The sequence below is a fragment of the Cricetulus griseus genome, chromosome 4 (assembly GCF_003668045.3).
Source record: "Cricetulus griseus strain 17A/GY chromosome 4, alternate assembly CriGri-PICRH-1.0, whole genome shotgun sequence".
Classification (NCBI taxonomy): Eukaryota; Metazoa; Chordata; class Mammalia; order Rodentia; family Cricetidae; genus Cricetulus; species Cricetulus griseus.
In genome coordinates, this window is record NC_048597.1 from 143,602,140 (window position 1) to 143,746,318 (window position 144,179).

The window sequence follows — 144,179 nt, forward strand, 5'->3', positions numbered from 1 at the left end:
CCTGACTGGGATCCCCTGGAAGAGCAGCCAGCGCTCTTAACTGCTGAGCCATTTCTCCAGCCACTTTCTTCTCTGAACGAAAACGGAGCTCTTGGTTTGACTTACTATGGCCTCTGCAATGCAGGCTATAACTCCTCACAGAAGAAAGATGCCCTTCATCCCCAAAGCAGGGCCAGAAAGCCCCATCATCACAGATCAACACCATAGTCAGAAACACAGGTACTCAGGGGAAGTTAAAGTGTTTATTGATGTGGTTAAGTTCTGTACATTCTCCACAGATCATACTAAGGAGTCTGTAAGTGAAGTTTCAATCTGTGCATAGTGGGAAGAGGCATGGCTAGGGCCAAGGGGGAGGACGGAAGGGGAGGAGGAAATCACAAAAATACAAAACATAACAAAAACAAAACAAACAAAAAAACCCACAACAGGTTACCAGAACCTTCAGATTAAAACAAAATAAAACAAACAACAAAACTCCAAAGGTTATGAGCATTAACTTCTGTTACACCAGCATTACAGAGTTATGTGAAGGAAACAAAACTTTTCAAAGATTTCCACAGTGTCTACAGAGTCAGTTTCATGTACAACCCAGAACATTCTCCTTTCATATAGAGAAGGCGCCCATGAATTCTCCTGGGTCCTCAGCCACATATTTCTCACGGTATTCTCTGAGTGAACAGCAAAGGCCTGGGAGACTGGTGGGAGTAGAGTGAGGTACCAAGGAGGGCAGAGGGCCAGTGCATTGGAGGGAGATGTCCAAAGAGGAGGTGGCTGCACATGAGGACACACTTGGTAAAGGAAAGTAGATTGGAAAAAGCCACAGTGAACAACAGTGGAAGAACAGCACATACTAACTATAGGCTAGTTGCTGTGGAAGAACTGGATTTGAAGGAAAGCACAGTGGATCTCTATATGCACTGGGCTAGCTCAGGTGCCTCAGACCTGCTTGGTGACAGCTGGTATAGAAGCACTCAGGCACCCAGCACTGGAAACATTAGGCTTCCAAAGAAACTATATCTTTAAAATAGTTCAATAACTGTATCACAATGCACTTCAGTTCCACTTAAGTTTCTCAGCAACCTGAAAAAGGGAATACTGCCTTTTTACATTAAAAACAAATAAAACCAGCACAGCAAATAAGCCTAAAGAACTGACTTACGTAACGGGAATAGCCTGTGTATATAGTCTATCATCAAAAAATCAACATTTTTCATTTATATAGAGCATGTGTGAGACAATACAATAGAAGTGGCATTTCTAATTTAAAAAAGAAAACTACATCCATCAGTTATCTGCAATAGATCATTTTTTTCATTTCACTTAAGGTTTATATATCATATATTGTTATATTAACATTTTTTTTTTTTTACCCATTTAAAAGAATGGAAATTGCAATCCTACAGTAGTACTTTCTAGTCTTAACAATCCAGGAGAGCAGGATGTATGATGAGGCCTTATGGCACCACTGGTGGTCAGCAGTCAGGCACAAATGCTGAACCTCTTCTAGCCCACCCGCACCAGCCTCCAACCAGGGTGTCACACATGTCCTTGTCCTTAGATCTGCATCTGCTCCAGGTATTTGTAGGTTGGGTTCTCATAACCATGGTTCTGCATCTTGTTCAGGTGACGCTCTTCTGGGGTGAGCATTGGGTCAACCTGTAGGAACAAAGTGAGCAGGTCACTGTGGTATACTGACCAGGGAGGCCTGAAGAGCATGAGGACATCCAGCTATTCACTGTTCAACCTCGTGGGACTCACAGCAGCCCAGCAAGGACACAAGGCAGGGGAGAAAGAAAGGCAAGAGAGGTAATGATTCTCTTTGAAAGCTTGGTCCAAGTGAGAGAAACAGTCCCTGACAAACTCGGAGATTTCAGTTTGATCCTTGGGATCCACACGGAGGAGAAAGACTCAGTCTAACTGTCCTCTGATTTCTATATGCACATCAAGTGACCCCCCCACAAAAAAGAGTAATTTAAAATCACAGACCATTACAGAGGCTATCCCCATTACACAACTCAGTTCTTTAGGCTCATTTGCTGTGCTGGTTTTATTATTTGTTTTTAATGTAAAAAGGCAGTATTCCCTTTTTCAGGGTGCTGAGAAATTTAAGTGGAACTGAAGTGCATTGTGATACGGTTACTCAACTATTTTTTTTTTAAAAGATTTTATTTATTTTTGTTCTGTATACAACATTCTGCTTCCATGTATATCTGCACACCAGAAGAGGGCACCAGATCTTATAACGGATGGTTGTGAGGCACCATGTGGTTGCTGGGAATTGAACTCAGGACCTCTGGAAAAGCAGTCAGTGCTCTTAACCACTGAGCCATTTCTCCAGTCCCACGGTTACTGAACTATTTTAAAGGACCAGTTTCTTGGAAGTCACAGTGACAAGTGAACAGCAGTTTTTGGGATAGTGGAGGCTCAGCTATGAAATAAGGAAAGGGGCCAGATGGTCTGTAGTCATTTCCAGCTTTGGAACTCTCCAGCTGAAGCCAGGCTCTAGTCCTAAAACTTGCATGTCTACAGTATTCTTTGACAGTGCATCATATTCCTTAGTGTATTTATATAATCTAGGAGCAAGAAACATTTCCCAGCATCCACTAAAAGATGAGTGGCAAACTACTCCAATTATGCACCAGCAGAGACAGAACAGAAACAGCTTGCATTTGTTTTTTGTTCCCATTCCCAACCATTATAAAAAAAGAGAAAGGTCTGAGAGCATTAACACAGCACACGCCTAGCATACTCAAGGGTCCTGGTTCAATTCCCAGCAACATAAACAAACATGTATGCACATAAGTGAACACACATATGTACACTCTCTTTCTATCTGAAAAAAAAAACACACCAAGAAAATAGAATATTATTTTTATTTTCTGAAGCTGAAAATGTTATGAACTTCTGATATTGACCCAATTGATTAAAAACCCAAATGGATGCTGAAAGTTGGCAACACCCTCTTGAAACAAGGGTAACGTAACTCAGCAATGGCTGATCTCCAAAATGTAACCTAATAATCCAATGCTTGATACAATCAATGACGGCAGCATGTCCAGCACAAGTGAGTCCAGATCTTTGAATTCCATGTAGTTTCGAAAAGCCCTAAGCCCTCACTCCCGTTGACAGTGCAGAGCAGACCCTCATCAGCTTAGGCCAAGGCCAGTCCTTACCTCCACAATCCCATGGCTGATGGTGCCATATTGCCTCTTCCTCAGCATCACCAGGCTGATAACGATGACTGTAGCAATGGCCACTGCAATGACTAGCAAGCCAATAAGGGCACTGCTGCTCAGACTGAAGTCCTCCCTCAAAGGTCCCACAGATTCCTAGAACAACAAAACAATAAGAAACAAGTCTCAGTGACCACCTGGAACTTGAGTCAGGAAACCCAAAGAGGACCACATGCCTCTCAGCCTGTTACTAAAACTCAGGGCACACAAAGACCCTGCTTTGTCAGCACTGTCAACCAGATCAAGGAAGATGCCCACTTTTCTAATTTCTGTGGAAATTTTCATTTTTTTGGCATTCATTCTTACTCAGAAATGTGGGAAGTTGGCACCAGAGTGCTTTGTTATCTTATTACTAGGGATCTTTCATCTCTATTTGAACTAAGATGAAGAAAGGAAAAAGAATGAACACTGCCCCTCCGTTCTACAGCAAACACGTACCGGCTCTTCCTCTAGGCCTCCAACTCTCTCAGCATTGAAAATCATTTCTTTAACATCCAGAGTCTCGTCAATGACCTGAAATAGTCACAATTATTAGCATCTATTCAGAGAATAGGAGAGAAACAAACATAACTGTCACTTTTTTTTTCTATTCCATATGGTATTTGGAAGCCGTTTCTTTGGTTACACTGATCCAAATTTACTCACCAAACCTCCAAAAGGAGAGGTAAGTGTGAGCAAGGGTGCTGTAAGTGGCCAGTTCAGTCAGGCTCTTTTTTTGGGGGTGGGGTGGGGTGGGGTGGGGGGAGGAGTGTGAAAAAGAGTTTCTCTGTGTAGCTCTCTCTGTCCTGGAACTTGCTCTCTAGACCAGGCTGGCTCAAACTCACATCTGCCCCTGCCTCCCGAGTGTTGGGATTAAAGGCATGTGCCACTAGGCCTGACTCCAGTCAGGTTCTTTACCTGAACTTTCCATGAAGTAACTGTGGTGGAGAAAAGCTCTAGACAGACAACTAACAAACTACATTTAAATACTGAACTCAGCCATCAAGACAGATCATCAAATAAAAGTACTTGACAATTTCAGTTTGGTCCCTGGAATCTACATGGAAGGAGAAATGATTCCTAATCATCCTCTGGCCTCTGCATGCACACCATGGTATACACGTGACCATCCCCCAACACAAAAAAGAATTAAAAAAATATCAAATTCAGGTGAGAGCAATCAAAAAAATGTAAACAGAAAACACCAGAAGAATGCAAGGAGGAATAAGAACAACAGTGTAAGAAAAAACAACAAAAAGCTCAATTTTATTCTATTTGCCACTTGATAAATTTTTACTTTCTTGAAAATAGCTTCTGACACTATTTTTTTTTGGGGGGGGGGGGTTTGAGACAGGGTTTCTCTGTGGCTTTGGAGGCTGTCCTGGAACTAGCTCTTGTAGACCAGGCTGGTCTCGAACTCACAGAGATCTGCCTGCCTCTGCCTCCCTAGTGCTGGGATTAAAGGCGAGAGCCACCACCGCCCAGCTCTGATGTTATTTTTATCTTTAGTTGCAGGTGAGTTTTTTACCATAGAATAAGAGGTTAACCACACTCAAGAAAAAGCAGCCTCACTGGTCCCCTCATGCAAACGCTAAGTAGCAAAAACAACCTTTGGGAGCAGCTGCTTTCCTCTCTTCTACTATGTATAAAACCTGGAAGTACTAACCACCATGCCACTTGCTCCCATGTACAAAAGGAAATGTGCTTTGCAAACAGGTGACTTACCATGTTTTCATCCATTTTATTCTTACTGTTAATCACTTTTTCTTCTGTACCAATCAGGCCGCCGTCTTGCTCTGCCACTCCAGATCCTGTGTAGAAAACATTCACAGGTGAGTTTCTAGGCAGCCCACCTCAGGCCAGTCTCTCAGAAGCAGCACAAACCTGCCTGAGGCCAAAAAGCTTCTCACCAAACACTCCCCCACGACTCCATATGTCACTGCATTGGCATGTTTGAGGATGCACTGTGTTTTGCAAGGATGAATGATACAAGCATTGCAAGGACTGATGAAGGAAGACAGGGTGCTTACTGGTCTCCCACCTGAAGGGATGGAATGTTAAGCTTTTGGAGAAGCTGAGTCTAGGGGTGTTCCAGGATGGACAACATTTTTCAACTCTTACATATGACTGTAATGAGCACTAGCTATCCAACAGCACAGTTCTTTGGTATCTAGATCCTACTGCATAGATGAAGGACTGCTACCTGCATGTGTGCTTTGAGCATAATTGTTTTCTCCACAAGAAATTGTTTCTGCTTCAAATATCAACCCTCCTATATTTGCCCTTATGTCTCAGGGTCTCTAGAGAGACACTGCCAGGTTGTAGCACTTAAAATCAGTTTGTAATTATCTGTCTTCTATGTCTCTCACTGATGTTTTACCCCTATATATAACTACATTTTAAATGGTAAGCCCAAGTGAGCAGGAAGAAAGAGTTCATCAACAGAATTTCAGTCAAGGTTGAAAGAGCAAGAATAACAACTGTCCTTTTTCCAAGGTCAGAAATGGCTTGAACCAATGTCACTCATGTGTGGCCCACAGAATGACAACATCCAAATACACAGCATGTCTGGACTTAGCACAGACATAGAGAGAAAAACCGTTTTTATTTTTAGCTTCAAGCATATGCTCCTTAGTTATCACAAGTTTCATATTGGGAATAATATATTTAGTGTGTATATATTTATGATCTGAACCTTTTATAAAGAGACTTGGTAACCAACTTGACATGCTAAGGTAACTGCCTGCAAGTGAGTAGACTCCAGTGTGAGTTTATATTCAACACTGCTGTCCAGGAGCTGCCAAAGGCAGGCAATAAATAATATGAGGCCCAGCCATACCAAAGTTTTTCGTTTCACAACTAGACTTGTTTTCTTAACACAGACCAACAGGAGATTAATAATAACCATGAAGCTGCTGAGTTTGCAGCCTAGTTAATTTATTAACTCATTATACTGTAGCCAAAGTGATGTAATTTTTCTCTAAAGCATTCACTTCAAAAGAAAGCACAATTTGATACCAATTTAAATCAGGGCTGCCTTTGGTGTCTCAAATGAAACAATACTGCCTGTCTACCAACCAAAAAAGAGTAATCTAGAAGGGTATTGACTTACTTAGTATGCATGCTCATAATTAAGACTATTAAATTCTATTTCTGAGCTCTTCCCACCTCAATACTCTCCTCATAGTTTTCAAAGTCTTATGGGCAAGATTCTCAGAATACAGAGAGATACTGAACCAGCTCATCTAAGGGTTTGCCTTGGTTCGTGCTGGCCTAAGGCTTTTTCAGTGCTATAACTTGTGGTTCTTCAACACTGACTAAGCTTACTTTGGATCATAATGCACACAAGTCACTTCAAGAGAGCAAAGTTAGTAGTTATATTGTCCCAACACATTTTTTAAGTAGGATAGCAAAAGCCAATCAGGCTTAACACCTAAGACATATGATTGAGAGGAATAGTAGCAGAGTGACTTGTAAGAGGAGACACAGTTGAACACTACTAACATGCAAAAAATTTCAGAAGAGTTAGATCATACTTTTTGATTCTAAGAATAAAATATGGCATATATTAGAACACTAGATTCTGAGAGCCAGTAAATCTCACTTGGTCCACCCATGACCAAACTACCAAAGCTAAGAGAGTATGTTCATAAAATACACAGAGAGCATGACTCAAGAGAGGGACTGACTGTCCAACCACTCGGGATTTTGTAGCTGCCACAAGCAACTCAGGCAGCAGAAACCATATGGGCTGTGAAGACAGCCTTGGGTCCAGACCTTGATCTTCTAATTCTTAAACTTGCTGATTTAGGAAGCAACACTGCAGTGACTTTTTCTACTGCTTAATCTATAAAACTGAGCAAAAAATCCTGCCCAAGAGGGAGGTTTGATGAGGAAACAAGAGAATAATGCAGTTGGCACAGAGCTGTCTTTGAAGACGGGGGACTCACTGCACCTGGAGTCCATCTGTTTCTATGTCTTTCAGCAGCGGCAGCTTGTGTTTAAGGTATACTACAACTTGGGAATATGAGACAAGTGGAGAGATGGAAGGTAAAGACAGCTAAAAGGGGGGAAAGCAACTGGCAGTAATTACAGAGAAAAAAAGAGGGAAATTTACAGAATATCTTACTGTAAAAGTTAAACAGATTCTTATATAGACTAGCTATACATAACAATTGTGTTAAAATGACATACTTTTTTTGACATTTACCCAGACAAAGACTTAGGAAAGCATCTGTTTCTGGGGCACCCCAAAGCCAAGCTTGGGTGGTCACAGTGACTAGACTCTACACACTAGGAAAGCCAGGGAGCTTGTTAGGAACATGGAGGCAGGACTACTCTAGTTCCACTCAGCCATGGCTGAAGAAATGAGGCGGGGAAAGTCAGATGGTGGTATGAAACATAAAATGAACTTCCAACACACTGGGGAAGTGAGAAGGAATGGAGGTCTTAAGGGAACGTCTTTGATAAACCAACCTTTTTTCATTGGGTGGTACAACTCCGGCTGAGTGTCTAGCAGAAAGGAAAACAATAAAAAACAAAATAGCACAAAAGGAGATTAAGAAAGAAAATGGTTTCCTTCTAAGTTCCTCTCTAATGTGAACAAAAGGCATTTTTCCTTTAAAAAATCCCATAAACAAACTAACAGTAATCTACATAGGAAATTATTAGATGTATCCCTGACGAGAGAGAAATGTGGGAAGTCAGGATTGGGCCTTTTAAGAGAAATTTTGGAAGAGTCCCATATTATTTAGCTTACCCTCACAAATGATTATTATTTTTAGAAAACAGAAAAAAATGAAGTTAGTATTGACTGTGGCTCACTGACAAAGAGACAAGATACTATTAGGTGAGCTTCACCCATAATGCCCCAACCCCAAACAAAGCATAGAGAAGCTGCACGTGTGGCCACCCCACAGCCTCATGGAGGCGTGGGATCTGTAGAGTGAGAGTTAGGAAGGTGGTAATACCACTTCACCCACTGGTCTCCTGAGTATTTAGTACTGTAAGGTCAGGAGCATCTGAACCTCTGAGCTAACAAGTTACAAAGGCATTTCTGTTGAACTCTGGAGGCGGGGTTGGTTGCACATCTTTCCACTGGTCTGATAGCTGTACTAGGCTACTGTAGCTAATCAGTCATGTGCCTGTATCCCAGAAGCCATAGGAACTGAACTGAAAGTGTGGATTCAATTCCACTTAGAATCTAAGCTACATGACACCCTGAACAAGTACTTAATCCACTCAAACCTTAGAATCTCCAAAAGGGACACTCACAGTATCCACCTTCAAAGAGTACTCTGAGGTTTGAATGAAAGGCATCCAAGTCCAATGCTTAACTAAAGCTGGCACAAAATGAGGACTCCAAAGCCATGGGCCATTTTTATCATTACCACCCTCTCCATCAGCAGTGGCAGGAAATAGAATCTGATTATACAAACTAGTCTTAGGGCACAAGTCTCAGCAGCTTGTTTATTTTTGGTACAGACTCATGATTTTCAGGGATACTTTTAGATCCTGAGAGCCAGGAGAATAAAGGAAAACATGCTTCTCATCCAACTCATATCAGAGATGTAACCCTGAGCCAGTCAGGGCACCTCTTCAGCCTCTCCCCCTAATCTGCCTCCCAAGACTGTTAGGAAAGATAATGATGCAGTGAAACTAACATAAAGGTTCTGTTCAACCCAAAGGAACCCCATATGTAAAGGGGATATCACACAAGAGAAGGCTTGCTATAAAGTGTGAGCAATCTACAAAATATGAGCAATATTTCTGATTTCCCTGATAACAAAGTACATTACTTCCCCCCAAAACCCAGCACAGTGCTCACACACAGCAGGTGTTTGGGAAATCCATGCCTTCCTTTTCCCTGCCTCTCACAATGACACAACCTCCCTAACTTCAACCAATTTTTAAAAAAATGTATTCCAATTTTCTAACTTATTTCATTCTCCTCTCCTCTCCTCTGCTCCTAGGGATGGCTCTGAGAACCATACATACCTTCATTCTCAGACAAAGATGGGAAAGGATGGAAAGGGTGGAACGGCGGGATCTCCTCACTCTCCTCAGAGCTCACCCGGACATCCACAGGGCTCTCTGAGATGGAGGAGGTGAACTGGTCCATATCTGCTCTCTGTTCCTGGAGCAGCTCGTCTAACAAAAACAATACCGAGCAGATAAGTGGCTTTTAGAAGCCAGTCTAAGCATAGAACCAGCACTCTGAAAAAGGCCAATTCTTGTCATCCCAGAGCTCAAGACCTGGCAAAGCCCCACAGTCTGTGACCTACCCCCTGCCTAACTCCTGCCTACATCTACTTTATAGCACCTGCGGTCCATCTCTAGATAAGTCATCATACATAACTGCAACCTCACACCTTTTGGATTATTTCACTATCTATATTTCTACTACCATAGGAAGAATTCAAGCAGATACTGTCTACTGGTATATCATATTAACCTGGAACACACAGCAAAAGACAGAATGATACACAGGATAAACTGGTAACAGGAAACGTCCCAGGCCCCTGCAATTTCACACTCTAGAGTTTCTTCCGCTAGTAAGAGTGAAGGCCAATGAAATTCAAGGCTCTGTGGCTGCAGGCCAGTACATCTGTCTTTAGAGACTCCTCAGCCTTCTCATGTAAACCTCTAGTCAATTCCAGACTTTCTGAAACCACAGTGTGTTAATGCCTACCTCACCAGCCTTGCTTATCCCTTGTTTATTTCATTCTACCCAGCCATCACTCCTGAGTCTCACCAAAAAAAGTCCAGTTTGGCCTTGATATAATTAGTACCTACCAATTTCCTCCTGAATTTCTTGAGCCACGTAAGGAACTTTGTACAACAGAGAAAGGCTTTGGTTCCTTCTTTCTTCAATCACATGGAGGTGTGTCATCACCTAGAAGCGCAGTATGGGGAGAGGCCTTGTTACTGAAAACTAGGAGGTCAGGAGAAAAAATACTCATACAGTTCCAGAGACCCAAAGGTCTACTTCCCACTGAACAACACAGAACAGCTGGAAGGAGAACTCTATTATGTTCCTTGCCAGACTAGCTGACCTCTAAGATAAGACAGCACACAGTATGAGTGATAGCTACTTATCTATAGAGAGGGCTACAAGTTTAAAAAAAAAAATATTTTCAAAGTATGATCATGAGGAGCTGGAGAGATGGCTCAGTGGCTATGAGCATTTGCTGCTCTTGCAGAGGACCTGTGTTCACTTTGTAGCACACACACATGGGAGCTCAAAACTCGCTGTTAACTCTAGTTCCATGGGATCCAACATCCTCTTCCGGCCTCCACAGGCATCCAGAATGCATACAGGCAAAACATTCATCCATATAAAATTGAAAAAAGAAATACTCAGTAGTCAGTTGATTTGGTTTTTATATAAGATAACAGTCACTAACTATATTGAGTCAGGGCTCTAGGGTGCTAGCATTTAATAAAGAGGGGAAGTCCCAGTCACTTTTTCAACTAGTAAATGCAGAGCAAATAAATGTACAGTGAAACTACTGGTAGGAACGCAGGGCTGCTCGTGGATTTGGCATGGTGGAACTACTACCTAAAACTATTATGGTTAAGTCTAGGACTACTTACTCCTATTTAAATAATAATTCTTTAAGTGTTGAAGAAAGATTTATCTATGCTAGCTCACTACTTTTCTGAATGCAAAAGGTCATTAATCCAAGGATAACAACAAAAGCATCAAGGTAGAAAAGATAGGTAATGTGACCCAAAGATACAGCAGAGTTCTGCTGTAGCAGCTCAACAAACTTACAGCCATATTACCCTCTTCAGCCTAAACTTGCACTTACTGAGCTTCTTCTGAAGAGGGCGCTCAAAACTAGTGGACTGGGTGGTCCTAAAGCCATTAACATGAAGGGTTGAAACGAAAAAAATTAAAGATGCTTTTACTATAGACTGATGTGCTTCTGGTCTTTAAAAGCAAAATGAAAGCAATTTAATTTTGTATTTGCCATTCTGCCAATCAAACAAACTGATGGAAAAGCACAATTGTGAGGGCCTTGGCAAAAAATGCAAATAGAATTGCAATATGCTGCTCAGAATGTTTAGATAACCATTATACTTCCTCAGATGAACTAAGTTAAGGAGCTATTTGAGAGGACGAGAACCACAGGGTGGAATAGTGGGAATTAGTCATTATAGAAACCTTTGAGCTAACGAGCTATAAAGTATTTATGAAACAAACCAACTTCAGGTTTAAATTTGGGTCATGTCAAAGAAAAATATTTTGCAAGATTTGTTTTATTTTATGTGTATGGGTGTTCTGCCTATAGGTAAGTCTTGCATACCACGTTTGTTTCCGGTGCCTCCAAAAGTCAGTTGAGGGCATCAGATCACCTGGAACCAGTTACAGATGATTGTGAGTAGCCATATGGGTGCTGGGTCTTCTAGAAAGATCACTGGCTGCTCTAGCCACTGAGCCTCTCTCCAGCTCCCAGGAATATCTTCTTATGTACATAGTAAACATTTTTTTTTTTGAAATCCTTAATCAGAAATACTTCTGGTTCTAAACATTTTGGATAAGGGACACTTATCATGTAACAAGCTGAGTATTTACAGGGAACAGGCAAAGACAATGTAATTCAGTGGTCCCATTTCACTGAGAATCACAAGCTGAGAACAGACTTACAGTCCCAGGAGAGCTAGGTTTCTCCACAGAGTTGCTACAATGGGATGATTCTATTTCATAGTTTGCTTGTCTCAGGAATTTGCTAATAAGTTATTTATATATCAATCAGGCCCAGGGATGTGTAGCTCAGTAGTAGAATACTTAGCTAGCATATGTAAGGCCCTAGATTCTATCTTCAGCATCAAAACAACAACAACAAAAAATCTCTCTCCATTATAATATATATAATATATATATATATATATATATATATTATGATGTATTATAATAATAACTATTCCCTCCAAAAATACATTTAATATATACCTGAATATGTAACCATAAATTTAATTTTGGTTTCCATCCCCCTGACCACCCCTGTAAGATACAACAAAAATGTAATAAAAGATTTGGGTCAAACCAGTCCAATCCTGACAAGATTCATTTTTCCAACTGTCTTCCAAAGGCAGTCCAGAACTCTTGGTGTTTTCCCTCTTCCATTCCATCTAGTGTAAAATGAAACCTTAACCCCAGACCTATATATACCAGGTACTTCCTGGAACCTCAGAAATGTCCCTTCACACAGTCCCACTCTTCAGGCACCAAAGTTCTTTAAATTGTCTCAAACATCCAACTTCTAATGTGAACTCTGTACCTTGGAGGAAAGTAGCTCTAGCTAACAAAATTAATTTGTAATTGTCTTTGAGTTATATTCAAGGGATCCAACTTCATTAGACTATATGTGAAATTTTAACATGTAGATGGTAACACATAAACTTCTGCCCAACAAAGGGAATGAAACTAAGCTCTGGTACTCCTAAGAAAAACCAACAGACTATTAGACTTTGCAGTCCTATGCATAGTTCATGGTCTATGAATACATGAGAAGAATTACTAACATATGGACAAGTCCCAAAATAAGAAACAGAAAAAATCTGTACAAATGACAGTGTGGGTAAACTGGGCTCAGCATAGGACAAACTCAGAAATGTGTCTGTCTGAATGAAAACTTCAATGGATAAAACAGGAAGTAAAGTGTCATTTTGTGGGTCTAGAGATCAAATCCTAGGACTCAGACACAGAGGGCAAATGTCCCTACCAGTGAGCCAAGATCAACTTTTAAGAGCCATCTGATGTATTTGCCTGGAAAAGGTGATAAGCTGCTTCCAAAACAAACGGACATAAAAATCTGATTTGGAAACTGGTTTATCTCTTAATGGCAAAATCCAACTTGTGTACTAAGCGTCTTCTAACGACAAGCACAACCAGCAGCGTGTCTCTGCACTTGCTGACAATCCGTCTAGTTTACCTGGGATTTCATCTGGGCAGCCTTTTCTGGGTCAACAGCCAACACATGCTGGTAATGACGAATGGTGTGCAGGCGGTCTTTATTCTCAGCACGCACGTAACGGCGCAGAGCCTGCAGAATGCGATGCGGCTGCCAAGACCAGAGAATTCAAAGTAGGTAAGGAAGACAAAAGCTTCAAAATTGATTAAAGAACAGAAGCCTTAACTTGGAAACAAGTAAAGATCTATCTTTCTTGGCTAAACAAAAAAACAAAAAACAAACTCTATTGCAGACTCTAGCTCACGGTCCTCCTGTGAGCTACTTTGTTTTTCCTGGTGTGTCTTAATAAATTGTGAGCTAGGTGGTTTTCTGTGTCACTCTAGAGAGAGACTTCAATGACTCAATCAAGAAGGACACAAATATTCTTCTGTCAAATACTTCTTAACTAAGACAAATTTATTAGTACGTGTATATCTGAGGGCATGAGTGGGGAGGACAGACCACAGCATGCGTGTAGAGGTCGGTGGGCAATTCTGTGGACTTTGCTCTCTTCTCCCACCTTTACATGGGATCTGGAGATTCAACTCTGGTTGTAAGGTTTATGCAGCACGTGCCTTTACCCTTGTGCCATCTCATCAGCTTCCTGTCCAATACTTTCTATTGACACTCAAAGCAAGCCAGGTTAGATTCAAGCATAAAAAAAAGCTTGAGACCACTTATTCAAGCCATTGTGAATTATTTTATCCTTTTCCTTCTCTACTAGGCTGGCTCCAGGCTTGAGACTCCCCTGCCTCCGCCTCTGAAGGGCTCAGATTACAAGTGTGCCCCACCACTGCCCACACCTTTCCCTTTCCTTCACAATATTATTTTGAATGGAACTGGCATGCTTTTCCTTCTTTGTTATTTTTTGTTTTTCGAGACAGGCTTTCCTGTGGCTTTGGAGGCTATCCTGGAACTAGCTCTTGTAGACCAGGCTGGCCTCAAACTCACAGAGATCCTCTTGCCTCTGCCTCCAGAGTGCTGAGATTAAAGGCATGCGCCACCAACGCCCAGTACTTTCCTTCTTTGAAAGTAAGGGGACCATAGAAAATCCAGAATTGTGTAAATTATGTTTGTCCCCATGCATACCACAGGTGGCATATACAGGCACACTGTGATGTAATGGTACCAAGCTCATACATCCAGACACTAGACTCAGTTCCTTTGTCTTTCTTTGTCAAAATTCACCATAAAAATCTAATTTTTTTACCAAGCTATATGCAGTACATTGGAGTTCCATTAAGTGCATGCTTTAAATAGGCAAAAGAAAGAACATGATTTGTCTACGATTCTGCTCTGACCCCAACTCACCCGTGGTGGGTCAGACTGCAGGGCAGCTAGGTAATTTTCCAGAGCTATCCGCCGGCGTTCATTCAGCATGGCTTCCACTCGGGCCAAGTGGGTTTCCACAAGCTGCTGCTTCTCACTGGCTGCTTCCTTCTCTAAAGCTTTAACCATAGCTTGGAAATGCTAAGCCAAGAAAGAAGGAACACGACATACTTCATGGCACCCAGTAGGTGCTAAGTAGGCACAGTCTAAGCAAGCACCCTCAGGTCTTAATGCTTTTCTTTGCCTAGTGCCTTTGTGTCTCTCTAAGACAATAACAAATTCAGAATGACATTATCTCTGACTTCTATTAGGATGCTTCCATCCATTTAAAAAAAAAATTACATTTCTGTGTTAGGAGGAACTCTCAAGTTTCTGTAGCTGAATTACTAGGTTGGTTGGCAATTTCCACATCTGGTTTTCTAATGTTCACTGTCATCTTTTCCATGCTCTAATATGACACCAACTTCTATATCCTGAAGCTAGTAACTAACGGGACATGTTTTGAAACACAGTTCAGTAATGTGCTGCCTCACATTGAATCATACCTACTGGAGCTGTGAATGGAACAGTATCTGAGCTACCTAGCCAGATTCCTGGCAGCTTAAGGTTGCTGAATCAAATAGCCCCATGGAAGACAAAATTGCTTGTATAAGAATTAAAGCTCTGAGATTTTGAGTGACTGATGGGGAAAAAAAAAAAAAGAAAAAAACAGCCAAGGTCCTCCAAGAAATATACCAGTGATGGAGAGTTCACTGGATAATATACTGATTTTAAAATGCGTACTTATTCTGGATGGAAGTCTTTATTCAACTCTCCCATCCACAAAAAATTAGCAATAACACAATCCATTTTTTCAAAACCAAACCAGTCTTATGAATTGCTGTTTCTATTGCTAACCCCTCCCATCTACTGAAGGGGGTACAATAGCAACAAATGTGTTGATAGGATTTTGAGGTTACATTTTTACACAATTAAGAATAAACTTGCATTAAATAGCTGTGTTTTCTGCCTTTTGGATTGTCAATGATCTGTCAGTTTCTTTTTAATCCAGCAGTGCTGAAAAACAAATCACAGCCCGTGAACAAGATGACAGAGGGCTTCTGCCAGGAAAGCAGAATTAAACAACAGCTAAGCCATGGTTACTTCCTGCACAAATTAGGTGTGCCTTGGGAGAGGGTTGGGTTTCTTTCTACCAGAGACAAGCAATACTACTGGTGAAAACTAAATGGGGAAGACAGGAGAAAGGAAGGGAAAGGAGAAGAGGAAGGAGGAGGGAGGGAGGGGGAAAGAGACAGGAAAAGAGAGGGAGAGGAGCAGCAGAAACGGGAGAACGACAACTTTCCTGTAATTTAAGTCCTAGACTAGAAGGAGGTGTTAAATCAAATTCCCTGGAGTTTGGCCCTGACTGTATTTTCAGCAGGTCACATTGGACCCTTTGTCCCTTTTGCTCTGAGAAGCATCCTACCTGAATGAGGGTCTGTCTCTCTGCTTTGGGAAGGTTCTTGGCTTGAAGCTCTGCCTCTTCCCACTCCTTCTTTACCTACAACAAAGATCAAAAACACTCATCAGAGAATAAACCTCTGAAACAACTTCCCATCTTCTAAAATTACTGATGGGTACTGAATCCAATGCCGGAAATTGTGCAAAAGGAAACCGCATCACATGATCCCAGAGGTCAGACTGTTATTCAGAAATGTCCAGGCCTCGGTCTTGTCCAGACATAACCTCAATTCCACGATCTCCTTGTTATATACCTTGGGCAAGTTACTCTTGTGCTTATTCCCCCTTCACTAAAAACTAAGATTAATATCTATTTTTATCAGAACTGATGTACATTACATATAAAACAATGAGCGTTTTGCTAAGTCCAGTGTATAAGATACAAGAGTGGGGTATGAGCCCAGCAACCAACTCCTTCTGTTATTGTTGTTCTGAGACAGTCTTATGTAGCTCAAGCCGGCCTCAGGTTCCAAGTGTAGCCAAGTTTTGATCTTCCTGCTGCCTCCTTCCAAGTTCTGGGATAGCAGGTGTGCCCCTCTAGCCTGTTTTATATAGTGCTTGGGATTGAGCTCAGGGCATGCTAAGCAAGCACTCTCTGAACTAAGCTACATCCTAAGCCCCCAGGCAAGGCTAACCTAGGTCAGACTATACACAATCCTGAGAGGAGGATGCACTATGGATTCCCCCACTTTAACTTAGAATGCTTCCAAGTAAACAAACATTCCCCAGACTTAGAATCTTCCCTCTGCACTTGAAAGTATTAATGACTGTTTTACTTCATCTAATCTCTTTTTACAGTTTCATAACCCAAGTCTTTAATTTTGACAGTGACAAAAAATTAGATTTTTAAAAATAAAAATTTGGGGGCTGGAGAGATGGCTCAGAGGTTAAGAGCACCGACTGTTCTTCCAGAGGTCCCAGCAACCACATGGTGTCTCACAACCATCTGTTATGAGATCTGGTGCCCTCTTCTGGTGTGCAGATATACACGGAAGCAGAATGTTGTATACATAATAAATGAATAAAATCTTAAAAAAAAAAATTTGAAATCAGCAATAGCAAAAAGGTAACAAGCAAGCACCAGTATAGGACATGTTCAGAAGTGTCTGCAATACCCCTGAACATAATTTCATCACATGAAGAGACAGTAGGTGGAGAAAAGGGGTTTGTTCACTGGAGATAGCTCCCCAGAACTTCATGGCATTTTAGCTAGCAAATCCTGCCTTGCAGAGTACTTGCCCAGTGTGCATCAGGTCCAATCCCTAGCACCACAGACCAAAGCAATACAAGCACCATTACCCTGTCCATTCGACTGCGATGCCGAATTTCCAGCTGTTCTTTAGCCTTCTGGAAGCGGGCGTGCTCATTATCATCCGCTGAGGTCTCAAAATACACATCAACATCATTGGTTGGCAGAGGAGTGGGAGGAACTGAAACAAATCACAGAGGGAGTTGTCTTGGGGAATCAGGCAGATAGTCAAGCAAAGGACCCACAGGATGGACTCCATTTGTCTTGTGGCTTTGCTAGAAAATGTAGGGTGCTGCAGCCTGCCAATACTCCAGTGCTAGATTGCAGGGGGTAATCTTCTTTGCATAATATTCACCATGTCAGCCCATATTAATACAACAATTTATTGGCAGCCCAAAGCCCTAGCGTCTTCAGCACCCACAAGACATTTACCTAGGACTGCAGGACAAACAAAAAGAGATGGCTGCTTCTACAATCTTCCCTTCAGAGCTTGAAACCTAAAAACCCGAAAAATGCCACCCTGTTTTCTTGCTAATGGTATCTAAATGGAAATCAGACCTCTAGGAGACATCTCCACAAAGGTCTCCACTTTTAAGGAACAGTTCCCTGTCGTTTTTATGGCAATCGTTGGGCTTAATTTGGGGAAACTGGTTCAAATGTGCATTTCTTTGCATATAGGCTAAGTGGACAAAGTCCAAACTACCCTAGTTCAGCATCACTCAAGGACTCTTAGGCCTCTGTCCAGTAGCAAGGCTAGCAAAGGTTAAACTAAATTTATTTAATGAGGTCACTTTCTACTGATGGGAAGCTGCTTTAGTTTTATTTGATTCATGACACTGACTCAGGATGCTTCCAGGTGTTCTCCATCGCACAGATCCAGGGAAACAGAAATCTCTTACCTCACTGCTGCTTAGGCATGAGCTGTTATGGCCCCCAAGGCATGTGATTATTATGTACACAATGGACTGGTGGGCAAGTTTGATTTGTTGTAATGCACAGAGTAAGCATGAAAAAGATTAGGGAAAAAAAAAAAAGGCTAGAAATCAACCAGCCACTCCACAAACTTCATTGGAAGCCACTTTCCCTGCTCCATTTTAATTTAGTAAGACTTATAACTGTAATTTTGTGATACTTCGTTTCTCTGTGATTTGAAAAAGGATCTCAGTATCTAACTTTCAAATGAATTAAACTACAGTATGTTTCTTAGTAAATCATATTCCTCTAGTGTTTTTTTCTGAGTGAAGACTTTCAAATCTATTTGTGCCACTGTATAAATAGTCATCAGCAACACACATCAGAAGTATAAAGGCTTTCATGCTGTGTGAATGGTTCCAGTCTCTGGGCTGGAAGAAGGCAAACAGTGCATCTGAACACTCCTAGAAACTAAAAGGGGGAAGCTAAAAGTCTGGAGACTTCCTTCTAGAGACATCAAGTATAGGTCAGAATCATGACAAACAGGTCAGCCTACCTGCTCACCTCAGCCAGCTTAAGAGACACAGCGTGATCACAGAAACCTAATATCCACAGGTCTGCAGGGCTCTCCAGCTGAGGACCCCAAGTACATACACAACTGCTTTTCCTCAGCACGACTCTTCCAGGAAACCTCCCCTTGTTTCAAAGCTCTGTCTGAGCTTTAGGTACAGAGTATCTCCACATTCAGTGAGATCATCAAAGGGTCTCAATTCCTTAAGCATTAGCCCAAAACAATGTTTTGTAAATCCTCAGCTGAGTTATTTTTAAAAGCATTAAACATCACAAAAATTCTTATCTCTAAATCCTTGCTAAATGAATGTATGGATGGAAGTTCACATGGTCCATTTTTTAAAACATTTTTGGGACTACTAAATAGAAATAGCCTGTAACTGGAATGGACGCAATAAAAGCACACCATACTAGATTAAGATCTTAAACATTTTGGGGTAGAGGAAGAAGAAAGTTTGTGAAGATATCCAAATGAAAAACTAACAGAAGCTACAACAAACACCAAACAGGCAGCAGGGTGAGTTCCAGGGAAACTGCCTGGTTTGAGGACTTTCCTAGCACATAAATTAACACTACAAGACAGGGCCTTAACAAAGGAAGCACTGCCCTTCCTCTAAAACAAAGCCACACAATCAGTAATGTATTCACTTCCTAGAGCCCTGCAAAACCCATGTGGCCACAATACCAGCAAAGCCGAGTCAAGAGGTTTGGGGCACAACTCTCCACTAGAGTGCACAAAGTAAGGTATTTCAATACTCTGGAATCCCACAATACTCCTGTTGTCACTCCTTTTGATGGCGGTGTCCTAACAGGCAGCACACAGCACAGGGGTCAGCAACAGGTTAGTCAGAGACAGAACAAGGGGCAAGGCCCAAGGCCCATGCTTGAGCAGCTCTTGGTGCTATCATGTATCTGCTCTATGGCACCTCTCAACAGTAGATGACCAGAGGACACAGCTGCCTTCCCTACTGACACTAACCCCCACCCCACAGCCTATGACTCCATGGTCCATGAGAGAGAACAAGGCCCTGGCTGTGCCACCCACTTCACCAGGGTGGGCATACTACCACTACCAACCATCAGCAGACACACAGGGAATACAGGGTAGCAAAAACTGAGCTCACAACTGCCAACAGGAATGCAAAGCCTTGGTCTAGAAAGCACAAAGATGGGGGGAAAACGACTGACAGCAAACACCCGAGTCAGCATTAACATGACATAGATGCAGTCACAAGGACGGCCAGGAGAGACAGAAGGCTGGACAGGATGGCACTGCTGTGCAGGGCCAGCACAAGGCGGGACTTACTCATCGTTTTACACACAGCCATACAATAATCCTCAGACTCAAAATTGTTCCTGTTGCCGCCGCAGCCGCCATATATAAAGCGTACGCACTTTCCCTTGGAGAGGTCGAAGTACCAACGAGGCATCACAGCCCGGCAGGGCCCCGTCATCGCCTCCTGGGAGCAGACAGCTGTGTGAAAATGGTCAGAGTGTCAGCAGGGCAGAAGCAGTGCTTCAAATGCTTCACAGTGCTACAGGCCAGCAGGGGCAAGGTGGGAACCACAACTGGCCTTCAAAGACCTAACCAACCTCACTCACCAATACAGGCAGACAGAATCACTCTCATGGGATGAAGACATTTAGGGAGAAAGATAACTTTACTTTTCTGGTGTTTTGTACTGAATCTAGATTAATACCACAGGCTGACACAGAGGATCTGCTTGTGAGCCTCACACTTCTGATCTGTGCAGTGGTGACAGGTACCTGCTTTGTTTGTTCTGATGGCTCCTAGGATCAAAGGAGTGGAAAGGCCATTTTAAGTGGTAATACCTGCAGCAGGGACTAAAGCACCTGAAGGGATCAGTGTTTCCACTGTCATAATCTCCAGAGCAAATTGCACACTTCTAGACAAGTGTTTTCCTCCAGTCACATCCTGATGCTTCAGAACTTACATGGTTTCAAACACACAGTAAGCAGTGACTGTATGTAATGGCTCTGGAACTATCATAGCCTTCTCTTTTTCAATTTTTATGCTACCCACTACAAATGCCTGGCCAGAAGGAGTAGTCTACAGACAGGAACACACATGGGGAAAGAAAACCCAAGCCAGTCATACTCTCCTAGAAATCTGGCTCTTGAGCAGCATTGAAGTAGGAGCTGCCCCTGGGATGACAGACAGCACATTTTAACCTGGCTGTGAAAAAAAATCCTAAGAGTCGCTGCTTCTTATTTTCTAACTAGTGTCTTGTAATGCGAAATTCTGCTTGCTGGTTCCACTCTGAGTCTCTTGTGGACCTGCTCAGCTGCTCATGCTGACAGCTCCATTGCCACACTAGACAAAGCTGCATTCCTGATGGTGCAGACGCTGCTGTGCCTTCTGAGACTTACCCATGGTGAGGGATGAGAACAACACAACTTCCAAGTAAAAAACCATGTGGATTTTAAAGCCATGGCTTTATACTGAGTTACCTTTAACATCGTGAGCAATTTCCTTGTCTGAAATAGCGCCATCACTGCTGGGTTCAGTTGGGTTCTCCTCATTGTAGTCATCTCCTTTAAAAGAGTCATAGTAGTAATCACGGTCTTCCACCACTTCCCCTTCCTCCTCATCCTCATCTTCCTCATCTGCAGCTGCTTCTGTGAAGTCTTCCAAATCTGCTTCAGTAGGAAATTCACTAGAGGCCATAAGCCAAAAAGGAAGGTTAGTAGCAATTTCTATGCACAAAGCACAATTCCTTTCCCTGTTCTGAAACATAAAAACAGAGACAGGAAATAAACTCATCTCACATATGTTACTGTGACACCAAAGCCCTCAGCCCTGCTTTATTAGCAAAAAGGAAGCTAGTGAATACAGACTGCATTAACCTATGGAAAATAATGTGGTTCAGGGGCTGGTGATGGTTCACTGGTTCTTGCTGCTCTTGCAGAGGACCTGGGTTCAATTCCCAGCAGCTACATGGAGATTCAGAGCCATCTATCTCTAACTCCAGTCCCAGGAGATTCAGTGTCCTCTTCAAACTTCCAAGAGCACCTGGCACACAAGCGGTGCACATATATGAATGCAGGTGAAACACTCATACACATAAAAAAAAAATAAATCTTAAAAAAATTAACATGGCCAAGTGGTGGTGGCACACGCCTTTTATCCCAGCACTTTGGAGGCAGAGGCGGTCTGATCTGAGTTCAGAGACAGCATGGTCCTCAGAGCAAGTTACAGGACAGTCAGGGCTACACAAACCTTTTCTCAAACTAGTAATTATAATAATGTAATACAAAGACAAAAGCCACAGGTTTTCATATATATTCAGGTTATGACTAAAATAAAAAGCAAGCTGGATGAAATTCAGCACAAGGGGGCACCCATTATCCCGGTTATTGGGGTTTTTTGTTTTGTTTTGTTAATCTGACACAAGCCAGAGTTCTAAGAGAAGCCTCAATTGATAAAATGCCTCCAGCAAATACCTCTGGCTAGATTTCTTATAGCCTAGTCTGCAAGGCATTTCTCTTGATAAATGATTGATCTGAAAGGGCCTAGTCCACTGTTGGTGGTGTCACCCTAGACAAGTGGACCTGAGGTACACAAGAAAGCAAACTGAGTAAGTCAGTAAGCAGAAGTCCTTCATGGTCTCTGTTTAATTCCTCCCTCGAGGTTCCTGACTCTCCTCATGAAGGACTAATAATAAAGCTTCACAGTGAAATAAACCCTTTCCTCCCCAAGTTGGTTTTGGTCAGTATTTTATCATAGCAATAGAAAACCAACTAAGACACCAACCTTACCTTATCAAGCACTGAGGAGCCAACAGCCACTTACAGAAGGGTAAAAAACAGGCCAGCCATGGTGTCCCAGAACTCTGGAGACAGAGGCAGTCAGATCACTAGTTCAAGGCTAGCCTGGTCTCTATAAGGAATTAGAGGCCAGCTAGGGCTACATAGACCCCTGCCTCACAAACATACACGTATCCCCCAACTCTTGTTAGGAGGCACTGTTGGTCAGGTTACATACAGTCTACCATGGCCTGGCAGCTGAGTTCAGCAAAATGGAGGATGACCCCCGCCACACACACGGGGGGGGGGGGGGGGGGCCTTCCTACTCTCTATCTGACTTATTTGGAGAATGTGTATAGGCCTGTATCTCTCTAATGTGACCCTTGGCACAGTTCCCTGCAGAAGCTTCCCCCCTGCTGCCCATATGGTAATTAGACATTGTGGAGGAGCTTTAGGATAGTACTGTGCTTCCACAGATGATAACTAAGACTAGTACTAGGAGCTTTATGATAGGAATATGCTGTTTAATGCAAATTAGGTGATGCCCCAGCCCTGTTCCCATCCTTTATATCTCATCTCACACTGGAATAAAGTTGAGCTGTCTCCGAGGGGGGCTATTTCCACTGTGTTCACAAGCCCTACAAAGCTCTCCATCACTGCATCTGCCCCTTTGTCCTCTTGGACTGGTGGCCAACAGACTGTGAGGAAAAAGGGGATCCCCAAAGCCCCCAATCAAACAAAACCAGGAAAAATGAGTTCAATACTTTAAGCAAGAGTTTACCTTTTATCAAGATCATAGTCTTCCTCTTCCTCCTCCTCCTCCTCCTCCTCCTCCTCCTCTTTGGACATAGTAGAGTCAGAATCAACAATCTTTGTCTGAGGGCAGCACACATACTCAGTGCCATGGAACTGGTCTACCCCACAGGGCAGCAGCATGCCATAGCTATATAAGGTCATCCCCTCAGTCAGACATGCCTACAAGAAACCCACAGACCAACCACATCAGACATTTTTCACAAGCTCCCTGGATCCCTAGCTTCACCCAAAAGAAATCCTTATCAAAACACTAGGTGATAATTCACTCTCTTCTGGACACAACTGTTGTGCCAAAAATTTATCATGCTATCATTTTAAGAAAAACTGAGCAGGCTGTGGTGGCGAATGCCTTTAATCCCAACACTCGAGAGGCAGAAACAGGCTGATCTTTGTGAGTTTCAGGCCAGCCTGGCATACAGAGTAAGTTTTAGGACAGGCTCCAAAGCTACAGAGAAACCCTGTCTAAAAACAAACAAACAAAACAACAACAACAAAAAAACCCTTGAAGTTTTTACTTAATTATAACCTCATCTGAACCAAAACTGAAAGACCAAACTTAAGATCTAAGGAACAATTTAAAGAGTTTCAGGAATTAACAACAGTTAAGTCTGTTCAAAGCCATTATTTCTAGGATAGCCATTACTTGAGAATCTGACCAAAGACAAAATGATTGGAGGACAAATCTAACTGAAGGATCAGAGCAAGAAAGGGTGTTTCCTTCCTGCTAGAAGAATAAAGCAGCACAAGCTTGCCTTGCTGTGTTTGTGTGCGTGCATATACCTAGACTGTCTGGAGTTGGCTAGTTCTGCACTGATCATAGGAGTCAGGATGCCTTCTTGGGAGCCCTTCTGTTCGCATACATTATCAACTGTCTTTTAACACTTCCTCACACCATTCTGTGGCTTTGCACATACTAGACAAATGCTCTTTTACTAAGCTATATTCCAGCCCAAATGGAGAAGGAAATACTACTAAAGTATTTCTGTTCCTTTTTGGCAGTGCTAGGAATAAATGAAAACCAAGACTTCAAGCATACTATGCAAGAGTTCTGCCACCAGTTTATCTCCCTGGCTCACTAACAGTTTAAACTCTAGGAACCAGACTTGTTCCTGCGTTCTACATCTGTACAAAAACATCTATTCTTCTCCCAAGTATCTTTTTAAATTATTTTTATTTATGTGTTTGCCACATATATTCAGGTGCCTGTGGAGGCCAGATAAAGACATCAGATTCCAGGGACCTGGCATTACAGGTGGTTGTGAGTCACTTGATGTGGATGATGGGAACCCAACACAGGTCCTCTGGGAGGGCAAGAAGCACCTGTAACACTGAGCCCTCCCTCTCCAGCCTCCTTCTAAGGTATTTTAAGACAGAAATACCTAGGTGTGGCAGTATGCATCCCTCTGAATTCCAGTGTGAGTGAGGCTAAGGCCGGAGAATTGTGATGAGTTCCTGGTCAGCCTGAGCTATATATCAAGTACCAGGCCAGCTAGAACTACACAGCAAGACAAGAGAGAGAGAGAGAGAGAGAGAGAGAGAGAGAGAGAGAGAGAGAGAGAGAGAGAGAGAATGAGAATTGAAGTAACTAAAAAATATGATGTGGGTGGAACAGAAATGCTCTTTCTTCTGAGGAATGGCAACTGCCTGTTCCACAAGTGTTCTTACCTCCTTGACTACAGTGTGCCAGCGCTGGTGCTTCTCACATACCTCCATCCGCTCTTGGTGGAAAAACTGACAGTTTTCTGGGACTAGCAGAACATCACTAACAAACTCACCCACTGGAGGAAAAAAAAGACTTTGTCAGAAGCAAATATGGTTGTGATTCACGGTGCAAACAGCCTTCAGGAAAGATCCTCCTGAGAAGGTGTGCACAGGCACCTGCACACTGGCACACATAAGCACACGAGGACACCAGAAGAACTCCCCATCCCATGAGGGACTCTGCAGTAGCATTTCCTGGCTATCATCCTGTGCAGGAACTAAAGCAACACATTTCTGGGGAGATGTAAGCAGGATTGCCCTCCATGATCACCTCAAGTCCACACATAACCACTCCTCATGACCAGTGTGCCAAAACTTTCTATACACAAATATTAGAATAAGTGATACAGGTAAAATTTTAAGAAAGGAGAAGGAACCTTTATAAGGGGAAACTGCCAAAACCTGGTAACTAAGATAATGTTTCAACTAAGGACAATGTCCTAAGACTTGCTCATGATATATCAGTATCACATACAGTATTTCTGCCAAAATTAGTTATTAAAATTATATTCTAATAAAACAAATTAAAATCAGAGATGTTCTATATTTTAAGGGCTTTTAAAAATCTGTATGTATGGCAGGGCAGTGGTTGTGCACGCCTTTAATCCCAGCACTCGGGAGGAAGAGGCAGGCAGATCCCTGTGAGTTCGAAGCCAGCCTGGTCTTCAAAGAGAGTTCCAGGACAGTCTCCAAACCTACAGAGAAACCCTGTCTCAAAAAACCACTTCTATCATCTCACTACTCCACTTTGCCTTTTTACAGTAATTTGCTAGACGACTCTATGGGGAAAACTTACCTAAGCAGATCATTATTTGTTAAGTTTTACAAACACTGAAAATGCTTTGTCTTACTTTAAAAGTTTGTATCTAAGTTTGTAATGGTCCTCAATTTAACCACTTTCAGTACAATATAGTGGCCATATAATTTCCTAAGTCACTGAACAAACACAGAAATACACTGTTTGGGATGTCCAATAAACCTACCCCGATTTCAGATAAGCTGCAGTTGTGAGTTGCTTCCAACTCTCCTTTCTTACCATTTCAGCCCAGTAAGACAAAGTTATGGCAGCCTTCCAAGTTTTCCAAGGTGCTGAAATTCCTTTTAGAAATACAAAAGCTGTTTACCACTCCTGTAAGATCCTAACACTACTACACATGTAAATAAACCTACTGCAGAAGTACTGCCAGCTACAAGTAAGAACTATTTATGGGGCTCCTGAGGCTACAGCCAGGTGGCAGAAAGACTGCATAGTGAAGTGTGGCTGGCATATCCCTAGCAGACATCTTTGAGACAAACAGGGCTCCATGAGATCAGCTCCAGATTCCACACAGAAACACTGACCGGGCACAAGGATCCATTCTGACAACAGGGAGAATGTTTGCTGGCTACGGTAAATTCAAAGGATAAGGCTAAAAGACTTGCAAAGGAACACCTACAATTATGCACAAGTCATATAATGTCAGATATGACTACACTCATCCCCCAGATACCTCAAGTTTTAACTTTTTCATGCAATTTGCCAATTCTGCTTCACTTGGGTCCCTCTATAATGTTTTATAGATAAACAGAAGGCTCATTTTGAGGCAGGAAAGAATTGAACTGTATCTTCTAATTAAATGTACATATCATCTGAATGAGTCACACTGGTTGACAGCATGGATGAGAGATACTATGAACTGACAGTCAACACTGGACCTGATGTAAATCCTGCTAGCAGCTCACTTTCAATTTATGATCAAAGTTTGCCCTTGGAGTTGGAGATGTAGCTCAGTTGGTAGAATGCTTGTTCAGCATAAGAAATCCTATGTTCCCTTTCTAATACTGCCCACCCCTCTCAAAAGACCCCCCCAAGAAGCCAACCCCCCTCCCACAAAACTCAGGTATGTGCATATGCCCATAATCCCATATGGGAGCTGGAGACAAAGGATTAAAAGTTCAAGATCATCCTTAGTTACACACAAGGTCAGCCTAAGCCTCAAACAAAACAAAAACAAAAACAAAGGAAGAAAACATAATTCTTGTCTTAAACCTAGCAAGAACAGTATGAAGGAAACATCGCCCCACAGCAGGTAGGCACAAAAGACCCTCCCTATGCTGCTTAGGACACTGTGTGGACAGACCCAAATACACATTCAACTTTCAAATCCACAAAATGGACACAACAAAACAAAATGGGGGAGGGAGCTGGGGAGATGAAATAACCTTCAAGAAGACTCTGCTCTTCCAGAGGACTCAGGTTCAATTCTTAGCACCCACACAATGGCTCACAACATTCTATAACTCCATTTCCAGGGAATCTGATGCCCTCTTTTGGCCTCTGAAAGAGGAACCAGCCACAAAGGTGGTGAACACACACACACACACACACACACACACACACACACACACACACACACACACACACAACAGAGAGAGAGAGAGAGAGAGAGAGAGAGAGAGAGAGAGAGAGAGAGAGAGAGAGACAAAGCATCCATACACATAGAACACATAGAAGACAGAGGTGTGTTGGAGAGGTGGTCAAGAGTGTATACTGCTCTTACAGAAGGTCTGAGTTTAGTTCCCAGCTCCCAAATCTGCTGGCTCACAATCACGTGCAACTCTAGCTCTAGAGGGAACCAATGCCTCTAGCTTCCATGGTCACCTGCATTCATGTGTTTATTACTCCCATACCTAATTAAGTTAAATCATAAAAAGAAAAAGACAGAGGTAAGAACTCTAGGACATCCAAACCAATTAACAGAGATGCCTAATCAATATATAGCTACTTTTCATTTGTTCTCCCCAGCTCCTTCAGATTTACCAACAGAGTTTTTTTCATTTGTTTTTGTTTTGTTTGAGACAAGGTCTCTCACACATAGTCCTGAGTCCTGGCTGTCCTGGATCTCACTATGAATACCAGGCTAGCCTAAAACTCAAAGAGAGTCTCCCACCTCTGTCTTCTGAGAGCTACATCACCATGCTTGACTTTAAAAAAAAAAAAATGTATGTATGTATTATTACTTTGTATGAGAGAGTAGGTATGTGCAGCAATCAAAAAACAACTTTTGGTAGTGGCTTCTTTCCTCATACTGTAGGTCCCAAGTGCTTTTTGCCTGAGACACTGCTGGTCCTAAGCAACAATATCTTCTTTTTAAAAGACAGGGTGTCTCACTATGTTGCCATGGCTAGCCTGAAACTCACTATATAAACCGGTGTGGCCTCAAACTCACAGAGATCCACCTGTCTGTGCTGCCATCATGCCTGGATTGAGGTTATAACATCTTAAAAGATTCTAGGCTGAAGCCAACCTCTTTCCTATCATCTCTCTATTCCAATATGCAGTATTCATCTCAGTACATGTCAAAGGATCTACTGTGACTCTCCAGGTAAATATGGGTATAGGACTCTTTATTTATAGTCTCACCCTTGACATAAAATGTAAAAAGAATTATCAATAGGAGCCAGTGAGGTGGGCTTAACAGGTGAAGGTGCTTACACTGAGAAGCTTGTTGCTGGGTTTGATCTCAAAGACACCTTCCCCAACAGTGGAGGGAGAGATCTACAAGTTGTCCTCTGACCTCCCAATACATACTATAAGAAATAGTAGTAGTTATTATTATCTATGGATATGTTTTTTTTTTTGAGGGGGGGGTTGGAGACAGGGTTTCTCGGTGGCTTTGGAGGCTGTCCTGGAACTAGCTGTTATAGACCAGTCTGGTCTCGAACTCACAGAGATCCACCTGCCTCTGTCTCCGGAATGCTTAGATTAAAGGTGTGCGCCACCATCACCCGGCCTATCTATGTATATATTACATTACTGCTAGAGTATAAACCATTTAGCTGAATCCTTAAAAATGGGTAGATTAGCATATAAATTGTATCTTTTCAAACTTATTTTTTTAAAAAAAAACAGTGATTATTTATGACGCATGAATAGAATATTAGAACTGGCTTGCTCACAGTGAGCCCATCTGGTGTCTGTGTGGTGTAGTCATATGTGTGCACATATTCAGGCCAGAGGTCATGTTGTAGGCCTTCCTCTGTCTCCACCTCATCTTATGAGACAGAGTCTCTCACTTAATGAAATGAGGGGGAAAAAAATCAATTTTTGCTTTGTTGTTATTGCTGTTTTTCAAGACAGGGTTTCTCTGTGTAGCCCTGGCTATTCTGGAACTCACTATATAGACCAGACTGGCTTCAAAGGTGTGCACCACCACCACACAGCTGAGAGGAATAAATTTAACAGATGGCTCAAATAAGATCTAAAGAACTCCTCAGGTGTCTGTGTTATTAACTCCCTCACCTGTGGTAATGTATTTTGGACCAACTACAAGTGTACCACTCATACTAGCATCTGTGACCCAATCTGTTCTTGAATCACGAAAACTATAGTTATTCACATAGGCCAGGCAAGGAAGGTCTAAGAAGACTACATTCACTAAGTAACAACCCTATTTCTGAGGACCACACAGTCACTTGAAGTTTTGTTCAAGCTGGCACTAAACATTAGCACCAGCGATGTGACAACCCAGGGTAAATCTTCAGCACTTCAGAATGGCAGGTCCACATAGCATCTGGCCCTGGCACCTGACCACATGCCATGAGTCATTTCCCTTCCCCCTGAGAACTTCCACTAATCTGATTAACAGCCAATTTGAACAGGATGAACTGTGGGGAACAGAGGACCCTTAGCCTTGGCTGCTCTCTTTAGTGCTATTTCTCAACTATCCTTCTTAGCATGGATTTCAAATGGTTATTGTTAAGGGTAGAGCTGTACTGCTTTGCAGGCAATGCTTCTCTCTGGTGTCCTGGAAAAGACGCATCCTCCAGAGGCAGTTAGTTCCAGAGAAGTCTACCACCAACACAAGGAAGCACCAGGTACCCATAGGGAGAAATTCATTCAATAACTTCATTTTAACAGATGTATATACTTTACTGTAAGCCAAGAACAAAGCTTATGGGATGGGAAGAAACACTTTTAAAAGGCAACCAAAAACACTTACCAAGACACTTGAATGGAATAACTATGTGACTCTTGCATTGTTTTTTGTCCCTTCGGCACCAGTTATCAATACTGACTGGCTGGTTTGCTTCCATCACATTTGTGATCTGCAGCTCTGGATATATCTGTTTAAGAACAACAACAACAAATCCACACAAATCCACAATAAACCTGCCTCCACCAATATGGGTATTTCTGCCTCCACCAATATGTTACACCAACCTCCAGCTTTACTGCACTATTCTACATTCTAATGACAAAAATATATTGAGCTATTAAGGTTTTTTTTTTGTTGTTTCTCACTGTTTACAACAGATATTATCCAATTACCTCTAGTTAAAGAACACCATCAGCTTTAGCCAATGGGAGAGCAGAATGATCTGGTTTGCATATTTTGTGACAGCATACATTTTAAACTGGTCATTACACCTGCCTGTGAACTTTTCAATCTCAGCTACATTCATCAGGATGGATATGGGGTCCCTTGGTACCAATGATGTGGTTGCTCCCTGAGCATTTCCACAGCACGTACAAGTCCACAAACTTGCCAGCCTCATTCTGCATGTGAAGCTGCACAAAGGCTGGTTTTCTTCTGATAGCTCATATTCCTGACTCCTCCCATGGACTGTATTTAAAAGGGAAGTCTGTATGTAGGGCAAATGCTGCAGGTTTTCAACCCAAAAAAGATCTGACTGGTTATCAAGTTCACACATAAGATGTGTATATAAGGCTAAGCTCTTGAAGTGAAAGATAGAGGCAAATCTATGAAGTACCTGTAATGGAATTAAAACCATAATTCACCCCTGGTCCTACATGTGAGACTTCGTAAGAAGTTAAGTTCACATTCTTTTGTTACTGAAGCAAAGGGTTAAGTTGAATCATATCTAGAGGACCCTTCACAACACAAGCAAAACCCACAAATATACATGTGACATATTTTGCTTTCCATCTTCCTAGACCAGAACTAGGTACCTACCAACCTCTGCAAAGAACTGAGGTCACAACCCAAACAAGCAAAATCTCTGCACTATTTTAATTTAGAAGCAAAGCTCCAGTTCTTAATTCTTTGGTCTTGGGCAGGGGGACACATGCAACCCTGACCCAGAAATAGAAGGGAGTGTTAGCTTTCTGGCAACACTCTTACCTCCTGGCAGTACTGAAGAACTTCTTCCTTGGTTCCAAGGCAACTCTTGGTGCCTGTTGGGTCAGGCTCCCATTTCCCAGTCTGAATGTTTACATGCATGTTCAGCTTTCCACAAAACATGGCAATTTGAGGCTCAGCAACAGCAAAGCCCGTCCCAGCATTGGCTGCAAGAGCCTATCAAAGACAAACCAGAGGTTTCAGGGTTAGTAAAAAGCTATGCAGACAGGCACAGCCACTTAGCAGTTGATACAGGATCAACATCTTACAGCTAAACTACTCAGTAGTTCTGTTTATTATACTTCAAGATCTGAAAGTTGAAGAAGAACCAAACGGTGGGTGGAAGGTGATGAAGTATGAATCCTGTGTGGTCTGATGTGGTCTTAAAAAAAAAAAAAAAAAAAATCACCAAGCTGGCAAGACAGTTTAGCAGGTAAAGATGCTATGCTTGTTGCCAAACCTGACAACTTGAGTTTGATCCCCAGGACCCACGTGGTGGAAGGAGAAAACTGACTCCTCCAAGTTGTACTCAGACCTTCTTCTGTGTTAAGGCCCTTGCATCCACTCAACCGCCACCCACCCTTAGGGAGAAGAAAAAAAAAAAAAGAAAAGAAAGAAAATAATTAACAAAAACTACGTAGACCTTAGTCCCTTCGAATTTCCAAGTAAGCATTTAAAGATAAATAAAAGGACATTTAACTTTTTATTTATGGAAACTAACCCCTAAACATGGACAGTTTTATACTGACTTGACTCCTATGGTAAGTTAGAGTGTCTGAATATCAGAAAGGACAGCCAGTCTCTAACAGTGCCTCTACTAATCTGTCTCAAACTGCAGTAGGAATAGGTACAATTCAGTATCAATTTTTGTTTGTTATCTCCTTTTCAAAATGTCTTATAATCTCAGATATTTGCCCTTTCTCTTTCTCCCCTTCTGGAATTGGAGACTCAATCTAGGGTCTCACACATGCTAGGCTTGAACTCTATCCCTACCTCTTCCATACATTTTTATTTTGAGACAGGGTTACTCAGGCTTGTCTTGAACTCTTCTGCCTTGGCTTCCTGAAAGACTGGGATGGTAGGTCTGTGGTACTTTATATGAACTAATTCTTGACCCAAGAAGTAGGCCAGAATCTAAAATTGACCTCTGTGTATAGCTGAAGTGAAAAGCTAAATGGAACTCTTAACACTACTAATGCCTACTTGGAAGACCTCGAATCTGATTGCTGTCTGTTCTAATACAAGCTACACATTCCTTCACATACAAAACATGAAAACAGAGAGCAGTTAAAACTTCTAATAATTTATTTATTCTCTCATACAACAAAAAAATCTTCAAGCAACTGTATTAAAGTGCTAAAGACTCAGTATACAAGCATAAGCAAACAATCACGAACCCACTTCCTTAGTACTCTATCTGGTATCAAGTCAAAACTTACACTAAAAAACCCAGCTGGATTCACGGTCCTAAAGAGGAAAAGAACACAGCACTGAGAAAACATTAAAAAGAACCTGACCTCAGTTTGAGTAGAGAGCTGATAAAGGAAGCTTCTAGAGAAAAGTGAGGCTTGTGTGGATGTGTGGATGTTACAAAGGAAGGACAGCCCTGCAGTAGAGCCAGGTCTACATTGATTGGCAGCAGAAGGATCTCAGCCTTCATCCCTGGAAGTGCTTAGAGATTTTAAGTTAAAGCTATCACTCCCTGGAGAAATGGCTCAGTGGTTAAGAGCACTAGCTACTCTTCCAGAGGTCCGAGTTCAATTCCCAGCAACCACATGGTGGCTCACAACCATCTGTAATAAGATCTGGTGCCCTCTTCTGGCCTGCATGCATACATGCAGACACTGATTGCATAATAAATAAATAAATCCAAAAAAAAAAAAAAAAAAAAAAAGGCTATCACTCCCAATGCCTCTTCTGGTTTCAGAGTAGAACTCTAAGCAGATGAAGGACTCAGACCACTGAAGTTCATGAATAGTGCTAGCTTGAGCTAAGGTGACTGCAGTAAGGGACTCAAGATCACAGAGAGAAATCAGCAAGACATGGTGATAGATTAGATATGGAGAACGAAGAATGGAGAACGAAGAAGGAAGAACGAAGAAGGCCATTAAGTTATTTGCAATATGCCCAGTATGCAAGGCTCCTATTGTCTGCAATGTGTCCTTGGAGAGCATCTGTACATTTGGTGTTACATAAGTCCTTTATCCATGGAGCTATGTCCCATGACACCCAGTGGATGCTTAAAACTATAGAGTATGCTGAACTAAATATAAAAATGCCTTTCCCATGTCATAATAAAGTTTAATGTATAAATTAAGCATAGCAAGAAATAAACACCAAAGGCTGGAGAGATGGATCAACAAAGACTCAGGTTCAAATCCCAGCACCTACACAGTGGCTCACAACCAGCTGTAACTCCAGTTCTAGAGACATGGGTATTCTCTTCTGGCCTCTGCATGCACTAAACATGTACAGTGTATACATGCAAGTAAAGTACCCATATACATAAAATTAAAACTTTTTAAAAGGGGAGGAAGCAAATCTGAAATAATTTGTTAAGATTATAGGTTCTTAATATTTCAACCATGTATGATCTTGTATGAATCCTTTAATACCACGGCAGCTACTAAACAAAAAGGATTTAGGGTGCCATATCTAATCATTTGGAAGACTGGGAGGACAGAGAGAAGCATTTGACCCTTAAGTCCCCAGGATGAACATAAATAAAGTGTTGATTAGTTGTGTGAGCTCACTGAGCCATGACATTGCAACAGTCAATTCTAGTGCTTTCATCAGCCAGGGCTCCATTCCACGAGTTACTCATTATGGTTGTTGGCTACAAGACCACAAGAGTTTCAACTGTATAAATGCTCAGTTAATGGGTCAACCACGGAGGTCAATACATCAGTGTAAGTGCATTTGATTTCTGCACTGAGATGGTCAGTGTTATCTTCCCTAAAGAGTCTAAAGTATCAGAGGTTAAAGCAACAGAAAGGAGAGCAAAACAGCCAGATCCTCACATCAGTTACCACCAAGAAAAAGAGTAACTGGAATCAATCCAAACAGCTAATAGGATACAGTGATTCACTTCGGAGTTCAGAAAGATTAATCCTTGTGGTCATGAGAGACTCTCAAGACAGTATCCTCTGAAATATAAAAGGCCTCTGTGGGCCACATCTAAGAATCAACTAATCAAACATACCCCGACCTCACCTAGGGTGTGACAAGGTCACTGTTCTATGATGTTTGCACTTCTTTACTTGGAAATGCTCTTATTTAATGTGCTCTCCATTTCCTTAAGCACCAACTGTGCCATGATCCATTACTTCAACATATAAATCAATCTGCTTCCTAATCTAACATGTTACAAATGGGATTTCACTGCCAACTCAGCACTTCTGAGATCCTGTGAACTTGGAATCCTCTATGAAAAAAAATTAATGCCCCCAATGTTGGCACTTAAGCCAGTCCCTGTGATCTATGCACACGGCAGCACTTTCAGGGCTTTGAAAACAAACTGCATCAATTGCTTTCCTATCCAGTGCTTTACTTTACTTAATAATTCATTCTTAATAAGAAATGCCATTTTATTAATTTGGCTCAGAAACAGTTCAGCTATCCAAGGAAAGGAATTCAACTTAGTAGAAGGACCTCCTAATAATCTGAAGCAGCTTAAAGCATTTACAGTCAATGTACAAAATGTAAGTCAGAGCCTGCAACAAGTCTGTCTGTCCTTAATATCACTTCAAGAACCCAGCCCCTGGGTAGAGCTCATAAGCAGTCTCTTCTCAAAGCTGTGTGAGCAGCTCTCTACCTTAAAGCTTATGCGTGCGTGTGTGAGCAGTTCTTTCTTTCCTCACTAAAGCTACTGCCCCACAGTTTGATAAAGGACAGCCTGTGTAGCATCTTCCCAAGGGCAGGGTTTTCTCCTACAGAGGTGGGAATGAGGATTTTTTAGATGGAAAAGCACTATTTACAGCCACACTCCACCCAGCTCAGCTCTCAGAAACACCAGTGAAGCAGGTTTCTGCTCATCTAGCTATGCTTACAGCCTAATGGTAAGACACTCTTATTCAAATGTCCTTTCCATTATACCTTAAAGTCTTCAAAAAGAAAAATTAAATAAATAAAAATTGAAGAGCCTTTATGTCATTTTCAATCCTGTTCAAGTGTTGAATAAAACTTCATAAATCAAGAGGCTAGAGAGATGGCTCAGCAGTCAAGAGACCTGGCTGCTCTTCCAGAACCCAAGGTTCAATTCCCAGCACCTGCATGTCACATCTGTCTGTAACTCTAGTTCCAGACCTTCTGACACTCTCACATAGGCATTCATGCAAGCAAAACATCGATGGACATTTAAAAAAAAAACTTCATGACCCACAAATTCAAACAACCACGCCTTTAATCTCAGCACTCAGGAGGCAGAGGCTGGTAGATTTGAGTTCCAGGCCAACCTGGTCTACAGAGAGAGCTCTAGGGTGGCCAGGAATACACAGAAATCTTGTCTTAAAATATAAATTTAACAATTTAAATATATGTCCACAAACTTTTCACCAAAGATTTCTTATCAAAAGAAAGTGAAAAATACATTCATCAAGATATTTGTCTCAGGAGAAAGAAGTTGGGGTGGAGGGATCTGGAAGAAGTTGGGGGAAGGATATTATCAAGTTATATGAAAATTTACACACATAGTAAGGACGGAAAAAACCTCTCTCAAGCTGTGATTAACTACAAAAAGGAAGGCAATCAGAGTGAAAACACTAAGAGGACACTAGAGTGAATGTCACCAGCAACAAGACATTCGAGGAAACCAGTCAGGAAAAAAAAACTGACAACAATTACAAATCAGCAAAGACCAGGTACAAACAAGAAATGAATGCAATGTGGGAGCTTGAACAGGATCCTGGAACAGGAAAAGGACATCAGTGGGGGAAACCGGCGCAATCATTTGCATAAACTGTGCCAACACAAGCTCCTGTATGTGCTCTGTGGGTTATGTAAGATATTAATTCCACAGCCAGGCATAAGAGAATTCTGCAGTACTGTCAACTTCTACTTAAGGCCAAACACTGAGTCAAAATAAAACTATCTGAGAGCTGGTGTAGTTTATCAAAACAGCACCTGCTCAGTATGCACAGCAAGTGGGATAGAGCCCAGCACCACCAAAATAACAAGTGTTTTTGTTTTTAATCCTGATCAAACTGCCTACATTTCACTTTGGAGGGCATAGTTTCAATTTTACATATCCAACTGTCAAAAAGACAAGACAAACTGGGTCTGGTGGCATGTACAGATAGCCCAGCTGCTAGGAAGGTTGGGGTAGGAGGATTGTTTGAGCCCAGAAGTTTGAGGAAAGACTCAGCCAGGTCTTACCTCAAAAAGGGGATGGGGGAGTAAAAAGAGAGAGGGAAGGAAAAGATACTTATCAGAACATATTCAATACCCAAAAAGCAAACATCCTAATATAGCATAGCAATTACATATATTAAGCACTTTGGTTGCTGATAAAAGTGACTATATGATGGTTAAACCTGTTGATTTGACTTTTAGAATCACTTAGAAGATACTACCTTCTAGGCATGTCTGTGAGGTCATTCCCACTATGTACACACTTCGTGGGCAGGGGTCTCAGACTGAAAGCAAAGGAAGTGGCATAGCACACATCCACCTCCGCTTCCTGACGAAGAAGGCAATTTAGTCCAAAGGTCCAAACTCCTTCTGCCTCAGCTAGAGCTTCCCTTAGCACCACATGGTACCAACCATGAAACTCTTTTCCCTCAAACCATCACCCAAAAATATACCTTTCTATCTTCAAGTTGCCTTTGTCGGGCATTTTACAGAAGCAACAGGAAGAGTACTGATATACTATGGTTTAGAGCAGTGGTTCTCAACCTTCCTAATACTATGACCTTTTTTTTTTTTTTTTAAAGATTTTATTTATTTATTATGCATACAACATTCTGCTTCGTGTATATCTGCACACCAGAAGAGGGCACCAGATCTCATAACAGATGGTTGTGAGCCACCATGTGGTTGCTGGGAATTGAACTCAGGACCTCTGGAAGAGTAGCCCGGTGCTCTTAACCTCTGAGCCATCTCTCCAGCCCCATACTGTGACCTTTTAATGTAGTTCCTCATGTTGTGCTGACCCCCAAGCATAAAATATTTTGTGGCTACTGTAATTTTACTATTCTGGATCATTATATAAATATCTGATATGCAACCCAAAAGGGGTGAGAATCCACAGGTTGAGAATCACTGGTTCAGAACCTTACAGCATCTTCTCCAACAGCACAAGAGGAAAAGTTCAACCTTCAAACATTTCAACTCCCTATTTGACAAAATAGCAGAACTCTTAAGCAATACAAGAAAAAAAAAAAAAAAGAAAACAAAAAACAAAAAAAACTTGTTCTGACAAGGCTAGAGAGACATCTCAGTGTTTGTGAACATTACTGCTGTTGCATAGGATCTGGGTTCAGTTCCTAGCACCCATATGGTAGCTTATGTAACCTTGAGTGATACAATGCTCTCTTTTGGCCTCTGCATGAGTACACACATATAAGCAGGCAAACACTTAGACATAAAATGAAAATAAATGGCTTATTCTAATGATGGCATTACAAATGAAAATTTTTACATTTAGTGTGTGTGCATTTGTAGGAGCATGCACATGCCATGGTACTTATGTGGAAGTCAGAGGCCAACCTTCAGGAATTGATTCTCTCCCCTTCTACCAATGGGATTCAGGGTTGGAACTGGGGTCAGAGGTCTTTATAGCACATACTGATCTATTTCTCCAGGCTACCTCCCAAAGTTCTTGGCCTTTGTTATATTCCAGCTTAATTCTAATTAGAAAGAGGTAAAACTAGGTATAGGGGGATATTAAAAACATTAAAAGCTGTTATTCTTACACTGATGCATATCAGCTGTTAGGTGCCGTTTTCAAACACAATAGTTTGTACATAACCTCACTGTTAGAGCTTTAAATATTAAAGAAGAAATGAAGTATCATTTCCAAGATTAAAAATAGTTTAGACTACCTCCAGAGCTTTTTATGGTAATTCATCCAACTGGATTATATTGGTAAAAATCCAAACACTGTAATCAAATAGAAGTTTGACTTTCAGTGGTGCATGCCTTTTCCAAGAGATGGAAACTGAGTCTTTCATAAAGAAAACTATAGAAAATGTACTGATGCTTAAAATTGGTCCCTGTCCCTAACCAGTTGCTATCATAACACAGGAAGTCTAAGAAACTTATTTCCAGGTGTACAGAGAAACTAGGGTCCTGTCTTGGATAAACAGCCCCAGAAGTGGTACATGAGGTAGGTGGTCGTAAAGAATGTGACTGTGAGTCCAGTTCCATCACCAACTACCTGTACTACCTCTGAAGGTTACCTAGCCGTCTAAGCCTACTTTTTCTATTAAAATGACAGAACCGGAGGGCTGGAGAGATAGCTCAACAATTATGAGTACTGGTTGCTCTTCCAGAGGACCTTCCCCAGCACCTACATGGTGGCTCACGGCTGTGACTCCAGTTTCAGGGAATCTAATGCCCTCTTCTGGCCTTCATGCATACATGGTGCACAGACATATATCCATACACATAAAATTAAAAATTAAAAAAAAAAAACTTTTAAAAGCCAAGCCAAGCATAGTGACTTACACCCATAGACCTAGCACTTGGGGCAGGAGGGGGGTAATAAATTCAAGGCCACTGTGGGCTACAGTGTGAGACTTCGTGGGGGAGGGGATATGACTGGGAAGATGGTCAACTGTATGAACATGAGGATGAATTGAACAGCCAGCATGAGAAAGACTATGCAACAGCAGGGGCTTAGAATGCCAATGGTGGTGAAGTAGACAGTAGGGTTCCCACCAAATCCAACTGGTGAGCCCTGGGTTTTAGTGAGAGACCCTGTCTCAAAGGGGGTGGGGTGGGGTTGGTTAACTCCTGAGGAATAACACCCAAGATGAGTCCACCCCTGGCCTTCATAAGAGTGCACATCCATGCTCTTCTGCAAGCCTGCTCCCAACCACCACAAACACACACATCATAAAAAAAAAACCATTAACTTCTGTGATATTACATGAGCTTACGTAAAACATTTACAGGAGAAACATACCAGACCTACAATAAATAATGATTTTAAAATGAAATTTAAAACGAAGTACTTGAACTATTGCTTCCACACAAAAGGAGTTTGAGTGCTGGCGGCCACTATTACCAGGATTTACATGTCCTCAACTACAGAACAAGGCTACTAATATAGCTACTCCTCTCTGGCCCGCTGTGGGGAGTAAATGAAGGTAATGCACAGAAGCATTAGGTGCAGTACCTGCTGCAGAACAGGCACCATTATCACAGTGCTCCCTCCTCACATTTGGTTCTCTCACTACAATTACACAGGACCCGGTTTAAATTAGAGGCATTCAAGTGAAGAACACATGAGAACCTCACATGATAGCCATCCTTCCAAAACACAGGCTGATATAACACGGATTTAAGAGATTGCACTTTTTTTGTATGTTATTAAACTTGGAAATGGATTTAAAAAAAAAATCAGGTTGCGTTACTGTTCCATACTTTATTTTGTGGGAATTCAGTCATTAAATATTTATGTGAACAGCCCTGTCATTTTTTTAAAGAAAACCACTGGGAGCTGCTGGTTTCGTGGCTCTGAACCATTTTCCAGCTGAATCAGAAGTGAGGTCAGGATGAACCTGCTGCTACTACCAAGGCATCTGACACTGAGCTATTACAGGGGCCAGCGAGATGGCTCAGCAAGCAAAATGCTTGCCACACAAACCAGATGATCCAAGTTCAATACCCAAAACCCATGTAAATGTAGAGTTTTACCCCACAAAGTTGTTCTATGACCTCCACAGAAGTACTATGGTCTCACCTCCATACACATACAAAATACTACCAACCACCTCTAAGTTATTTCTTTATGGTTTTGTTTACCTTTTTTTGTGAACTTCAAACATATACACGATGTATTTTGATCATATTCACCCCAATTTGTTTTCTTGATATCATTCCATCTACTTATTAGCTACAAAATCTTACAGGAAGTTAATCCTTCTTGATCTAATGTTTTAATAAAAGAATTTTAGCTTATACAATAGATGAGAAATCTACAACTCAAAGGATGAGGCTTTTGTTCACTCTGTAACAGATAAAAGTCTACTTTCTCAAGGAATACCAGTTGGCATCTCACTGAATCACATTTCTCTCCGATGACACAGCAGCCATTTGCCAAACTCTGCAACGCATGCCAGCTAACTGCAGAAATCAGGGTGCCAAGGGGCTTCTGTATTAATACAATATGATCTAAATCATGTGAGCCTAGGCTTAATCTATTAACTCTTTGGCACTAGCATTACTTAGGCTGTTACTAAGAGCTGTGTGTGCAAGGTTAGGAAAAATGTACAAGAATGGATTCACTTAAATTTTAAAGGGGAGAAATGATTTCAAGTAACAAACACCCAGGAAATGCTATGGATTAAATTTTCATAATGAAATATGTTTAATCTAAATTATTCTTAGTGAATCACATAATGGAAATGATGGAGTGTTCTCTGCAGAATACCCAAACGCAAGCCTGGAAATCCTCTTACATTATAAGCAGCCTCTGGCTGATCTGATGCTCTAGGATGTTTTGTTTTTATATGAATCAAATCATTGTCAATCAAGTAATTGTAAGCATCTTTTAAGTCTTATAAATCATATTTCTTAAAATATTCCATTTACCAGATAATTTTATTAAAATGAGTATTTAACTTGGAGATGTTACCAAGGTTGAGAAACTACCCAACATTCAGTTTTAGCTAAAACATAACCTACCTACACAGTGTCAAGATTTCAAATATGACTAGACAGTGTGTCAGAGTGATAGAGGATGTCCTTCTATATGCTGTGAATATATGTTTCTCTTATTAGTTGATAAATAAAGCTATTTCGGCCAATGGGCAGGCAGGATGTAGCCAGGCAGAAAGTATAGGCAGAATCACCAGACAAGGAGAATGCTGGGAAGAGGAGTACAGAAGTAAGTCACCAGAGAGACGCCATGTAGCTGTTGAGGAAGCAACAGGTCCAGGCATTACTGGTAAGCCAAGACCACATGGAGATACACAGATTAACAGAAATGGGCTAACAATTAAGACAGAGCTAGCCAATAAGAAGCCTGAGCAATAGGCCAAATAGTTTATAATTAATATAAGCATCTGTGTGTTTATTTAGAACTAAATGGCTACGGGACTGGACAGGACAGAAACTTCCATCTACATCAGAGACTTGAAACTGACTCCACACCAGCTCACTTTCCCTTTAATGTAGTTAGGAAAAGGTAAGAAAACTATCCATGTAACTGGAAACACTGATGATTTCATATACAGGATTATTTGGGGTGGAGGTATTTGAGACAGGGTTTCTCTGTGTTGCCCTGGCTATCCTAGAACTGACTCTGTAGACCAGGCTGGCCTCAAACTCAGAGATCCACCTGCCTCTGCCTCCTTAGTGCTCCGATTAAAAGCATGCACAGCTGTCACCACCAGGTTACAGGGTCATTTTTTAGTATTTATTTTCATGTGCGTCTTTTGCTTATATGTATGTCTGTGCACCATGCACATACACTGCCTATAGAGGCCAGAACAGGATGTCATATCCCCATGGAACTGGAGTTAAAGACCATTTTCAGCTGCCATGTGGGTGCTGAGAATTATCTTCTGCAAGTGCAGCCTCTCTCTAGCCCCTAAGATCATTTTATTGATGCTTTAAAGCAGACATCCCCCAGACACCTACTAGGGAGCTAATAATGTTCACAACAGGTATTTGGTGACATCCTGAAAAGTGAAAACTACAGAGTGGTGGTGTAGCTAAGTGGCAGAATGCTTGCCTAGACTGTAGGAGGTCCTGGGTTCAAACTTCAGCAATGCACCATTAAAAAAAAAAAAAAAACAACTGGCGGTAGTGGGGCGAACACAACACCTGATAATAGTGCATGCACATGGTATGTAAGAAGATATCCACTGTCTTCTTTTGAGACTGGTGTCTTGAGTTCTAAGATACCTTTATTCTTTCCACTTTGTGTTATTGAAGTCATAAAATGATAGCAATGGTATGCAGGCAGCCTTTCTTAAAAGAAAATACTCTTTTTATAATGTGAAGTAATTGCAATCATTATCTACCCAAAACTTCCTTGTTGGGCTCCTGAGATAGCTCAGTGGTAAGGTCATTTGCTGTGAAACAGAATTTGATCCCTGAGGTCCACGTGACCAAAGGATAGAACAGACTCTCTCAGGCTGTTCTCTGGTTGCCACATGTACACTGCTGGCAACAAAATAAATATTTTTTTAAAAAAAAATCTAGAAGCCACAGACCTAGCTCTTTATTTCCAAGAGTCTAGGATGCTGGATGGCAAGAAATTCTTGGGTGAATCACCTGTACCTTTCTTTGTAACTAAAAAAAATTTTTAAGCGACTAAATTATTTTCATAGGACCAGAAGAAGTTTAAGAAAAAAGAGAAATATTTGAACAGTTCTGTTAGATATTTTCCTAAGTGCAAGTAATATTAATATATCAACCTTGATTAACTGATTTTAACTGTTAATGTTCATTAAAACTGTAAGAATAAGAAAAATATGAAATTGTTCCATCCACTTCAAGTTCAAAGCAAGTCAAAAGACATCTTTCTTATAGTTTATGTAGCATTTAAATTTGAAAGTAAATAGACTGCACTATCAGCATGCACCAGATCTGCTCTCAAACAATAATTCTTCCTGCCTTGGACCAATGCCCATGTGCATTACTGTAATTATCAGCAATTAAAAAAATAAAGTAATAAAGCTAATACACTCCAAAAGTCAGTATGTTTACTGCTTGCCAAACAGGCCACTAATTAGCCTTTCTTGGTACAAGCCACCTAACTACTAAGCAAATGCATAAAGGAGAGCAGGAAAGGTTACACTCAAGTAAAAGGAGTAAGGATGAAGATACAGTGAACACCCCACACAGCAGAAAGTGCAACAGCACTTTAGTTCTGTTAGTCAGGTGGCCACCAGGGTGTTGGATCAGCCTTTGCCCTCCAAGATCCGGCCTCCACCCAACTCTGGGTTCCAGAAACAACAGTTTGTTCCAAAAGATCAATAACATGGCTAGTATGGTCTGCAAGGCCCACAGTGGAACAGTCCCTGATGGAGTTCATCTTCCCACATTCAAGACCCACATTCACTGTTAGACTGAGCCACGGTGCCTCATCCCATGCCCTCCCTTTCCTGGTCTTCCCAAAACATATGTGCTCTCACCTTTCAGGACTCTTCTCAGTGGACATCCTCAGAGGCTGCCTGCCAGTCCTAGCCAAGCAAAGGTTCCTCCTCAGCCTTGCTCATGTGCTTGTCAAGTCCATCTCACAGAGCTAGAATTTAAGTAACTTTTTCTAACCTCTATCTAGCAATAGTACCTAGACTATAGCAAATAATCAATTATTTGCAGAAGACAATCAGGCTCTAAACCCTGGATTTCATTCATATATTTCCCTAAAATACAGTCAACACAGCATTTGCTTATGTATCAGTACATCTACAAACACAAAATATGAGCTGAAGAAATGGTTAATAGTACTTGCTGCTCATGCAGAGTTCTAGCACCTGCATCAGGCAGCTCACAGTCACCTCAACTCCATCTCCAGAGAATCTGATCTGCTCTTCTTGCCTCCACAGGCACTTGTGTGTATTATACACACATACACATTTGTTTAAAAAAAAAGTCTTTTAAGCAAAAATATATGACCAAATAAATAAGAACTCTATGCAGATGGCAAGCTTCAATTCTGAAAGCCGTAGTCTTTTCCAAATGACTTTCTACATACATGGTTTGAAAAGCTACACAATACAAGGCAGGAGCAATATACCAGACATACTTAGTCCCAAGCCCAACAGGAACACAACCCTCAGAGGTACTTCATGGTTGCCAGTCTTTCATCAACTGTTTACCTCCTCTTTCTTAACACATCCTTAGCATTTTCTTGGTTTTTTGAGACCAGACACTGAAATTTTGTTTTTTTAATTTGAAGAGGTCATGTTTTATTTGTGGGACAGGGCATTTGTGCCTTGACACATGTGTAGAATTCAGAGGACAACTTACAGAAGTCAGCACTTCTACCTTGTAAGTCTTGAGAATTGAGGTTGGGTTGTCAAGACTTGGCCCTAAGCACTTCCTTTACCCACTGAGCCATCTCTCTGGCTCTGTACTTTGAAAGCTTTTAACTCTCAAGCCATCATACTTACTATCTTAAAGCATCCACTCCCTTGCCCTGTTGGTTAAAGCATTATTCATTTCCATAGCATACATGTGTGCTGTGATTACAATTTCTTTTTTTGTTTTTTTTTAAGGCTTACTTTTTTTCTACATATGAGTGTTTTGCTTGCATGAACTTCTATGCAGCACATGTGTGTCTGCTACCCACAGAGGTGACAGTGTCAGACTGCCTGAACTAGAATTACAGATGACTGTAAGCTACCATATGGGGGCTGGGAATTGAACCTGGGGGTGCTCAACAAGCAGTCAGTGGTCTTAACTTCAGAGCCATTTCTCCAGCCCATACTTAGTATCTGTTTCTCCCTAGATGTCTTAGTACTCTATTATTCTCTGTAAAGAGACACCATGACCAAGGCAACCCTTATAAAAGAGCACATTTAATACAGAACTTGTTTATCATTACTTCCGGGAACATGGTGGTACACAGGCAGACAAGGTGCTACAGAAATAACTGAGAGGTCTCCATCCTGACCTGCTCACAGACAGCAGAAGAGGGAAAACTGGGCCTGGCAGGTGCTTTTACAACCTCAAAGCCCACCTCCAGTGACACACTTCCTCCAACAAGGCCACACCCCCTAATCCTTCTCAAATAGTGCCTCCCTAATGAGTAAGCATTCAATACATTAGCCTATGTAGGCCACTCTTATTTATACCACCACAGTAGAGTAACCAATTGTGCCTTTCCTTTTACTAGCTTCGTGTCCCATACATGGACCTGAAACTGCCAGGAAGGCCCATGAACACCTTGCAGAGCACACACTGAGGTCTGCTGCTTTTACTTTCTTCTTTCCTGAAGCCAACACTCCTCCCACTCTCCCCACTATTTTCTAGGCCCAAGGTCATCAGTCTTGAAGATCTCTTCCTCTTTCCTCTGGTTTCCTCACTATTTTTGTCTTTCTTGACTGACTTCCGTTTTAGAGCTCACAGCTTCCTCAGAAAACACCTAAAAATAGAGTATTTCAAACACAATAGATCTCAAAAGAGCTTTTATTTTATGTATACACTTTATGGGTAACACACATAAATACTAAATTGTGGCTCAAATGACATTTTCCCTCAGAATTTGAGGTCTTCTGACACCGCTGCTGAAAAACCAAGAGATAATCAAACTCTTCTTTGCAGGCCTGTTTTTCACTATCTTTCCAATATTTATTTAGCATTGTTTACTTCATCCGAATGTGTGGTCTGTGGCCTCTGTGTCTCTCATCAGACCTAGCTCTTAGTGGACTGTGTAAATTCCCATACGTAGTCTGTTGTTTCCAGTCCTTCATTCACCAAGCCTCTAGTTTCTTTTTGTGCCCTCTCTGTCGGGGCCCAACACTCCATGTTGACTAAAGGTCAGAGAGTTCAAAACTGTCCTTATACCTATATAAACCTATATCTTGGCTGCTGCAGGATGTTTCAGCCTTGGTAGCAGATGTTTTTATTTAAGTAACAACAGACTTGGGCTCAGGTGTGGCTACCAAATACCTGGAGAATTAAGGGAAATAAGTCTGTTTACCCCTTATACATGATAATAGAAGTCTTCTGCCATTGTCCCCACTTTTGGTTGGTTACTTAAGAATGTTAAAGAATAAATTAAGGACATTCAGTATGGACTGAATGGCCCTCCTGACATCTATCCCGTGTCTCTGTCTTTTCCTTTAATGTCCTTAGCTAGCCTTTCTTTATGCACACTCCCCCTCTCAGGTAGGAACCGTGGGCTAGTTGGCTGGCTCAAGACTGCAGCTTCAAAAAGACAACTTCCCACACCTGTCTTCTTCCAGTTAATTCCTACTCAATTTTTTCAGAGTAGTATAGTGCATACCTGGTAGGTATGAGGCCCTAGGTTCCAACCCCAGCATCACAAAAAGTACTGGTAACATTTCTAAATTTTCAAGTTGAAATTGGCACTAATGATCTATGATGGCTTCCTCATTGGTACATTTTCTAAGACAGGTCCAGCATCTGCACCCACATTCATCATATACACAATGGCTCTGCTTTGTGAGGAACTTATCAGGCTTGAAGCCATGCTTTATATTCAATCTTTTAAAATCAATACTAACGATATTTCAATCTGCCCTGGGTATTATTTCTATTGCTTTAAAAAACACTGAACACCATTCACAGTTTCTATGACTTTTATCAATTTACAAGATTAATCGTTCAAAATATTACTCAGCAGGATGTTTATTAATGTAGATCCTGAGGAAGCTAGCAAAGCCTCAAATAAACATTTCTCTAATAGTTTCTGTAAAAGACAGAGGGGGAGAAGATTTGTTCTATGTGCCTTCTGTTATAATAAAACATACTCTGACCAAAAGCAACTTAAGGGGGAAGAAGATTTATTTGGCTTACAATTCCAGATCACAGGCTATTACATAGGGAAATCAAGGCAGAAATTTGAATCAAGAACCTGAAAGCAGCCCTACTTGCCATTCCATGCAGAATTATCTATAACCTCTGAACTCACTCCCAGCCTAGGAAGTACAGCAAGAAACCACGGATCACTCCAGAAGCTTCCTTGACTAGCTTTCTTACAAAGCCTAGAACCAGTGCCTGGATAGCTGTCCATAAAGGGCTGGGCCCTCCCACATCCATTAGCAATCAAGACAATCCCCCACAGACTTGCCCAAGAGACAATCTGATCTGGGCAACTCCTCAATAGACTCCCTTTCTCAAGTGACACTAGGCTCTGTTAAATTCAGTTAAAGCTAACTAGGACAAGGCTGCTCTAAAGAAAAAAACATGCAAGGTTAAGCAGAAATATTGGTAGGAAGGAATAAGGGAGTCCCCAAAGGCTCTGCTATAAATTATGGCTCAGTTCAGGGTAGAGCCCATGCCTAGCATGTTCAACAATACAGTACACGGAAGAAAGAAAAATTACCAGCAGCTCATTACTTGAAGTTTCATTTTCCATGGTTTCCATTATCTACCGAGAACTGTGGACTAAAAATATTAAAAGAGAAATTCTAGAAATAAACAATTCATAAGTCCTGAATTGCTTATCATTCTGAGTTACAAAATGAAATTTCACCCTGCCCCACCAAGGGCACAAATCATTCCTTTGTCCTATGTTGCTACCCACCCAAGTCATTTAGTAGCTATCTCAGTTAGCAAACTGTTCCAACAGCACAGCATGTGTGTTTAAGTAACCTTTACTCCGCCTAGACACAAAGCAATGATGGTAGCAACTCAAGCCTGCTTTTTCTTGCTTCCTCCCTCTAGATTAAACCTAGGACCTTGTGCATGCATGCACACCATAAAATGCTTCTTTCACATACCATATTACACCATCACAAGGGGCCAGTTCAGTTCAGTAACATACATTCATGCCATCTTAATCACAGTGTTGTTAAAACTGTCCTGCTTATTACTTTCTAGTATAGCTTACTGTACCTAATTTATTAGCTAAGCTTTATCATACACCCACGCACGCACAGGAAAAAACAGTTTAGGGCTCTACCGGTTCAGGAACCCACTGTACATTCTGGATCAGACCTCTCACAGGTGACCATGAGACATGAGCTCATGTCTAAAGCAACTTTCTCTTTCTTCATTTTTAACAAGGGTTGAATAAATAGAAAATAATAGGTGAACCACAGCGTTTCTTTACTGACTAAAAGGGTCTAGTTCTACTTGGCTCCTGCTGTCAGATAGCCTCATTTCTTCAATATCAGGCAAGAATTTTTTTTGTATTAAAATTCCTATTATTTGAAATGGAATTATGTACCTAGAATTTCAATACACTTAAGTCTAACATGGTGAGTACAAAATAGGGACAGCCCATAGTCTTGTTTACAGCCTACACTTTTTTTTTCCCTTTCCTTTTTCTTTCTTTTTTTTAAACCTAAATTTAACATATAGGTTTGGAGTAAAGAAGACTGACAATCTAAAAGAGCAAAATTTGGCAAACCTAGAAGACAACATATAAACTAAAATTTGAATGATCCTCTCTATTACAAAATTACTATAGTGACTAATCTTAAAAAACCTTAGCATTTGGGCAAAGGATGTTATTCAATGAAGTGTGTATGATTAGAACGCACAGGCCCTGGAATCATTCTCAAGACTGAAAGAATCTTGGCATTTGCGAATGGGAAGACTTAATATTATTAAGATCACACCATTACTCAAAGCAATCTACAGACTCAGTGCAATCAATCTCAACAGAGCTTTTTAAAGAAACAGAAAGGCCACCATAAAGGTCATTATGGATGGGATCTCAGAATCTTGAAAAGGAGTTGAGAAATAAACCGTATATATGGCCAGCTGATTTTTGACAAAGATGTCAAGACCATGTGACAGGAAAAGAACAGCTCCTTGAAAACAAATGGTCCTGACTGGATAGCAACCTCTAAGAATGAAACTGGATCCCTACCTTAAACTATATATAGAAATAAAGGACCTAAGAAGACAAGTCAGTATGTGAGAGCACTCACTGGAAAAGCAACCCAATTCGAAATCTAATCCCTAGCATCCACACAAAGGCTGGGGCATGCCTGCTTTGGGTGGATGAGGCAGGTGATCTCAGGAGCTTGCCAGCCAGTCAGTTTGGCTGAAACAACAAGCCTCAGGTTCAGAGGGACCCTGTCTCAGAGGAAAGGACTATCTGCATTCTCCTTTGGTTTCTCCAGGCACACAGGCACACACATCCTCACACAGACAATTGGAAACTATGGGATACCTAAGCTTTAAGCTACAATTCTTTGAAATCTTAAGAGGAAAGCTCCATGACAGTAATTTCTCAGATATGACATTAAAACAGGTAACTACAGAGAATAAATAGAAAATTCTCACTTTATTATCAAATTTCAAAACTTTGTACATCAAAGGACACTATCAAGAGTGAAAAGACATGGGAGAGAGTATTTGCAAGATGCTGCTCTGACCCACATCCAGAAAAATAAAAGGAACTCCTGCAACACAACAGCATAAAGCTGTCGAGTCTAAAAACAAACATTCTGAGAAGACATTTCTTCAAAGAAAAGCCAACATGAAAGGGCATTCAGCACCACTAGTTATACCAACACAAACTCATAACACAGCAAGATGCTGCCCCACAGTTAGGATGCCTGTCACTGAAAACTAGTAACTAGGGAAAAGAATTATTGACAAGAATATGGAGAACCTGGAGGCAGACGGATCTCTGTGAGTTCGAGGCCAGCCTGGTCTCCAGAGCTACTGCCAGGATAGGCTCCAAAGCTACACAGAGAAACCCTGTCTCAAAAAACAAAACAAAACAAAACAAAAAAAAAAATCTGGACACTGCTCACTGTAGAGTCAACAAGCAAGACAGTGTACCCCACTAGCCAAGTACCCACAAAGCCCTTTTTCAATGCCCAAGCAAGGAAGGGCAAACAAGAGATAATTATGAATTTAGGCCTGTAATCCCAGAACTAGGTGGCAGGAGAACCAGGAGTAAAATAACCAAAAGGGAGAGGAGAAATAGATGAGAAGGGAGAGAGGAAACCCTGTTTTTAAAACAACATTAATGAGCATACAATAAACCAGTCAGAGGGCAAAAATGGAATGATTCCACTAGAGTATGTCATCTAAAATTGTAAAATTCATAGAAACAGAGATCAGAATTGTGGTAACCAGAGGCTGAGAAAAACTCATATTCCACAGGTATAGTTTCTTTATAGACTATTCTTAAGTTCCAGTGATCCACTCTACAACCCTGTCCAATACTTAACAGTGTATCCTGTACTTAAAAATTTAAGAGGGTTGGCAAGAGGGCTTGGAAGGCAAAGTGCATATTGCACAAGAATACAGACTTGAGTTTGATCCCCAGAATCCACATTTAAAAAATGCCAGGTACACCAGGTGTGTTCGCTCATGCCTTTAATCCCAGCACTCTTGAGGCAGAGGCAGGAAGATCTCTGTGAGTTTGAGTCAGTCTGGTCTACAGAGCAAGTTCTAGGGCAGCTAGGGCTGTTACACAGAGAAAACCTGTCTGGAAAAACCAAAAAGAAAACGACCAGGTATGGTAGCATACATTACAAATCCCACAGACCACGTGTGGGGACAAGCAGATCCCAGGGGCTCACTGACCAGCCAACTTGGCCTACTTGGCAAGTCAATGATAGACCTTATCTTGAAAAACAAGGTGAAAGGTGCCTGAGGAACAAGGATGACAACTACACACATGTACACTCGGACACACATGCACCAACATATTAATGTATATCCATAGATCTCACATTAAATGTTGCCAACAATAAAAAGTTAACTTTTAAAAATGATAAATTTTCCATTACATATAGCTTACTACAAACTCAAAAATATGTGGATTTTGAATTGTGCAATTTAGAGAATTTTTTCATCTTTTGCCTGACATGTAAACTATTATGAAATAAACCTATATAATAAAGGGGAGATAAGAGAGGTCAAAATATAACACTGAACAAGAATTGACTATCATTTTGCCCACAGAATATTTTTCACTCATCTGAGGAACAATAGTGCCTTCAGCTACATTCTGTCATAATACCTTGCAATTCAACTCATGTTCACTAACAATGATTAACTATGCAGAACTTCAAATGAACCGATTACCATGCCAACAGCTTCAACTTTTGAACAGTTATATCCAGAAGTTCTCTCAAAGAAAATTTAAATATATTGTTCACTTGGTGTGTGCCTGCTTCTTTCTCAATATGTACACCGTGTGTGCAGAGTGCAGATGCCTTCAGAGTGTCAAATCCCGGAGAACTGGACCAACCAATGTAGCTGAATTTGAGACCTCTAGACTCAGTAAGAGAATCTGTCTCAAAAATAAGGTGATGAGTGACCAAGGAAGATATCAACCTCTGGTCTACACGCACTCATGCACGCACTCCAACACCAATAAAACAAAACACCACATGGCCTAATTACAAAAGTATGCATATCATTTAGGTCTTCTGCCATTAGCATGCTAGGAGTTTATCAAATGTCAATTACTTCCAGTGTTTTTTGGGGGAAATCACTTATGAAGAATCTATTTTTCAAAACCTTCTTACATGTGACAGGCATGTGGGCACCCAAACACCATGAAGTGAAAATAAGCATGCTAAGCACACACTTGATCACTGAACTACAGCCATCTAGTCCCTTCTAGATCTTTATAACAACACATTTTAAGAAGCAAGTATAGCCGGGCTTTGGTGGCTCACGCCTTTAATCCCAGCACTTGGGAGGCAGAGGCAGGCGGATCTCTGTGAGTTCCAGGCCAGCCTGGTCTCCAGAGCAACTGTCAGGATAGGCTCCAAAGCTACACAGAGAAACCCTGTCTCGAAAAACCAAAAAGAAGCAAGTATAACCTAGTGAGACACTTCACACATGTTCAAGTAGTATTGTGCAACTACTGGAAACCTCAATTCCTAACATGCTAGTGACTTGGTGAGTAAGAAACACTGAAAAACTGTATTTTCCCCTTCATTTTGTATGACTAATGACTGCCTAAATGATGAGTGCCTAATGGTTGGGCTTATCCAAATGCCTTGGTGCCCATACTGATCTGAGATACCCCACCTCAAGGGCCATCTGACCTCCAGTCAGCACAACATACAGAGCAAGTTCACACTTACTCATCAGACTGGCTAAGTTACTTTTACCTGTACTCACCTCAGTTCATGCATCTGTAAAACAGATAATCATAGTGCCTGTCTTAAACAGTTGTCCTGAAGAAGCTCCAGTGGATACACAAAAAAAACACTCAGACACTGTAACTGCTCCAACCAAGGCAAGACTCTGCTTATCAATTCTTTCTTAATTACTTAACGATTCACAGGAAAACCAGCCCCAATACACATACACCATAATTTCAGACAAACTATCCAAGGCATCAAAACATATTCAAAGATAAAACAGAATATTGAGTAGTTCAACTGTGTACTGGCTGGTTTTGTGTCACCTTGACACAAGTTAGAGTCAGTCATCAGAGGAAGGAGCCTCAGCTAAGGAAATGTCTCCTTGAGATCCAGCTGTAACACATTTTCTCAATTAATGGTCAATGGGGGAGGGCCCAGCCCATGGTGGGTGGTGCCATCCCTGGACTGGTGGTCCTGGGTTCTGTAAGAAAGCAGGCTAAGCAGGCCACAGGGAAGAAGGCAGTAAGCAGCTCCCCTCCTTCAATAGTGAACAACGATATTTAAGTGTAAACCGAATGAACCCTTTTCTCCACAACTTGCTTTTTAGTCATGGTGTTTCATCTCAGCAATGAAAACCCTAAGCCAACTGTGACCTAAAAGTAACATTTTCAATTTTAAAACTGGAATTAAGAATTCAACAGGGCTGTGGTGGCACATAACTTTAATCCCATCACTCAGGAGGCAGAGGCAGGTGGATCTCTGCGTTCAAGGCTACCCTGGTCTACAGAGTCAGTTCCAGGACAGCCAAGGCTACACAGAGAAACCCTGTCTTCATTTCTGGGTACTGACGGTTTATAAGTCACTTTTTGGGTTAGCTGTTAGTATAGTTAATTCTTTTAAGAGAATTTGTAGCTCTTTTCTCTGATTACCTTTAAGGTTTTCTTGTTGAATCTTGCTTTCAGTAATTTTCTGCAAGCAGGAGGACAAGTGTTGAATCACCAGAACTCACATAAAAAGGCATATGTAGCCGGGCAGTGGTGGCTAGCACTCAGGAGGTAGAGGCAGGTGGATCTGAGTTGGAGGCCAGACTGGTCTACAGAGTGTGTTCCAGGACAGCCAAGGCTACACAGAGAAACCCTGTCTCAAAAAGCCAGGGGAGTGGGGGGGGAGGGGGGGAGGCAGGTGTGGTGGTGTATGCTTGTAATCCCAGCACTGGGGAGCAGAAACAGGAGAAATCCTGGAGCTTGCTGACTAGCCAGTCTGTCCTCAGATGTAAACCCTAGGCCCCAGTGAGGAACCCTATTTCAAAAGACAAGGCAGACAACTTCTAAGAAATAATACTTGAGACTAACCTCTGGCACATGTGCACACACACAAATGCATAACATGTATGCATAACATGTATGGACACATATATACGTGTTCATATTTTTTAAAACTGGTAAAGGCAAAAACTTACTAGGTAGAAAGTTTTTAAAATACGAAGGCTTTTTTTTTTTTTTCCTTCTAGAAAGAGAAAGCAAAACTTATTTAAAATGAGGGGTTGGGGGTGTTAATCACAGCAGTGGTGACACTGGAAAGATGGATGCCTCAGTGGTTAAAAATGCTTGGTATTCTTCCACGGGGCCCAAATTTGGTTCCTAACACCTATTCCCAGCAGCTCACAAGTGCCTCAGCATTGACTCCAGGAGATCAAGTGCTCTCCTTGGGCACCTGGGACACACATGGCATACACACACACATGCACACACGAGAGAGAGAGAGAGAGAGAGAGAGAGAGAGAGAGAGAAGAGAGAGAGAGAGGGGGGGGGGCAGAGACAGAGAGAGACAAAAACACATATACACAGCGGGGGAGGGGGAACTTAAATAATAAGAATTTTCAAAATATGCCCTTTTCAGTTACAGAAAATTAAAATATGCCAGGCAGCAGTGGCGCATGCCTTTAATCCCAACACTCAAGAGGAAGAGGCAGGTAGATCTCTGTGAGTCTGAGGCCAGCCTAGTCTACAAGTTTCAGGACAGCCAGAGTTACACAGAGAAACCCTGACTCAAAAAACGGTATGTATGTATGTATGTATGGTAATTACCCAAACAACATGAAAAACAATATAAGAACACGTATAAACAAAATATACTTCTCTTTGTAAACACAAGGAAAAAATTTTTTAAGAATACATGTTTCAGGCTGGAGAGATGGCTCAGTGGTTAAGAGCATCAACTGCTCTTCCAGAGGTCCTGAGTTCAATTCCCAGCAACCACATGGTGGCTCACAACCATCCTTTATGAGATCTGGTGCCCTCTTCTGGTGTGCAGATATACATGGAAGCAGAATGTTGTATACATAAATAAAATCTTTAAAATAAAAAAATCACCTGCCCCAGGCACTATTAAAAAAAAAAAAAGTATACATGTTTCAGGGCTGGAGAGATGGTTCAGTGGTCGAGAGTACTGGATGCTCTTCCAGAGGACTAGAATTAAATTCCCAGCACCCACATCCCACATGGCAGCTCACAATTGTCTGTCATTCTCGTTCCAGGTGATCCAACACCCTCCTAACACCCTCCCACAGACATGCATGCTAGCAAAATACCAATACACATAAAATTAAAAACATTTTAAATGCATGTTTCAAGAAATTTCAAAGGCAACAATCAAACAGACCAAACGTTCTGACCATAGTGTAATTAAGTTTAAAATAACAAGGACAGCCAAAAACTCGACATAGCTGTAAATTAAGCAATTAATTTAAATGAGAAGGTTGGTTTTGACTGACTGTTATGTGTCAAACCCACTTCAGGCCATGAAGGCAAAATCCTAAATAAAATTTTAGCAAACCAAATCCAAAAAATAAATTAAAAAATAAAAAGTAGGGGGAGTGGAGGACTATGCAACAGTAACAGTTTGGGGTGCAAGGATAAACTTTACTCACAGCAGCTAAGGCGCTGGCTGCTCTCTTCCAGAGGACCCAGGTTTGATTCCCAGCACCTACTTGATGTCTCACAACCATTTATAACCCAGTTCCACCCTTTGCTGGTTTCCATAGGCATTGCTCACACATGGTACACATACACACAGGCAAACACCCATTCATACCAAGCATGTTTGTAAGTTTACAGTCTAAGACCTCTTACCTGGGATCTCTAAGTATCAGATACATGGTAAACAGAGCTTCCCTTGGAGACCAGGGATAACAAATACTATACCAACTCTAGCTTCTTCACCTACATAGACACATTTATTAGAGTTCTCTAGCTAGTGCAAGAAAGAAGAGGAAAGAAAAGAAAGCTTATATAGATTGAACCTAAAGCAGTCACAAATCACAGAATATACTCCAAAAACTTCAAAGTCATAGATAAATTATTAGAATTTAGACACAAGCAAAGCTGTTGGACAAAAGGGAAATTTTACAACATCAACTGCAATTGGGAAAATGTCAAATTTCCCCAAATGATCCATAAGCTCAGTGCAATCCCAAACAAATTCCAACAGGTATGTTTTTGGTGACATGGTAAATATGCAAAGAAATAGGGGGAAAAATAGAATAGCCAAGTTGCAAAAGGATTGTTCTAAGTAGCCGGGCGTTGGTGGTACATGCCTTTAATCTCAGCACTCGAGAGGCAGAGGCAGGCAGATCTCCGTGAGTTCGAGGCCAGCCTGGTCTCCAGAGCGACTGTCAGGATAGCCTCCAAAGTCACACAGAGAAACTCTCGAAAAAACAAACAAACAAAAAAACAAACAAACAAAAAAAGGATTGTTCTAGTAAATTATTATTCTAGTAAAAACTTATTACTTAGCCCAAGAGCAGAGAGGTCAATGGAACATAAGAAATTTAAAACAGAATCACAAGACACTTAACAAAAGTGGCATAGTAGAGCACAGGTCTGTAATTCTAGTACCCAGGAGGCTGAGGCAGGAGAACCACAAATTCAAGGCTGATCTGAGTACCTCGACTCAAAATAAAAAATGAAAATGCCTGAGACAATCTCAGTCACAGAGCACTTGCTGAGCACATGTAAAGCCCTGGGTTCAACATCCACCACCACCCCGCCAAAAAAAAAAAAAAAAAAGGAAACAAAGTCAACACTGACAATAAGCAGGCTCACTATCTGACATGTGCTGGATACCTATTGGTATCCAGGCATTATGCTGACCCCGCCCCCTGACAACTGGCAGGGTTCGCACACCAGTCTTCAGGCAGATACTTAGGTAGCTCAGAGGGCCCTGTCCTGCATTGCTATGTCACACGCTGTGTGGCAGCATGTGCAAGCTTCCCCTTTTAAGCGAGCACCTCCAGCCTGTTTGCCCCTTCATTCCCCACCCCTTTCCTCTTCCATTTCTGTTACCGATTAGCTAACGTCTACTACCCCTCTCTCTGTTCCCTTTCCCCAATAAACTCCACGTGGGTTTTGTTGAGTTTTATGGTTCGTGTTTCATCGTAGGCAGCATCGCAGGCAGCCGCAGCTGAAGCAAAATAACAACACCTAAATGGAAAAAAAGCAGAACTTCTTCAAATAACATTATTTATAAGAGATTAAAGGGTAGGCTGGAGATGGCTCAGTGGTTAAGAGCATTTGGTCCTGCAGAGGATTTAAGTTCTAGTCCCAGCATCCACATAATAGCTTATAACTAGCTATACCTACAGTTCTAAGCATCTGACGCCCTCTTCTGGCCTCAGAGGGTACTAAGCACACAGAGGGTGCATATACAGACATGTAGGCAAAAAAAAAAAAAAATCCTTTGAAGGGAAATTAATTAGTTCAACAGTAGAACTTGTGGTTAGCATGTTAGAGGGAGGCCCTGGGTTCAATTCTCAGAGCCTAAGAAAACAAACTAAAATGTTTTCAGTAAAATCAGAGAAAAAGCACATCTGAACTCCAAACAGAAACAACTCAAGTATCCAAGGGCAAAGTTGTGGTTTATTCAGACAACATTGCAACAAAAGGCAATAAGCCACACATATGCTCAGGACAAACAACTCTCAAAAACATGTCTTTAGTGAAAGACACCAAATACTCAGGAATATATTGAGTAATTCATTTACATGAATCTTAAACAAAAAAGGGGGGATTTTAATGAGGACATCTGCTAAGACTACAAAGAAAGGCAAAGAATAAATATGTAAAAGCTGGGGGATAGTAACTTCTGAAGGACATAAAGAGGGCATGGTTGTGCTCTTCTTTTTGACCTTGGAAGTGATTCATGACAATATGCTTGGCTATTTTGTCTATCTGCAACTTTTTAAAACATTTATTTTATGCATATGGTGCTCTATTTGCATGTACACCTTTATGCCAGCAGAGGGCTTCAGATCCCATTATAGATGGTTGTGAGCCACCATTTGGTTGCTGGGAAATTGAACTCAGGACCTCTGGAAAAAGCAGCCAGTACCCTTAACTCCTGAGTCATCTCTCCAGTCCCTATTTGCAACTTTTAAAAGCTCAAAAATAAGCAAGGGACAGCTAGGGTCACATGTCAGTTGGTAGAGTATGTGCCCAGCAGGGTCACAGCCCCAGGTTCCATCCCCACCACAGTATAAACCAGGCACAGTGGCACACACTTGTTAATTTTTCTTGTAACTCTAGCAAAGGGAAGTAGAAGCAAGAATATCTAAAATCCAAGGTTAAACAGAGCATGGTGTTGCACACCTTTAATCCCCATACTGGAGAGGTAGAGGCAAGAGGATCTCTGAGTTCAAGGCCAGCCTTGTCTACAAAGGGAAATCCAGGCCAGACCAGCTTCTTGGGACTTGGTTTCTTTATTTAAAAAAAAAAAAAAAAAAAGTGTTGTGGAATATTATTTTATCTGGTAAAGGTAAGTTACATTTGTTTCTACTGCCTTTGTTAACAATGTAAAGATTTGTTACATTTGTTTAGGCTGCATTTGTTTAATTATGAAAAGATGTGTTGCTGTTTCACCTTGTCTGCCTAAGGTACCTGACTGCTCTAATAAAAAGCTGAAAGGCCAATAGCTAAGCAGGAGAGGGGTAGACGGGGCTGGTGGGCAGAGAGTAAGTAGGAGAAGAAATCTAGGCTCCAGGGGGAAGAACTAGGGGAGAGGAACAAATAGAGGGAGGCTGGTTGGCCAGCCTGCATACCCCAGCAGCCACCAGCAAGCCATTCATGGAAGAAGCAGAGAAGCAGACACAAAGCGGCACATACAGAAAGAAACGGTAAAAAGCCCCGAGGCAAAATGTACATGAAAATAAACATGTTAAATTAAGTTAAAGAAAAAAGGCTAGCCAAAAAGGAGCATAAGCTAAGGCCATGCACTCATAACTAATAAGAAGTCTCTGTGTCATAATTTGAGAGCTGGTTGGTGGCCCAGAAGAAAAAGCCTGATACAAAAAAGTCAAGATTATCTTCTGCTACACAGGGAGTTCAAGTCCAGCCTAGGCTGAGACCTGACTTTGGGGGGAAGGGGGGAGGGCAGCAGCACTGAGTCGAAAGGTAAAGGCCCTTTGGTGCTGGGTATAATACCCAGAGATCCACAAGCTGAAAGAGAACTGATTTCTGCCTTCCCCTTCCCCACCCCCGCCCACAATGCACACAGGTGCGCTGGAGCGCTCTCAAAAAAATGTTAAAACAACAAAGACTTGTGTAAAGTCTTGCTAGGGAGGGCAGCAAGTAAATGGGAACCTTATTGTGATTTCTACATTCTTGCTTCATGAAATCTTCACAGTAGGCTCAAATAGAGCCCAGGCTGGCCCTGAGCCCCTCCCTGGTTCTCCTGCTTCCACCCCTAAATCCTGAAATCACATGCCTCTTCTTTCGGGTTTTAACTTTTTTTCCTCCTGCTTCAGCCTTTGGATTGCTGAGATTAGAGGTGTATACTACCATGCCTGGCTAAGTTTTTAAGGCTAAAGCAAGCACTTATGCGTTAAGATGAACAAAACCAGATGTTGGCTATAAGTAGCTTTAAAGATACTTTGCTGTGATACTCAGAATTAAAGGAGGAAAAATAAATGTTGCCCTAACACTTCATCTCTCAAATAAAAATCCTATTCCTGCCATTCTTAATCATATATTTAGCTTACCAGAAAAAAATATTTGAAAATATCTATGCTTTTACAACACTACTAAACCTTCCATTTTCATCTTTGTAGGCAAGCTATCTCCTTCAGTTTATCCAAATCCATTTGTTTATAATCTTCCAACCATTCGGCTGTGGGGGACATCTCTCAAGTATTATGGGGATGGAAAACTGGCTTGGTCAGTTCAGTAAAAGTATCAGTCATCCTAGTACAAGGACCTAAGTGCTCTCCCCTAGCACCCACGTAAAAGTCAGGTGTGGTGGTAACATCTAAACCCCAGCTTGGGGTAGGAGGACAGGGACAGGTAGCTGCCTGAAGTTTGCTGGCAAGCTAGCCAGGAAGTCTAGCTTTCAGTTTAGTCAGAGTGTCTATCTCAAAAATAAGGTGGAGAATGACAGGAAAATGCTTCATGTTGGCTTCCACACCATACACAAATGCACACATTTGTATTTCAAAGGAAGTGAGCAATATGTAACATGATAAATCTCATCAGCTAACTTTTAATCCATTATAATTCAGTAGGTGGGAATCACTTGTTTCTCTTTAAGTCAACTTACATACAGAGCTTCCCAGTGAAGAGTGCCCTTGTAACAGACACTGGATTGCTACCATCCATCTCTTCAGACCAAACCCAGTTTGATTCAAGCCTGCTTCTATTCTCCTCCAAAGCAGGTCCAAGGGATCTGAGACTAGTGAAATGGGACTATCCCTCTTCTACAGAGCCTTGCATTGGTTAAAAGCACACAATACTAATTTGGCCAGTGTCACTTAAGGAGTCTGTTGCCAGCAAACTGGGAAATGTTTCTTCACCACATAAGGAGACATACAAGGTAATTTCCTCCTCTGGATATTACCATCTTCAGAAGTGAGCCTCAGGAAGGCTGAGTAAAAAGGTCGTTGGTAAGTTGCTCAACTAACTTTATAGCTATCCCATGCCAAAATCTAAGTAACTTTTCTCCTAAACCTCAATCTACTAATTACACAGCTCACTGATCAAGATTTATAAAATACATCTAGAGCTGGCAGCCTCCTCCCATACCCCCGACTTTGATACAACAACCTCACAGGGAATAATGTCTTAATTTTCGCGCGCGTGCGCGTGCGTGCGTGCGTGCGTGCGTGCGTGCGTGCGTGCGTGTGTGTGTGTGTGTGTGTGTGTGTTAAAACAAGCTTACTACAAAAGAGAGCTTGCACTTTATAGAAAAAGTCACTGAAACATTTTTTGTTAAGTATTGGAAAATAGCAAATTACATTTACATTCTGGAATATATGTTATATTCCATAATACAACAATAACATCAAAAAGTCATAAAGGTTGGTGTATATCAGTTCATAATATAATTTGTATGAATTTACAGAAACCTACAGCCAAAAACATTAGGAAGGAAAAGAACAGTGGACTTAGAATAAAACAGACAAGATTCATGCCCTTCCAGACTGTATGACCTTCAAACCTTGGAATCTACTAGACTCACTTTTGAGAATACCCATTTCACCAGACTAAACTGGTGTTGGGAGCACCGCTCATTTGGTACAGTTTTTTTTTTTTTTTCCCTCATTTCATTTACCTGAGGGGGACACTTTTGAAAAGAGCATCCCTGATGCTGCCAATGAAATCCTGAAATCACATGCAAGTGCATTTGGACAGCAAGAAGCAACAGATGCAGCTTCCACTACTGCACCATTTGGCATCCTGCACAGAACCAGTAAGAGGTTAGTACTAGCTAGACAAATAATAAATGAATAGTCAGCTCACTAATCTTCCTCCTTTAAAAACAGATTACAGGGGCTGGAGAGATGACTCAGTAGTTAACAGCATTGGCTGCTCTTCCAGAGGACCCAGTTCAATCTCTAATACCCAGTTCCCAAAGATCTTGCTACCTAATATGGTATCTTCTGGTGTAAGCACGAACGTGGTATAGATATGCATTCAGGCAAAATACACATATAGTAATAGTAATAATAATGAAAACAAATACAGTTTAAGACAAGCTCATTAAAAAAAAAAAGAAACAACTTCAGCTGGAGATGCACATCAGGGCAGAAAGCTTGTCTGGCATGCTTTGGGGTCTTAAAATTCATTTCTCGACAGGAAAAAAAAAAAGATTATCTTCTCTGCTAGCTGTAGTAGCACGCCTTTATTCTCATTACTTGGGAGGTCAGAGACAGATCTCTGTGAGTTCCAGGTCAGCCTGGTCTATATAAGCAAGGTTCCAGGCCAGCCAGAGTTATGTAGCAAAAACCTGTCTCAAAACAAAAAAACAAAAACAAAAACAAAAAAGACTCCCTTCTAAAAAACAAAACTACTTCATGAAGGATGATGGTTATTTAAAAAAAAAAAAAAAAAAAAAAAACCTCAGCAAAAATTATTATTTGTTGTACTTGATACACAGGACTGGAATCCCTTTCTATCTGAATGTGCCTACATGGTCTACTTCCAAATTAAGCTATAAATCAAGGTACAGTATACTAAACTCAATTAAGCTTTGAAGTAATCTAGTTTATCACACTAAAAAACAACATGAAAATCAAATTAGAGGCAATTTAGAATTCTCTTCTCAACTGGCCCTTCCATAGCAACTGCAATCTGAACACAGATTAGCCCCTATCTTTAGACACACAGAAAAGTTATTTTCTGTAAGTAGTTCATTTTAAGAGAATTAAAAATAATAAATGCTGATAACCAGCTTCAATATGCAGTATGTTCCACTTTTATAAAATTTCTACAAATCATGTATCTGGAAATGTAAACATCACCAAAACTTTCCCATGTTTCCCTGAATGATATGATTTCAGGCTACTTTTCATTTGTTTTCTGTTGTTCTTAAAATCTTACAATAAGTATGCATCACCTACACAAATTTTCTTTTGATGCTTTAAAGAGGAAAAAATGCAAGCTGGGTATAGTGGCACATGCTGCTAGTATTCCCAGCACTCAGCAGCCTGAGGCCAGCCTGGAACATATAGTAATAAGACCTTACATCTCAAATAAGCAAGAAATGTGAAACTGGCCAGGCAGTGGTGGCACATGCCTTTAATCCAGTACTCAATTAAAGAGGACAGAAGCAGGTGGATCTCTGTCAGTTCAAAGCCAACCTTGTCTACATTGTCTACAAGGCTACACAGCCATGCTACACAGAGAAACCCTGTCTTGAAAAAAGAAATGGAAGGAAGGAAGGAAGGAAGGAAGGAAGGAAGGAAGGAAGGAAGGAAGGAAGGAAGGAAGGAAGTTCTGAGATTTCATTAATAGTGAATAAAGAACCTTGAAAGTTATGTTTTGATCTTCCAAAGTCAAAACACTATTAGGCAAGTTAAAAATTTAACCTTTATATTTGAAAAAATTACATAACCTTTCACATACTAATGTCAATAGTTCAAAAGCATGAGCTTTTTAAAAGAAGTGACCAGATCAACCAACAAACTGATATATAGACAAAACACAGAATATGTATCAATATTAAATCTCTCAGTTTCCTAACTGTCCCAGTGTTATGTACAAGAATGCTTTTGCTCTAGGTTTTCAGAGGCAAAGAGGGTGGGTAATATATGCAACTGATTTTCAGGCAGATCAGTGACAAATACAATAATGATACCAGAACAAATGATACAGCCTTTCTCCATTCTAGGGTGCTGGGCACTCTGTCACTCACCTACATCCCGGACACATGAAAGCAAAAATTCTAAATATTCAGAATGTTGATGCTGAGTGCAGGTAAATTGCATGAGAGTTGCTTGCACAATTTTGTATTTTTGTAAGCTTTAAGTCATTTCTAATACAATTTGAACTGAAGGAAAAAGTTAACAAAGGAAAAAGAAACATTCAAATTTGTGCTTAAAAAAAAGCCCCCCCCAAAAAAAATTAGGGCTCATGTCAACAACTTAAAGCAAGACTATTGGGGGGTAGCATGGCAATATATTCAAAAGTTGTGCTAACAACAACATGTGCAGGACCAGCAGTGAGCAGCTGAGCAAACCTGTGCACAAGAAATAGAAATGGACTTACATAGGCAGTAGCCAATTTTCTAGCAGCCACATAAAAGCACAAAAAAACTGCAAAAATAATGTAAATGCATTTTAGTTAGCCAATGGGCTAATATAAATTTGACATACTCTGAGATTTTCATACTGTCTTCACATCCTTCTGTGTATGTTACACTCCATAGGACATCAGAAGCTACAGTTTCACAAGAAAATGCCTGACTGGCATTTTATCTCATAAAATGAACTTTTAAAAGCAGGTTCACAAAATGAAGTTGCTTCAGAATTTGTTTTCCCAGTCATGAGATACTGCAGTGGCTAAAGGCACTGTTGCCAGGCCCCACCAACTAAGTCTGTGCTACAGGGCCAACACAGTGGAGGAAATAGAAGTGACTCCCACACTTTCTCCTATGACCACTACAAGTGGGCTTCAATTCACCAAATAAATAAAAGAATGTAGTCTTACTAATATTTTAAAGAGGGGGATAGATAAATGGCTCAGTGGTTGAGAGTACTTCTAAGGGTCTGAGTCTAGAGCCCAACACCCAGGTGGCTCACACTCAATCACCTGTAACTCCAGCTCCAAAGAATCCAACAACCTCTTTTGGCCTCCCAAAGTACATACACACACTTACATACATAAAATAAACAAGAGGCTGACGAGATGGCTCAGCAGTTACGAGTACTGGCTACTCTTCCAGAGGACCCAGGTTCAATTCCCAGCACTCACACGACAGCTCTTAACTGTCTGTAACTACATATCCAGGGGATCAACAACCCCACACAGACATACATGCAGGCAAAACACCAATACACATGAAATAAAAATAAATAAAATTCAAATAAATAAATCTTTTAAAATATTTCATATTTTTTTCCAAAATTTCAAATATAAATTTCAATGAGGAATTCCTTCCTCAATCATATAAAGCATGTAGAAAACAGGATTCCATGTCACTGGTGGCCATACTATGTGACTGCTCAGTTTTAGATGGAAATGAATTAAACTCCTACAAAGGGGGACCAGATTGATAAAACTTAGTTTACTTCCTCTGTTACCAGCAGTGTTTTAAAAATGTAGTTGTAACAGAAATATTATCCTGATAACACTTGACAGTCCCGCACTACCTTTCACAGGTACCCCACAAAGCCTTTTCCACCTCGGTGGTTGTACTTGAGTTTCCTGGACACTGCTCACCAAAAGATTGCTTTCAGATGTAGCAGAGCAAATTCAAGTTCTGTCTCTCAGAAGCTTAGACATCCATAGTAAAGGGAACAGTTTGGGCACAAACACTATCCTGTGGTTCCAAAAGTGGGACTTAAACACAAGAGAATTTGCTCTGGGATTTATGAAAGGAAGTGCCCCGAGCAGAGAGAGGTGGTTTAAAATAAAAAAATAAAAATAAAAATAAAAATAACAGGTGTAAGAGATTAATTTAGTCAACACCAAGCAACACTAAAGATTCGCCAATCAATAATTCTGTGCCAAGCAACTTGATCAGGGATTTGGCCAGAATCCCTTTGGCTAATCTCAATAAGGGCCTTCTCAAAGACATTCTGATTTAAGTCATTCCCATCTAAATTAAGGCTTTAGCAATCCTTTGCCTAACAGCAAATACAAATTATACACATGTGAATAAAATTCTGCCAGTCAGCAAAAGGAGAGATCACTTGAAAAGATGACCGTGCAAACAAAAATATAGTTCCAAGGAAACGAAGTTCCCACAAAACACCATTTTAAAAGCATTTTGCAAAAAAATGTTTTGTACTTTGTTTAGCCAGGGTTTTCAAATGAACAGTGTAGGTAACAGTCAAAATTAATCCACAACAACAAATTCTGATATTGGTATTTTTCACCCTGGAGACAAGTGTGTTAAATGGATTCTTTAAAACTGATGAGTCCTTTGTTGCGAATTCACTAATGCCTGAAGTTTCTCACACCACTGGGAAGTGAGGCTGAGTATGAACAATGCTTTTTGACACCCTCACCCATTACATCCCACCTAATACATAAAATTCAATTTCCCTACCCTCCACCCCTTCTCTTCTCATCCTGCTTTGTGTGGCTGTTTCCACAAGACACTTTATCACAGATACGCTGTGATACCAGCTATCTACCACACTACCTACTACTGTCTGGGCGTTAAAATAATCTAAAAGTTCATCTACATAAACGTTAACTATTTCTACTTAAGACTTAACATCCTTTCCCCCACCTCAGTCAAAAGTTTCAAGCAGGGTGAATACAAAGGTTTTCTTGAGCTGTTCCATCCGGAGGATTTCTCCTCATTAGATCTCTTCTACCCGAAAACACATTTACACATTCTGTAGAAATGAATACATTGTGAGCAGAGGTTTTACTCACAAAGTTCTCAGGTGATCCCTATTTAATCAAACGCAATCTGACGTTAGGTCAACAAGCAGAAAGTCACGGTGATTTTTAAATACAACGAGTAGGCGCATGAAGAAATAAACTACCAAAACACACATTCCAATCCAATGGTTCAAAAGCACTATTTCGAGAAAGCAGATAAACATTAAGTCCCACTTCTCCCTCGGCGACAGGGGGTGCTTGACGAGAGTCTAGGTGCAGAGCACGCCGCAGTACCCGTTCCACACCCGCCTCTTCCAGCGGCCTGAACTCCCGCCAACCACAAGGGACCCCGGCCACTTCACCAGAGCAAGCAGAGATGTTAACAGGGGTGACCTCTGGTGCAGAGAAACCCGTGGGATCCCGACCCAGAGAAAGTACCCCTGAAAGGCTTTCCAGGTGTATTGGCCCGTACCTTCCCTTTTAAAGGCTCAACCTTCGCGGGAGCAGGGAAACCGGGCTCCCTAGTTTGCCAGACTTGGGCAAATGGCTGGGAGGCGGTGGAGGGCGCAGAGCACCCCGCTATCCCGGCGGTGTCTCCACGCCCGATTCCCTCGGCATCTGGGCCGCTCGCCAGGGCTGGAGCCGCATCCCCGCTGCCAAGTCCACCTGGCCAAGCAAAGCTGTGCGCCGGCCACCAGGTGCGAGCCCGAAGCCGAGGCCCCGCGACCGCTGCGGGCACCAGGGACAGTGCGCCGGCCGCCCCCATTTAGAGAGCCGCGGAGCCGCAAGGCGCACGGCCGAGGCGCGCACCGTCCCGGGGGAGGGAGGGCGCGCGGTGTGGTGTCCCCGAGGATGCGGCGACGCCGGCGGCGGGTAGGGGGCTGGGGCGGCCCCGCAGCCCCGACGCCTTTCATTTGGCCTCTGCGGCGGCTGAGGCAGCCCAACCTCGGCGCTAAGCTCTGCGCAAAGCTGAGGCGCGCGGGCGGGGGGTTGGGGTAGGTAACCCGCAGCAGCGCCGAACCTCGCGCCGCGCCCCCGGCCGCGGACCCACGCCCGCCCGCAGGCCGCACTCCCCGGAGGTCGGAGGAGACCCCGCTCCGGTGCTCGCCCGGTCCTCACCTCGATGTAGCCAGCCAGAGCCGCGGCGGGAGCGGTAAGTCCGAGCAGCAGCAGGACAAGAAGCTTGCCAGTGGCCGCAGCGGCCGCGGTCCCGGTGGCCGCCATCCCACTCCGGGCAGCTGTGGCACTGGACTCTCCCGCACTCACGCACAGCCGGACTAGAGCGCTTTTCGCACCGCGACCCAGAAGCATCTGAAGCCCGTTCGCCGCCGCCCCGGGGGTTTTACACCGACCGGAACTGACTTCACAAAACCACGCCCTTCTTCAGCGGGGCCCAATACAAGCCCGCATAACTGGCCTAAGATGCCGCCCCTTGCTCAGCCCAGGTCCAATCAGGGCATGGACGCACCCGCTCCCCTCCCCGCCCAGCGCGCGCCCCCGCATGGCCCCGCCCCCATCCGCGGCCAGCCCCGCCCCCGCTCTGGACCGGAGGCGGGGGGCGCACTAGTGTTTGCGGGGCAGACTGTGGGCTGCTGCTCCGAGGGCAGGAGGCTCCCTGCCTCCCTCCCATACAGTTATCTGTCGGTGTGGTTCTGCCTCATTCGCCCTCAGCCTCGGGATTCGGGCACGCCCCACTCCCCACCCCGGCGGGGTATTTTTCATATTCCTTTGGGTTCCGCCCTCTTTGGGGGTTCTGGAAAATGTTTTAATTAAAAACAGGATGAATTGTTGGGAGTCCCGGACGGTTTGCAGAGGACTGTCCCCGCGGCCCGCGAGGATGAAAGCCAGCACTCTGATCTCCCTAGCGCTTCACGGGGACCGCTGCGCCCTTGCTTTGCCCCTGAACCCCGCAGTGTCTGCACGCCGTTGACCTCTGCTCCTTAGGTCCTTTTTCAGCCCTTTCTGCCTCGCCGCAGCCCCTGCAGCACCGAGAGGCCTTCCGCCGATGCCAGTGGTGCCAGGACCACTGAAACACAAGGCACCCCTTCTCATGTATCAGGATAAGCTTCTAGCATCGTTTTTCTTCAGTTTAAGATGTCTAAAGCAAAAGACCCCCTTTCTCTCTCTTTTCATGCTCCTTAGCATCTCGGCTCCTGGGAAAGCGGCCTGCTGCCCCATTTCACAACTGGCACCTTGTCCTCCTCATCACGAGGGCTCTGCTGGCTTTGTTTCCTTTCCGTAGCTGGTGATTTATGTACCACCCTCTGCAGAGACCTGGATTAATTTCTTTAGCTTCAACAAAATAGAGAGCCAGGTTTCTCCCCACAGGAAACTCATGATGGGGAGGGAGAGAGTGTGTCCATGGTGGGCAGAGTAGGACAGTACGAACCCTGTGTTTTACATATGGAATCTGCAACTACACGCCAACGTGAGCAGTCCCTCTGTGGTCAAACTGGCCCTGCCTCATTCTCCAAAGATGCCAGGCACCTTTCCATAGCACAGCCCTTCCTGCTCCTGCTCCTGCTCCATTCCCGCAGTCCTCCATTATCCACCTACAGGAAATATCTTCACTCTTTCACACAGACGTCTTTTCACCCACCTCAGAATGCTGAGGGCTGCATCCCACTGTGGTACTTTCCCCTAGTTAGGTCTCTGTGTCTCTCACATCACTGACAAGACTTGTGTGTTGTGTCCAGTGCCTCTCCAAATGGGGACCTCATCTAATAAATGATGTGTTATACAATCCAGTGGCCATAGAACTAGCATTAGTTTAGTGCCGAATTTGCTGTCGCTCTCGTTTAGGCATTGAACAAATGTCGTGGCGTTTGTCAATGGAGCCTTTGGAAGGTAACTAGGTTTAGCTGAGGTCATGGATGGTGGGGGTGTTTCATGATGGAATTCATGGTCCTTAGAAAAGATAAGGGCACTGAAGAGTTTGCCCTCCCCCTGTTTGGGTCCTCCCCCTCTCTCCTCTGTCTCCCTGACCTTTATGAAGACATAGTTAATGCATCTAATGTGTGGGAAGGGAAAGGAAATATAGGAGATGACTTAGGGGTCTTCAGCCTAAAACAAGTTGGTCCTGAAAAAAAAAAAACTTCATTTGCATTTTCAGGACACTAAAAGAGTGTTTAGGAAAAGTAATTGACACATTCACCAATATTTTGTACTGTAAAATGTTACTCTTTTTATTAAGTGATGCTGTTGGAGTATTCCTGGTGTTGAAGCTCTCATATAACAAATTTTTGTCTCAAATATGTTCATGTCAGTCACCAAGGTTTGAGAGCCATATCTTAACTTTTTATTATCTTTTGTGCACAAAAGTAAAATGCACTGCAATAATCTTTTTATTCTAGTTTCAGAAGACTCAGACATTCTTTTAAAACACTTATCTTCCATGTACATTTAAGGCATGTGCGTTTCTCTGTTTGGTAAAAAAAAATAGCCATCTAACCTGAGCAGGAGTCTTCATCTGTCATGTGTGTATCCAACATGTATTGAGAATGCAGACTGTCTATAACTGCTGCTCCCAAATGAAGATGCTTTCTAGAATCAACTAAGAACTTTATTTAAAAAAAAACAAAACAAAACAACAACAACAAAAAAACCACCAAACCTCAGCTGAGACGGTGGTGGTACATGCCTTTAATCCCAGCACTAGGGAGGTGGAGATAGATATACAGAATGAGTTCCTTAACAGCCATGGCTGATACAGAGAGAAATCTTGTCTCAACCTACCCCCCCCAAAAAAAACAAACTCAAACCTCAGAAATTCTGAGTCTCTAGTTTAAGATAATCTAAGGGCATCAAAATATGCATATATTTATAAAGCTTCCCAGGAAATTCTAATTCACTTGTATTTTATCTATTTTAGCTCTGGTAACTAAACACAGGGCTTTGAGCATACTAGGCACACTATCTTTTGTGCATACTCTATGTTCAGCTACTACCCCAACCCACTCCACTAGTCCTTTTAAGAATCAGTGCTCTGCTAGAACAGTATAGGATTGCTTGTAACCTCCTTCTGCTGTTTTCCCATGATCCAACTGTGTAATTTCTGGTCAGTGATTCCAGGCTTTAAATAATTTGTAAGTGCTCAGTTTCTACATTTTATCATCTGCTAGGAATTTAAAGGAAAATCATTTTCTCTGTTCAGCTGTTACTGCTAGTATCCATTTTTAGTTTCATAAGCATTTCCCTGCTTTGAGTTTTGTTTGGGTTTTTGGATCGTGGATTTTATTTCTGTTTGTCACTAAGAAATGTAAGAGTGACAAGAATTTAAGAACGTTAAAAAATGGATTGGTTTAAAAAAAGAAAAAGAATCAGTGTTCCAGTGGTTTCTCAATTCTTGGATATGATGGGCAGGAATAACACAACAACAAAAACCCCACAATATTGTTGTTTTGCTGAGCCAGTCTTTCTATGCTGCTTAGGCTGCCCTCAGCCTTGTGACTCTCCTGCTTCTTTGTCCCAAGTGCTAAGATTTTTGCAGGCCTGGACTATCAACCTCAAAAAAATAATCTTAATTGGAAACAAATTTGCCTATTTTTAAAGCTTTCTAAATTAGAACATTAAATTACCATATATAACTTAAGCATCAAGTTGTACGTGCAGATATATTCAGAAGGTTGAGGCAGGGCAGACACTGACTCTGCAATTGAAAGGCACCTTGAGCAATAGCAAGACCCTATTTCTTCAGAAAAATATTTCTTATGAATGAGATAGAGCTCTGTTGACATCACATTTTTATTATAGAGCAGCTAACAACAAAAAAGGTAAGAAAAAATGTACTTTCTGATAACTCCTAACATGCTCTTGCTGTTTCATTACAATTCATGCTTGTGGGTGCTCCTAATGGAATAGTTCTGTTTAACAGTTGTTGGAACCATTGCAGTAAGAAAAATAAATGTAAATGAGTAATATTCCTAGGCTAATGCTGGTAGCCTTCACACACCTGCTTCTTTCTACACATTGTCTTCTTTCTGATTGTCTTTAGCTGACTCAGTATTTAAGACTTGGTTCATGTATTGTTTCCTTTGGGGTAATTTGGTCATTGTCTTTTTCCTTGCTGAATTTAGAACACCTTTGTGTCTCCCCTAAGGCCGATGCACACCCCTGCTACACTAGTTGTAGAGAAAGTATAACTATTTGTTCATACCACAAGCCCTTGAAAGGAGCTACCTCCAGAGTCTAGCATAGGGATTATTCTTAAGGAGCATTCAAAGAATATTTGCTAGGCTAGAGGCATCGCTTAGTGGTATAGCATGTGTTTGGCATGGATGAGGCCCTGAGTTCCATTCCAGGTACTTCTTTAAAATTGTTGAATTGATATATAACTAATGGAGCTTTAAAGTCTGGCAAAGAAACGAAAAATTAAGCACACTTAAGCATTGTACTGGGTGGAAAGTCAAAACCAGCATAAGAGAAAAAACTGAAGTTTCTTAAGGGAGTGTGAAGGAGGAGGAAGTTAGTCACACCTGTGTTGAGGACCTCAGCCAGAGATTACAAAAGAGAGGTGCATGAGATTCCCTGGGCATGTACAGCAAGCATGTACACAGGATGTACATAAGCCATGTAAGGGAAGAACAAGAAGCATGGAAGAAACTGCAAGCAAAGCGTGGCCCTGGGAAGTCAGGGAATGTGTAAAGGGGTGTATGAGCATTTCACTTTATTAAAAAAGAGAGTTTGTAATACATAGTTAAGATAGAAGAGATGATGGGTTTACCCAAGAAGTATATATAAGAAGACCAGCCTGGTCTATAGAGTAAGTTCCAGGACAGCCGGGGCTACACAGAGAAACCCTGTCTCAAAAAACAAACAAACAAAACAAAAAGAATGCAATAAGAGCTTTTTATATTTACTTATGTATGTATTTTATGTATATTGGTGCTTTGCTTGCATGCACACCTGCACTCCAGAAGAAGGCATCAGATCCCAGCAGAGACAGTTGTAAGCTACCAGGTGAGTGCTGGAAATTGAACTCCGGAAGAACAACCAGTGCTCTAAACCTCTGAACCATCTCTCCAGTCCCCCAGAGCTGTTTTTTTTTTTTTTTTAAGCCAGAATGAATGTGACAGCTACATAAGAAATCAAGTAGAGGCTGCAGAAGAGAAGGCAGACAGACATCAACTGTAATTCTGGGGAAGGAATGAGTAGCCACAGATCTGATGGGCTGGGATTGAATGGAGACAGGAACAAAGGGACTCTCTTCTCTTGGCCAGTAGCTGTCTGAGAAATCATGGTATACAGTGGAGATAAAGAAGGGGGATAAAAAGAATTTCCTATGTCCAAACAGTAGCTGGGAAAATGTGCTGCTGCTGATGCCATTGGCAGAAATAGAGAAAGTATGATTACGATATGTGAAGAAAATGATGTGAAACCCACATCCATACAAGATGCCTAAAATACTTGGGGGACAATGCTCAGAGGGAAGTTGGAATCATGGTTAGATTTTGGGGAGTTTCCTACACAAAGCTTATCACTTAAGTCTGTAATGGGCACTGCAACAAGAAGAGTAGAAAGACATCAGAAAGATGCTATTTTTCTATCCAATCAATATCAAGCAGGGTGTCAGAGACTAGAAAACTAGACAAAGTCAAGTAATATGAAGACTAGGACAGGACTGTTGACCTTGGAGACTTGACCATTAGTCATTTCTTTGTAAGGAGAAAAGCTACTTGTAGCAAATGAAGTCATAAGTGGCTATTCAGTGAGAGTTAACAAGTAGAGTCATCTCTTAGAGATGCTCCCTGCTTGGTTTTTGATTTGTCAAAAGATACTTTGATAAATCCCTCAGTGGGCACATGAAAATATATCAATGACTTGTCTTTCTTTTCTCTCACATCTTAATACGGCTTTGTGATATTCTGTAAAATCACACTTCTAATAATAAACAGAGAAACCACTATAAAGATGACTCATAGCTGTGCACACTGACAGTATCATAGCCAATGAGGTTTCTCCCAAGAGTGATTACTGCTAATTAAAAATGTGACTCAAGAGGCGTTAGAAAATTATCTAGCTAGCCTATCTGGGCTGAGAAGGCTTCTTCGTTCTCTCAGCCACTGAGGCTGAGCAGGTGGAATTACTTCTCAAGGAAACAAAGAATTGCTTGAAGCAGAAGGGTTTGGCCTTATGTGAGTCACAGCTTTACCACATGAATGGATAATTATGATGTGAAGATTTTAATTTACAAAGCCTTTCCTCTAATTCCTGCTGGTCTAAACTAAAACAAGGATCTGTCAAACAAGATAAATAGAAGACAAATATCAAATGCTTTTTTTTTTCAGTCAGGGTAGAGCTCCAAATTTGAGGCCCGAGAGTAAACATGTGAATATTGTTTGCTTTCAAAGATAACATTGGTAGCACTAATTAGACTCTAAATATAATCTAAGTATGTAGGTATGTCTGAGATCAAATGCTTAAAAATAATACTTAAAACAAACTACGAATGTACTGTTTCTTTCCACTAGAATAATGGCTAAGGCATGAAGCAAACTGACTTGGTTTGATTTGGGTTTTAAGGCATCTTGGGCAAGACTTTTAGAGCTCTCACCAATGCTTTAGAAAAAAAAAAAAAAAACTGGGGCAAAAGAGCAGCCTTGAAGCTTAGTGTTTGCAAACTCTACAGAAAAAAAAAAAAAAAAAAAAAAAAAAAAAAAAAGGCCTCTGGCTCAAATGATGCAGGAGGAGTGGTCCACGTGGGTGAGCCAGCCGGGTTGGCTTCCTTCATCTACTGCTGTTCCCAAGTCTCCTTTGAAAGAAGCTGTGTCATGCCTTTTACTTCAGTTCCTTTGTTCTAACTCTGTGCTGTGATTATTTTTCTCAGATGTCCATAATAATATCATTTTTAAGGGCTCTTTTGGTCCTTAAAACTGTTCTTCAGCCTCCAGTGCAGAAATGTAAAATGCTGACGAAAATCTCAAAGCCAGGAGCTGCCTCCACTGTAAATTATTATTGTTGGTCATCTCTATATGGCGCTTGCTTTCCAGAAATACTGATGTGAAGACACACAACTGTGAGATGCCCAAATCAAAGAATTTGCAAACATTTAGTGCAGAAGTCTGCTCTACAATATCTGTAATAAAGCTGGGCTCAGAAGTGAACACTGGTAATCTTGTCTGGGAGACCGAGAGATGAGGATCATTTGATCCCGGAAGTTTGAGGCTAACCTGGGTAATGTCTTGAGACCCCAATCTCAAAAGAAAAACTATAAATCTGCAACATATGCAATGAAATTGGTGGGAAAACCTCTACTAACCTCTATTAACTAAAACATCCTTTTTTTTTTTTTTTTTTAAGAAAGGGTCTCACTTATCCTTAGTTGGCTAGAACTGATTATGTAGCTGAGAATGACCTTGAACTTTTTCTCTTCCTGTCTCCACATTATCTCTGCACTGGAGTTACAGGTTTGTACTACCACACCTGGCTTGTGTGGGGCTGAAGACTGAGCCAAGGACTTTGTGGGTGTTAGGTAGGTATTCTATCAATTAAGCTATATGCCTAGCCTCCAAGTTTTTGTCTTTCTATTGAGCAGATATTCTGATACATCTGAAGGCACTCCCAGTCTCCATTTGACCCCCTCACTCTCAGAGTCTTTCTTTTGCTATAAATATGGCTCCTTCTTTAACTATTTTGATTGTAACAATGTCTCCAGATGGCTCTTTTTATCCTTATATCTCTACATACTTTCAAACCTGCTAATCGTGACCTTTGGAATTTAAAAAGTACAAAATCAGGCTGGAGAGATTGCTCAGAGGTTAAGAGCACTGACTACATTTCCAGAGGTCCTGAGTTCAATTCCCAGCAACCACATGGTGGCTCACAACCATCTGTAATGAGAATTGATGTCCTCTTCTGCCCTTCAGGCATACATGCAGATAGAACCCTTATATATAATAAATAAATCTTTAAAAAAATAAAAAGTACAAAGTCATCTGTATAGGCACTGACATGGGACATAACAACACATGGATGAAGGAGAAGAATCCCGAGGGACAAAGATTTTGCCATTTATTTTGACAGCTATAGAAAACCATTAAATGGCTGTCAGATGTGCAGTTCAGAAAGATCACTCTGGGCTAAAGAACAGATTAGAGAGATTGCACAAAAGATTGCAGTAACCTAGAGACCATGTAATAAGAATCTGAATCAGGGTGGAGACAGGAGTGACAGGAGTTAGAAACTGCCCCTACTCTGTGTCTTCAGGGATGCAGAAGAAATGCAAGAGCTAAAGGTTTGGTTGAGCTGAGAGCTCTGTCCCTGCTCTGTCATTCCTGGCTGTATGTATCTTCAACAAAGGTTGGCATTCCCCTCCCCACCTCCCTAATTTTCCCTGTATAGTCTTGGCTGTCCTGGACCTCACTTTGTAGACCAGGCTGGCCTGGAACTCACAGAGATCCTCCTGCCTCTGCCTCCCGAGTGCTGGGATTAAAGGTATGTGCCACCACTTCCAGAATGGAGTTCTTTTTATAAAACAGAATGCTGTCACCTTTTAAGCAAGGGTTTCTTTCATAAACACTAACCATAATGACGGACAAAGTGCTTATGTTGTTGTGTGTAACTGCCCTAGCCAAGCAATTACCATCTTGGGAAATTCAGCTAAGTCAGTTTGCAAAAGAATTACCCCAGCTGGGCTTGTTGAATGCTTACATCTCCTTATGGAGGGTGGAAAGGGTCACAAGACCCTCACTTGAGTATCTGACATTTCCCTATTACCTGTTTATGTAACTCTGCCTTAATTGCACATGGCCTTGGAGAGGCATTAGAGTGACTAGGAAGATGAAGACAAGAAGGGAGGTGTTGTATGACATACCTTTTCCTGAGGAGATGTAACACACTCTACTCATGCCAGATAGGGAGATGCCACATGGCAGACCAAAGTATGGATATATCACCAAAATCCGATTTGATAAACCAGTGGGTGTTATGGGATCACATAAACAAGTATGGGTGAGGGGGTTACTTACAGGAGCACAATGTCTCCAGGACAGCTGCATCACTACAGCCCACCTCAGCATGGGTGACAGCTCACATAGCTGGGAACCTGAAGCACACTGCACAGCCTGCAGGCTGTTCCACAGTTTGGAGAGTGTCCTTTTCAGGTACCTGGGTTGGTCTAATCCTTTTCCAGGAGACTCAGCTGGTCTCAGAGTACTCTTTACAGCTCAGTTGCTTTCTGTCTGAGGTGGGGACTCTTAGTTTTTTTTCCCCCCTTCTCTGGCCTAGTTAATCAGGGACTTCCTGAAGCTATTTTGATCTGCTTAAAGAGCTTCCCTGAAAGATGGAATGTTTCAGTCTGGGAGGAGACTACTACCCTACACCGAGGAGGCTCCCGTCTACACTGCTACAGCTTCTTCCTGGAAACTCATTCTGCTGGGTAAAGGCTTTCCAATCAAAGCGTGCTGGGGGGAAGAGAACCCACACCCCTCTTAGTGACCTCTCACCTACCTCCTCAGGAAGCACAATAGTGAACTTTGGCACCATTTCTCCTGTTGTCATTGAGACTTTAGGAAGGGGGGGAAGAGGTAGACCTTGTTTACCTTAACCCAAGGGAAGGGATTTTAGCTACCTAAGTTTAACTCAGTACACAGTACAGGGTGGTAGGGAGTCATAAATCATTGTCTGGGTGAATAGGAAAAGTTTAGGGCTCAGAGATGGCAAAAGTACAATAATAGCTCATCTCTAACAGCGATTTTTCAATTTACCATTTCTCTTGTATGCATTATCTACTTTCATATCCAGATGTACTCTGTACAGCTCACTTACTTCATTTCCAGGACTCCATCCTAAGAAAACAATCTAAGATGCAAATAAATGTTTACTAATAAATGCATTTGAAGATTAGTTATTCACTTACTTTTATTGTTTTGTTTTTTTGTTTTTTTGAGACAGGGTTTCTCTGTGGCTTTGGCGGGTGTCCTGAAACTAGCTCTTGTAGACCACCAAGCTGATCTTGAAATCAGAGTTCCGCCTGCCTCTGCCTCCCAAGTGCTGGCATTAAAGGTGCGCACCACCACAGCCCTGCTCACTTATTTCTTTGTAAGTAGAACACAGTCTTTTTGTAGGCTGGGCAAGCATTATGCAAGTAAGCTCCCTCTCTAATTCTTAGTTTCCACAAGATACAGTTCTGTTATGTAGTCAGGCTGTCTTTAAGCTTACTGTATAGCCCAGGCTGTCCTCAAACTCCTGTTCCTCCTGTTTCTGCCTTCTAGTTTGAGGATTATAGGAATGAGTCACCATACCCAGGGAGCTACAATAGACTGTTTTAAAATATATGCAAATTGCATACATAGAGTAATTTTAGTTATGCATTTAAAATAGACTAGAAGGAAATAAACCAACACATTAGTTTTTCTGGATAGTAGGATTATAGACAGTTGCTTTGGACTCCTCAATATACTGTATTTTCTTTAATGAACATGTATTACTCTTACAATATGGGAAGTAATGGCCCCCTTCTCTTTTGTTTTTCTTTGTTTTATTAACAATCCGTTGTTAAGTAGATAGGGTAGTTGCTATAATTTCCATTTAAAATAATAATGCTGCTGTCAATGTAACCACTATAACGCTTTTTGGAACTTCCTCATGGCAGCCATTATAACTCTTTTAGAATGAATTTGTTAGGATCATAGCTAGCCTTGTCTTATTAGCTATTTCGGTATAAATAACAGAAAGGTCTACTCAAATTGACTTAAATTCATTGTTGGAAAAGTCTTACTTGAAGGGGAAAAAACTAGGCTTGATTCCAATCAGAACTTTTGTTCACATGTATCTGTTTTTTGTTTTGTTTTGTTTTGTTTTTTGAGACAGGGTTTCTCTGTGTAACAGCCCTAGCTGTCCTGGAACTCACTCTGTAGACCAGGCTGGCAAGGAACTCATCATAGAGACCTGCCTGCCTCTGCCTCCAGAGTGCTGAGATTAAAGGTGTGTGCTGCCACCACCACCCAGCAGATAAATATATTTTATTACTCTCTGTGTGTGTGTGTGTGTGTGTGTGTGTGTGTGTGTGTGTGTGTGTGTGTGCATGCACATCATTTATGGTGGACATGTGAAGGTCAGAGAACTCCACCAGAGGGTCTCTCTTTCCACCATGTGAGTCCCTTAGTTAAACTCAGGTGGTCAGGCAGTAAACACCTTTACCTGCTGAACCATCTCACCAGTCCATTTGCATCTTTATAATCATCCTCTTGGTAATTCTGATGTGACAGCTCCTGGTGTGGCAGGGCCTGGTGTGGCAGGCTGCTGTGTGCAGTCTTAAGTCCTGTTCTGTGTCCTCACAGGACATTATACAGAAAAGACAGATTTTTTTTTTCACAGCCTTCCAAACAAGGCCTGAGATTTTCTGGCTGAACAATTTAGGTCACATACTCACCCCAATCGATATCCAGGAGAAGGTGGAAATAGAATGTACTCTGTATCTTAAGCTATCTAGGTCCTCTTGGGAATTGGAGAGCAGTGTGGGGGAAGGGCAGATAAATGAATGAATAGCAAACAGGAAGGATGCTAACTAGGTAACAGACCATGCTCCTCATGCTACCTCAGTATTTCCTTTTAGTTGTCAGTTAAAGGTCTAACTCATGTCACTCTGCAATCCTTGTTTTTTAGTTTGTTCTGTGATCATTGAATATACATGGATTAAGTAGAGTTTACAAAACCCTTGTGCTTTTAATTACCTTAGCAGGGCTTCAACTTGAAGATAGGGAATAGAATGGTTAACACATACCTTTTTTATTTGGCTTATTGGTCAGCAGGTATTTGTTAGTTGTTTTTATGTTAAAATGTTTCAATTGTAGGTATATGAGTGTTTTGCCGGCATGTATGTTTGCTCACCATGTCCACGTCTTGATGCCCTTGGAGGACAGAGGTGTTGGATCCTCTGGAGCTGGAGTTGCAGATGGCTGTGAGCCACCATGTGGCTGCTGAGAATTGAACCCAAGTCCTCTGGAAGTGCAGCCAGTGCTCTTAACCATTTAGCCACCTCTCCAGATAAATTGTTTTATTTTATTTCATTTTACGTGTGTGTGTGTGTGTGTGTGTGTGTGTGTGTGTGTGTGTATGTAGATAGAAATGAGACAGAAAAAGAGGGGAGATATGTATGTGTGGTATTCGCACGTATATAGGCCAGAGAAACATGGTAGTCACCCTGCCCTACCACTCCAATGTTCCTGCTGTCTTTGGGCCTGTTAAACATACTGGGAATGTAGTTCACTAGTAGAGCACTTGCCTAGTATACGCGAATTTGATTTTCCGGTTTATTTGTTTGTTGTGGTAGTATGTGATCTGATCCCATTACCACCACACATACATAAAAAGCACTATCTCAAGACAGGCAAATTTGTCATTAAGAACTAAAAGACACATGTCAACTAATGGTGGAGTTACAGGATTCAGGAACTATAATGCTCACTGTAGCCACATGAGGAAAACACCCTTCTCAAGGCATATGAGAGACTGAAATGTTAATTGCCAGTTGCTTTTTTCAATAGTTTATTTAATACATTTTAAAAGATTTTATTCTTATTTACATGCATGAGTGTTTTGCCTGCATGTATATGTATGAACACTACATGTATCCCTGGTGCCTGCAGAGGACAAAAAGGGTGCTGAATTTCCTGGAACTGGAGTTACAGATGCCTATAAGCCACCATGCAGGTGCTGGGACTAGACCTGGGTCCTTCCCAAGAACAACAAGTGTTCTCATCCCCAAGCTATCTCTCCAGCCACATATTATTATTTTTAATTAAGTGTCTATGTGGGATTTTTGAGGAAGTATGTTCATGTGTGAGTGTAGGAGTCTAGATACCCTGGGATTGGAGTTACAGGTAGTTGTGAGCCACTAGATGCTGGTGCTGGGAACCAAACCCTTGTCCTCTACAAGATATCCAAGCCATCTCTCCAGTCCCTTAACTGCAAAAATGTTAATGGCAAATTTCATACTCACAAAATGTTCTGTGGCTTTCAAAAAGTGAAATAATTTGTTCTACATTACATAGGAAGTAAGTAAAAAACAGAGTTTGAACTCAGGTCTGCCTCTTTCTAGAACTTCCTCTCGAACATTAGACAAGACTCATACTGTTTATTCTAGTTTGCTTTCTGTTGCAGTGAAAAACATCATGATTAAAAAAAAAAAAAAAACTTGGGGTAGAAAAAAAGAGTTATTTCAGCTTACAGGTTTCAGACCATCTTCAAAGGAGGCAGGGCAGGGGCTCAGAACAGGAACCTGGAGACAGGAACTGAATTAGAAACCACAAAGGAATGCCGGTCAGCCAAGTTTTAAACGCAGCCCAGGCCTGTCTGTTCCATGTGTGTGCAGTTCAGAAGAACACGTCAGAGCCCTCCTATGTCAATCAGCAATCGAACTATCCCAGAGATGTGCCCACAGGCCAATCTGATGGAAAGAATTCTTTAGTCGAGTGTCCTTCTTCCTGGGTGTGTCAAGTGGACAACCAAGATTATCCATGAAAGCCTATTCTAAACATCTATAGTGTTACTCTTAAAGAGTGGCTCTGTTTCTAAGCTCTGGGTGCTTCATGCGGTTCTCTGTGTCCTGGCTGCTGAGGAGGACTGCTCCAGCATCAGGCTTTCTGGCACACCTCCTCAAACGCACAGTCAGCAGCATTCAGAGCAGCCCCTGGATGCCTGCCCTACAGAGACTTTGATGGTGGCTGTACTATTTTGAGATAAAAAGAGTTCAGCATCCAGTGGGCCAGAAACATATTCCAATGTCAGCTTTTTAAATGGGCTGGTACATGGTACATGATGGAGCCTCAGGAGGCTTGAGCTGTTTCCAGTTTGACTACAGTAAGATGGATTTCACTCCAACATAGGTGAGTTGTAGACTAGGCAAGGCGTTGGTCACCATGTGTTGACCAACACACCTTCAGATAGTACTGATCTTGGGATGTCTAGATTTCTGCCAGAAATTTTCAGAAAAGGAGAGGTATCCTCTCCTGTTTGATGCTTATTATATTCACACCTAAGGTATACAGGCATAGTAAAATATGGAAGTAAGACTCATCTTGAGAATTAAAAAAATATTATGTGTATGTGGTAGAGGGAATGACTGTGTATGTGTGCGCAGGTGCCTGCAGAAGTCAGACCCCTGGGCACTGGAGTTCCAGGTGGTGGTGAGCCACCTGGTATAGGTGCTGGAAATCACTCTGAACTGGTGAGGCATCTTTCCAACTCGCTCACCTTGAGAGTGTTTGTGGACTTTATTAGTTGAAACAATGTATTATAGTTACATGATAAAAAATAATTTGACTTAGTTGGGGTTTCTATTGCTGTGAAGAGACACCATGACCATGGCAATTCTTATAAAGGAAAATATTTAACTGAGATGGTAGCTTACAGTTCAGAGGTTCAATCCATTATCATCACGGTGGGACATGGTGTGGTGCTGGAGAAGTTGCTGAATGTTCTACATCTTGCAGGCAACAGGAAGTGAACTGTCTCACTGGGCATGGCTAGAGCATATATGAGACCTCAAAGCCCACCTCCACAGTGACACACTCCCTTCAAAACCACACCTACTCCAACAAGGCCACACCTCCCATTAGTGCCACTCCCTTTGGGGGCCATTTTCTTTCAAATCACCACATACCCCCCCACACACACCTTTGAGATGCATATTAAAAAGCATTTAAGATGAAAATAAAGGGTATGGTCTGTGGAGATGGCTCGGTGTTTTTGTTTTGTTTTGTTTTTTCTTTTTTGGTTTTTTGAGACAGGGTTTCTCTGTGTAGCTTTGTAGACCAGGCTGGCCTTGAACTCAAAGAGATCCACCTGCCTCTGCCTCAGGTGCTGGGACTAAAGGTGTGCACCACCACTGCTCCTAAACACTGATGGCTCAGAGTTTAGGAGCAATTGTTGTGCAAACAAAAGGGTACCTGAGTTCAGGTCCCTGCCCCCACATAAAAAGCTGAGCATGAAGTGCTGGGTGTGGTGGTGCATGCCTTTAACCCCAGTACACAAGAGAAAGAAAGGCAGATCTCTATGAGTTTGAGGCCAGCCTGATCTATGTAGTGAGTTGGTTCCAGGCCAGCCAAGGCTACATAGTTAAAACCAAAAACTGTGCTGTGGACGGTGAAGAAAGAAGGATGGTTGGCTGCCTGCCTAGCTCCAGGTTCAAGAGAGACCAACCCTGTGTCAAGAGAGTAAAGAGGTGAGCACTTGATATCTTCTGACCTCCATGAGTGTTTACCCATATATAAACACTATGTTCACATACACACGGAGTGGTGGTGGAGAGAGGAAAGAGAGAGAGATTTTGAAAGGGAGACAAGTGAATATGTAATGCCTATAGTTTAAAATGTGCAGCTGTTTCTTAAATCACTTTGATGATTTGAAAACCACCTTTCAAATCTGGTGGAAATCATTTGCATGGAGAGTGAAAAGACAAATTATGAGGCACACATATGGAACACTACAAGTATTAGGTGAAGACAAGTGATAGTGGAGTATCTCAAGATCAAGTTAATGTCACTCGATAAAAAGATGCTAGCACTATCGAGTCATAAAGCCTGATGTATGGGGCAATAGCCCATACTTACAAGGGGAGTTACTCTTTCCTGTGGGCTTTAATCTCAAGCTCTTGGCTGCTTCCCTAGATAGATTAAGGCTGAAGCACTCAGCATCTGTGAGGTTGAATCTACCGTGACAAAGGGTACAGTGCCAGCAGAAATGAGGGCTTTTGTCTTTAAAGTTTGATAAGGAATGGCTTCCCATCCAGTTCTTCATCTACCATGCCAATTTGCTTATTCCTGATAAACAGTTCTCTAGTGTTCAGTCCCGAGTTCTCTTGTTTTCTATGAATTATGTTTTGTGTTGATTATAATTCATGGACAAAAACACAACTATCCATCTACTTAATGTGCTATTTAAGACCTCTGTCTTAGTTTCTCAACCTACTAACATTCTTTTTAGGCACTCCCTTGAGGAAACACCAGCACAGATTTTTTTCCCCAAGTCTATTTTACTCCTTTTTGAGCAATCATGGTAAAAGGTCATTTGGGCCAAATGACAGGGAGTAACACACAGCTCTAACTGAAAACATCACACTGAGTCCATTAATTAAAGTGAACTTGGGAGGATGATTGTGGTTTTCCATCAAGGAAGTTCTGCCTATTTACTTATTTATGTATTTATTTATTTATTTATTCATTTTTTGGGGTTTTTTTGCTGGTTTTTTTTGGGGGGGGATGGGGTTGCTTGGTTTTTGCTTTTTCCATTTTGTTTTGGGGGACAGTGTTTCTTTGTGTAGCTCTGACTGTCCTGAAATTCATTTTGTAGACCAGGCTGGCCTGGAACTCAGAGATTCGTCTGCCTCTGCCTCCTAAATTCTGGGCTTAAAGGAGTGCACCACCACACTCAGTTGGAAGTTTGCCTCTTAGCAAAGTAAATCAATGTCATTTGTTTTGAGAAGGTCCAATCAAAATGCGCTTAGATTTGGTGTTTATTTCTTCCTGCCACTCAGTCTCTTCGAGTCATTGGGAATCAATCGTCAGTAAGACCAGGCATGATATTGTACTCAGGAGACTGAGGTAAGAGGATTGTGAGTTTGAGGTCAGCTAGACCACACAGGTAGACACTGTCAAAAAAATTTTTTTTAAGAAAAACTGGAAATTTTCAAATTTTCAAGCAATTGCTGATATCCTAGCCCAGTGGTTCTCAATCTTCCTAATACTTCCACCCTTTAATACAGTTCCTCATGTTGTGATGACCCCCAACCATAATATTATTTTGTTGCTACTTCATAACTGTAATTTTGTTACTGTTATGAATCATAATGTAAATTTTTTTTGAGAAAGAGGTTTGCCAAAGGGGTCAAGACCAATAGGTTGAAAACCACTGTTTTAGACACTGATAGATTATAGAATATTTGGGGGCTAAAAGTATTCTCTATTTGTTGTCCAATATGGTAGCCCAAACCTATAATTTTAGCACTTGGGAAGTAGCTGGCAGGAGAACCAGGAATTCAAGGTCATCTCAAGTTCAAGGCCAGCCTGGACTATGTGAGACCCTGTTTCAGAAAAATAACAACAAAAATTCTCTATTGTGATTTTATTCCTTTTTTTTCCCCCTCTTTTAAGACAGGGTTTCTCTGTGGCTTTTGGAGGCTGTTCTGGAACTAGCTCTTGTAGACCAGGTTGGTCTCGAACTCACAGAGTAGATAATTGCCTCTGCCTCTGCCTCTGCCTCTGCCTCTGCCTCCTGAGCCTGGCATTAAAGGCATGCACCACCACCACCTGGCATGATTATATTTCTTAAAGCTTAAAATTGGAATATTTGATCTGATCATGAGACAAAATAGTCTAGGATATATTTATTTTTATTTTATGTGCATGAGTATTTTGTATGTATATATGTATGCCATATGCATGCCAGGTGCCTGTGGAAGCAAGAAGAGGGCATCAGATACCCAAGAAGTGGAGCTACAAATCTTTGTGAACTAAGATGCAAGTACTGTGATTAGAAAATGGGTCCTCTGCAAGAGCAGCAAATGCTCTTAACTACTGAGGCATTTTTCCAGCCACTTGAGATGAAATTTTTAAAGACTTTTTAAAATGCTGTTATGTATGGGTGTTTTATCTGCATGCATGCCTGTGTACCATGCATGCCTGGTGAAGCAGCTTCAGATCTCTTGGAACTGGAGTTACAAATAGTTCTGAGCCACCATGTGGATGCTGAGAATAGAACCCAGATCCTCTGGAAGATCATCCAGAACTCTTAACTACTGAGCCATCTCTCCAGCATGAGATGAAGTGCTTTAAATTAGAACATTTAGCCACCATGCATTCTTGACAGTTATAATATTCCCATTATGTTCCTTGCTTATAATTGCTTTTATTATGGTGTATTCAACAATACATAATAATTCAAAAGTATTTGGCCTTAATCAAACACTCCTGCTAAGAAGGGAATCAATAAAAAGAACATGTGTTAAAGAATAAAAGAAGTCTAAAATTTAGTGGTGCAAGAAAACTGAAAATCACAGTGTTTAGAAATTTAATATTCTTCCATTAACAGTAGGCCATTATTTTTAATAAGCCTTATTTTGGAGCAGTTATTAGGCTATTTAAAAATTGCTTTATAGTTCTGGCAGATCTGATTTGCAGGAACAAAAGGACAGAAATGTAATCTTCCTGTATTCAGGACTGTAAAGATTACATGTAGAGTACTGTGTACAATTTTGGTTCCCAATAGAAGAAAGATGTGTAAAACTTAGGAATAGTCTCAACCAAAATATTCAGAGGCTAGAAAACAAGCCATGTGGAATTTATCTTACAGATATATTCACACAAATGGTTACTAATGAATAAAGCTCATGCACTATGACAAAAGCAAAAGATTGGAAGCCTCCCATGAATGACAGCACATCTTATAACTCACCTCATATAATTAAAAAAAAAAAAACAATTGAGGAGTAGGGGCATGGCAGCACACATCTGCATTTCTAGTAATGTCTAGAGGCTGAAACAGGAAGAGCCAGAGTTCAAGACCAGCCTGATCTACATAAAAAGACCCTACTTCAAAACAATAGAAAGTTCTATGTAGCACGAGTTCTAATAGGTCTTAATAATAAAACCTAGAGTCAAGTATTGGGGTTAATATTGAAGAACAGAGATGCAAAGCAGCAGCCAATCACTAAAGAGCTCTTACCTCTACCAATGCTCAGACCAAAGGGGCCATCCTGTCCTCAGACTGCATTCTCAGACTACTTAGACTGCACTGCTCCTCAGACTGCATCTTTCTCTTATCTCCTCCTGCCTTATATCCCTCTCTCTGCCCAGCCATATCACTCCAGAATCCATGTCCTTAGTGCTGGGATTATAGGCTTAGGATCCCAAGTGCTGGGATCACCTTTGTGTGTTTCTCTTTTAGACAGATTCAATCTCGTGTAGCCCAGGGTGGCCTTGAACTAGCAGAGATCCCTCTGTCTCCCCAGTGCCAGGATTAAAGGTGTGTATCACCACTGCCTGGCCTCTATGACTAAATAGTGTGGCTAGCTTTGCTCTCTGATCTTCAGACAAGCTTTTTCTTGTTAGATCATAAACAAAATATCACCACAGTTCTATTACAGAAAGCTCTCCAAGATTTATTGTTAAACGAAGCAAGAAAGGCACAGAACTTGTATGTAGGATGCTACCACTGTGTTAAAAATGAAGGCAGTGAGATGGCTTTGAGTACAAGATACTTCTTGTCAGGCATGGCAATCTGAATTTCATCCTTAGGACCCACTCGGTAGAAGAAGAGTATCAATTCTGACAAGTTGACCTCTGATCTCCACATGCTTACATACATGAAACAAAATAAGTGCAACACTTACTTTTAATTAAAAAGGGAGTGAGTCTCAGTGGTAGAATCCTTGCTTAGCATGTGTGAGGGGGAAAAATAAAAGTAGGAGAATATATACAGTTATATCTGTGTATAAATAAAATTAAGTCTGAAAATATACACATGAAATCAATCATAGTGACTGTCTATGAAAGGGGTGGGAACTGGGTGAATGGGTAGTAGAAACAGAAAGTGACCTTTCCTTTAGAGCTTTGTATCCCTTTTGACATTTCCTAATGTATTATTTATTTTAAAAACCAAATAATGAACAGTAAATGAAGACCAAAAAAGAAACAATATGAAGAAAAAATGATGAGAGGAGCTGGGTGGTGGTGGCACTTGGGAGGCAGAGACAGGTAGATCTCTGTGAGTTTGAGACCAGCCTAGTCTACAGAGTGAGTTCCAGGACTGCCAGAGCTACACATAAAAAAAAAGCTTGTCTCAAAAAACCAAAAATAAAATAAAATAAAATTAAAAAACAGACAAGAGGGATGAGAGTTTAAATTGTGTCTGTACTTATGAATGATCCTAAGTAACTCATGAGAGTCTCAACAATCACTGTAAATTACCACATGGTTAACTCAATTGCAAAGACAATGAATGGATTGTTCCACAGAAGAGTTCGATCATGATTCAGACGTGGTCCTAGTTCAGAGGATAATATTGAGGATAATATTGAATTAGTGGCTGGTTTTTTGTTTTTGTTTTTGTTTTGTAAATTAGTCAGTAGAAGAATAATACAACTCTCTACTCCCTAGACTTAATTGTTGTAAATTTATTGTTTACCAACTGCTTTCTTGTTTTATCCATCTTTATAAAAACCATTCTGTAGTACATAGGATAGAAATTTCTATTTTCTTATCTGTAAAGCAAGTTCTAGACAGCCAGAGCCACACAGAGAGATCCTGTCTCAAACAAAACAAAACAAAAACAAAGAAAAAACTTTTTTTCTATTTTCAAGTTACAAGTAAAAAATGGAAATAAGAGGGCTGGGAGATGGCTCAATGGACAAGAGCATTTGGCCTACAAACCTGAGGACCTGAGTTCAAATTCTCAGCACCAGCATGAAGTGCAGCATGACTATAAGTGCCTATAACCCCAGCACTTCAGGAAGGAGACAAGTGGAGAGCTCACCGGCCAGCCAGTCTAACCAAAATGGGTGAGTTCAGTGAGAGGCCCTGTCTCAAAGCAATAAGGCCAGTGTCATACTATGGCTAGGCATGCAAACCAACCTACACACCCACGAATATACCACACACGCACACAAACATGCACACCATGAATGCATGCACGCACAATGGAATTAAGAGATGTAAACTTACTGATGGCTCCAACTACTAAAACACAATTTTGTTTGTTTTGTGGTGATAGGAAAGGAACCGTAGGCTGTATGCACATTAAACAAGCTCTCTACCACTGAGCAACACCCTCAGTCCATAGAATACAGTTATTTGAAATTGAGACTAGCTTGAAAATAAGAGCTAAATCATCACCCAGCACTTGCCAATTCTTTGAACTCTCTAGAAGTCCTTATACTGTTAAACTCTGCCTACTGCTGCTGTTTCTAGCCCTGAATTATTGCATGGTTATTATTTTTTCTTTATTCTGATCCAAAGATTTTGCTGAATTTCAAACTTGATTCTTCATAAAAAAAAAAAAAACCTTTTTACAAAATATTCCATGTAGCCGGGTCATGGTGGCATTTACTCCCAGCACTTGGGGGTGGGGTGGGGGGACACAGACGGGGGAACAGGACAGCAGAGGCAGTCTGGTCTACAAAGTGAATTCTAGGACAGCTAGGTTATACAAAGAAACCCTATCTCAAAAAAAAAAAAAACAATTTCCATATATTCAATCTTAAATTTTAATGTATCTAAGAATTAAAAATGCAGATTCCTGGTACCTCTCTCTAAGGGTTCTGATTGACTGGGTCCTGGGTGAGGCCTGGGAATGTGCTTTTTTTATATATATAAGTATACAGCTGTTCTTATTCAGGGTATCTGAGTGCTGCCACAAAAATATATTCAACAATGAGATTATTTGTAACTAGTGACTCTGCATGGCTGATTAAAATCAGCCCAGCCTCTCAGAAGCTCTCCCTGAGCTCGTTATTGCTAATACAAAGAGGCAAAGACAGGAGCTGGGGATGATTAGCCCCAGAGGGCTGATCAGAGGACATGGTAAGACACACACACTAGTATTTGTCTATAGTTCAGAGGAAGACTCGTATTGAATCAATTGAGTCTTTCCTTTACCTCTGAAACTCTTCAGGTGTGCACTAAAATGTCTTTGTAGGTGTAGGGGTGGGGTGGTGGGGTGCTGGTGGGCAGTCTGGAGCACTTGCCTGCTCTACTCCATACAAGGTGACCATGCTAATTAGAGACCTTGGTGGTTTGGGATTCCGTTACCCAGTGACTGCTGCCTTCCCCTGCAGCCCTGTGCCATCTGAGATTTGAGAGTACATCTACCTATGTCCCCAAGTTCCCCCTACAGAGGCCTCACTCTGAACAGCCTTGTTTACTTAACTGCCTTTCTGCTCCAATCTTGGTGGAGCCCCAGCTTGGCTTTTTGTACAGTTTGGCACAGCATTTTCTTTCTTCAGTTGACCTCTCTCTGGCTGAGAGTATTTTGTGAAAGCAACTTTAAAATTATTTGAAATGGCTTAATGCCTAACGCACACATTTGTTATTTGCTGAAGGGTTTTACATAACTTCCTGAGTGTTTTTAACTTTGTGCTTATGGTTCCAAGGCAATTATTGCAGAGGACATACTTTTATTAATTGAAATCATAAATACTTTGTAGGTGTTCTAATAAAATGAGGTGATTTAAGGTTTAAATGGAAGATTGAGTCATTCTCAAACAGCAACGCAGCCCACCTTGGTAAAAGCCAAAGGAAAATTACAGAAGGAAAATGAAAAAGTTAAATAGCACCTCACAGAGGCCATAGGAAATGTCAGGAATTAGTTTGGTTTAGTTTAGTTTAGTTTTTGCCAGGCATTAGGGGTGGAGCCCAGGACCTCACACACACAAAGCAATCCTTCCAGCCCTGAGCTACAACTATAACTCCTCCTGAACTTTAGAAAGATATTGTCAATGGAAATTTCATTTGCTAATTGTGTTTCCTTAATGCAAAGATTAGCAGGTTTTATTTATCAACTTGTCCCATCTTTCAGTAGAACATGTCCTAATCCTGTGCTATAACCACTTACTGGCCTTATAAAATCACTTAACACTTATTGGCCAATTCCTGCTTTCTATATATTGCATTAATGAGAATAATTAATTTTGTTTTCAAAAAGGAAATATAGATGCACATATATATATACACACACACAATATATATATATATATATATATATATATATATATATATATATATATATATTCCCATTACTCCATCATACATTGAAAATATCATCTGGGATAGGTGTATGAATCTGTCCATAGTGATATGCTTGCCTAGTATCTGTGAGGCTCTGAGTTTGATAACCAGAACTACAAAAAACAAAAACAAACACACCAACAAATCACCCATATGTAACACAAATAATAAAAACCCAGAGATAAGCTGAAGATCAGAGAAGCAAAGCATCCAGCCCCTAGTTTTTACCTCTACCAGGGCTGAAATGGAGATCTTGTCTTCCCTGTGACTGGAAACAAATCTCTCCTGTCCTCAATGTAGCTGGAGACTAATTGCCAAAAGACTGAATACTGAATGTCCTGCTCCTATTTAATATACCTCGATAGTGCTGGGATTAAAGCCATGAGCTCTGTTTCTCTTTTAGACTGATTCACTCTCATGTAGCCCTGGGTGGCGTTGAACTCACAGAGATCCATCTTTCTCTGATTCCTGAGTCCTACAATTAAAGGTGTGGCCACTACTGCCCAGCTTCTATGGCTGTGGCTAGCTTTGTATTCTGACTCCAGGCAAGCTTTATTAAATCATAAACAATATATCACCACATCCATAAGTGAAAAGTACATGTAATGGGCTAGTGTGGCAGTGCGCACCTATAATCCCAACACTTGGGAGGTAGAAGCAGAGAATCAAGAGTTCAAGACCAGCTGGGCATGGTGGCACATGTCTTAATACAAGTACTGGGAGGCAGAGGCAAACAGATCTCTGTGCATCTGAGGCCTGCCTGGGCTACATAGTGGGGCCCTGTCTGAAACTAATAAGCAAAAAACAGTTCAAGACCAACCTGGGCATTCAGGGTACTTGAGACAGTTTTTGGAGAAACAGCAACAACAAATCCATTTAGTGTCCAACAGGATGGCACACTGCCATAATCCCAGTACTCCAGAGGCAGGAAGGGTGCCTGTGTAAGGTTAGCCTGGGCTGTATAATATGCACCAGACCAGTTAGGACCTCAGAGTGACAACTCTATTAAAACAAAACAAAACAAAAAAATCAAGAACAAAAAAACCTGAGCAAGATGGCTTAGTGGGTAAGGATACTTGCCACCAATCCTGGCCATCAGAGTTGAGTTTGATCCCCAGAGCTCACATGTTGGAAGGATAAACCTGAGGCCTAAAAGTTGTTCTCAACCTCTGCCCAGGTCCTTTCTGTCATCTGCATTCGTGTATACACACTCTAAGCAATTAAATGTTAAAAATGAAAACATATTTAAAGGCAGGTATGGTGGGACGTGCTTATAATCCTAGCATTCAGGAGGTCAAGGCAGGAAGATAGCAAGTTCAACCCCATCCTGTGCTACCTAGTGAGAACTTGTCTCAAAGATTGCATTTAATATACACAATGTACGACATAACACAGCCTCGCTCGGCAGCAGGGTAAACAGTAGAATTTGGAGGTTTCCCTCCTGATCTCAGGCTGACTGGGAGCTCTGCTGTGCTGTGTGCTGTTGCCCAGAATCACAAGAGAAAAATCATTCCATGAATTGTTAGCTTGAGAAGAGATCAAAGTTTGGATTTCAATGTCTGGGCCCAGGATGTAGCTCAATGGTAGAGTGTTTGTTTACCATGTTCAAGGCCCTGGGCCCTAGGTTTGATGTCCTGTGTCACAAATAAAAATAAATAAATAAATAAATAAATAAAATGAGAACAACAACAATCGAGAAAGAGCTGTCTCTAGGGAAGAACAGAAGGGCTTCTGGTAAGCTCCGCCTTCACCCCTCAGGCTCCGCCTTCACCCCTCAGGCTCCGCCTTCACCTCTCAGGTTCTTTACATTTTCTTCTACCACCATGAACCAGCAGAGGTTTCCAAAGCCACATGAAAGTTGCATGCTCTGGGGATGTAGCTCAGAGGTAGAGCATGCAGTTAGCATGTACAAGACTCTGGGAACAGCCAATCCCCAGCACCAATTCCAACACAAGAGAAAAAGAAAAAGAAAAAAGAAATAAAAGGAAAAGAAATAGGCCTAGTGTGACTGGAGAGCTGAATTTTAAGTTTTATTTTGTTTTAATGAATTCTTCCACCCTTTCATTTATTTTGGGGTGCAGAGGCCACACCAGATTCTTTGGGCATGCTGAGCTATATTTCAGCTCTGTTTGTTGTTGTTTGTTTGTCAGGCTCTTAGTGTGTAGCTCTGGCTGCCCTCAAACTCACAGATCTGCCTGCCTCTACTTCTGTAGCGCTGGCATTAAAGGTAACGCCACTGTGCCCAGCAACTTTAGTTTCAATGAACTTGAACTTATCATCTGTAGCTAGTGACTACCATGCTAGCCAGGGAAGTGAAGGTTTCTACATATTAGGCACCAAATCCTTGCTATTAACTGAGTTTTCAAAACTTAACATTGGATTTGCACTCAAAGTAAAGAAAGTCAATTGTTAACTCAAAGAATGGGGCATGCCTTTAATCCCAGCACTCAGGAGGCAGAGACAGGTGGATCTCTGTGAGTTTGAGGCCAGCCTGATCTACAAAGCAAGTTCTAGGACAGCCTCCAAAGCTACACAGAGCAACCTTGTCTCAAAAAACAAAACAAAACAAACAAACAAAAAACCCTCAAAGAATGGAAAGAGAAAAAAATCCTCATTTATTATTTAGGTAGGAGAAAAAAAAAACACATATAATTGTAAGCCAAGTACATAATAAGAAAAAGTGTAGTTGATTGCCTGAATATTTGGTATCTGTACACCACCAACAAACTATTCTGATTATTTCCCTCCCACCTTCTCTTCCTCCCTCCCTTCCTTCCTTCCTTTCTTCAAATAAATGGAATGGAGATAATTGGCAGATAAATTTGGCACTATGTAGCATGGTGAAATATAAATGAATAACAAACACCAGAAGGCCTAAGTGGATGTGGATTAAATTAAATATTTACACACTACACAGCAGATCTTTCGTGAAGGGCAATTCTACGAGCCAGAAGCTTCAATAATAAAAGGGGTTGGAAATTGTTCTGTTTGTATGAAGCCTGCTGTTTGACACCTGGGCCAAAGGCAATCTAACCCAGCTGCCAGCAGGTAACCCAAGTATCACAAAATAAAGTCATTCAACTGTTTTAAAACTGCATTTATATCTGTGGATGAATAAAAAGATGAATAATGTATATGCCAAACACATTGGTGGTGATTATTTCTGTTAAGTTGGGGGGTTGTTGTTACCATTGGTAACCCTTTGTTTTCTCCAGATTTCCAGCGCTGAGCTGAAACTGGTTTTGTTTTGTTTCTTGAAACAAAGTTTCAGTATATATTCAACCCTAGCCTTGAACTTCCTGTTGCTTCCCGCTCCCTGGGGGCCACTATTAAAGATATGTATCAACATGCCCAGGGTGGGGGGCTGAACCATGAAGACTGCTCAATGGGTAAAGTGCTTGCTATACAAACATGAGGACCAGAGTTCAAATCCCCAACATCCACCTAAAATAATTAAATAAATAAAGCCAGTTATGGTCACACATACCTGTAATTCCAGTGCTGGGGCTATGGAGACAGTCTAGCCAGTTGGTGAGCTCCATGTGCAGTGAGAGACTCTTATCTTAAAAAATAAAGTGGAGAAGAATAGAGGAGGACATCCAATGTCAATGTCTGACTTCCATATGAGCATACACACAAAAATAAAATATTATTTTCAATAGAGAAAAGCAGAAAAGAGGCCCAGGCAGTGAAGACTCAACACACGCAGACTGGATTAATAAGCTCTAATTTGTCTTATTTGCTTTGAGCATTTCCCTCTTCTCTTCCTTTTTCCCTCCCTCATTTCATTCATCCCTTCTTCCTTTCCTTTCTCCCCTCCCCCCTTCCTTCCTTCAGCTATAGCTCAAGTTCCCAGCCCATCTTCACTGCCCCTCCCTCCCAGGAGTAAACATTAACACGCATGTCGGTGCTTTCTACCGGTTTTAAGTGCTTCTTCCGACATATGCATGCACTTAGGAACAATCTGTGAAACACGTGTGCTTTGAAAGTCACAATGAATCATACTGCATACTGGGAGCTGGGGGTTGTTTGTTTTGAGATGAGTCAAGCCCAGGCTGACCTTGTACTCTTGAAATCCCTGCTTCTATCTCTTAAATAGCTGGAATTGCAGGTATGTATCACCAATTACTATTTTTTCATTTAATTTCATGTATGTAAGATGTTGAAATACGCCTTTCCAACTTGGGCCCGACAGAATGGCTCCCCCGCAAAGAAGGGTGGCGAGAAGAAGGACCATTCTGCCATCAACGAGGTGGTGACCCGAGAATACACCATCAACATTCACAAGCGCATCCATGGCGTGGGCTTAAAGAAACGAGCTCATCGGGCACTCAAAGAAATCTGGAAATTTACCATGAAGGAGTCGGGGACTCCAGATGTGTGCATTGATACCAGGCTCAATAAAGCCCTCTGGGCCAAAGGAATAAAGAATGTTCCATACCATATCCGAGTATGTTTGTCCAGAAACTGTAATGAGGATGAGGACTCACCAAACAAGCTGTACACATTGGTAACCTAGGTGCCTGTTACCACATTCAAAAATCTACAGTCAATGTGGATGAGAACTAACCTGCTGAGTGTCAAATAAAGTTAGAGAACTGAAAAAAAAAAAAAGATGCTGAAATACATTAGGGTTTGTTTTGTTTTTGTTTTTTTGGGTGGTGTGTGTGTGTGTGTGTGTTCCATCCAATCCACTACCAAGCCAGTGAGATAGCTCAGTGGGTAAAGACAGTTGCTGACAAATCCAGTTCAATCCCTGGGTCCCACATGGTAGAGTGAAAGAATTCACACTCACTCCCATAGGTTGTGCTCTGACCTCTACATAGGTGGTGGAGTGCACACAAACACTAAGTAAATAAATGCTTTAAAAAAAAAAAAAAAGCTTAGGAAAAAAAAAAAACCACTATGACAATAACAAAAGAATACAAAAGGGATAAGAGAGTAGCTAGAAGGAGAATACTTGGTTGCATTTGAAAATCCCTGGTTTGATCCCTATGACAAAGTGGGTAGGAGTGTGGGTGGGGGCACTGTGGTGTGTGCTTTGTTTTTTTTTTTTTTTTTTTTTTTTTTTTTTCATTACATTATTTCAGGTCCACAGCAACCTGGGAAAGCAAATATTACCAATCCCACTTAGATAAGGGATGGATTTCAGGAAGCTGAAAGACTCAAGACAGTGGTTTATGGCAGTGTACACTGCTTCAAAGGGGGGAAAGATGTATTTTGGTAGATCCTTTGCCTATCATGCTTGAGGTCTATGGTTCTATCCCCAACACCACAGGGTGGAGGTGGGGAAGGTTCAGGGTCTTGTCCAAGGCTAAAGACATGAAGCAGAACCTGAAGTCAAATGCTGTCCTCAATAGACAGTTTGGGCAGTACATCTCAACATACTGCCTTGCACAGTACCCTGAGTAACTCATGCTGAGAGAGAGACACAGAAACAGAGACATCAAGAGACAGAGACAGAAAAAGACAGAGTTCATATATGTGTGCACATGGAGACTGTGGCGACCGCCTCGACCAGCAAGGATAACGCAACACCGGAGCTCTTCTTGCAAGCAGTTTATTCAGGACCTTTTTCAACAGCGATCTCTCTCCCTGGGCAAGCCTCTCCCAGCCCTTAAGTAGGCATGGACCACCAACCCTGGATTGCCACATGGGCACCGTCCATAGTTCCACGCATACGCAAGCAGCTTAAGATCATCTGGCCTTAGCCATATATGGAGTTGTTTTTCTAAGAGAGCGCTCGCTTTCGGGATCGCGGAGGGCCGGAGCCAGCACCATCTTTAAGGTGCGGCTCCACGGAGCTCTCCACAGGAGACCAGAGGACAACCTGGCATCTCTCTCTCTCTCTCTCTCTCTCTCTCTCTCTCTCTCTCTCTCTCTCTCTCTCTCTCTCTCTCTCTCTCTCCCTCTCTCTCCCTCTCTCTCTCTCTCTCTCTCTCTCTCTCTCTCTCTCTCTCTCTCTCTCGCGCGCGCGCGCGCGCGCGCGCGCGCGCTTTGGAGCCTCTCCTGGCACTCACTCTATACACCAGGTTGGCCTTGTACTCACAGAGATGAGACTGCCTCTGCCTCCCGAGTGTTGGGATCAAAGGCATGTACCACCAATGCCCAGCTACAGGGACTCTTCCTGACCTGGAACTTGTCTAGCTGTGTGGCCAGTGAAACCTAGAAATTTATGTGTCTTCATTTCCCTTGAGCTGGTATTATGTGTGCATGTCACCACTACTGGCTCATCCTCAGGATTGCAAAGCAAGGCCTTCACCGACTGAGCTATCTTTGCAGCCCCTCATGACTTTTCATTTAACCCCTTTGCTTTACTAGAGAACAAAAGTGCTGGGCAGAATGACTCCTTGCTAAATAAAGGCAAGAGTCAAGAAATGAGCTGGGAGCTAGACATGGTGGCATACACTTTTAAAACTAGCATTCTGCAGGCAGATCTCTGACTTTGACACCAGTCAGAGCTACATGGTGAACCTCTGTGGTTATGTGTTGCTGTTTGTTTGTTTAAAAGTAAAAATAAAATAATAGAGGAGGAGAGGAAGAGAACAGGGGCCCTGGTCTAGCAATGCAGAGGACAGCCTCTGAAACAGCAAGAACTTGTCTCAAAAGAAAGAAAAGAAAGGAGGGAAGAAAATGAGTAACAGAAAAGCAGGGCTAGAGAAGAAAAGGGAAAGTCAGAAAGTGATGGCAGTAGTGGTTCTCACCTTTAATCCCAGCATTCATGAGGCTGAGGGAGGTGGATGGATCTCTGTGCGTTTGAGGCCAACCTGGTCTTCAGAGCTAGTTTTAGTACAGTCAGGGCTACACAAAGAAACCCTCTCTCTCTCAAAAAAAAAAAAAAAGAAAGAAAAAAAAGAAAGAAAGAAAGAAAGAAAGAAAGAGGAAAGAAATAAGAAAGAAAAAGCAATCGAAATGGAGTACAAATTAGCTGGTGCACTCTTTTTAATCCCAAACACTTGGAAGGCAGAGGCAGGCAGATTTTGGAGTTCCAAGCCAGCCTGATTTACATAGAGAGTTCCAGGATAACTGGCTATACAAAGAAATCCTGTCTTGAAAAACCAAAAGCAAAAAAGGAAGGGAGAGAGGGCAAATTAAACAAAGAGAAAATGGCCATTTGGACCAAGCATATAGAGACACAGATGTCCACAGCTTGGGAAAGACAGACCAGAGTTTATGGAGATTGAGAGTAACCTAGATGTCAGCCTGCTGTGCTCTTTCACACCCCGGCTGGCCACCCCAGGGTTAGAGAGGGGGCTGCAAGCAGCTCTTCTCATCCCCTAGGACAGTGAACCAGAACCCTGAAGCCACCAGAGATAATATTTGTAGACTGCTGAGGTCAGGAAATGAGCTCTTTTGAAAGTGTTTACTCCTTTTTGACCCAGTTTAATGAATATCCAGAATCGAGCACAGGAACAAAATGAGCCTGTGAGCTACCGTGCCACCTCTGCAGCCCTCAGTCTCTCCCCTTTATCCTAAGAAGGAAAGAGTGTTTTGTTTCCCAATATTTTCCCTGTTGATGGGGTGTTACTAACTTGAAAAAGGAAATTTTCATTAGTCACCCCTTGGGCAGGGTGACCAAAATGTCAGGACACTTTTAGTTAAAAGAAAAAGCCAATTGCTTGGTATGGTGGTGCTCGCTTGTGACCCCAGGACTCAGGAGGCAGCTACAGGAGGGTAGAGGTGAATTCAGGCCAACCTCATCTACATGCCAAGCTTCAGATTAGCCAGGGATATACAGGGAGACCTTGTCTCAAACAAACAAAATGAAAACAAAGAAAGAAAGAAAGAAAGAAAGTTTAAAAGAAAAAGTAGGCCGGGCAGTGGTGGAGCACACCTTTAATCCCAGCACTTGGGAGGCAGAGGCAGGTGGATCTCTGTGAGTTCGAGGCCAGCCTATCTACAGAGAGTTCCAGAACATTAACCCTGTCTCAAAAAACCAAAAAGAAAAAAGAAAGATAGATAGTCCAGTATAATTTACCAATGCTGTTGACAGTGTTAGAGATGGAGTCCAGGGCTTTATCCATGCTAGGAAAGTGTTCTACCATTGAACTAGACTCCTAGCCCCTCATATCCAAATTAAAGTTTGCATCTTGCTTTCCTCTATTCCTTTAGCTTCTTTTCTGTGAAATGGGACAAACATATTCTCCATAAATATCTCATCTTATTAGAGAAGTGTCATGTGGCCTTTCCTGGCTACATGACCTCTTTCTCCTCTCTCTCTGCCTCTGCCCTCTCTCGTGTTTATTTGGATGTGTGCATATATGTGTGTGGATCCATATGCATGTATTTATGTGTGCATGTAGAGGTCAGAATTAGTGTTAGGTATCCTTCTCTACTGTTCTCTACCTTAATTTTGTTTTTTTGTTTTGTTTTGTTTTCTAGACAGGGTTTCTCACTGAACCTGGAGCTCACCAATTGGTTGGACTGGCCAGAGAGCAAGCACCAGGATCCTCCAATCTTTCCATTACCAAATGATTTCAGGCCAGCCTCACAACATCCAGCTTCTTACATGATGCTGGGGATTCATCTGAGGTCCTCCTGCTGCGTGGCAAATACTTTACCAACTGAGAAATTTCCCCTGTCTCTCATTGGCTTAAAAAAATGATTTGTTTATTTTTACTAATGTGTATGAGGGTTTTGCTGCACACATGCATGTATATTGCATGCATGCCTTGTGTCTGTGGAGGCCAGAAGAGAGCACTAAACCTCCTGGAACTGGAGTTATAGATGGTTGTGAGCCACCATGTGGCCCTGCTGGCTATCTATTCCTCCTTCCCCATGCAGACACAGCTCCCAAGACAACACTGGTGAAGCAGCACTCACCAGCACTGAATTTGCTAGAACCATGATCTTGAACTTTCCAGAATCTGAAACTAAGTAGAAATAAATGAAGGCTCTTTGTATATTTAAAAATAATGTATAGCCAAAGTATTAAAAATTAGAAGGAAGTAGTGTAAGGAACTGGAGAGAGGGCTCAGCGGTTAAGAACATGTGGCATTCTTGCCAGAGGACAGGAGTTCAGTTTCTAGCACCCACATGGTAGCTTACAACTGTCCATAATTCCAGTTCCAGGCTCTCCACAGGCACTAGGCATGCAGGATGTGCACTTATACATGTGGGGGGAAATACCCATCCACATAAGAATAATATATAAAATTAATAACATAAATTTATGTATCCTATAGTATATATTATAATAATATAGATAAGCTTAATGTTTATATTAAGTGAAGTAGTGTAGTGCATGGGCTTAGTATGCTACAAGTCCCAGCATAGAAAGCAAGGAAGAAAGGGAGGGAGGGAGGAAGGGAGAAAAGGGAGAGGGAGAGGGAGAGTTGAAATTGAGCTAAGGTATGCATCATGCTGAAAGTAATCCTTGCTTGCCAATAAATGCTTGTTGAATGTTTGGTATTCACTGTAGCATTGAGCGTACTAATGAGTTTTTGTTTGGGTTTTTGCTTTTGTTTTTGGAAACAGGGTTTCTCTGTGTAGCTCTGGCTGTCCTGGAACTCACTCTGTAGACCAGGCTGGCCTTGAACTCAAAAATCTGCCTACTTCTGCCTCCTAGGTGCTGGTAACGGTGTGCACCCACCACCACCCAGCAGGTTTTTTTTATTTTTCTTTTAAAACATTTGATTATTTTGATCTCCACAGCACAAATGTGGAAGTCAGAGAACAACTCCAAGGAGTCAGTTCCTCTTACACCATGTAGATCCTGGGGCTTGAACTCAGGTCCTCAAGCATGGTGCCGAAAATCTTCACCCACTGAGTCGTCTTGCTGCCACTTAACTTTAATGGCTTCATTGCAGTATAGTTTATATACCATAAGATCTCACCACTTTTAGTAAGGTATACTTTCACACCCATCACCTCAGAATGATCCCTGAATGTATTTGCAGTCACTTTCTGTCCCTTGTCCCCAGCCCTGTCATGTTGTCTTTCCTACATAAATGGACTCCTGAGGTGTATGTTCTCCTTTGTCTGGTTTGTCTGGTTTCTTTCAGTTCGAATATTTCTGCAGCTTAGCTATGAATAGGTATGGGCATTCACACACAACTCTTGTGTGTGTGAGAGAGAGAGAGAGAGAGAGGAGGAGGAGAGAGAGGGAGGGAGGGAGGAGAGAGAGAGAGAGAGAGAGAGAGAGAGAGAGAGAGAGAGAGTCACCTCATCTCTGAAGTGAGAAACCTGTGTCTGTGAGAGGTTAACTAACTTGCAGGCAGCCATTCTGCACCGACAAAGTCAGCATTCAGGCTAATCTGATTCCATATCCCATCACCTGTCTACCACGGGATAATCTCTGCTGGGTGTCTGCCTTCTTGAACAAAGATGGGTGTGGTGCACTGGAAGGATGCTGCAGTGGCTTTTCTTATAGCCCAGGCTGTGATCTTGTAATAAATCAGGTGCATAATGGGGCCTCAGAACAGGGAAAGAGTGTCTAGTCTTTTTGTCACCTAGTTCAGGTTATCAAGCCCCGGAAATGATTCACATGACTCCTTTATATTTCTTGGATTTTGAGATGAGACTTCAGTCTAGATTTAAGGAACATAGTGAATGAGCAAGCTGGGCCACTGTAAAGAGGCTCACATCACTGCAGACTTCAACAGTCTTGCAGTTCTTTAGCCAGCCGTAGAACTGGAAGAAATTTTTGCTTCCCTCTTGTCTCTGAGTCAGTGAGTAGTTTCTGACACCACATCTGCTAACAAGTCCAGGCCACCTCTGCATGTGTTGCTCCCATTGCCTCCTTTTGTATTATTTGTCAAAACTCTGGCCCCTGGGTGTTCAGACAGATTCCTAAGACAAGGGAAGTGACATTGTCAGATTGAAGAGATGGAGCAAAAAAATGTCCACTTTCTGGAATTTATCTCTACCAGGATTTTTAATAACAGCCCATCTTCTCTCATTCATTTTTCTCTGTACCACTGTCTCTAGGGGAGGTATGCTAGGGTGAGCAAGCACAGAGCTTGGCATTTCCTCTCATTCATCCTTGACAGGGGCTGTGTCTTGTTCAGCTTGGTCCTCCCACGGAGCATGGCATGATGCCTTGTAACGTCAGACCTCCCTCACAGCGCTCCTAAACTAGGGCAATCAATCAGTCTCTCAGTGGCCGCTCTCTCAGCACCTTTCCTTGATCCAGTCTGGTTTCTATGCTGCCTCCTTAATTATCTTTCTAGTGTGCTTTCTTTTTTAACTAAAGAAAATGACATTTTGCCGTCTCATTGAAAATAAGACTACAGCAATACAAGACATTTCTGTGTGGTTTATTTACTTTTGCAGGGCTATGGGACCACTGCATATGACAGGAAGTACCCTGCTACTGAACTACAACCTTGTTGCAAATCAGTCTTTTACAAATAATTTTAATTAACTAACCTATGTATTATGTATTTATGTATATACGTATGTGTTTTGAGACAGGATTTCACAAGGTAGCCTAGGCAGTCCTTGAACTCCTTCCTGATCCTCCTGCCTCAGCCTCCTCAGTGTCAGCATTACAGAAGCATGCCACCATGCCAGGCCCCAAATGCATCTTTTTTAATTTTTATTTTTACATCTGTAGTGCTAGCATTCAAATTCCAGGCCTCACTCATACTAGGATAGTGCTTTACTGCTAAACTACACTTCCCCAGCCCTATCTGTGTATTTTAAAGATGGCTACTGGCTTATGGGTTGACCCTAAATAAAGAAACAAAACAAAGTTTAAGGCTTTCAATTACTGTCAACAAAACCCATTTTCCTCAGCAGATTCTAAGAGACCTGACTGGAAACCTACAGCTTGATGTCTCACTACTCACCTCCTCCTCCGTTTGAAAGGTCATCTATTCATTCTTACACGCCCGAGCATCTGCATCAGGCCTGAGTGGGAAGTAAGTGTTCAACACACACCTCTTGTTAGACTGACAGCTGCTTTGACTTGTCAGGAGCAATAGTCATTCAATACGGCTTCCAAGGCTTCTCCTAAGTTCTCTGTCTTTCTTCCTGTCCGTGGAGGTATAAGGATGGCAAATGAATGATTATTTTTACTCTTCCCCAAGGGGAATCACTGATTCATTCAGCCTGCATCTTGACAGGTTTTTTTTTTTTTTTAAAGGTCATCTTTATTTTAGGATAGTAGAATTGTCCATGCTTCAAAATGGAAGAAATTCATTGACAAATAAAAATAAGCTGGATATGGTTGTACACGCCTGTAGTCCTAGCTCGTGGGAGGCTGCAACAGAAGGATGTAAGTTCAAGGCTAGTCTGTGCTACACAGGAAGACCTTGTTTTTTTGGTTTTGGTTTTGTTTTGTTTTTGTTTTGTTTTTTTTTGAAAGAAAGAGAGAGAGGAAGGAAGGAAGGAAGGAAGGAAGGAAGGAAGGAAGGAAGAAGGAAGAAGGAAGGAAACCACCCACTCACGGACCCCGGACCTCGGCGCTCAGGCTCGCACAGCCGCCATGAGTTACATCAATCTGCCCACCGTGCTGGCCGGCTCCCCCAGCAAGACCCGGGGGCAGATCCAGGTGATCCTCAGACCCATGTTCTCAGGGAAAAGCACCGAGCTCATGAGGAGAGTCCGGCGCTTTCAGATCGTCCAGAACAAATGCCTGGTCATCAAGTATGCCAAAGACACGCGCTATAAGCAGCAGCTTCTCCACACATGACCGGAACACCATGGATGCCCTGCCGGCCTGCCTGCTCCGAGATGTGGCCCAAGAGGCCCTGGATGTGGCTGTCACTGGCATCGATGAAGAGCAGTTTTTCCCTGACATCGTGGAATTCTGTGAAGTGATGGCCAATGCAGGCAAGACAGTGAGTGATAGTGGCAGCACTAGACAGAACTTTCCAGAGAAAGGTGGAGGTGATTGGTGGAGCAGACAAGTACCACTCGGTGTGCCGCGTGTGTTACTTTAAGAAGTCCTCGGTCCAGCCTGCTGGGCCAGACAACAAAGAGAACTGCCCGGTGCTGGGACAGCCTGGAGAGGCCTCAGCTGTCAGGAAGCTCTTCGCCCCTCAGCAAGTCCTACAGCACAACTCCACCAACTGAGAGGACCTGGGACCTGCCAGCTCCTACCCCAGGTTGGAATCTCAGAGAGCAGAGGAAGGCCTGGGACTGCCGTGCCTGATGGACAATTTGCCCTGGATAGGCTCATCCGCTCGTCACAGCCTTTTTTAGTTCCTTTCTTGGTTGCTGAGATGCTTTAACCCAGACTAGAGCCAGCGCTGCCTGGTGGTTAGGGTTTGACATCCAGCCAGAGGTGAGGACAAAACCACAGGGTGTTGTGACATTGGAGGTGCTGGCTTCTTCCTTCTTGGTGGCTTTCAGTCTCGCGGGCCCCGCCCCCTAGCAAGGCTTCAGCCTTCACAACCCTCACTATGTGCTGAAGCTTGACCCACAATGGCTCGCTCCTAGGGCTGTCTTTCCACAGTGGTGCTGTTCTTGCCCAACTCAGAGCCCCAAGACTTAGGACTCTTGGTGAGAGCCTGTGCTTCTTGTGCTATAGTGTAAAATGAATAATTAATAATATTAAAGTTTGCTAATTGAAAAAAAAAGAAAGAAAGAAAGAAGGAAACCAGGCAGTGGTGGCACATGCCTTTAATTCCAGCACTCAGGAGGCAGAGGAGAGTGGATCTCCAGGTTCAAGGCCAGACTGGTCTACATAGTGCTACATAGATTAAAAAAATATATTTAAAAAAAGAAATCCCAAAACTGGATGTGGTGGTATACCAGTTTAACCCCAGCACTTGGGAGAGAGAGGCAGACAGATTTCTATGAATTTGAAGCCAGCATGATCTACATAGAGAGTTCCAGGGACCCCAATATTTTTCCTCTTTGCATATTGTGTTATTACTTCCTTGTTCTTTTAAATACTTATTTTCTGCTCTTCTATGACTGATCATGATTGATATTAATATAATCGAAAAATAATGAGTCCACTGTACATGCCTGTTATCCTAGACCATGGAAGCCGAGCTAGGAAGACAATACGTTTGAAAACAGCCTGAGCTACACAATGAGTTCTCAGCCAGCTGAGCAACATGATGAGATGTTATCCCAAAACACTAAGATAAATAGACTTATTTGGTTCCATCTTGTTACTTTCACATTGATCCTTTAAGTACAGATGTAGATAGAAATTGAAGATGCTCTTGGTCATTTGTTTTTTTTTGCTTGTTTGTTTGTTTGTTTGTTTTGAGATAGGGTTTCTTTGTGTAGCCCTGGTTGTCCTTGAACTAGATCTATAGACCAGGCTGGCCTCAAACTCACAGAGATCCACCTGCCTCTGCCTCCCAAGTGCTGGGATCAAAGGCATGTGCCATCAATGCACAGCAAAAATTTATATATCCATGCATGAGTTTATCTGTAAAACTATCATTACAATACCTACTTCTAATGAGATTCATAGTAAATACCATATAAGAAAGTAGCTAGAAGGTGCTAAGGACACTAATTAGCATATATTTAGCAACAAATACCAACCACCATTAATATTATTAACTATTACTAACTCAGTAGGCATTTCCATTGTGGAGTGATGCCCTACTAGAGAAGGCCCTCTAAAATTTCCACATTTGACAAAGGTTTGCACTAGATGTATATTTAGTGTTGCCATTTACTATCAAAGATCTATTATTAAAAAAAAAATGTGTTATCTCAGGCCGGCCTGGAACTCCAGGATCTTCCTGCCTGTCTCCTTCAGCAAATCCTACTGGCCTGCACCACCAGAACTCACTTGGTCATTTTTTTTTAAAAAAGTCATTGTTGTAGTTGGGCATGGTGACACAGGGACATAGTTCCAGTACTTAGGATGCTGAGGCAGGAGAGGATTGTAAAGCCACCTTTTGTCACTGAAAACAACTGTATGTGGGTTAAAATGAATTTAGGGTAAAAACAGTGAGGGGGTGGGCTAGACAGAAGGCTCAGTGGTTAAAGTATGTATTGTCTTTTAAAAAAGTCATGATACAGTTGCTGGTTATTGAGTCATTTGTACTAGTCTGTCTTTTTATATGTCAATTAATTGTCTGCTCTGATTAACATGAAACAGAGTATCATGTGTGAGAGGTAGAAAGTTGAGGGAAGATTGGAAAGAAGTGAGCTTGCCATGCTCTTGAGGAGGTCGACAAACAGGATAAAAGCAACTGGCCAAGGATGCTAGAGAGCCTATGAATGCTTGGGGCAGACTATTAGGATACTTATAGGTAACCCCAAGAAACATGCAGTTGTTGGGCTCCCCATAAACAGTTTGCCTCAGAAAACAAATTCACTTTGTTCAAGGAAAGAATGCATGAGTGGAAAGATAATTCAGGGCTCTTAAATCAAGTTCAAATGCTTGTTATGGAGCTTGTAACCCATGGGAAAAGACCAAGACTCAAATATGGACTTTAATTAATTAAATTTCTTGAAATTGCTAGCAGGACAACAATCTCTAGGCCAAACTTGAGATTGCAGGGTGAAGGGGGGGTGGTGAGAGAAGGGTTTTTAAAGGTGAAAAACTACAAGAAGATCTTGAATGTCTGCACAAACTATTGGAGGCTGTTCAGCTCCGCCAAGGTTAGGTAGTCAAGGCAACCTCAAAATAGTCCTTGACTGCTTCATGAGCAGGTTACAGAAGCCAAAGAGGCAGTTAGTCAGACCATAACAAGTAGATGGTCACGGCTGTACATTTCTGGGTGGAAGTCACTCAGTCAAGATTACTGGGAACATATCTACAACGGACAAGAGGGAGAGACAGTGGGGACCAAGATGGATGCCTAGTATAAAATGGAGTTTCTTTAGCCATCACATGTTTTTAGAATTTCCACTGAGCTGGGCAGTAGTGGCCCAAGTTTTTAATTCCAGCACACAAGAGGCAGAGAAAGGCAGATCTCTGAATTCGAGGCCAGCCTGGTCTACTGAGTGAGTTCCAGGACACCCAAGACTATACAGAGAAACCCTGTCTCAAGACGACAGAAAGAAAACGGCATCATGGATCATAGTGGGGCTCAGCTTTGACTTCATCATGTTAACAGCCGAACAAACTGAATCCCAGAGACTTTGAGTAACACCATGTCATAGTTCAAATGTGAATTATCCCCACAAGCTGGTATGTTTAAACACTTGATTGAACACTATTTTGGAAGCTTGTGGATCCTTTTATAGGTTAGGCCAAGTGGAAGGACTTGGGTTATTTGGGAAGTGGGGAAAGTAGGCCTGAGGGTTATAGTCCAACCCAGCTTCTGCCTCCTCATTGGTTCCTCCTTACTACTCTTACAGATCTGTGTGAGCCCTTATTTCTAGTTCTCTGGATAAGAGACCAAGAACATGGAAATACCTAGCCCTGGTTCTGACCTGAGCTCAAGAGCTAGCTGGAGCTTCCCAAACCAATGTCATTATTGTCCCAGAATCCCATATTTTATCTGTTTGGTTTGATTATCTAGCTGCAAGCCCAGTTACTTCTCTTCTTAATCTTCTCTACCTCACTGTGCTGGCTTTGTTATTGTTGCTATTGTTTTATTTACAAGAACACATTTTAGAGCTGGGTGTGTTGGCATGTGTTTTTAATCAGAGCACTTGGGAAGCAAAGGTAGATAGGCAGATTTCTGTGAGTTCAAGGCCAGTCTGGTCTACATATTGAATTCCAGGACAATCAGACATTGTCCCACCCCCTAAAAAAGATGGATGGATTTTATTTTTAAATTATATGCATAAAATCTACCATCTATCCACCTACTATCTATCTATCTATCTATCTATCTATCTATCTATCTATCTATTCTTGTGTGTGAGTATGTAATTGTGAGTACAAGCTGGCTATAGATTACAAAAGAGGGTGTCAGATCCCCATGATCTGGAGTTACAAGTGGTTTTGAGCCATCTGATGTGGGTGCTAGGAAAAAACAAAACAAAACAAAACTCAGGTCCTTTGCAAAAGCAATCTGTCTTAGTATTTCTATTGCTGTGAAGAGACACCATGACCATGACAACTCTTATAAAGGAAACATTTATTAATGTGGTGGCTTACAATTGCAGAGGTTTAGTCTATTATCATCATGGTGGGGAGCATGGTGGTGTGCAGACTGACATATTGCTGGCTATGTCTTGATTAGAAGGCAACAGGAAGGGGACTGAGACACTGGGTGTGATTTGACCATATATGAGACCTCAAAGCCCACCTCCACAGTGACATACTTACTCCAACAAAGCCATACCTCCTAATAGTGCCACTCCCTATAGGATTATGGAGACCGATTACATTCAAACTACCACACAATCCATGCTCTTAACCACTTGAGCCATCACTCCAGCCTGCCCTCTTGTTGTATTTACCTAATATTCATTTGAATTTACACACTTGTTTTTGCTGTAACACAGGATGGCTTCACAGTCCTCCCACCTCAGCCTCCTAAGAGCTGGGACTACATCCCTGTGCCACCATGCCCAACTACAACAATGGCTTAAAAAAGTGACTAGGAGCATCATCACTATCTATATCCGTACTTGAAGGACAGACAGTATTTTATTAAACACCAAATCTATGTGTGGGGAGACAAAAGAAACTAAAATTTGGGAATTTAGAATCTTCATGACTCTGGACACTTGTGAAAAAACAGCTTCAGGCTCCTTAGCAGTTGTGACTGGTATTCCTCTCAGCAATATATTCCACATTTCTCCTAAGCTTGACAGAAGCCAGTACTGACTGACGTTCACTGGACAACCTTTCCTGGATGGTAGTGAGTGAAGCTTTCTGAACACTTTGAATCCTCTTTAGCTCCTGGACCAGCAGTAACAGCATTACCCTGAACTTTATTAGAAGTGCAAATGTCTAAATCTTAGCCTAGGTGTTTTGAATCACAGTCCACGTTTTTTTGTTTTGTTTTTTGACACTCTGTAACAGTCCTGGCTATCCTAAAACTGGCTTTGTAGACCAGGTTGTCCCTTAACTCAAAAAAATCTGCCTGTCTCTGCCTCCAGAGTGCTGGGATTAAAGACATGTGCCATTGACACTTGGCTCTCAGCCTACTTTGGGGGGGGGGCGGGGGGACGGGGTTCAAGGCAGGGTTTCTCTGTGGCTTTGGATGCTGTCCTGGAACTAGCTCTTGTAGACCAGGCTGGTCTCGAACTCACAGAGATCCGCCTTCCTCAGCCTCCTGAGTGCTGGGATTAAAGGAGTGTGCCACCACCGCCTGGTTCAACCTAGATTTTAAACAGGGTTCCCACATGACGATGCTATTCAAACTAAAACTTGGAAGCTAGCACTTGCCTAGCATGCACAAAAGCCCTGGGTTTAAACCCAGATATCGAAAAAGGAATGAAAGTTAGGCTGAAAGTGATGACAAGTCCCTATAATCCCAGCATTTGGGAGGTGGAAGTGTGTTGTGGAATATTCCTTTAATTACATAAAGATGTGTTACATTTGTTTATGTTGTAGAACATTACTTTAACTATGTAAAGGTGTGTTGCATCTGTTTATGCTGTATTTTGTTTAATTATGTAAAAATGTGTTGCTGTTTCACCTTTCCTGCCTAAGGCACCTGATTGATCTAATAAAAAGCTGAAAAGCCAATAGCTAGGAAGCAGAGGGATAGGTGGGACTGGCAGGCAGAGAGAATTAGTCGGGGGAGAAATACAGGCTTGAGGAAGGAGGGAGAAAGAGAGGAAGAAGTGTGGGGCCAGAAGCCAGGCAGCAGCTGACAGAGTAGGGCATATAGAATGGTGGAAAGGTTTAAAAAAAAAAAAAAAAAACCTGAAGCAAAATGTAGATGAAGAGAAACCGGTTAAATTAAGAATTAAGTTATAACAGCCGGCATAAGATAACGCCAAGCATTTACAACTAATAATTAAAACTCTGTGTCGTGATTTGGGAGCTGCTACAGAGGTGTGTGACCAGGAGTTGAAAGTCATCCTTAACTTTAACAGGACAGCATGGGTTACATAAAACTAAACAACTAGCCCACTCCCTTCACCCAGAAAAGGAAAAAAGAGAGGAAGGAAGAAAAAATTGTTTTGCTGCATTAAGTTTACAGAGCTGGGCAGTAGTGATAGCAGCACATGGGAGGTATAGGCAGGAGGATCTCTGTGAGTTCAAGGCCAGCCTGATCTACATAGTGAATTCCAGGACAGCCAGGACTACAGAGAGAAACCTTGTCTAAAAAACAAACAAACAAACAAACAAAGCACACACACACACCACACACACAAAAAAAAAAAAAAAAAAAAAAAAAAAGAAGACAAGAAAGCTTTCAGAGCCAGGCATGGTGATACATGCTTATAATCCAACATTCTGGAGTCTGAGGCAAAAGGACTCTAAATCCAAGGTTTCTATAGGTTACATAGATAGACACCCTCCCACCACAACAAAAACAAGCAGGGCTGGCAAGTTGTCAGTCTGCAAAGGTGCTTGCTGCACCATCTTGATGATCTAAGTGGGATCCTTGAAACCCCTGTGAAGGTGGAGAGAAGTGACTCCACAGGTTGTCCTTTGACCCGCACAGGAGCATCGTGGCATGTGCACTGTCTGCCTCTACACATCACACAAACACACACCCCACCACCACCATCACAAATAAAGTTTGAAAGACAAATCCTGAAACACACATACACACATACCCACGCCAAAAACAAAACAAAAAATCCCGAGCATCTTGGGACTTCAACACAGAAGTCCTGTCTATGACTTCCGTATGATAATCATCTTTACGGGGTCCTAGATGTCTTAGAGACTATGCTAGAAAGTATGAAGCCACTCATTAGAAGAAGTATACACTTGACCTCGAACATCATATTTTCTGTAGGTTTTAGAGGGATTCAAAGTTTGACCTCAGGCAAGAGGCTTATTTTCTTCACTTTTGAACTTAGACATATTGCTTACGGATGGATTTTATGACTAGGTACTGAACACAAGTTGTTGAGATGCTTATATATGTGATTTTTGGTGAAGAAACAAATAAAACTAAAGATATTTTCTATAAAGACCTACTCCCCAAAATTAGTTTTTTTCCTCCTTTCTTCCTTCTTTTCTTTCTTTCTTTCTTTCTTTCTTTCTTCCTTTCTTCCTTTGTGTTAGTGATTAATGTTTCTTTCTGGTTAAAAATTTTTTTATTAAGTAAAAAAATTGAATTGTGTCATATTGCAATTTGAAAACAAAGACTTTTGCTTAGCTCTCAAGTTTTCTGAGGGTTATTTTAATGTGATCAAGAAACATACAATTCAGAGCATGTTTGCTTTCGGCAACCACGAGGGTAAAGTAAATAACAAAAGCTGTTAAGAAGAAAAGAACTTGCTTAAATTTAAATGCATGCAGGATCTGGCTCATTTGCTTAGGAGCAAAAAGCTTTAACAACTTAAAAATCAAAACTGGAGTCTCTGTAGTCATTAACTCACTCTGGGTGCCCTGCTTTCCATTTTTTAGTCTTTCTTTCTTTCTTCCTTCCTTTCTTCCTTTCTTTTTTTCTTTCTTCTTGAGTGAGAAGTTTTATTAGAAAGGGGAGGGATGGAAAAGGAAAGAGAGAAGAGGTAAAGAGACACATAGGGAGGACAGAAGAGAAGAGGGAGACAGGAGTAGAAAGGAGAGAGGAGATACAGAAGAGTCTGAAAGAGACTGGAAACAGCAGAAAGAGAGGAGAGCAGGAAAGACAGCAACAATTTTTCTTTCTTTTATTTCATAATGCTGGGATCAAACTCAAGGTCTAGGCAAGTGTTCTACATAGACCACTCCCAGCCCTGCCTCCTACTCCTAATAATCAGAGGAGTGTGGTTCTTGGAAGTGGAGGGCTTACTTCTAGAACTGATGCCACTTATTCCTCTGTGCCTTCAGAATTATGCATCCATGACCCTGGCAACAGTATCACTGTCTTTTTAGTCGTCACATAGGCTTTATTGCCATATGTAATGGAAAAATCCATCCAATTTTTTTCATCATTTTCATCAGTGATATCTCTTTCTAAGCATTATTCAAGGATTACCCATAAATATTCAGAACCCTGTTTCCGTTGATCTTAATCTCTGCTATATTTGGCTTAGGGTTTTGTTTTCTAAAAAAAAAAATTCCATTTCTTTTCTGCATTTCAGCTTAGGATTCACCCTAGTTTAACATTTGGTCAGCTACTATATTTGCAATTTCCTATGGCTCAGACAGAGATGTATGCAAAGGCAAGGCTGGGTAATCTGTGGGACTTTATATAAAAACAGAGAGTTACTCAGAATAGACATACCTTGCCCTGCAAAGAGTTTCAGAAACTAAAATTTAAATAAACCTTAAAAAGGGTATCTCTATATTCTGTTGATGAAAATTCTTAGAAAGTGTTTTCTTTCTTTCTTACAAATTTTTGTTGTTGTTGTTTTGTTTTATTATTATTTATTTTTTGAGATAGGTATCTCTGTGTAGCCCTGGCTGTCCTCTAACTAGCTCTGTAGACCAGGCTAACCTCAAACTCACAGCGATTCCCCTGTCTCTGCCTCCTGAGTTCTAGGATTAAAGGTGTGCACCACCCTCTACAGGCTTAAAAGTTTTTATTGATGATTCCTTTTTATTTTTTTATGTGCATTGGTATTTTGCTGTCATGTATGTCTGTGTCAGGATGTCAGATCCCCTGGAACTGGAGTTAAAGTTGTGAGCTGCCATGTGAGTGCTGGGAACTAAACCAGGGTCTTCCAAAAAGCAACCAGTGCTCTTAACCTCTGAACCATGTCTCCAGTACCAGAAAATGTTTTCTTTAATAGTCTTGGGTGACCATTACTATAAATCTAGTGAGGAATATCCTTCACAGCTCACCCTACAGATGTTTGGTTTTGTTTGTTTGTTTGTTTGTTTTGTTTTTCTTTTCTTCCCCCCTACCCCCACCCCCAGTTTGCTCCTAGTACTGCCTTTCTATTTTTGTTTGGAAGGGAAACAATCAAGCCACAGGATCAAATCCTGCAGCTGTCTTTCCACTCTGTCCCTACCATTTCCTTCTGTCATTTCCCCATCATTGTTCTGTTAGAGGTGAAGCTAAATCAGACACAGAGGGAAACTCTGACCACTGTTTATTTAGCGTGTGTGTGTGTGTGTGTGTGTGTGTGTGTGTGTGTGTGTGTGTGTCTGCAGGCACATGCAGGCCTGGCATGCATGTAGAGGTCACAGGACAGCTTTCAGGAGTTGCTTCTCTTCTTTTTTTTTTTTTTTTTTTTTTTTACCCTGGGTTCTGAGAAACTGAACTCAGGTCGTCAGGCTTGTGCAACACACATATTTACCAGGTAAGATATCTCACCAGCTCTTGCTTTATTTCATTACTTATTTATTAGGTTTTCCAGGCAGGGTTTCTCTGGGTAGCCTTGGCTGTCTTAGAACTTGCTCTATAGACCAGGCTGGCCTTGAACTCATAGAGATCTTCTTGCCTCTGCTTCCTGAGTGCTGGGATTAAAGACATCTGCCACCACCATCAGGCTCCATTTATTTATTTTTAGGTTTTACTTATTTGTTTTATGTGTTTGAGTGTCTTATTCACTCGTATGTCTGCTGCACCATGTGGGTGCCTGGTGCCTTCGGAGATCAGATGACAGTGTAGGATCCCCTGGAACTGGAATTACGGACAGTTGTAAGCTGCCCTGTTGGTGCTGGGAACCAAATCTGGGTCCTATGTCCTCTGGAAGAGCAGCCAGTGCTCCTAACTGTTGAGCCATCTCTCACTTCCCAGCCTCCACTCTTGTAAAAATCAAGTTTCAAATTAGTTTATATTTAATTGTACTCTGGACTTATGGCTGAAAAGTGACCTCCAAAAAACAACCAGTACTCCAGGTACTCTAGTTTTCACACACACACACACACACACACACACACACACACACACACGCAGAGAGAGAGAGAGAGGAGAGAGAGAGAGAGAGAGAGAGAGAGAGAGAGAGAGAGAGATGGGCCTCTGAAATGCTTCTTAGGAACTACTGCCAAGATTGAAAACAGAGAAAAGACAATCACAGGCTGCCCATTTGTGTCTCCAGCTGTCAGTGAGGGGTACAGAGAGGATCCCAAATAACCCTGGCAAGTGAACGGACCCCAGACAAAATTGATGAAAGCTGATCATGCCTTGGGAAGAAATGCTAACTGCTGCCCTCTGAAATGCAATCTTCAAAACCCGGTCATCACATACATCTAACTAAACTCACTGTAAACACTTATATTCTAGTGACTATGATCACTATTCAGGGAAACTTGTTCCTAGAATTTGTACTTGGTGCTTCCTTTAAATGGGAAGATGGAAGTTACCTGCTTAATTAGGAAAGAAAACTAGTTGCATGCCAAAGTTGCTACGCAAAAACTACACCACTATCAGTGAAACTGCAGGAGGAAGAAACTCCCATGAACTCTGCTATCGGATGACCATGGTTGACTGAAGCTGCCCAAAGTGGCACCACAGATAATGGCAAGGGAGTGTGGAAGGTATGACGCAAGGTTTCTCACTATTTGCTTATAAAAATTAAACATTCACTTGTTGTCCTTGTGGCAAGATCAAGTGCAAAGGGAACAAGAGAAGCATTGTACCACTGACAGTCACTTGTGGAGGAACAAATACGCCTTTTTTTTTTTGGTTATTCCATCAACTATTTGTTTTTGTGTTGCTATGAAGGTGTTTGGATATGTGTTTGAAGTCACAATCAGTTGATTGTAACTAAGTAAAGGGTAGCATTCTCAGTCATCACTTATCTAATGAGCTGAAAGGTGTTCAGAAGGTCTGGAGACGTGATACAGTAGCAGAACACTTGCCTACAAGGCATAGTGCCCTAAAGTTCATCACAACACCAACCAACCAACCAACCAACTGGAAACAGACAAACCCTTAACAGCAGAACCAAGATATCTGGGAAGAAAAAAGAATTCCAAGCGAGGAAGAGCAACTTCAGTCTGTGCCAGAGTGTACCACCTGCCCCATCTCCAGTCTATGGCCTGCTACTTCAGGTTTATTGCCCCACTCCCAACCCCAAAGTCCCTCCAGATGTCTTCATCTAGTTCTGTTTCTCCAGAGGAGCACTGATTCATGAAATATGCTTTCCCATTTTGCCCTTTTCATTCAACGGTATCTCTTGGAAGTCATTCCAAGCCCATGGAGAAAGAAATTGATCATTGTCTTTCGCCACTGCATACAACTTTTGTAGCATTTTTATCTTTTGATCATCTGTCCCATTGTGGAACATGATTCATTAAATGCTTTGTAGAGGTGCTTTCCTTTTTTCCAGCTGAATTGAATGATTATGTAGATGTGGGGCAAAGGGAAAGCTTTTTCCCCCGGCCTTTTCCAACAATTTTCTGGAATAAGACAACAATGGAAGATTAATGGGAGAAAAAGATAAACACATCTATCAACATGCACGAAGAACAACCACAGAAGTGCCATTACCCAATAACCAATAAGGTCTAGATAATTATATTGCCTTCTTTGTGGGAATTGGGAGATGGGAAAGATGACTAATTTGAGGAGTGGTGAATAATATTAGCTGAGTAAATGAACTCAATGCTCAGATAGTAGTTAGCGAAGGATTGTATTTGGGAATTGAATGGGCTTAGGAGATAGCCAATGGCTTGTGAAAAATCTGTCCAAGTCTGATTACATTTCTCTGTCTCTCTTCCTGAAGATATGGGGTTAGTTAATGAAAACTCAATGAAAGAAGCAAAGGTAGTTGTATTCTTTGGAAAGTCTGGTTTTAGGCAGATAAAGAGATGTCAAAGTAAAGTCTCTTCCAAGATCGGCTGTTCTCCAAGGATGTCTAGTTTAAAATAATTAGCTTGTTAGAGTGCCATATTTTAGGGTGAACCAACATAACATCTATATTCTTATAAGCATAGTTAATTTTATTTTATTTTACTTTTGGTTTTTCTAGACAAAGTTTCTCTGTGTAGGCTTTGGAGCCTGTCCTGGAACTAGCTCTTGAAGACCAGGCTGGTCTCAAACTCACAGAGATCCACCTGCCTCTGCCTCCCAAGTGATGTGATTAAAGGCATGTGCCACTACCGCCTGGCCAGGATAGTTAATTTTAATCGACTTTACTACATTGCTTTCCAAGGAGGTTGAATTGATTCACATTGCTCCCAACATAAACCCAAGAACTCTACATAGATGCTGATGGTCTTAATATTTTTCTCTTTAGTAACTATAAAATGATATCTAATTCCCTCAATTTCAATTTCTATGATGCATATAGTTTGAGCACCTTTTTAAAACTTATTTATTTTTATTTTATGTGAACTGGTATTTTGCCATGGGTATTGGTTGGATCCCCTGAAACTGGAATTACAGACAGCTGTGAGCTGCCATGTGGGTGCTGAGAATTGAACCTGGGTTCCCTGGAAGAGCAGTGATGCTCTTAACCACTGAATCATCTCTCCAGGCCCCTTGAGCACCTTTCAATGAGAATCTAAACAATTATATTGTTTATTTTACCACTGGATAAATGTCTAAGAAATTTTAGGGAGTTCATATTGTCTGTCAGTGGTAGAATATGTGTTCAGCATGCATGATGCCCCTGGTCTGTAGACAGAGTTTCTGTCTCACCTGGTCCTGTTAACATTTTTTTCTGAAAAAATATTCTTTGAAACCTGGGCATTGGTGACTAATGCCTTTGATCCCACCACTGGGGAGGCAGAGGCAGCCGGATCTCTGTGAATTCAAGGCCAGACTGGTCTACAGAGTGAGTGCCAGGATATACTCCAAAGCTACACAGAGAAACCCTGTCTTAAAAAAAAATATTCTTTGATCTCTGTAGATGGAGGTTCTGCCCAGTCCGGTTCTGCTGCCCTTCAGTCCCAAATAAATACACAGAGGCTTATATTAGTTATTAACTATTCAGCCGATGGCTAAGGCTTCTTATTGGTTAGCTCTCTTAATTATTAACCCATCTCTATCATCTATGTATCTCCACTTTGTCTTGGCTTACCGGTGATGCCCAGCCCTCTTGCTCCCTCTGCAGCTACATGGTGTCCCCCTGATGGCTCCCCTCTTCTTTCTCTTCCCAGCCTTCTTTCTGGGAACCCTGCCTATACTCCTGCCTGGTTACTGACTAATCATTGTTTTATTAAACCAATAAAAGAAACATACATTCACAGCATACAGAAGGACCTCCCAACATCTCCTCTTTTCTGCCTAAATAAAAGGGATGATTTTAACTTTAATATAGTAAAACTATGTATAACAAAATAGTTATCAAGCAAGAACTATGGCTAACAATATTTAGTCCACAATCATTTCAGAATTTTTTATTTTTTTTTAAATTATAAACAATATTTTTTTACATGTCAATCCCAGTTCCCTCTCCCTCCTCTCCTCCCCTGCCCCCCACCGATCTCTTATCCCAACCCCTTTCTGCTCCCCAACGAGGGTGAGGCCTTCCATGAGGAATCTTCAAAGTTTGTCATATCATTTGGACCAGGGCCTAGTCCCTCCCCCGTGTGTCTAGGCTGAGCGAGTATTCCTCTATGTGGAATGGGCTCCCAAAGTCCATTCGTATACTAGGGATAAATACTGATCCACTACCAGAGGCCCCTAGATTGCCCAGGCCTCCTCACTGACACCCACGTTCTGGGTTGGTCCTATGTTGGTTTCTCAGCTATCAGTCTGGGGTCCATGAGCTCCCACTTGTTCAGGTCTGCTGTTTATGTGGGTTTCTTCAGCCTGGTCTTGACCCCTTTGCTCATCACTCCTCCCTCTCTGCAACTGGATTCCAGGAGTTTGGCTCCATGCTTAGCTGTGGGTGTCTGCTTCTGCTTCCATCAGCTACTGGATGAAGGCTCTAGGATGGCATATAAGGTAGTCATCAATTCCATTATAGGGGAAGGGCATTTAAAGTGGCCTCTCCACTATTGCTTAGATTGTTAGTTGGGATCATATTGTAAATCTCTGGACATTTCCCTAGTGCCAGATTTCTCTTTAAACCTATAATGGCTCCCTCTATTATGGTATCTCTTTTCTTGCTCTCCTCTGTTCTTCCCCTGACTCAATCTTCCTGCTCCCTCATGTTCTCCTCTCCCCTCCTCTTCTTCCCTTCTCTTTCTCCTAACTCCCTCTCTCCTCCCTCCATGTTCCCAATTAGCTCAGGAGATCTTGTCCCTTTCCCATTCTCTGGGGGACCATATATGTCTCTTTTAGGGTCCTCCTTATTTCCTAGCTTCTCTGGTGGATGGTAGGCTGGTAATCCTTTGCTCTATGTGTAGTATCCATATATGAATTAGTACATACCATGTTTGTATTTTTGTGACTGGGTTACCACACTAAGGATGGCATTTCAGAAAATTTAAAGAGAATATTCTATCATCTGTCCTGTCTTTGTTAGTCTAAAGTTTTATATGTGCCTTATCTTTTAACTAAGGCAAACCATAACTATCTGTCTTCAGGCTTTGACTATAACACTGAGGCTTAGGTAGGAGATGTGATCTCCAAAGGTTTGAGGAGACATCAAAATACCAAATGTTTTAATTGTAGTAGAATAGGACATCTGAGAAGAAATTTTAGACATGGCATCTCTAGAAATAATGCTTCTTCTGGGAATAACCCAAGTAGAAGGCCCCAACTGTCTGGATTATGTAGAAGATGTGGGAAAGGCTGATATTGGACCAACGAATGTAGATGAACAAGAGACAAATAAGGCAACAATTTACCATTACGGAAACTTCTTAGAGGCCTCTCATAAGTCCCCATGTTGAACATGGTCCAGTCATTCCCAGTCAATGTAGAGGACAATCCTCTCCAGAACAATTAGGAAATCCAGTTCCTATTGCAAAAAAAATCACACTTCTCTGGATGGTAGAATAGCTTTGAAGGATAAATCAAAAATTCACAGAGGGAACAACAAAATGAATATTTGGCAGACTTCTAAGAATGACCAAAGACCAAAACTAAGAGTACAGACATTATACTCAAAGGATTACTAGACACAGGGGTGGATGTCACCATTATAACTCCAGAATCTTGGCACCTAAATTGGCCTCTTCAGGAGGTAGATGTTCAATTCTTAGGGATTGGAACCCTATCTCAGCTAAAACAAAGCACGAGATGTGTTGAGTGTATAGGGCCAGAAGGACAAAGATGAAGACTGAGGCCATATGTGGCTAATATAGCAATAAACCTATGGGGTCATGATCTGTTGCAGCAATGGAATGCCCAGAAACATTTCTTCAGTATCAGAAATGAACCATAAACAAACTCAAGTTTATGGAAAAAACTTTATAAGGCACTATATAAGATGGACACCAACAATCCAGGCTGCACAAAAACAGAATACAACAAGTGTTGAACTAACAGAAGAACCAAAAGCCCTACCCTTAAAGTGGCTAACTGATGAACCTGTCTGGGTGGAGCAATGGTCTATGACTTTTGAGAAGCTAGAGGCTCTAGAAAAGCTGGTTTAGGAACAGCTAAATGCTGGACATATTGAAGAATCTACCAGCCCTTGGAATTCTCCTGTATTTGTTACTAAGAAGAAATCTGGAAAATTGAGAATGCTTATAGACCTGACAGGTATCAATAAAGTAATTCAGCCAATGGGCTCTCTAAAGCCTATTATGCCCTTGCCTTCTCTATAGTTATTGATTTAAAAGATTGTTTCTTCACTATACCTTTACAAGAAAGGGATAAGGAAAAATTTGCCTTTACAGTGCCTACTTACAATAATTCTCAGCTGGTTAAGAGATACCAATAGAAGGTCCTTGCACAGGGAATGTTAAATAGTCCCACCCTGTGCCAATATTTGGTCCAAAATCCATTGGAAATAATTCATATATAGTTTCTACAATCTATAATTTACCATTGTATGGATGATATTTTATTGGCTGATTCTAAGGCAGAGACATTAGAAAAAATGTTCGAGGACTTAAAGTTTTGCCTTGGTAGGGATTACATATTGCTCCCCAAAATACAGGCGGAGATTCTGTTAATTACTTAGGATATAAAATAGGTCTATAGAAAATTAGACCACAAAAAGTACAGATCAGAAGAGATTGATAGCAGACTCTTAATGATCTTCAAAAATTGCTAGGAGAGATTTCCCAGCTACAGACCATTACTGGAGAAAAAGGACATGATCTAAAATTTTTTAAAAAGGCTATAGAATGGGACAAGGATTAAATATCCAAGAATATTATCAGCTGAAGCTGAAAGGGAATTGGAATGGGTAGAAAAGAGAATACAAGAAGCACATGTGGATAGTAAAAGGATTTTTCCATCATTTGGTAAGAAGTTAAGTAAATTGTAAAAATAAATAAATAAATGTCCTACTTGTTCCTTCTATAACCAAACTCCTTTACCAGAGGAAGTAACCCTAAAGGTATACATAGAAATGAAATTTGGCAAATAGATGTGTTTCACTTTACAGAATTTGGAAAATTAAAATATGTACACCACACGATAGACACATTTTTAGGATCTCAATGGGTACCGATGACATACCATTTGGAGTTTGTTTTCTTCTTGGCAATACTGGCCTTTTGGGCAAGGAACTGCTTCTGCCTTAACCACTGACATTGTACACGCTGACCTAGCTAGGCTAGCAGGAGATAAACATAAAGAGACTGCTGAACCTTGCCAAGTCAGGTTAGGAAAGTCTTTCAAATGTTCCTGCTTCTGAGATGGTCTGTCAGATACTCTAGGTGTTAGACAAAATTGATTGCCCCAGCACTACTGTGAGACCTTGGGTGACTGTCCAGGTAGCCAGCTGTTTCTGTCATTTCTTGCACCTTTAGGAAGTTGCCTGCTTGTACTTCCTGCTTACCCTAGTAATGTTATTTTCCTCCTCAGGTCTTTGATGAGATTGAAGACTAGATAATCACAGCTAATATCCTCTTTTATATGAACAAGAGCATATTAGGTACAAGATGTACACTTTTTAGAATAGGACAGCTATCAGAGTAATAATCTCTGTTACATGCCATTACTCTGGGACTGGACATTTAGTATATGTTTCTTGTTTAATGTTGCTCTTGCTGGTTTAGGTCTAAATTTGTGTATGTTTTTACCTTCTTTCTCTTGGACTATACTTGATATTTGTTATCATTGTATACAGTTTTTGTATCAGGCTTAAAACCCTCTTATTTAGACAAAAAAAGGGGAAATGTAGTGGCATCTTGCTTTGCCAGTAAACTTGTGGTGGTGGCCTCATCCTATGGGCATGGCTTCAGGTGTGCAGAGGTACCCCTTTATAAGGATGAAGAGGGGATGGCTTGCTCTCTTGGGTTGTAGTGAGAGCATCAGAAGGGCAGAGACTGCATCTTTTGGAGCACGGAGACCATGGTGGTTATTTACTTTTATTTGTGTAAGTGCTTCCCTAATAAATAAATTTATCATTTATCTTGAGTCTTGTGGACTCATTTAAACCACGCCTTCAGATCTCTATAACAAAAATTTAAATACATTATTTATGAAAGTTTAAGGTATATATAGTGAAAATAACTATTTACAATTATTTAAAAAAATTGCTTCTGTGGCCAGGCATTAATGGTGCATGCCTTTCATTACAACACTTGGGAGGTAGAAGCAGGAGGATCTCTGTGAGTTTGAGGCCAGCCTGGTCTACAAGTAGAGTTCCAGGAAAGCCAGGGTTGTTACACAGAGAAACCCCATCTCAAAAAATAATAAAAATAGAAATAAAAATAAAAATTCTTTTTGTATACAATTTAGACCCCATAGCCAATTATAGTCCTGTGATTTCTTATCTTGGTGGAAAAGGTCATCACTATATCTAGAAGAGATAATACACCCTAGATGATAAACACACATATACACACTTGTTTTTTTTTTTTTCTATACATGGTTTCTTGGTGTAGCCCTGGCTCACAACTACCTGTAACTCTAGCTCCAAGAGATCCAGTATCTCTGTGGGCTCCTGAATTTACAAGCACACAACACCTCCCCCAATTAAAAATAAGATATATCTTTAAAACATATTTAAAGAAAGACAGTATCATTTTTGTTCTTATAGCTTGTCTAAGGGTTTCTGTTGCTGTCAAGAGACACCATGACCACTGCAACTCTCATAAAGGAAAGCATTTCATTGAGGTATTAGATTACAGTTTCAGAGGTTCAGGCCATTGTCATCATGGTGGGGAGCATGGTGGCGTGCAGCCAGACGTGATGCTGAGTACATCTTTATCAGAGGCAATCTGAAGTGGACTATCTCATTTAGTGGTATCTTGAGCATAGGAAACCTCAAAGTCCACTCCCACAGTGACACACTTCCTCTAACAAGGCCACACCTACTCAACAAAACCATACCTCTTTTTTTTCTTTTTTTTATTTAGAGAATACTTTATTAGTTTTTATAATCAAACCCACGTAGATAAGACCTTAAAGATTTAATACAGTGTGTTACCCCTGTACAAGTGGAAAAAAATTAAGTTCAACATTTCTAAACCAATATGGCTGTTAATTTCTGTACAATGCCAACTCAACACGGTAAACTGGGATACTTTTGACAGCACAGCTAAAGTTTCCAAAAATTCATATATATATATATATATATATATATATATATATGTGTGTGTGTGTGTGTGTGTGTGTGTGTGTGTGTGTGTGTGTATATATATGTGTGTGTGTGTGTGTGTATATATATATTTATATAAAAAGACCAATAATAGCAGTATGTTATGCATCAAAAGCAGCAACAGCTTTTCCAGGTTCTGCAGTCATTTGAACAAAATTGTAGAGACATCCAGCACACTCCACTTAAAAAAAAAAAAGTAAAAAACAAAATCCCACAAAACGGCACAGTTCTGTTTCTCTTGTGGTACCTGGCACCATTTTTTTTTTTAATTAGCTTCTCAATCATCATCTGGAAGGAAACCATTCTGAGCAACATCATTAAAAACAGCTCTGATAAAGCACGGTCACTACTATGTATCATAAAGCAAAGCCATACCTCTTAATAGTGCCACTTTCTGTAAGATTTTGGGGGCCAAGTATATTCAAACTACCACATAGCTTTTGGATCCAATTCCTAATAATCTGATGATTTTTCTTCTTATTCAAAATATGTTGTATCCTAGGGGCTGGGGAGATGGCTTAGTGGGTAAACTGCTTGCTACATAAGTGAGGATCTGAGCTCAATCTCCCTACCCACATTAAACCACCACCACAACAAGAAACAACCAAGTACAACTGTGATCTCAGCACTGGAGAGGTGGAGGATCCCAGTCAATGAGCTTTACGTTCAGTGAGCTACTCTGTTGTAATTTAAGAAAAGCAGTGCACAAGAGAAAGATGCCATGCAACAGGTTCAAGCAGAGGGTTTTTGTTTTGTTTTGTTTTGTTTTTAATCAGGGAAAGGAATCATAAAAAGGGGGAAAGGGAGGGGAGAGACTGACCTCCAGGGACAGAAGCAATGGGAGAGAGGAAAGAGAGAGAGAGAGAGAGAGAGAGAGAGAGAGAGAGAGAGAGAGAGAGAGAGAGATACAAAGAGAGGAAGAGAGAGGGGGGATGGGAGGTAGGCAGGGTTCTTTTAAAAGGGAACGTGCCAGGCATTGGTGGTGCACGCCTTTAATCCCAGCACTCAGGAGGCAGAGGCAGGCAGATCTCTGTGAGTCTGAGGCCAGCCTGGTCTCCAGAGTGAGTGCCAGAATAGTCTCCAAAGCTATACAGAGAAACCCTGTCTCGAAAAACCAAAAAAATAAATAAAATAAAATAAAAGGGAATGTGATGGATGTGCACAGGTGGTGCTTTTAGTGATTGCAGCTGAGGGCATACCCTGTCACAACCCAAGAACAGGCCAGTACAGATGTCTAAATACTAACAGACTCTGTCTCAAGAAATAAGACAGGGGGCAGGGAGATGGCTCAGTGGGTAAAGGCACTTGTTGCCAAACCTGAGTTTGATCCCTGTGACCCACATGGTAGAAGAGAACCAATTTCTAATAATTGTCTTCTGACCTCCACACCATTGTCATGGTGCCAGTGTTCCTCCCCCAAATAAATAAATGCAATGTTTAACAAAAATGTAAGGTGGAGAGTGATTGTGGAAGATACCCACTATTGACCTCTGGCGTCCACAAGTGGGAACACACACACACACACACACACACACACACACACACACACACACACACACACGATTGTACGTGTATGCGTGTAAGACTGTTGATATGCACTATGGTCCTACAGTTGCCTGTAGAAGCCAGAAAACAATGTCAGATCCTCTGGTGCTGGAGTTACCAGAAGCTGTGAGCCACCCAGTGTGGGTGCTAGGAGCTGAACCCCAATTCCTCTTTAAGAGTAGCAAGTGCTTTAACCACTGAGTCATCTCTCCAGCTCATAATATTTTTAGTGTCTTATAAAATTGAGGAACAATTTAAGAAATCTTAATAAATCTGAGTTGTATTACAAATGGAGATGTAATTCTAAACTATTTTTATAATGCCCTTAACTTAAGAGTGCTTTTTTTAAATTTTGGAGAATTATAAGTTAAGGGTGCCTCTGCCTCCCACGTGCTAGGATTACAAGTATGCACCACTGCCACTAAGCTCCCTGATTTGTTTCTTATTACTACTAATCAGTTTACATTTTCTGGGGTTTTAGCTAAATAGAATCATGCTGTAAGGAAGTTTGTGGGAGTCTTGCTGGTTTTAGTTAGCATAATTATTTTGAGACTACTCTATGCTTCTGCGTGTATAAACTGTTAATTTGTCTTCCTTGATTAGAAGCATTGTTGCATTGCTATATAATTTTCATTTAATGATAATGGACATTCCAATGTGGGGTTATTATGAATAAGACTTTTAAATTTTAATTTATTATTTAAATTTTTTAGTTTTGATTTATTTATGTACATGGGTGTTTTGTCTGCATATATGTCCTGCACCATGTGTGATCAGTGCCCTAAAAAACTAAAGAAGGTGCTGGTTCCCCTGGGACAGGAGTTACTGATGGTTGTGAGCTGTTATGCCGGTGCTAGGAATTGAAACTGGGCCCTCTGATCTCTCCAGCCCCTATGTATTGAGACAGGATCATATGTTGCCCAGGCTGGCCTCAACTCCAAATGTAGCCAAAGGTGACCTTGACTCCTGATTCTCTTTCTTCTACCTCCCAAGAACTGATATTACAGGCATGTGCCACCACCACACCCAGCTGCAAATAAAACTGTTATAAACATTCATGTATATGCCTTTATATGGACATGCACTTTTTGTTTCTTTTTTGTAAATATATAGTAGTGGTACTGAGGTATAGGAAAAGTGATGGTTTAAGAACCACTGCATAAAAATGATGACTTAAGATGATTAAGGTATCAAATAGGGTCTTGGAGAGATGGCTCTATAGTTGAGTGCTTATTGCTCTTCCATGGGACCTGAGTTTGGTTCCCCAGCACTTAAGTTGGGTGAATCCCAGTTGTTTCTAATGCCAGCACCAGGAGAATCTTGCCTCCCAGGGCAGCCGCACTCACATGAACATTACACACACACACACACACACACACACACACACACACACAACACACACACACACACACACACACACACACACACACACACAACACACACAGACACACACACACAGCACACACACACACACACACACACACACAGACACACACACACACACACACACACACACATTTAAAAAAAAAACTTTAAAAAGGTGTCAGACATTTCCTAATTGCTCATGCCCCATTTCATATTTCCTCTGGTGGTTTATTCCAGCTTAATTGCTCCATATCTTCTCAATATGAATTAGATCATCTATTGGACATTCTAACAGGTATCACCATGATATTTCCTAGAGAAATAATTGTGTTTTCCTACTGATTGCTGATATAGATCATCTCTTCGTGTGAATACTTTCAACATGTACACATATTCTTTGATGCCGTGTCTGTCTTGCTTGCATTGTTTACTGCCACATTCTATCATGGTTCTTTCATTGATGTTTGGCCTGCATCTATATCTGTGTGTGGGTGTCAGAAGCCCTGGAACTAAAGTTACAGACAGTTGTGAGCTGCCACGTGGGGACTTTGGTATTATGTGTATGATTCTTACATGCACAGGAAGAAACCAAAACAAGAGACTTTGGTACATTTGCAGAGTGGTTCCTCAGGGTCATTGTTACAGTTTCATGATTTCCTCATGATTGAGCCACATTCATTACTATTTTTTGTTAGGTTTGATTCATTTTAAGACAGGCTCTCATGTAGCCCAGGCTGGCCTTGACCTCACTATGTTCCTGTCTATACCTGCCAAGTTCTGGGATCATAGGCATAAGCTACCATACCCAACTAAGATGAATAATTTTTATAGAGCATACCACATATAAATTTTCAAATGAGGTTTTATTTTCTATTGGGTGATTTCTTGCCTTCTTTATACACATAGTATTTGTCTCCATTATGAATTCTCTGGTATTTAGTGTGTGTATGTGTGTGTGTGTGTGTGTCTGATGATTTAATGCAGGGGTGGGGTGGGTAGGGGACTAGACAAGCACTCTACCACTAAGCTACCTCCCTAGCCCTAAGCATAGCTTCTTTATAAAAAGCCTTTTCATGCCAATTGACATTAAAAATTCTTCCTTGTATGGATTAGCTGATGAACAAGGAAGTTTTTCTTCTGGCTGAAGATTACTGCATTCATTACATTCGGAGTGTTTCTTCCCAGTACAAAGGGTTTTATCTTTAATGAGGTATTGCTTCTAGCTAAAGAGGTTTGAAAATAAACTAGAAGCTTTCCCACAGTTATAAGGCTTTTTAGAATTTATTAAGTGCTCCACTATAGCTGGCATGTTTCCATGTTTATTATTTGTGTGTGGATTCCTTTTTCTATTTTTGAGACAGGGTCTCACTGCATATGTAGCCGTGGCTGGCCTAAATGGACATAAAACTCACAGAGATCCCCCCTGCCTCTGCCTCCTGAGTGCCACCGGGCCTGGGTAGTATGGAGTCTTAAATGTGGAATGGGTGATGGGGATTCAAGGAAACATTCAGTGGCCTGAGGAGGAAGACTAGCTGTGGAACCCTTGTCTTGTACACCAGAGGTCCAAGTTTTAATTTTCAGGAAGATGGAGCGTAGGGAGAAAATACATAGAGAGAATACCATTTGGGGGAAGGAGCGAATACTTGATGATATCCAGTCCACAGATGTTATTTCTCTCCTTTACACATTTTCCTCAGATCTAGGAGGTATTGATTTAGCTAAGGGGGTTTCCACATTTGTTGCTTTCATACACTTCTTCTCTGTGTGAGGGTTTGAAATGCTCAGGGCTTTATTTCAGTTGGATGCTCTCCAGCATTTCTCACAGGCTAAGGCTTTGGCAATGGTAGCAGGAAGTGCAGCTGGCTTTTGCCTGCTGGGTGCTTGAGGAATCCCCTCAAAGATGGAAGGGGGGAGGACACACGACACTACACGAAGCTGGGTTCTGGCTGTCACAGAGAAGAATTTTAAGATGACTCAGGATAAAGGAATGCTAGGGAGTTCAGTGGTTGAGCAGAAGGCAAGGTGCATTTGAAGGGGCCAAGTGCAGGTGTTAGGAGAGAAACATACTAAAGGTATGTTTCTGGTGTGTGATTGTGAGCTGAGGGCTTCGAAGCTGCTTCATCTGATCCTAAGCTTAGGAGCTAAAAGAAGTATGCACTGCTGTGTCCTTTCTTCTTATTCTGAGTTCTGTCCTTGAAAGGAGACTATTTTGGAGAAGAGAATCAGAGAAGAGATATAACACCAGTCAAAGGGATTGTCACCACTTATTAATATGTCACAAGGAGGTTGGGTTCATTGATTAGTTCATTAACTGTCTTTTAAACAATGTTTTATTTATTTTTATTTTAGGTACACCAATTGGCATTTTGCCTGCATGTATGTCCATGTGAAGGGGTCAGATCCCTTGGAATTGGAATTACCACAATTGTTAGCTGCCATGTGGATGCTGGGAATTGAACCTGGGTCCTTTGGAAGAGCAACCAGTGCTCTTAACTGCTGAGCCATCTCCCCAGACCCTTGTAAGCCATCTTTAACACTCCTGTTTCTGGTATTTCTCTCAAGAAGTAGAGTTCTTCTGCAGATAGTCCTCCTATTTCTTAAATATGTTTCCTACCTCAGTTTCCCTTTTGTATTGATTCTCAGTAATCAATTGACATATTTCTAATGAAGGCTTTCCCCACACAGCCCACCTTAATTTTATTTATTTGTTTATTTATTTTTAGTTTTTTGAGACAGGGTTTCTCTGTGTAGCCCTGGCTATCCTGGAACTTGCTCTGTAGACCAGGCTGGCCTTGAATTTACAAAGATGCACCTGCTTCTGCCCCCTGACTGCTGGGATTAAAGGTGTGTCCCACCACTGCCCAGCCACAGCTCACTTTTTAATGAGATCATTATAACTAGAATTAACATAGCTCTGGGGATTTATTGAGGAAACTTCCAGATTCAGTTTCTCCTGCCATACTCTTAAGCAACACAGTAGACTTCTGTGACAAAATGTATAGGACCTTCAACACACACTTAGAGTAAGCAGGCAGGCAGGCAGGCAGGCAGTTCTAAGCCAGAATCCTCAAATCCATTCCATCTCAGATGCTGACTTCCCAGAGACCCCTCAGATCCCACAGGATGAATGCTCAGTCCTCAAAGATGCTGCCCCCTTTAGATGCCAGCCACATCCCAGAATGTTTCATTTGTATTTCTGATGGTCTGTTCTAAGCTGGCATTCCCACAGCTCCTTCTTGGTTTCTTTCTTCACTAAAGCAGCTCATAGAACTTGATGCTTAGTGGCTTGTTGTAAAAGATACTACCAAGCTTACTGGTAAACTCCAGATGGTGACATGAAGAGGGCAAGGGGGCAGATCAGCCACCCTCCCGGCACATGCTTGCTTAAAATGGTTAGTCAAATTCTGTCCTTTTGCGTTTTTTATGAAGGTCTCATTATAGAGACATAATTGATTAAATCATTGCAGGTTGGTGATCGGCTTAAATTTTAAAGGGTGGGATAGAAAGTCCCAACTCTCTAATCTTGTTTTGATTTTTCAGGTGACAGCCTCCATCTAAAGCTATCTAGGATTTGCCATTGTCTGTACACATAAACCTGCCAAACTTGTCACCTAATGTCCAAAAATCTTTCGTATTGAATCATATCCAAAGAGGACGTTTAGTTTCTTTTTTTTTCTTTTTTCTTTTTTTTTTTTTAATTGACTTTAAAATTGATTCTACAAAGACCAGCTTGGGAACCGGCTCGCGCTCACGTCCCTCCTAAATGCTCTCCAGGGTGTGTATAGGAACCTCCTGCTCAAAGTCAACCAGATTGGCTCTGTGACCGAGTCTCTGCAGGCGTGTAAGCTGGCTCAGTCCAATGGCTGGGGCGTCATGGTGTCCCATCGCTCCGGGGAGACGGAGGACACTTTCATAGCCGACCTGGTGATAGGGCTCTGCACTGGGCAGATCAAGACTGGTGCCCCTTGCCGATCTGAGCGTCTGGCCAAGTACAATCAGATCCTTAGAATCGAGGAAGAGCTGGGCAGCAAGGCCAAGTTTGCTGGCAGATGCTTCAGGAACCCCCTGGCCAAGTAAAGTGGGTAGAGATTCTGGAAACACCTGCCGCTTAGACCCTGTCCCTGATGTCATCAAGGAGGCTCAAGGCAGCCCAGTGCTTGTCCCTCCCATGCCACTGCTTCCTTAGGCCACCTGAAGCCCTGCTGGAAATCCCAGCTTTGTAATCATGTGATTGGCTGAGTCATTGTTTCTGTCACCTCACTTCCAAGCTAGTGTCTGGAGCCCAGTGTAATCTGTAGGGTGGCCACAGGCAAGATCCCCACCCCAGCAGTTCTACATACAAAATAAAAGCCTCAGTAAGAGGCCCCCCCCAAAAAAAATTGATTCTACAATCAGACAATGCTTTGTTTTCTAAAACAGAGCAAATCTTCCTCATGGAGGTGTTTCTTGAAGTAAAATGTTTGATGGGAAGTTCTTTTTCATTTCATGCACTTCCTGTTCTTTCCTTTGACTCTGTTTCATGGGGAGAGAGGCAACTTGATTGGAAATTTTTTACATGGCTTCTCTCTCTGTTGACTAATTTCTCAGGCTTCTTCTGGTTTTTACAATTCTTCCCCCAACATCTATGACTATAATGAACATGATCCAGTTTTGTGATGTGCTATTGTGATATAAATATGTGTCTGGGTTTTGTCCCTGGTTCCTGCCACATTAGTCCTAAAATCCTTCATGTGTGTGGTGGTGCCTGTCTTGTATGCCAATGAGATAAATGGATAAATAACTTAGCTGCTTTGGGATGGGGGCTGGCCTTTAAGAAAACCAATACTACTGGGACTTTTGGGTCCACTTTTCACTACTGGAGTATCAAGAGGGACTAAATTGCTCACTAAAGGTTAAACTGACCATCAATGGCCAAGGACATAATCATTAACCAACACTGCCTACATAATGAAACCATCACAAAACCCCCAAGGGGGCTGGTTCAGAGGTTCTGGATTTCTGAACATTTGGAGGTTACTAGAGAGCTATGAATCACGAGAGGGTAAGCTGGTCCCAAACTTTATCCATGTCCTTTGCCTATGCATCTGTTCTATATGCATGTTTGTCAGTGCCATTTGCAATCTTCTTTCTAATAAGCTAGCAAATTTTGTTGTTAACTGTTTGAGATAGGGTGTCTTCACTGTGGTTTAGGCTGACATGGATCTCAGTGATCCTCCTGACTTAGCCTCCTAATGGTTAAACATTTGTAACCCTCCTGAGTTCTGTGAACCATTTTAGCAAATTGGACCTGGTGATGATTTGTGGGAACCCTGACTGGTGTCTGAAGAGGGGGCCTCTTAAGAACTGAGCCTTCAGCCTTTGGGTTCTGATCCCGTCTCCAGGTAGATTATGCCAGAACTGAATTGAAGGGTAGCCATCTGGTATCTACTAGAGATGTGCTAGGTATGTGTTGGCTTTCACAGAAGTGTTTGTGCTGGATTGAGTGTATGGAAGCAGGAAAAACAGTTTGGCTATTCCTATCTCTTACAGCGACCTTAAAAATCTTTGGCAGTCTGGGCCACAAACAAAGGCAAACTATCCCATAATAGTAGGGTTTTTTTTCAGTCTTTTCTATTATTGAGAAATGGTGATTTTAGTGCTAGAGAGATAGCTAGCTGGTAATGTGTTTGCTTTGCAATCATGAGAACTTGATTTCAATCCCAGGATCCACATTAAAAAGGCCAATGGGAATAAAGAAAATACATTAAAAAAAAAAAAAAAAGGCGAATGGGGGCTCAGTAGTTAAGAGTACTAACTGCTTCTTCTAGAGGATCTGAGTTCAATTTCCAGCACCCACTTGGCAGCTCACTGTAACTCCAGTTCCAGAGGCTCTGATGTCCTCTCCTGTACTCATGTGGTGCACAGACATACATGTGGGCAAAATATCCATACACATTTAAAAAAAAAAAAGCCAATGTACAGCTGAGGTAGTTTAGCAGATGAAGGTACTTTCCGCCAAGTCTGACAACCTGATTAGCCAGTGTCTGAGCTCAGTTGTAGGCAGCTCATTGGTGAGTCAACGCTGACTCTTGCTGTATAGGGTCGTAGGATATTGTGCTTGTGAGCCCTGGAACACCATTTCTGGTTTTGTGTGAGGGCACAAAACAAGTTTGATCCCTGTGGGCCCCTTTTCAGTGTCCGAGTTTATTCCTCTTATCTATCCCTCATTTGAGTGGCTTTCATCTGTCTCAGTAATACATGGTTTTCCCTTGTTTTTATTTGTTTAAGATTTTATTTATTATGTATACAACATTCTGCTTCCATGTATATCTGCACACCAGAAGAGGGCACCAAATCTCATAGCAGATGGTTGTGAACCACCATGTGGTTGCTGGGAATTGAACTCAGGGCCTCTGGAAGAGCAGTCAGTGCTCTTAACCTCTGAGCCATCTCTCCAGCCCTACCCTTGCTTTTTTAAAAGAAGTTTTTGTTAAACTTTGTTTATTTTGTGTGCAAGTGTATGCACTTGTGCCATGATGCATGGATAGAGCTCAGAGCACAATCTGTGGGAGTAATTTTTCTCCTTTTACTATGTGGGTCCCAGGTATTCAATTCAGGTCCCCAGGCTTGGCAGCATGGGACTTTACCCACTAAGTCATTGCACCAGCCTCTTTCTTACTTTGTAATGTGGAATTAATTTCTGACAGCAGACAAAAAAAAAAAAAAGTACTATTAGAAGGCCTGACAAGGGCTGGAGATGGCTCAGAGGTTAAGAGCACCCATTGCTCTTCCAGAGGTCCTGAGTTCAATTGCCAGCAACCACATGGTGGCTCACAATCATCTGTTATGAGATCTGGTGCCCTTTTCTGGTGTGCAGATATACATGGAAGCAGAATGTTGTATACATATTAAATAATAAAATCTTAAAAAAAAAAAAAGAAGGCCAGACAAGGGGCCGGAGAGATGGCTTAGCAGTTAAGAGCACTGGCTACTCTTCCGAGGACCCAGGTTCAATTCCCAGCACCCACATGGCAGCTTACAACTGTCTGTAACTCCAGTTCCAGGATATCTGACACCCTCACACAAAATATATATATATATATATTATATATATATATATATATATATTAGACAAAGTAGTGCATGTCTTTAATCTCAGCACTTGGGAGACAGAAGGAGGAAGATCTGTGTGAGTTCAAGTCCAGCCTGGTCTACGGAGCATGTTCCAGGCTAGGCAGGTTAAACAGTGAGGCCCTGTCTCAAAAAAACAGAAGTATCATAAATGGTATGGTTTGAAACAATAATTCTGCCTCTGAGTTCTAAAGACAAAATGCCTGAAACAGAGATGTGAATGCACAATGATCTCCATCTTTGCCTGTCTTCACAGGGCCTCATCACGATCTGTGTCTTGTGTTCCCACATCCTCTCTCTCCTCTTATATTATAGGCTGGCCTTCAAGTTGCTGTGTAGCCAAGAATGGTTGGGGACTCCTGATCCTCCTGCCTCCCCTCCTGCCTGCTGGGTTACAGGTGTGCTCCACTATGCCTGGTTTATGCAATGCTGAGATGGAGCCCAGGGAACTATGCATGCTAAGCAAGTCTCTGCCAATCAAATGACATTTCACCTCCTTTGTTTTCATTTACATGTTTTTACATTTATTCTGTGTGCACATATGTATGTTTACACATGCATGTTCCTGGTCTGGTCCTATTCAGAGAATGTATTAAATTATATCTTTTTAGTCTCTTTAGTCTGGAGCAGTTTTTTTTTTATTATCTTAATACATTTTCCATGTCAGATGAGTCATGTTCTCACATAATAAGGCTCTAGGGAGATCTCACATGTGGCATAAAAACCCAATCATTAAGCATATGAACCACAAAAGGATCCATTAATATTTTTAAGGAGTGAGCAGGCCAGTTATTACATAAAATGTCCCTTAATTTTAGGTTGTCTGTTGTTTCCTTATAATTAGATTCCAGTTGCTAATTTTGGGGAGCTGGATCTCAGAAGTAAAGTTGCATGGTTCTCAGAGGATCATCTGCTGAAGCCTACAGAATCTATTGTCTGGCCCCAAGCATGTTAAATTAGAGGCCTTGGTATGTTGCCCAGGCTAGTCCTGTGCTCAAGCTGTTCCCCTGCCTTAGCCTCTGAAGCAGCTGGAACCATGCATCATCACTTAGCATAGTAGCTTTGATCATAGATGAAGACAGTTATTGCTAAATTTCTCACTGTAAAGTTACTCCTTTTCTCTTTATAACTAATAAATATTTTTTTATGAGGTTGGAGACATAGCTCAATGTTACAGAGTTTGCCTACCATGCTGGAGTTCTTGCTTCTGACACCAGCTTTTCAAAAGAAAAACAAATGTCATTTTGTGGAGGATTTGATGCTGACTGTGTTGATACAGAAGTGTCAATATTTCACACCTTAGTCTTAGCATCCATTGATACTGTTTGGGAAAAAAAAACAAACAAAAAAACCTTTGCTTTATTTTGTTTTTTTCTAAGAAAGTCTCTTGGTGTATAGCCTAGGTGGAATTCAAACATGGGGCTATCTGCCTCCTGAGTGCTCTGCCTCCTGAATGCTCCCAGCACATTATGTGATATTATGCCCAGCTAAATTTTTGGTTTTTGAGGTAGAGTGTCACACTGGTAGCCCTGGCTTACCTTGTGCTTGCAATCTTCTGCTTCTGCCTCCTGAGTAGATTATAGGCATATGCCACCATGACTGGCAAAATCTTTAATCATGATTATGGTCACTGCCCAGTGACATTTCCCTCCAGCCTTCAGCTTGCCTCCTCTTCCCTCCTGCCCCCATAAGAACTTTCCCTTTTTCCAGGTGGCCCTGGTGTTTTGTGTTGTTGCTGTTGCTTGTTTTGTACTGGGGATCCTCAGAGCATCATGCTTAGAGAATCTTTTATAAATAGCATATGTAGTGCCTTCATTCTTCTTCCTCCTTTCCTCCCTGTTTCTCTTTCTGCCTCTCTGCCCCTCCTTCCAGCTGTTGTCTCTCCATAGGGGCTTGCCCTGTAGCTGACCTGGAACTCTTCCTGCCTCCATCTTGCACCTAGGTGAGTTGATTGGACCAGCACACTGGAGGTGGGGGTGGATGGAAAAAAAGAAGGTTAATTGATGTGTTGGTAGTGTGTCTTATCTGTTATACAATTGGCAACAGATGTCCCTCACCATCCTTATGCTTTTCTCAGACATCTCCTACTGTGTTTCCTAATTCTCCCCTAAGGGTGCTATTATCTAAGGGACTAGTCTGTCTTCCCTTTATCTCTCAGTAACATTTGCTTCGGCTGACAGCTACATCTCCCTTGAATCACTTTGTCCTCTGCTTTCTCCGACACCATCCTCTTTTGGCTCACTTGTTTTATTGACCTGCTCAGCCGTTTTAATTGAACTTAAAACATTAATTATGAGCCACATGGGGTTGTGCATGTCTTAAATCCCAGCCACCCAACAGAGGCAGGCTGATCTCTGTAAATTCAAGGCCAGCTTTGTCTAGTGGGTTCCAGACCAGCCAGACTACATAGTGAAGCCCTGTCTCTAAAACAAACAATTAATTGTGTACTTATGTGTGTCTATGTGTGGGTATCTGCATGTATGGTAAGTGGCAAAAGAGGCCAGAAGAGGTGGTTGGATCTCCTGGAACTAAAGTTACAAGCCACTGTGAGTTCTTATATGTGGGTGCTGGGAAATGAACTTGGGTCCTCTACAAGTTAACCACTGAACCATCTCTCATAGCACCCAACTGGATTTCTGGATACGGAGATTTTGCTGTTTCTCAGGCTAGTCTTGAACCCCTGAGCTCAAGTGGTTCCTTCACCCTGTCCTTCTGAGCCTCAAGGCATGTAACACATGGAGAACAATACCTCTACCAGTTACTAAGCCACTTCCCATTTTGGGGTGGCATCTTTCTGGGTAGTCTAGGATGACTTTAAACTAAAAGGTCTTGCTTCAGGCTCCCAAGGCTGGGATTACAGGAATGGACTGGAATGGACCATAGCACCCAGCCCTGCTCAGCTTCCTGCTGCCCACCTCTAAATTCAGCAGTCCCACAGAGATCTGTCCTAGACACTCTTGTCCTCCTTTACTACCCCCTCCCCAGCCAGCCTTCTAATCATCAGTAGATGGCTGTATCTAATTAGTTTTCATCTAATCCTACATACTGAGACAAGACACTCTACTACTGAGCTGTGTCTCTAGTCACAATCATATATATTTAAACACAATTTACAATTTGCTGAGTAGGGCCAGGAATGCAATTCTGTTGATAGTGTGCTTGCCAATCATGCAGGAGACCCTGGATTTGACCCCTAGAGCTGTATAAATGAGGTATGGGGGAAGTATGAGCAGGAGGTTTAGAAGTTCAAGCTCATCCTTAGCTATACAGGGAATTAGAGAACAGCTTGGGTTAGAGACCACTTCTAAAAAAAAATAATAATCTGGTGAATACAAAAATTGTGTTTTTCAACTGAGTATTTCCCTTGAATCCCAATAACCACAGTGTTTCCTTAATTTGAAAAGATATTCATCATTCACTTAGTTTCTCTCTCTCCCCCCCCTCTCTCTCTCTCTCTCTCTCTCTCTCGACAGGGACTCACTGTGTAGTCCTGGCTGTCCTGGAACTCAGAGATTCACCTTCTCTGCTTTCCTTCCTGCTGAGATTAAAGATGTGTGTTACCACAGCTGACTTCACTTACTTATTTTGGAGTTAGGATCTCATGTAACTCAGGCTACCCTTCAGATCCTAATCCTCCTTGTCTCTACCTCTGAAGTTCTGGTGAACACCACCATGCTTAAAGGCCTGGACAAAAGCTTTCAAATTTGTCATGGATATAAGAGAACAGAGAATTTTCTAGTCATTTCTTTTCTCATCGCTAATGTATCACCATTTAGTCATTCAGGTCTAACTTTGTGAGTCAAACTTGATCACCATCTTGTCACCAACCACCACCCAGTCTCACATCTAGTACATTTGTAAGTCCAGCCACCCTTTCTTCACTTCATTCTCCAGTTTTGGTCAAGATTATTAATCATTTCCTGCTTAGGAGGGAGAGACTCCTTGTCTTATTTCTTACTCTGCCCTGCCCCCCACCCCAATAAACAAGCATCCTGAAGTAGTTGTCTTAAAGAGGGGTGAAAGTTCATTTCCTTGTTTAAAATGCATTCAAAACATCTAACAATAGCATAGCCTCAAAGCCTTGTGTGATGTCCCATGCCTATTTCCCCAGGTTGTTTTTGGTGACTTTGACCTTTGCCCTGTATTCCAGCAACCCGGGCTTTCCTCATTCCTTCTCAGACTGACAGAAAGCTATGGATTTCTATGCTCTATCCTTTTGTGTAGAGGTCAGCTGATGAATTCCAAAGCCTCCGATGCAGTGCCTCCTGGAATAAAGAGTAAGCCATCAATGAACACCTTTACAAGGAAAGAATAGTGGAATACATGCATGCCATAGTAAAAAATTTTGTGTTTGCATGATGGGGAAGGGTTTATGTACCATACTTCACCTGCAATAGCATGCACGTGGAAGTCAGTGGTTAGAGACTGTAGAGTTTGATTCTCTCCTTCTACCTGATGAGATGGGATCCAGAGATCAAACTCAGGTCATCAGGCTTGCTTGGCAAATATCTTTACTGTTGAGCCATCTCACTGGCCTGGTGACTTTTTTTTTTTTCTCCTTAACTTTAGGACATTTTCACAGGCTGGAATGTTTCCCCAAATTTTAACATTGTTGATCTTCTTTTGCCTTAGTCTGGTCCCTACTCTAACTAGTCTTTTAGGAGGATTTCTTGTTAAAAGTGTGTGGTGTGTGTGTGTGTGTGTGTGTGTGTGTGTGTGTGTGTGTGTGTGTGTGTGTGCCACTTGTGAAGGCTGGAGGACAACTTTGGATGTCATCTTCAGGAATGCCATTTATGTCTTTGAGACAGGGTCTCTCATTGGTTTGGAGCTCATCAGAGAGTTCAGGAATTCCCCCTGCATCTTGGTCCCAGAGCTGGGACTATGATCATATACTGTCATGTCTGGCTTTTATGTAGGTGCTAGGGATCTTTTACACAGGTTCTGGGAGTAAATTCAGGTCCCTGTTTTTTTTGCAAAGAAAACCCTCTATCAGCAGAGCCATCAGCATAGTGGTGCACGCCTTTATTCCCAGCACTAGGGAGGCAGAGGCAGTAGGATCTCTGTGAGTTTGAGGCCAGCATGGTCTACATATTTTCAGGACAGCCAGTGTTACATACATGGCTACCCTATCTCAGGGAAATCAAAACAAAAGAAAACAGGGCCATTGCCCAATACTGGGAGGATTTTTTTTTTTTTTTTTTGACACACATTTCAACAGTCAGCATTCCTTTTCGTTTGCATTTTCCTGTGTTATTTTCTTTGTAATATCATCATTTGGAATTATTTGTGAATTTTGTTCTCTCCACTCCATTAAATTGGAATCTTAATGAGAGCACTTTTCTGTTCTCTCCTATCTTCATTGTTTAGAACAGTGAATGGCACTTGGTACATAGTCCATGAATACTTCCTGCACAGGGAATTTCATTGCTGTGAAAAAACAAAACATGTAGAAAGCAGGTTTCTGAGACTTCTCACAGTTGAAATTTTAAAAATTGGTAGAATGCCACGTTATCAAAATATTTATGCCCATCAAAACTTTAGAACAGGCCTGGTAGCACAGGCCTATAATCTTAGCTACTCGGGAGGTTACAGAGTGGGTTCAAGACCAGCCTGGCCTGAAAATTAAAAATAAAAAAGAGGGCTGGAGATATAGGTCAGTCTAAGGCACTTGCCTAGCAGGCAAGAGGCACCAAGTTCAATCTGAAGTGCTATACATAAATGTTTTAGAGCTGAGGAGATCATACAGTCCATAGCATGCCACTCAACCATGAGGTGCATATACATACCCCAGAACTCAAATAGAAAGCACGGCCTGTGCCCCTCAACCGAAGAATGGATAGAGAAAATGTGGTACATTTACACAACGGAGTACTACTCAGCAGAAAAAAACAATGGAATCTTGAAATTTGCAGGAAAATGGATGGAACTAGAAGAAACCATTCTGAGCGAGGTAACCCAATCACAAAAAGACAAACATGATATATACTCACTCATATGTGGATTTTAGACATAGAGCAAAGGATTACCAGCCTACAATCTACACTGCCAGAGAAACTAATAATCAAGGAGGACCCTAAAAGAGACAAACTTTGTCCCTTGGAGAAGGGGAAAGGGTCATGATCTCCTGAGCAAATTGAGAGCATGGGAAGAGGGGGGAGGGAGCTACGAGAATGAGAAGGGAAGAAGAGGAAGGATGCAGAGGTCATGAGGGAGCAGAAAGGTTGAGTCAGGTGTAGATTAGAAGAAAGGATATGTGATAGGTAGGGTTTTAGTTAGAGGGGGTGGTAGGGGAGGAAGGAAGGGAGAAGGGAACTGGGATTGTCATGTAATTCAATCTTGTTTGTAATTCAAAATAAATAAATAAATAAAGGCTCATGCCATTAACACTGAAAAAAGAAAGAAAGAAAAAAAGAAAGAAAGAAAGCAAGCAAACGGCCTGGTAATGTCCACTTGTCCCAGTGAGGAAATGTACTTTATGAAAACAAGATGAGTAGCCATCCTGAGGAATAAGACCTGAAGCTGGTCTCTGCCTCAACAGGCACAAACAGGTACATGAAAGGAAAGAATATGGCTGCTCTTCCTAGGTATGGTGGAGGAGAAAGTTTATTGTAGATAAAAGGGAGAGCATAGGCAGAGAGCAAAGACATCTGGGAGTGTCCAGAGTGGACATGGCTAGGCTGGGCCATGTGAGGAGTGGGGGGTGGGAAGGGAGAAGGGGAGAGGAGCTGCTGACCTAGAGAGTGGCCTGGGCCAAGGAAATGAGAGCATAAAGGACAGACCAAAATATGTAGGTAACCAAAATGGCTGGATTCTATAGGGAAGGGCAGCCCAGCTGCTGGACTGGAGAAGTTTAGGGTAGGCAGTGGTCATACCCTGCCACAGGTAGGGACTGAAGGATACAGGGAGAACCTGGTGGCCACTGTCTGCTTTGATATGTTAATGGACACCTCAGGTATTCATTTGTCTTCATTTTGAGACCTAATAGTACTTAACATGTACCTACACACACACACACACACACACACACACACACACACACACACACACACACAGAGGCATGCACAGAGTAATGAAGACATCTGCAATTGTGACAATAACTAAGGCATTAAGAAAAAGAAACATGCAGAAATAAAAACTGGCTTCTTTATATATCACAGTAATCTTACTCTGGTTATGAAAAAGAAAAAGGTTTTAGAGCATTTATTTAAGTCCTAGTTAGATAGTCCCACTTCTCCTGGTAAGTGTCCTTTGTGTAATTTCTGATAACCTGACCTCTGAGACTCTTAATCCATCAGAGAAGATATAATATGGCTAAATCTCAAAAGGATCTCTAGAGGCCACAGTTACAGGGCATGGCAGTTTTCCAAGGCCATGGAGGGCCCATCTACCTCTGGCGATGTCAACTTACAGCACTGAGGCATCTCAGAGACATCTTTAGCCAGTATAACCATTCCAAAAGCAAATGGCTTCTTGTTAATAGACCCAGAGAGGAGAGAAAATAGAGCTGTATTCGACAACTAGGGGTCCTCGTCAGCCTCACTTTCATGTTTTCTTTTCAATTTAGCCGCCAGGCTTAGGTACTGATAGCCTTTATTCCACATCCAGTGCTGCTCCCAAAGGCGTCTATAGAAGAACAATTCACGACATCTTCATCAATTCCTGCCTCCCAAGCCTGTCGTGTCTTTGAGTTTTAAAAACAGAACGATGGCCTCAGCTTTTCACTGTTTTCAGTCATTTAAACAAGACCGTGAGCAATATATTTGAATGGATTTTAGTTTTCTCCCTGTGGATGTTTTCTATCCTCAAGTCTTTTGCTTTGCAGTACTTCTTTTTTCTTGGTTAGGCAGTAGCTTTGTAGGGGTTTTTTGTTTGGAAACGGAATCCTGCTGTATACTGCTGGCTGGCCTGGAACTATGTAGGCCAGATTACCCGTAAACAATTCTGCCTTTGCACTCAAGAATTAGGACTACAAGGCACTCTCTGTAGGCTTTATCTTTACTAACCCTTCTGTTTCTTTCTTTCTTTTTTTTTTTTTCAGTGTTGGAAGAGAATGTTAAAAGTATGATCTCATTTAATCTTCAAAGAAACACAGCAAAGTACAGGTCACGGGCAGTGAAAGCATTCCCTGCAGACACAAAGAGCAAAGGTCTCTGACATTGGGTTGCTAATCAGTGTTGTCAGAATAGAGTTTCCAGCCTGTCACTCCAAAGCCTGGGCTTTTTCTATGCACTTGGCTATACTCTGAGAAAGCAGTCTCAAAGGACAGTAGGATGTGGATGTCCTAAGTTAAGAAAGTAGAGAGTTCATTTATTTTTGGTTGTTCAGTGTTAACTAATGTCCCCACCCCTAAGTCTCAAGTAGTCCAACCTGGCCTTGAACTTCTGCTCCTGCTGCCTCCACCTCCCGGGTGCACCACCACTTCAGGATATGAGGTGTTGGGGATTGAGCTCAGGATTTAGTGCATGCCAGGCAAAGCACTCTACCAACCGAGACACATCCTCACCCCGATTGCTTCTGAAAAACACTTTTCCAGAATGGTAAAGGGCTGAAAGGAAGAGATGTAGTGTGGGTGCTCTAGAGGATTGCAAGGACTGATGACAGACTCCGTTTTGGCCCGGAAGGCCGATAGGCCACTCCTGGGCCCGGGGCACGGGGAGGGGGGGGGGGCGCAGTCTGTTTAACCGGTTTCTGTGGTCCCGGAAAGGCGTGTCCCAGTCATACTGAGCCCCCGGCGCACGCGGTTCCCTGCAAGTCCGCGCTGGGACGGGTAGATGCACGGCCCATACCTCCAGAGCTCCCCAAGATTCGAGTGTCTGTGTGTGTGTGGGGGGTGGGGTCAGGTGGGCTGGGAACCTGGCTGTGCACTGGGTTTTCCACGGTGAACACTCAGGCACGCTGGACAGTGTCCCTCCACTTGCCCGCCAGGGTTCTCAGACGGGGCTTGACCCTGAATGCAAAGAGTGGGGCTTTCTGATTGGCTTAGAGTACAAACGCAGGCGAGCACCGCCAGAGACCCGCTCTTCTATTGGGTTTTACATGAACAGCAGAGCACGAAATAAAGAGGCCTTCAGTCATTGGGCCATTGTGTGAATCTCCTTTTGCCTTCTCTGCCGACTGAATTAGCGTCCCAGGATTTTCGTCATGACTCTTAAATCTGGGCTTGTCAGTTCGGCCCAGCGTTCCAGGTCTCTAGGTACCGCATGGGACTTTCAGAGTTTAGCCAATCACATAACGTTGAGATCAGGTTGCCAGGCAGATTATGCTAATAAGACCCCGCCTTTTATGCTGCTCCCACTCTGCGGCGGGAAGAACCACCTGGAGGCGGCGGGGGGGGTTTGATTTCCATCACCCCTAGGGAGAGAGGATCCGGGACCCGCTGATCTTCCAACTCCCCTCACCCAACGTCGTGTAAGTACCTAAAGGATTAAGGGAACCGGATAAACCAGGGTCCAGAGTATCCCATCGCCTGGGAGAGTGTTTCGTCTTTGCTTAGTCCCACCCAAAATGGCGCCCAGCTCTTTCTGCGTCTCAGCGCCCGGCCGGGGCCAACCGACCGCGGACCCGGGTGGGGGGGGAACTGATGGTAGTGGTGGGGGGAGCAATCCCGGCGGCACCGCCCGATGGTACAGTCCAGCCGGGGCTGGGACGAGGCACCTCGCTCGGGGTGGGGGGTCAAACCATCTGAACCTTCTTCGCGGAAAGGGGCGAGGCCCCTCCGGGAAGCCGCCTGGGTCCCGCGTCCAGCGCGGGCTTCGGGGCCGCCCGCCTCGTCTCCCCGGCTCGCAGCTTGCCCCGCGCCCCCCGAGCGGCTCGCATGCCGGGCCGGCCGTGCGCTCCTCTCCTCCCCTCCCGCGTTGGTTGGGCCGGGACGGCGGTTGGGCTGTCTGCACGCCGGGCGGCGGTTGGGCGGGCGGGTGTCCGCCGACCGGGACCCGCGCGGGGGGTGGCGGCGCGCGTGGCCGTGGGCTCTGATGCGGGTGTCCCGGCCTGCGTTTCCCAGCCGCCCCGCCCGCCAAGGTGTGGGGAAGGCCCCTGCGGGTCGGTCTGCAAACGCGGTGGCGGGCTGGGTAGGGCGGAGGCCGAGGACCTGCAAAGCTGGCGAGGCCAGTCTCTTAGGGATCCGGGCTCTCCTTGAGCTAATGCTAAAACAAGCAACTTCTGTGGCCAGGTTACTTGGGTACTAAGTAACATGGGATAGTTGCGGTATGCGTTCCCGGCGCACGAAGGCTGCTGCAATTGGGTGCCATTTCTTTTAGCTGTGTTACGTGGATTAGTTGGGTTCCAACCCATTTTCAACCAGTATATATGTACACTTAAGTTAGAGGGTAGGGGTGGCTTTGTGGTATGGTTGGTGAGAGTCATCCAGCTAAATCCATGCCCTGACTCCTTACACGGGTTAAAAGCTTGCCTGTACATTTAGCCACTAGTCTTTTGCTTGAGGCCAATTGTATCTACATTTAATTAAAAGCAAAGTCGCTCGAGATAACCTGGATTCCTGTCCTGTTCGCGCCACTGCTGCAGTAAGCTCTTTGTAGGCCAGAGGGTGTGCAGCATTACATTGTATTCTTTTGTGCTCATCCGCTCCACAGTTGCCACTACTTTTGCACTCATGAAATGTACTTATTTGTTGCTCTAGAATTGAAAGAACATAAAATCAGGATCCGTTGGGGGCAAAGCAACACAATGTTCACTCAAATCTGTATTTAGTAACTTTACTAGGTTTACATTTTACAAATTGAGGCAAAATTGACGTAGAATGAACTATTTTCGTGCAAACGATTTCTTGGCATCCACCTTTTGAAGTAGTTAACTTTTTCTAAAGGGTCTTTTTTTTTTTTTTCCAAATTAAGTCTTTTTTGTTTGTTTTGTTTTTTGAGACAGGGTTTCTCTGTGTAACAGCCCACGCAGTCCTGGAACTTACTCTGTAGTCCAGTGTTGCCTTGGACTCACAAAGAAAGATCCACCTGCCTCTGCCTCTAGAGTGCTGGGATTAAAGGTGAGGAACAACACTGCCCAACCAGTCTTTTTACTAATGATTTATAACATGGTTCACCAAAAGCAGTTTGTACATTGTATTGCAGGCAAAGCTCTCTTCAAGGCCTCTAAATGCTTTTTAGTGGTTGCCAAACAACTAAGGTTATATTGCATCAATACTCCATAACCACTAAAAAACATTTAATTCTTGCCTGTTTTTTTCTTCTAATTTTAACAATCACACATGATCATCCTAAGAAGTATAATGACTAGAGAAGACCCTTACTAGTATATTAGTGTGTTTTAGATCTTTGTGTGTAAGTATGGATGTGCACAAAATATTTGTGTAAACACCTTGTGTGGAGTAATATCTGTTTTAAGTATAGATGGTGGCCTAAATAACTCTTCGTGATTTGCCACATGAAGTCCACTGAACTTAAAGAGTAATTTTCTTATTTTACTTAAGAAATTCTTTATTTTGAGACATGAAGTGCTGGCTGGCTTGGAACTTGCTTTGTAGACTAGATTGTCCTGGAATTCTCAGAGAACTGTTGTCTCTGCTGGAATTACAGGAGATTAAAATTGAGTACTCCCAGCTTTGTTTGATTCTTTGAGGCAGGGTCTCAGTGTGCAGTTTTAGCTGGTTTGAACTCTATAGATCAGTGGTTCTCAACCTGGGGATTGAGCAGCCCCCTCATAGGTCAATGGAAAACATAGATATTTACATTATGATTCATAACAGTAGCAAAATTACAGTTACGAAGTAGCAATGAAAATAATTTTAGGGTTGGGGGTCACAACGCTAGGAGCTGTATTAAAAGTTTGCAACTCTAGGAAAGTTGAGAACCACTGCTATAGATAGACCCAGGCTGACCTGGCTCAGAGATCTGCCTGCATAAACCTTAAACTCCTGGGCTTAAGGTTTATGCTAGCACAACTGACTCATTTTGCTTTTTTTGCTTTTGTTTTTTGAGACAAGGTTTCTCTGTGTAGCTCTGGCTGTCCTGGAACTTGCTCTGTAGACCAGTCTGGCCTCAATCTCAGTGATCCACCTGCCTCTGCCTCTCAAGTGCTGGGATAAAAGGAGTGTGCCACCACTACTCAGCTTTTATTTATTTATATTTATTTAGTTTAAGCTATTGGGGATAGGAGTACAGGTGTACTTTGTGGAGTTGGTTCTCTCCTTCAACCTTTATGTGAGTTCCTGGGAACAAACTCAGGGTACCAGGCCTTCAAGGCAAGGAACTTAACTTGCTGAGCCATTGAGGAACCTGCTCCATTTTAGGTTCAAAATCCACCTTACAGTAAAGGCAAACTAGATTCATTCTTGTTTATGATTAAACCTCTGTTTCTCAAGGATTGGGCTATGTCCCACCTGTAACCTTAACTACGAATGGTTCTGTACTGCCTGTTCAAGGAATGACAGTCATGTCTTTGTTTCAAAAAATTTATAATCATCTTGAAACCCTACATTTTTTTTTCAAAAGGTTAATTCTAACCACCTTGTTGTGACTACCTGTTGTTATGATTGCCTTGTTTTGTTTACCCTGCAATCATGTCTTAGTTTTAGGAGGTTGTTAGGACTAACTTGTTTTGCGCCTACCTATTTTGCCCACCAAATATCCCATTTGGAAACCACGTACCACTGAGCTATAAAAGCCTTGCCTTCCTCAAATCTAATGCTGTCCTCCTGAACCCCGCCTTAGGGGGAAGCCGCCCATGTACACAAATAAAAGAAGCTTGCTTTAATTAATTTGGCCATGATTATTTGGGTTGGTGGTCTTTCTCCTCCCATCTTTTGAGATTAACATGTCTCACTAACTCAGGATTTGATTTTAAAAAGTAAAATGAGTCTGGTGGTGGTGGCACACACCTTTAATCCTTTAATCCCAGCACTGGGAAGGCAGAGGCACGCAGATCTCTGAGTTCAAGACCAGTCTGGTCTACAGAGTGATTTCCAGGACAGCCAGGGCTGTTAGACAGAGAAACCCTGTCAAAGCAAAACTTTGGAATCAGGGACTCAGTGGATAAAGTGCTTGCTGTGTAAACCAGAGGACATGAGTTCTAATTCCCAATACCCACATAAAAGCTAGGAATGCCGGGCGTTGGTGGCACACGCCTTTAATCCCAGCACTCTGGAGACAGAGGCAGGTGGATCTCTGTGAGTTCGAGGCCAGCCTGGTCTACAGAGGAGTACCAGGTTCTAAAGCTATGCCGAGAAACCCTGTCTCAAAAAACCAAAAAAAAAAAAAAAAAAAAAAAAGCCAGGTATGGCACAGCATGACTGTGACCAGCCAGGCGGCACTTGGGGATGGAGACAGGCTGATCTTGGGGACTTGGAGCTCTACCAGTCAAGCTAAATGGGTGAGCTACAGGTTCATGAGTGTTTCTGTTTTAGAAAATAAGGTGGTGGCGCACTCCTTTAGTCCTAACACTGGGAAGGCAGAGGTAGGTGGATCTCTGAGTTTGAGGCCAGCCTGGTATACAAAGTGAGTTTCAGCACAGCTAGGGCTGTTACGTAGAAAAACCTTGTCACAAAAATCAAAAACAGCTGGGCGTTGGCGGCACACGCCTTTAATCCCGGCACTCAGGAGGCAGAGGCAGGAGGATCTCTGAGTTTGAG

The 144,179-nt window shown here is 41.9% G+C and overlaps 2 protein-coding genes and 4 pseudogenes across 7 annotated transcripts in view; 3 read left to right on the forward strand and 3 right to left on the reverse strand.

The window, feature by feature from the left end:
* Positions 1 to 223: 223 nt before the first annotated feature.
* On the reverse strand, positions 224 to 66,731 carry Aplp2 (amyloid beta precursor like protein 2). 4 transcript variants are annotated; one of them, XM_027411744.1, is made up of 18 exons: positions 66,519 to 66,730; positions 31,202 to 31,375; positions 30,059 to 30,182; positions 24,981 to 25,093; positions 23,281 to 23,474; positions 21,204 to 21,409; positions 20,038 to 20,205; positions 17,300 to 17,430; positions 15,966 to 16,040; positions 14,483 to 14,641; positions 13,154 to 13,282; positions 10,008 to 10,107; positions 9,210 to 9,362; positions 7,689 to 7,724; positions 4,938 to 5,023; positions 3,672 to 3,746; positions 3,174 to 3,329; positions 224 to 1,656 (listed from the first exon to the last, which is right to left on the reverse strand). In XM_027411744.1, exons 1-18 carry the CDS (start codon positions 66,708 to 66,710, stop codon positions 1,555 to 1,557), a joined length of 2,373 nt encoding a protein of 790 aa, XP_027267545.1. In that variant the 5' UTR covers positions 66,711 to 66,730; the 3' UTR covers positions 224 to 1,554. The 4 variants fall into 4 exon arrangements, with proteins under 4 accessions (XP_027267545.1, XP_027267548.1, XP_027267547.1 ...); XM_027411747.2 differs by lacking the exon at positions 20,038 to 20,205 and having other exon boundaries at positions 66,519 to 66,731; XM_027411746.2 differs by lacking the exon at positions 7,689 to 7,724 and having other exon boundaries at positions 66,519 to 66,728.
* LOC107979644 lies at positions 30,210 to 31,184 on the reverse strand (annotated as a pseudogene).
* A 26,544-nt stretch (positions 66,732 to 93,275) lies between the features above and the next one.
* On the forward strand, positions 93,276 to 93,704 carry LOC100758621 (annotated as a pseudogene).
* A 7,810-nt stretch (positions 93,705 to 101,514) lies between these two features.
* Positions 101,515 to 102,181, forward strand: LOC100755810 (annotated as a pseudogene).
* A 29,062-nt stretch (positions 102,182 to 131,243) lies between these two features.
* On the reverse strand, positions 131,244 to 131,339 carry LOC113835319 (annotated as a pseudogene).
* An 8,366-nt stretch (positions 131,340 to 139,705) lies between these two features.
* Prdm10 (PR/SET domain 10) overlaps positions 139,706 to 144,179 on the forward strand; it is a 112,962-nt gene continuing 108,488 nt past the window's right edge. For 2 of the 3 annotated variants that reach the window (XM_027411751.2, XM_027411752.2), the window contains exon 1: positions 139,706 to 139,990. The gene's annotated coding sequence lies outside the window, so the exon portion shown is untranslated. The remainder of the gene's footprint in view (positions 139,991 to 144,179) is intronic. The other variant, XM_027411750.2, reaches the window with a different exon arrangement.

What these genes read in the sequence shown, in the direction of transcription:
- Aplp2 (XM_027411744.1), bottom strand. Translation starts at nt 66,710, where the DNA reads ATGCTTCTGGGTCGCGGTGCGAAAAGCGCTCTAGTCCGGCTGTGCGTG. An exon ending in AATTGCTCACGATGTTAAAG is followed by an intron (nt 20,206 to 21,203) that starts GTAACTCAGTAT and finishes ATTTTCACACAG; the next exon opens with CTGTCTGCTCCCAGGAGGCG. An exon ending in TCAGCCATGGGATTGTGGAG is followed by an intron (nt 1,657 to 3,173) that starts GTAAGGACTGGC and finishes TTGTTCCTACAG; the next exon opens with GTTGACCCAATGCTCACCCC.